The sequence below is a fragment of the Indicator indicator genome, chromosome 5 (genome assembly GCF_027791375.1).
Source record: "Indicator indicator isolate 239-I01 chromosome 5, UM_Iind_1.1, whole genome shotgun sequence".
Classification (NCBI taxonomy): domain Eukaryota; kingdom Metazoa; phylum Chordata; class Aves; order Piciformes; family Indicatoridae; genus Indicator; species Indicator indicator.
This window is the reverse complement of record NC_072014.1, coordinates 23644517-23769886: the sequence shown is the minus strand read 5'-3', so window position 1 is coordinate 23769886 and position 125370 is coordinate 23644517. Positions and strand designations below refer to the sequence as shown.

The 125370-nt window shown below is 37.3% G+C and overlaps 1 protein-coding gene across 1 annotated transcript; it reads right to left on the bottom strand.

The window, feature by feature from the left end:
• Nucleotides 1-4110: 4110 nt before the first annotated feature.
• FIGN (fidgetin, microtubule severing factor) lies at nucleotides 4111-98774 on the bottom strand. Its single transcript, XM_054381281.1, has 3 exons — nucleotides 98580-98774; nucleotides 43836-43890; nucleotides 4111-6353 (listed from the first exon to the last, which is right to left on the bottom strand). Exons 1-3 carry the CDS (start codon nucleotides 98772-98774, stop codon nucleotides 4111-4113), a joined length of 2493 nt encoding a protein of 830 aa, XP_054237256.1.
• Between the last annotated feature and the right edge of the window lie 26596 nt (nucleotides 98775-125370).

Sequence of the window (125370 nt, the reverse complement as noted above, 5' to 3'; positions counted from 1 at the left end):
AAAGACACCCAGATGGTGTTTGGCCTATGTATTCTAGTCAGATGGTTGAGTTTTCCCCTTGGTAGGTTTGTAGTGCTCAAGAAAACACTTTGCATTTGAGTAGAATGCAAACTGACTAATAGATAAATAATCCGTGTGAAAGTAAATAGCCTTAAAGTAAACTGCCTTCACATTCCATTGATCAGCTCAGTCAGCAAACTTTTCTATATTGCCACTAATGTTCTAAATATTTTTGAGAGAAACATGCCAGAAGTATAGAGTATTTCCATTTCTGTCTCACAGAAGGTCATTATAAACTCCTCCTTGAACTGATATTGATCCTTCAGCTTGCAGAAATATTTCTTCAAATTGTTTTACTTTTTTTTGCCACAGGAATTGTAACTGAAGGAACAAGGAAGAAAATGAGCTGATGTGGAACAGGATCCACATATTAAAATACGACATAAAGTATCTGCAGTGATAGGTTGACACAGCAAATGCTCTGTAACTATTTTGGGTTCCTTAAAATCCAGGGCTGTACAAACATCCAGGAGGCCCCAGAGAACCACTTGGGTATTTTTGTGGTGGAAGCCTCCAGCTTTGCCCAATTGTAAAAGACAGCAAACGGCTTTCTACCATGGAAATGTCAAAGACCAGCAAAGATTTCATCCTGAAGACACCACTAGAACGTATTTTGTCTCTCTTCTCAAAAGCAATCCTAACCTTTGGAATCTGCTCAAGTTCAGGATTGTGCTTCAGCCCTTCACTGACACTCCTTGAACAGAAGGTTGCGGAGAGGGGTGAAGGACTAGTAGCACACCAAAATCTGCTCACTAGGGAGAAAACAGGGGCTGAATATGGGAGGATGAAGGAAAGCAGTAAATGGGACAGGACACAGCATGGGGTTCAGCCCCACCAAGCTGGGAGAAAATCTGACAAAAGAGTGGCCAGAAACCACTTGGAGAAGGGCTGAGATGCCTCCTGTTTACCTACTCCAGCTCTCACCCTATTCAACAGGTACCCTTCTAGAGCAATGCCAAGAACAGGTGCCAGTAAAGAAAAATTTGGGTAACAATTAGCTGTGTTTTCCTCTCCTTCATGTTGCTGCAAGAAGGGTGAGGTTTTCTGCTTCTGCTGCCCCAAAGCTGAATTGAGCCCTGGAGAGAATGAGCCTGTGTGTGTGCATGCATGTGGAACCTGCATTTTCACACTATCTCAGTTTCTGCCTGTTTCTCACTTTGGTTAACATTTGAAAAATCAATTTCCCAGAGTGACTTTTTAAAGAGAATGATTTAAAGCTGGAAGCTGAAGGGACCAGCTACAATTTTGTTTGCTTTTGGCTTTGCTACTGGATAAAAAGAGGGAGAAAAAACACATTAGAGGGTAGATTTCATTTTACCATCAGCAAAAAAAAATCTGTTAGGAATATGGTTAGGAGAAACAGTTAACAAGAGTTGGTTTATCAAAACTTGTCTGAGTCTTTCAAATGAGCACAGCTCAATGGCAGATATGAAAGGCATGGTCTGCGACAGGAGTTGGGTCAGTGATCTGCAAAAGCATACTTGCCAGTGTGATCAGCGTGAACCTACCGCTAATGGGGACATCGGGATCTCCCATATATGAGGATGGTTGAATGACCAGTGTGAAGAAGCAGCCTTGGAGGTTTTGGAAAAGCAGAAAGACTGGGTCATAAAAAAAGACCATAGACTGTAATTGCTGTTGAAAAGAAAAAGAAACAAGAAAAAAACCAAACCAAACCAAACCAAACAAACCCAAAACCAAAACAACAAAAGCAGGTGATATACTTAAGTCTTACTTTCTATATCCTTAATGAAAGGCACTGTTTTTAAAATGTTATTTTTATGCTTGAAACATAAAGTTTTAGATAGACAAAATGTTTGCCAGGAACCCATCTTAAATTAGATTTTGGTTTACTTGCTCTGTTTTTAGCATGTTCTATCTACCTATTATATATATATCTTAAAAAAAAAAAAAGGGAAACTAATAAACAATAGTCATAAATTTCCAGCAATATCACAAAATCCCTCATTAGCTTTCTGAATGCTAAATGTCTCATTGATTTAACAAAATGGAAAAGGTCTGTACAATTTTTGAGAAGACAAACATTACCTAGTAACAGATTGGTATCTCTCTTCTTGGGGCTTTTCAGTGCATTTATTTAATGGTTTTGAATGTACATTACTTAACAGAAACATTAAATGCCAGTGCTTTGCAACAGTTTTGTTACTGTCTCTTTAAAGTAAACAAACAAAAAATACATTCAAAAAAGCAAGGCTCTTTTCTTCATCTGATGGCAGAAGCTTTGGGCAGCTGCAACATGCACTGCTCCTGCTCAGAGACATTACCCAACATCAGTCAGCTGTCACCAAGAGTTGCACGGAAAGCATTAAGGGATAAAAAAAAATTGGGGTGGGGGTGGGGAGTGGGGAGAACTGAGCAAAACGCCACACATGCCAGATAGTCTTTCCAGAAGGAACACACCAGAATATGTATATTTGGAGGAGAAAAAAAAAGGGGGGGGAGGAGGGGGGAGGTGGGGAGTGGGTAAAGAGCACTAACATCGGAAAAAAAATTGACTTCAGGGGAAAAATAGCAGCTCTCTGAAACTTGTTTAGCAGGTTTGCATTCCTAATGTAATCTGACTTTTCTGTTGGTGTTGGTTTTTGCCCTATTTCTTACTTTGCTTTCCAAGAGAAATGTAACAAAACTGAGGTAGAAATAATGGTGGGTACACTCCAGCCTGGAAGATTTCTAATGGATGCTAAATGAAGATTGCATTAAGTACAATGGAGCCGTACATACACTGTAAAAACTCATCTTGCAGTTTGGGAAAGGAAATAAATGTACTTTGAGGGTTCAGTTTTGCTTTGTTATTTTCACTGTTTGTTTGGTCACAGTCCACTGCGTTGCTATAAACAGCTCTGCAACCCATAGCTCTGCCAGTGACCTACACTGATCCCACTCTCTACAGTTACACCAAAATAACCTCAAAACTACGACTAGAGCTGTGCAACGAAGACCAGCAGTCACAGATTAAGGTAATTCGCCTCTTGGAGTCCTACCAAATCTTACGTCTGACTGTTTCAGATGCAAACACAAAGCGATTAAGTGGCTCTTTTTAGATCTATGCACCTTCTAAAAAACCGTATCACATAATTATCAAGGAGCAATATGCTGAAAACTCTTTACAGTTTACCAACAAGAAAAATTGTTCTGCTCTGGCTTGATCTGACAAATTGGCAAAAGAACTATTTCTGAACACTGGGAAATCCCTCTGTTTCTATTTTTAAAAAACTGTAAAGCTTCAGTCATATTACACTTTAGTTTTTTCCTGGATACATTCAAAGTAATTTTCCTTGCCATTTTCCAATTGTTGAGGTAAACATACATATTTAATATAAAGTAACATTGAAGCCTAGCCTATAACTCTCAGCAGTACATAGTGCTTTCAACACATTCCTTTGAGGTACTGTACAAATCACAATCACTTTCCTGAGTTTTTGCAGACAGAACATTAAAAGAAATGAACTGCAGAAATTAAGGTCCAGATTACCATTACCCTGTTTTACCTGTTCTTAGTTTAACACCACAGAACAGACAGGATTGAGGAATACTGTTGCTCTTAGAATAGCAAAAATCTGGTTCTCTGTCGCAACACAACCGTTCATCTCTTTAGTCCAATAATGTTTGAAGTTAAAGCTCTTTATATTAGCACATGCCACCAATGTAATTGTGAGGCAAACAAAAAATAAAGCACCACTTCAGGCACTTGACAGCAACTAAATCTCAAGAACAGCAGAATGGAATCAACACACAGGGTTCATGTCCTTCTGAAATCAACCCCCTTGCACCTTGCTCCTTGGTGAGTATTGTCTAGCTTGAACAGAACTGAGCATCAACATGCGCTTTCTGTCATGTGTGGCTTTTTCAGATCAGCAGCTCTTGTTTGATGCACTTTTCCTTCAAGTCTACCCTGGCTCTTTAGAGCCAAGGTAAATTGTAGTCTTCCCAGTACCCTTTGCAATTTTATCACTACTGAAAAGGGTTCTCTACCCTACGTAGCAGGTTCTGTGTGTGCCAACATTCATAACTTTTCTTTTTTAAGTAGTATCACTGACTGCAACCAAACATTTTGTTCCATTCAACATATGTATCAAGCTCTTTTTGAGATATGCTAGGCTGTATCTTGCAGAAAGCATTTTCAAAGTCTTGATATGTAACTGGCCTCAACTGGCTGGGCATAATGGCTGAAAGGTCTGTGGCTGGCATGGCGTGGAGTGGGCCTACCACGGCTTCCTGACACAAATGAGCCACATCTAGTCCAGAAAAGCCTTCTGTGCGCTGGACAAGCAGTGCAACCTCCTTGTCATTGAGACAGTAATTGTGCTGTGAGAGCAGTTGTACTATTATCTGGTGTCTCGCTGTGCTGTCAGGAAGTGGGATTAAAAGTCGTTTCATGAAGTACCTTCGAAGAGATTCATCAATTTCTTCCGGTTTACTTGTGGCGCAAATTACTACTATTTGGTCCTCAGCAGAAGTCAGTACAGTGTCTAGCTGCATAAGGAATTCGGTTCTCATCCGACTTACTGGACTGTGTTCTTCACTCACTTGAGAGGAAAGGAGCATATCAATGTCACTAACAAAAATCACCGAGGGCTGGCGACACCTTGCCACGAGGAAGGAGGCATGGACAATTTTTTCTCCTTCCCCTAACCACTTTGTGACAAGGCCAGAGCCAGTGATTTTGAAAAACGTGGCCCCCAGCTGACTAGCTATACATCTGCTCATTAATGTTTTGCCTGTTCCCCGAGGTCCAAATAAAAGGATGCTCCGAGGTAGAGCAGTCAGTCCATTGAATGCATCTGACCTCAATACTGGCCATAAAACCTCCTCCTTAATGACGGCCTTTACTAGATCTAGGCCAGCGATGTCGCTCCAGTCCACAGGAGGTCCTTGGTTGATAATCTCGTTGGTAACAAGGTCAATGAGGTGTGTGTCAGTATTCTTCAGTTGCTCGTCCACAGAGTGGTTGGATGAGGTAGCTGCACGAAGTCCCGGGCCTTGCATTGGGTGAGGGAGGAGCTGCCTGTGCTCATCACCGTGCTCACTCATTACTGGGGAGGTATACTTCCCAAACGAGTCACTTGATCTCGAACCCAGTGAGTTTTTAGCAGTACTGTAGGATGGGGGTGTTAGAGCCCTACTGGACTGGCTGCTGAATTTCCTTTGCTGTTCAGAGGACATTAGTTGCTTTGTTGGCTTAAATGCTAAGGATGATGTTTCAGCACTTCTGTCAAAACCATTCCCCCTGTTTGCATTTGAAATGCTGTTGTCGGGCATTCGATACATGGGACTCTGTGTAGATCTCTGTTGGCCATAGCTGTAATTTCCATAACTGGAGTCCATTTCTCCTTGCCCTGCCATGTAGAATGCTTTCCTTTTGAGAGAGCTGGTGGAACTGTTTGTCAGGGCAGATGGTGCAATGGGTGTCAGACCATGGCCCTGGTAGGAGTAACTGGGGACAGTGGTTGGGGGCAGAGGGGTTGGAGCAGGGATTCCTGAAGGCAGGTACGCAGAGGGTGGTGGGGCACCCCCAGGACTGTACCCAGGGCCAACAGCAGTTTGAGGAGGATAACTGGCAGAAGGGTAGCTATAACTGGAGAGGTTAGAGGTCCCGTTGTAGCCAGGGACGAGGGCTGGTGGCGGTGGCGGTGGTTGTAAAAGTCCCGAGCTATGCAGGGGGGATGGATGTGGGGATGGAAGTGCAGGTGCTGGCTGGCCACTGTAACTGGTATGCAAGTATGAGCCATTGTATCCTGTGGCATATTCCTGAGATGGGAGCCCTGAATGAAGACTGGGAACCGTGTGACTTCCGCAGGTGCTGCTGGAGTAACTGGGTTCAGCCAGGTTACTGGCCACCCCAGGAGAGCTCCCAATGCTGGCCGAGACATCTGCGGGAGGAAGGGCTGCACTTACCCCAGCTTTGCTGGCGGTGATAACGTCTGGGACACAGTTCATGGGATAGACGCTCTCCGAATTCAGCGATGGCTGCCAGGGCTCACTTTCATTCTTCCGACCATTCACCAGCCCTGAGGGAGCTTCAGAGTAATTGCTGAGGATGGGCCGCTCAGCTGGGCCTTCCAAAATACCAGAGTATTTTTCTGCATACTTTTTCAGAAGATTGGAGGCAGTCAGAGCCGAGATGTCATCGTTGGCCCAGGCATACTGGTAGGTGCGCTGCAGGTGCCCTCGGTAGGCTTCCACCTTGTGTGCAGGGGACCGGGTGGTTGAAGTGATATCAAAGTGCTGTTCTGGCCACTGGGCATGCTCTGGCGTCCACTGCATCTTCAAGCCTAGGGCAGCAGGAAAAAACAAAGTTAACATTGAGCTTGGCCTTTTTCATATGCTTTTAAATGAGTTCTCAAATGTACTGTCTGCAAACTTTTTCAGCTCCTCTGAAACACTGTACTTTACGCCACAAATCCTTACGGAAAGAAAATGCATTGCCCTTATGAAACAGTATAAGCTGCTTGGTTTATTGCAGGCACATACAAAAGAAGCCCCATTTTTTGCCAGTTCAGTAGGGAGTTATTTGCTAATTTGAGAAAATACAGGTAATGCCAGATTTCTCAAAGTAATTAAATAAGACTCAATACATTTTAAATACTCTGACAGTGGATTTACTGTTCACATATAAGGCATTCAACTGCTCTGTCCTCTCTCATCACTGTTTCAGTTTTATATTTTAACCAATATAAAAATATGAGACACAGCTGACAGATCACATCTAGGACACCTCTCTTATTTGGTACTGAACACCTAGTTAGCACAGTATAATGCACCCTGCGCAGAACAATATGACACAGACATAGCAGGTCATTCCATAATCCAACTCTCATCTAAAGTGGTCCACGACAGTTTCAAATCTGCTTCGTGGAGTGCAGCAAAGCAATCTCCCAGGCAGCGCTCCGTCGCTTTCATCACACAAAGCCTACAACTCGGTATGAATTACAACTGGCTCCTTTCTGCCTCTCAGTTCTGTTGTTGAGGCTCTGGAAAAAAAAACAAGCATGACTTGTCTGTCGGTCTCCTTGCTTGCTCTCTCTTCTCCCCCACCCCTGCCGCCTCACAGCCTCCAGGGTACAAAGAAAGAGGGCTGGGAAAAAAATAATAAAAACAACAACCAAAAAAAGAGGAGGGAATAAAAAAGAAAAGAAAAACACAGAAATGAAACCAAGTCCTTAAAAGTTCTGTGGCTTCCACAGCTATCAATTAAAAAAAAAAACACTCCAAAACCAAACAACCCCAAACAAAATGTAATTTTAAAGCAATTAATCTTGTAAATAATGTGATGTGCATTGTTCCCCCCTCCTTGTAATCCACCACGTGCGATTGCAAGAGCAATTTGCAAGCATGAAGATAACCCTCTCTACCTCGTACCTACACATGGTAGAGACACGGCTGATTTTTGCACAGCTGTATCAAATGGACCTCCTTAATCTCTCTCGCATTACCAAAAGTGATTTTTGCAAACAGTCTTGTGCCCTCTGGCACAGATTCTCTGATAAGGAGGAGGCCTAGTCGAAATGAAGCATCTGTGGCACTAGCTCCCCCCTGAATTACAGGCAGTCTATTTTGACAGCTTCTACCCCCTCCTGTTTTTCTCCCCAACCCCTTTAGCTCTTCATTGCCTGACTCTGGCATCTGACATGGCCAGCTTAGCCTCACTGAGCTAAACCTAACACAACACACAGTTTGGTAACAGAATGGCATGTTTATTCCCTTCTGACTCCCTCTTCCTTGTTTGCAAAACCACTGCACCAGACACTGGAAGTTAATTAGCAGGATGATGCTGTGCTAATTGTGTTAATTTACAAGGTTTTAGTCAAAGAGAATCATGCCAGGGCTGGCACTGCTGTCATGCTTCTGACTTAATGATTAAGAAATACTGAAAACAAGGTGGGAAGGATTGCAGTAATTACACAATAAATGAATAAAGCAACAGATTCATTTGCAATTATATTTTATTGCACTTGCACTCATTTGCATTTGGATTCTTAATTTTTATTTTTACATTCATGTATTTGCAAATCACCAAATAATTTAAATTTAGCCTGAAAACTGCAAAGTACCTCTAATGAGCCTTATATTGTTTTAGTACAAGTACTGCAGTTCTCAGCACATGTGACCATACCATTGAATATTGTATTTTTTTCTAAGCATTCTCTTTCTCTATAATTTTTCAAACGCTTTGACAACTTGCAAAAAATGTCTGTTAACAATTATACAATTATCCTATAAAAGTTAATTCAGAGAAGAGCTTTTGACAAACACAGCCTTGAGACTGAGTTTTCAGCAGATTTATTTCTTTCATTTAGCATTAATACAATCTTTTTTGCTAATTGTTTCCGATGTGGGGGGTAAATATATCATAAAATTGGGTGAAATTATAGAAATCATACTCATAGAAAAAAAAAAACAAACTGTAATTTTAATGATAATCTATCAGAAGCTTTTCAGAAATCATTAAATTCAGTCAGAAGTCCAAAGAGCAAATCAGCAAGAGCCAATTGCAAGTAATTGGTATCTAAAATTCTTCTAATGTCATGATATTTACTTCAAGTTTTATAAAAGGAAAGAATATGAATGTTCCTGTAATGTAGAGCTGCTTAACAGATAGACACACGAGTTCATTACTCTTGATTTAAAAAAAAAAAGGCCAAACAAAACAGACAAATGAACAAGCAAAACCTATCCATGTTCTGCAATACTAGGCTTACAGAGTTACCATAACACTGCAAGCTTCTATTAGAGAGATGCAAAAGTAGTTAAGAAATTGATGTTTCACTAGGTGCTGATGAATGAACGCCCTGCAAAAGACTCTTTGCAAAGAATGCACTAAAGCATCAGTGAAACTTTTGAAAATAAAGGTAAACCAGGCATGGATGTAGCAAAGACTCTGGCTGGACTGGTATTGTACTGTAGTTAATGAATATGCTTTTGGCACATTGTCTTCGATTGCTTGTAAGAAGAAGACTATTCAATTCAAAAAGATAAAATAATGTACCAGGTCAGAGCACAACAACATATATCATACACTACCCACTTAGCAGGCTTTTCAAAATATCTTTCACAGATACTTTAAAAATTATATCAGTTGGTCTTTTTTGCCTAAAATGCATCATGTGCTTTTAAAATAAAATAATTCTGTTTCTAGTCACAGTGGGGAGATACATCTAGATAGTGTAAAAATTCAATTCTTTGAATTTCATTTGTCTAGATTAATTTATTTTCCTTATTATAAGGCTGCAAAAGAATGTCAGAAAATCTGAATTATCCATTTTAAGAGGAGAGGGGAAATCACATCATCAGCATTCTTTATTTGGAGTAATTGCTAGATAGACCAGTAGTTTCACATTGTCATGCTATCTTTGGATATGCTCACTGCACAATAATTGAAAGTTTATTTATCGATGCATATTAAATACCAATGCATTTAACAAAGGCTGTAAAGGCAGGATTAGGCTTTGATTAGGTAAGCTTAAGAGAACAGGACTGCTCTCATCCCATGAAACATGAGCATTTATTCCAGCACACTGCAATCATTAGTGTTATTTGGAAGCATAGGTTAATAGTTAACCATAAGCATATTTTTTGCATTAGTAAGCAGTGAAGAAATCTGTATTTACATGGAGTCCACTGGAATGGTCTGGACTAGGGAGCACAAAGAGCCATTTCCTCAATTTTATAATAACTGAAAAAAGCAGAAAACTTTTCCTGGGTTGTCTCCATTCGTTAATAGTTTAATAATTGTTTGACAGAAATCAAATGTCTGATTTGGGAGGGGAAAAAAAAAAGAAAGAAGATACTGTAGTTTTGTTTTAATTATGCAAACACTTCCTGACGGGCCACCCTTCCCCCCCCTCCATTGCTTAATGTTTGCAGCTACTTCCTCTCCATATTTTAAATTGCTTTTTATTAGTTGCTTTTGGCTTAAGTTGATACACCTTCCTGCATTTCTTTTGTTAGGAACCCAAATGCTGATATAAACATCTAAACCCAGGTAAATACAGAAATATTTAGAGGTTGGATTTTTCATCTTTTTAGCATAATTTAAACTCGGACATAAATCACCATCCTGCCGATAGTGTATTTCCTTATAACTTTCTGAAAATCCAGCAGTAACACAAAGCTGAATGTATTTAAAAAAAAAAATCATTGCTAACTTAGGAATTCTCTGAGCTATCGACATTTTTGAACTGTGTAAACTGTGCTTCTATGGGCTATAAAAGGCAAAAGGAAAGCATTCTGCTCTTTAAGTACAGGTATGCACTTATCAGAGAATTGCTTTTAAGATAGATTTAATACATTTTATAGGAAAGGCAGTGTAGGCTTTTTTTAACAGAATCTATTTTCCCTTGTCCTGACAGCCCTGCTATACATCCCTACTCCATAATTCTTTCACTTGGATCTATATGAATTACATTTTAAGTAATTATATTAAACAATTTCATTATTCAATTACTTTGAACCAAGTGTTTGCCCATATTTTTCCTTTTCTAATTTGGCACACTTAGCTTGAAAATGCAAAATCGAATACATAATACTTCATCAGTTTCACATACAATAATTCCACATGGTAGAAATTCAGTTACGTATTCAGATTCATGAATTAAAATAAATAAAACGAAAAAAGGAAAGAATGCCAGAGTTAGGAAAAAAAATAACATTGCAATCTGGACGCAAAGAGAAACAAGCAATATTCTAAAGATCCTAGATGTCCAGTGGGGCCTGATCCTGCTTGGAGCTCAAATGAGTTTGTGCATACAAAGAACCCTCCTTTGCTGCCGCCCTTAGCGTCAGGTCAAGTTGCTCTGTCCCTGACAGGATTATAATCTGTTACAGAAGATAAAAATAAATAACTAGCCTTTCCTTCTAATTTAAATAAAAGGATTTCTGTTGAAAACAGACATGGAAAAATCCAGATTACTAGCTAGGCAAAAGCATAACAAAGGATTTACAGTGTTCTGCAGACAAGTCCAAATGATGACAATCACTTTCCAACTAACCAACTTGGTTAGCAACGATCTGCTTTAAGACAAAAGGTTCTGGGACTTCAGTAAGTGTCTCATCTATTCACATTTCTAATAAAATAATCAAGATAAAATAAAGTCATAGGCAGCTGAGGTTTTCTGAACATACTGGCAGAGGTTGCACTGCTCTTCTAGAGATGCAACAAAAGCTAAATGACACGAAGCTACTAGGACACAAGGAACAAGAAAGAGGGCAGCACATCAACTTTCCCAACCAGCTACCAATACTTCAGTTTCGATCAGGGCCCTCCAAAGGTTCCTTCAATGTACTTCAGGCAAAAGAAAACAATTCTATTGTGGTCTCTCTGTTCTGTTCATCCCTGCAGCGCCCTATCTCACACAGGTCTACATGTTCCTTTGTAAAAATCAGTAACTCAAGTAGGTTCTTTAGGCATGTGGTTAAATGTGATTTGATCAACTGCTTAATTCGCTGTTGAAAAGGGGTAGACTGTACCAGGGCCAAACAAGTAAATGAGATAGTTCTGATACCAGTCCAGAACAGACTTGTAGGAGCACATTGTTGCCTTGGAGGAAACAACTCCAAAACCACAGCTCTGAGTACCATGAATCCTCTTCCCTCTGGACTTCCAAGTGGATGTGAAATTCTTACCTTCAAATTGAATACATATTTAGTCAAAGACTCCAAAAGCTGTCGCTGCTCAGTGAACTGCTACTCCCAGCCCTGTCTCCAATTACTCAAGATAACTGAGTATTTACACAATGGATCATACTGATTTTAGCCAAGGGACTGCTCCTTGGGGACATGCAGAGATCAGTTCTGCCAAAACAGCTATCAACTTAAATAGACACTTCACAGGAAGCATGTCAGTATTCCACATACTTCAGTGAAAGCTATAGGTGTTAGCACCTTGAGGATCAGGCCCTACATCCACATTCTAAAATCTTTCTGAATCATGGGACAGATCTGAATATAAGACTCATGCCTTAACTGCTATTTGAGATGTAGGACACTCAACTCTTTGGATTTGTGCTAAATCTGATAATATTTTGTAAGACTGTATACGGTCATATGTCCCATAATAATAGAAATTAATTCAAGATAATACACTTCTTTAACACTCCGGTTTTTATTAATAAGCATAATTTCAGCTGTTTGAAGATAGTGCAACTGATCTCTCTTAATTGGAAACAGGAAGGATTTTGAAGAGTGAATTGAGCTAATTATGTTTTGCAGGGAAAAAGAAAAAAAAAAAAAAGGAAAGAAAATTATTTCCACATTTATTTTCTAATTACTCTGTGAAGACCTCTGCTCCAGTCCACGAGGAACTCCTTTGACGTCAAAGGACTTGGTGGGAGGATGAACCTCAAACTGAGCAGCCCAGTTGTATGGGCCAAGATTTGGAAGCTTTTTTCAGTAAGTGGCAGCCACAAACTCAAGAAAACAGACCTGGAAAGCGCTCTCAGCACTTTAGTGGTAGGGATCTGTTCTTCCTTTTATTATATATACCCTATGAATGTCATGTGCATTAATGGGAGCAAGCTATTGTCAGGCTATTTACCATATGATTCCCATCTATCAAGAAGAATGAAAACAATACAATCTTTAAAACAAAACACTTGAATTGCAAGTAATATTGAGAATCCTATATATGTCAACAGCACTTAAAGATAAAATCAGCAAGAAAAATTAAACATATTTTAGGAGAGCCTGGGACAGCTAAGAATGAAATTTCAGACATGGAACCTCAAACCAATACATCACAATTATCTAACTTAAATACTATCAAATAATGATTCCTTTTAAATAACACTTTCACACCTCACAATAGCAAATGGCAATATATTTACAGTAAATAAGTTCTCTCCTTCCGAGCCCCCCTCCCTCCCATTTACATAAAACAGTGCAGAAGCAGGTTGGATCTGTAGGCCAACCAAGCAGCAGCTGACAAACGAACTTACTTAGGCATTCCATGCATGGGACCTCCCAGGCTGCTGCTGCCTGCCTTGGAGATACTGGTTTCTCTGTGGCAGCAGTCCTTAAGCTAAAAAACATTCTCAGTTCACAGTTCCATCCTTGCAGCGTGATCACATTGATGCATGATCATTGCATACCACAAATAAAACCATTTATGCATGCATGTGCCAGAGCCCTTCTATATATAAACCTGGTCATATTTATGATTAATTGTAGTTTATCTTTAAGATATTTTACTACAGGGGTCTGCCCTCACTGTACTCAATTGCTTATAATACTTTTTTAAACCAGCTAGAAAAAATACCAATGAAGACAATAACTGCAATGAGTTCTCTTTTAACCTACTATGTTGCTTCCTTTCCGAAGGCTTTATGTTTTTAAGCTGTTTCTATAAAGGACCTAGCATATTTTGTCTATGCCAAACAAATAAGATCATGATAATTTCTTAGAGAATATTGAAAAGAAAAGCAACTGTAAACAAAAGTAAGCATAACTTATTAAAAAAAATTACTTTTTGTAGTGCACTGAACACATGATTCTAGCTACAAGGTCTTTTAAAAAGAATATACCAAATAACGTGCAATTTATGGCTATAAAAACATGAGAAACAATGTAACTACTGCAGAATAACGGTAGTGATTCTGAGAATTAAATTATTCACGTGGTAAAATATAATCATTAATTAACATGCAGTTTGGCCACTTGGAACAAGTGTTTACGCACATTGCAAATGCAAACCAGTTTAGACCTGAAACATGACCATGCTCCTATTGAAATGCTTACTTCAAGCCTACAATAAATCCCACCAAATCTTTTAGAAGTGCAGCAAAATGAATACTGTCTTTTTAAGCAACAAAATAGCAGAAGTAGGTTTTTCCTTGGTTCCTCTTCCAGAAGTGGAGTTTAAGACACATTTACCTTGGAAGAGCATAACACAAATCCTTAAAAGCAGAGGAAATAAAATACACTCAACTGCTTTATCATGTTCCTCATGAAATCAAGTGCAGCAGGTGAAACAGAGAACCCTGAACTTGTTTTTTGCTAAGTTAGAGGCAAAAGGAATGAATTTTCAGCACTAAGGAACCTTATACAGAACATTCAGATCCTAATCTAAGCTCTTCCAGAAAAAAAAAATCTGGAAATAATAATTTTCATACATTGGATTATATATTTTTTTCCAATTTCTGTTGCTAATCATGATTCATTACATAGTTTCCTTTTAGAGGAATTTTTTTAATTCAGACTTAGAATGACAGCTTTGGTTCCTCACTGCGAATAAAATATTGTAAAAACATTTATTTCGTATATCTTAAATCCATTAAGACAATTTCCTTCATAAGATTACTTCTTTTTGCTAAATGAAGATCATCAGAACATACCACATGTGTCCATAGGGATAGCAGAGCTAATGAATATGTATGTTTTATGTCACAACAGAGCACTCCCCTTGTTCTGCAGTATCGACCTTCTCTTATGTGAGTAAATAACAGGTGAGCACTTGTGCATGAGGATAAATGGGGTTAAAACTACCATAAAGGGACATATTTTATTTGAACAAAGTGGGTGCACAATGAATAGAGATTTAAGTGCATTAACTTTTTATATTTTCCAAAATGTTAGAAAGTACCCTTGCTCTAAAACTCAAGACCAAGTTACACAGCAAGTTACTGAAAATATATTTCCCTCCAATTAACAGCAGCAGCACTGTGTATAAATTCAACTCCATTCCACCTTTTATATATATTTTCAGTCATAATTCTTTTATATATATATAAAAGTATTTCATAGCTTTATGTGTAGCAAGAGAAGGTTAATTCCAGAGATTTATCTAACCAGCCCTATTTGCCTTACAAATATGAATGCAAAGATCAGTATCAGTAAGTTTCAAATAACTGTAGTCAGGTTTGACCCAGTACACTCAACTAACAAGTGTGAAAAAGCAAATTTATATGGTCCAATAACACAATGCTCCAGACTGTAACCAGGAGCACTGCTTTCTTTTTAAAGTGCTTATTCCAAAACCTACCAATACAGGAGAGGTGTGAACAGTTGCTTTACTGAGGTTAGAGTACTTCTGCTAATTAGCTAAATGAGAATAAATACTGATTAAATGTATATATAGAAGTAATCTGATACTCAATTAAAAAAAAAAGTCCTTCTTAAGATGACCCCACAGCATACAAAGCTTTTGCAGAATTTGTTTTTTATTTATGCATGTTGCTTTTTGGCAATCTGCACATTAATTTTTAATGAAATAGTAAAAGAGATGTTATGTCTCACAGTTCGATAAAAATTTTCTATAGCCAGGACTGGGTGGCAGAGTGCATTAATTCAGTGTCCTTCACTCCTGGGACCTGAGTATAATTTAGTCCAGCCTGAAGAAAATAACTTTGATCTGAAGGCTGTGGAAAAAGCTACATATGAAATGAGTTTTGGTGGGTTTAGTGTTGTTTCTTATATACAGGACGACATATGAAGATAAACTGCTTTAGAATGCTCCTGACGTGGCCCAGGATTAAGAACAGGGAGCTCTTAGCAGAGCTCATCCACTCTCCCCTGTTTTCCCCATGATATCAGACACACCCCACACACATTTTTCTCTGCTGTAAGCATCAGAGCTGCTCGTGCTGGCAGATGCTGTGTTTCCAAAGAGAATCTCCTGTGCAAAAGGACTGTATTATCAACTCATATACTTATTTATCCTTTCATTAAAAAAACAAACAAAACAAACAAACAAAAAAAAAAAAAAAACCCAAACCCAGCATCATCTATATTTCAACAGGAGAGATGACACTGAAAGAAGGGATTATGTTATTACAGGGAACCTGAGATTTCCCCCTCAAGGTAGGGAACACCTTAGCTAAGTCATCTGAACTCTACTAATCACACTTTTTGGGAAAATGGAGCTCCAGCACAGCTCCTTCCCAGGCTTGGCTATATGAGCAGCTGATCCTTCCTTTCCTTCCTGCTGCCCCCAAAGCAGAGAAACAAGATTAAAAGCAGAAGCATAACCAAAGAACTGACATCCTAGAAAAACTAAGCTCAGCTAAATCTTTTCCCCTACCTAAACCTTTCAATTATTGTATTCCACAAACTCCAGAGATTCTTTCTTGTTCATTCAATAAAATGTATCTGAATTAACTACTGACAAATAGAACATAGACATTTTTTTTGCATGGTCTTGGTTTGGGACTTACTGTATTGTTTCCTGAGCATTTGAAAGAAACTATATAGATCATTCATTTAGCTTGACAAACTAACTGGGGGACTAGGGAAGAAGGAAAAGGGAATTTTCTATAGACAAATATAGAAATATCTCTCTCTATATATATGCATATATATTTATATAGTTTACACACATAAAGGCAGCAGAGAAAGAATGTTTTAACTAAGAAATTTAACTCTGTATATGCTGAAATTTTTACCATATTCCTGGAGAGAGTAGGAAAGAAAAGAAACTAGCTTATCATTTTATATATTGGTTCTCCTGTCTGAAAAAGTGCAAAGTTCATCCTGCAACAGGAAAAGTTGAGCCATGTCGTGAAACACACAATATGTCATTGAGAAGGTTCAGAGACATTTCAAGGGGCAGAAGAGAATAGTGCGCTGCCTTTAAAAACAGAAAGAAATGATAGAACCCAGCTGATAAAATGTCACATTCCACTGCAGCTATCATGCAAGTTCAGCCTTTTCTGTAAACAACCTTCAAGAGACAACAACAATCTAAACCATGCAATGATCGTATCAATAACTAGCTGAACACTGTCAATAGCTTAAATACCAATAAACCGTGTTATTTTTGCTGTAATTTTGTCCATTGTGTTTTCACACAATTTTAAAATTTGCTTCAGGGTACGGAAGTCAAGCTCCACTGATTAGCATCTCAAAGTGCACTACAGGCACACCTTCGTATAGCTGAATAATAGCATTTGTAATTGTATGATGTTCTAAAAAACAAAAAATTTGCACTTGATGTTTGAAACTTGATGTTTGATGATGTACACTGATGAAAGCCCTTTCTCTTACAAAATGTACAATATATCACAACTAAGTAATGAAAAGATAAAGTAACATCACAAAAAGAGCCAAAAAAAGGTTTTTGGTGTCAATATGAGATGCCCAGACCCCACAGTTCATGAGCTTGATCCTCCTGTCACTTCTCTGGTTTGAAGTCACAAGAACCACTGAAGTTTACAATTTATGGTGAAGGAGATAAATGTTCCCCACCTTTTATTTTATTATTTTCTTTTAAAGCAACAATTATGCAGCAGTTAACTGTGCAAATGATATATTTTTTTCACCAGAATTTGGGGTTTGTGCCACATATTTAGTAAAAACTAACCACAGAAAATATTTCCTTAAAATCTAAACATAGCATTCCGATATTTGTTGCGCTAGCTGTTGATGATTTACTCCCTAGATCTAATAAGATGGCTTTCAAAATCTATTGCATGTGAACTTTCCTAAAATTTGCTGTAAACCGACTAGACAGAAGTCTGATTTCAGCCACTCTCTGAGACTCTAGTCCAACATACAGCAGCACAGCATCTTCCAAGTGTGACCCCCCTTTTGCTATTTCTCCAAGGTTTTAGTTACAGTCCATCCGATTTTGCATTAAATAATATGATAAAAATGCACCCACACAAATTTAGTATTAAAAAATGCTATACACTACCAAAAGGAATATTAGGATTATACTAAATATTCAGGAACTATCATCTTAAGTTCTTTTTCCATCAACACTTTTTATCCTGAATATGTAAGCAACATACAGGAATGACTTCAAAGAAAGCATAACATTGATAGAGTTAAACACTCTTAGCATCAAAAAATTCATAAACTAAAATATTCACATATTTTATACCAGTAGTGTAAAATTATAGAGTTTGGTTTAATTTTGATTTTTTTTTTTTTAATACAACCTTCTCCCCACCCAAGTTGAATTATGAGGTACGGCTGAAAGCTGTGAGAGCTTTGTGGTTTCAAGTAAAACCTGTAAGATATGTAAAAGATTTACAGATAACAATTGAAAGGTGCATTACACTAATCAGAGGAATGCATAACCTCTGCAAAGGAGGTAGAAGTGAATAATTTTAATTTTATCTTTTCTTATGGTTTTATATTCTCTTGCAAGGGAAGCAGAGGAAACCTAAATATGACCCTATTTAGGTATATTAACTGAAAAGCCTTTGTAGAATTTTTACGTAAACAGGATTGTGCTTCCAATGCTGCCCATCTAGTTTCTTAAATTGGTTGGCTACTTGGACAGCTCTCTATTCATTACTGAACTGTGGAAAGGAAACACAGAGGTGGCATTTTCCTTTTAAACCATCTAATGCCTTGTAGCCAGATTCCAAAGCATCAAGGAGAGATTTTTTTTTTCCTAGACAAGCTGTCGTAATTGAAATGAAGTCTAATCAGACTCATTACTGTTTTCAGCAATTTGCACCACCAAAGATGCTTATTAGGTAACAGTGTTTAATAAACCGCTCTTTAGAAAACTACCAGTAATGAGCTCTTAACAGCCAATCTTTAGCGTGAATGTAATGTGAAAAGTGTTCCTAGCGCTGAATAGATTTTCACATTTAGTAGTGTCATAATTAAGCTCAAGGAATTGGTAGCTATGATGATAGATTTACTGCAATATAGACTTTTTCCCCCCCTGAAATATATATTTGAAAATGCTTGGGATTAAATAATATTTCCAGAACAAATTTTAAAACTGCTTAAAAGACTGTGCTGGACTGGATTAGCTCTGTAAATGGTACGTAATCAGAGAGCATTTGAGGAATGCAGAGAGTACTGTAAGTCGAGTATTATCTACCAAGCATGCATAAAGTTAATTCCACCTAGCTTTGTTTGACTGCTCTTCCATTGCTTAACAATTTCCAGTCAGTAATATACAAATAATAAATGCTGTTGTCACCAGACGAATGATAATGAACAAAAATGGCCAATAAAACAAGATGCTTGAAGAAACACTTGTCAGGTCTCCTTGTACATAAACAACTGAAAATGCTTGAGGAATTATAGAGCGAATTAGTTGGTTTGAAAATAAGAGTATGGATGTATATGCACATATTTACACATACATATGTATACAACTAATGTTGTTTTCCCTACACATTTCACATATCATCAACTCCTAATACCTACTTAGCACCAAAAAATCCAAGTTCCTAGTGTAAAGAGTATCACAGCTCTGAAAAGGTACTGTTGGTGAAATATATTATCCACAAAACAAAGCCACCTGCAAGAGATAAGTTTTTGTCTATAGAAGGTTTGATTTAACTAGACATGGACCTCACTGCACTAGTCATATCAATACTACTACCTAACAAATGCTGAAAGAGGGGAAAAAAAAAATGCATGCATAAGCTCCACCTAATTAACTATCACAGAATCACAGATGTTAGGGGCTGGAAGAGACCTCAAGAGGTCATCTAGTCCAGAGCAGGAACACCTATTCCAGATCACACAGGAACTCATCCAGGTGGGTCTTTGAATATTTCCAGAGAGGGAGACTCCACAATCCCCCTGGGTGGCCTGTTCCAGCATCACCCTCACAGTGAAATAATTCTTCCTCCTGTATCCATGGAACTTCCTATGCCTCAATTTCCACCCATTGCCCCTTGTCCTGTCACTGGGCATCACCAAGAGCCTGGCTCTATCCTCTTATCACTCACCCTTTATGTATTTATGCATATATACATAATTTATGTATAAACACGTAAAGGATGAGTGCCAAGAAGATATAAATATCCAGAGTGAATCTTGAGGAATAGCCACCGTTCTCCCACCAGACTGATTTAGGCCTGAGATAATATTTGAAGTTATCAGTAAGAAATGACCAAGATTACTTTTCTTTGTCTCTCATTAGGATGTTGGGATGCAAATGTTGTTTTGCTTATTAGCAATATTATTCTACCAGAGGAAGTCTGTGTTGGAGGATAAGATTTTGGAAAAGAAGTACATAAGGATGAATAATCAATAATGAAACCACCAACAAAATGATGAAGACTGATTCTCTTGAACTCAGATTTTTATATCAGAATTCCATGTTAAGATATTAAGAAGCGTTCCTTTACCGAACAAGTGTTTTCATTACATTTTTGTGTACCCTAGCCCCAAAACTTCAGTAATCCTAAATGCCTAAATCTGAACCCTCCATATCTGTTTGCAGCATTCTGAATCAATAGAACTATGAGAACTGAGACTCCCAAATTAATGCCAGTTTCATTTGATTTTGTGGTATGCACTTCTTTGCACTACAAAGTGGAAAAAGGGAAAAAAACCCAACCAACGCCACACCCAGAACTCACTCCCACATGGGTTTTTGTAGCATTGACATCAAAATATCTTTCAATTTCTTAACTCTGAACTGGATTTGCACTTGGATGCAAAATTTTAGTGCTGCTGCAATTCTAAATGTTATACCTTTAAGTCACACATTTAGCTTCCGCCCTCTGTAAAATAACAAAACATAAAGCTCCATTAAATAAAAGAGGAGACTCTACAGCTGCTTTGGACTTCCTCCTCTTCTACTTCTGAATAACACATTAAACTTTGTATTATTTGCAAGTGACAACCCTGTGCTCTAACATATATAATATACATTTTGTACTGTTGAAAGGAGTCAAAGAAGCTCCCAGGTGAAGCTACAGGAGCAGATTAAAGTCAAGGCAGAATTTCATAGAATCACAGAATTGTTTCAGTTGGAAAAGACCTCTAAGATCATCCAACCTTCAACCTAAGACCACCTTGGCCATTAAACCATGTCCTTCAGTGCCATGTCCACACATTTTTGAATACTTCCAAAGATAGCAACTCCACTACCTTGTGGGGCAACTATTCCAACGTCTGGCCATTATTTCGGCAAAGAAATTTTTCCTAATATCCAATCTAAACCTCCCCTGACACAGTTTCAGGACATTTCCTTTTATCCTGTCACCTGATACTAGGAAGAAGAGGTTGGCCCTCAACTCCCTACAACCTCTTTTCAGGGAGTTGTAGAGAGGAATGAGGTCTCCCCTCGAGAGTCTCCTCTTTGCCAGAGTAAACAACACCAGTTGCCTCAGAAGCCCCTCATAAGACCCTTGACCAGCTTTGTTGATCTTCTCCGGACACACTCCAGCATCAAAATGTCTTTATCTGAGCGAGGGGCCCAAAACTGGAACCAGTATTTAAGGTGTGGCCTCACCAGTGCTGAGTACAGGGACACAATCCCTTCCCTACTCTTTCTGGTCACACTATTGCTGATACAGGCCAGGGTGCTGTTTGCCTTCTTGGCCACCTGAGCACAGAGCTGGCTCATGTTCAGATGGCTGTTAACCAACACCCCAGGTCCTTTTCTGCTAGGTAGTTTTCCAGTCACTCTTCCCCAAGCCTGTAGCACTGCGTGGCGTTGTTGTGACACAAAACACTGTGAACTGGTGAGAAGGAGCATTAGGATCCTAAAAAAACAGGATAGGAAGAAGAACCTTAGACCTATGTTGAAGTTAAGGTGCTGCCATTAGTAGCATTGGCAAAACCAAGCAGCAAAGAACAGTTTTAGGGGTAATGTTTGCTGTTATCAAAACCTAAAGCAAGCCCTGGAGCGGCTGGTCTCAGGTCATCTCCACCAAAAGACAAGATAAATAAAAGAAGCTGGAGTCCATGTGAAGTCTGTTGCACCTTCTAAGCAGCATAGACATTATTTTCTTCTCCATTAGTGACATTCCAATGTTCTGGCCTAACTTCACCCATTCAGGATCCAGCATCAGTCTCAGTTTGCCCTTCAGCCAGAGGTACCATGAACAATCTGTAGGGTGCCTTTGAGTACAGAACACCTCATATTTCTCTGTTCTCTTGTTTATAGCAGTCCTATTATTTATTTATTTTTATGGAGTACAGAGTGGCTTGATGAAAGACCACAAAAAATTGTTTCATTTGGCATTCTGCATTTGTTTTTTTTTTTTTTTATTAAAAAACCCAAAGCAACTACCAAAACCAACCGACCGACCAAAACAAACGAATAAAAACCACAAACCCACACAGAAATCAAAACACAAAATCCACAAACCCTCCAAAACAACAACAAACAAACAGGAGCACACAAACCACTTCTGCAGACTGCTGAGGTTACTGTGCTATTATGACACATTTACAAAAGCTACATAATAGATGGGTAGCTGCAGATGAGCACATTTGTCCAGCTAAACTGGAATCCCTTTTGTTATGGCAGACAATATTCTCTGCACTTCAGATTGGTTTAAACACACAGATTTCCCTATTAGATCTTCGAAGGTAGAACGGTCTAGTACACAACTTCTCTGACTGAAATTGCTTATGGAAATTTCTCCTTATAAAATGAGGGAGGCAAAAGGAACAACACAAGGTCCTATATAATACAGTTGTGAGTTTGTCTGGGGGAAGGAGGTTAATAAAGAAAATGCATGTATGAGTGAGGAAAACATCCACAGGCATAGGAAGGATTGGGGTGAGCACAGCAGAATCTAGCAGTCTGACTTTTACTTAATTTTTTCATAGAGTCTATTTTCTGTTTTTCCACTATAGAGCTTTCTATTTATTTTAGCATAACTCTGTATCTTTGTCATTAAACAATCAAGTTCTAATAAAAACCATAATGCAAACAGCCAGTTGTGTAATGAAAAACAACACAGGGTTGAAGGGGGGTTCCTGCCTGATCTCAGCAGCAGATTAGCTTATGCCCTCCAGCATGAGATGGGAAATATGTTCCTCACTATTACAGTTTTGATTCTGCATTTGTATTTTATATGGATTTTTAAAGAGACACAATACAAAACTTTGGTTCAGAGAATCTCTCTCTCTCTATGTATGTGTAACTGTACAAATACACTTATTTCCTCTCCCAGAGCAGTGATGATGTTTGTCTCTAGCGACGGTACACTGTCTAGTCTGGATTCTAGCAGAAAGAGAAAGCACACAACCAGAAAAAAAAGATGTTTGGGACTATCCCAATACAGACTATATCAAGTGCAATCCCAAACACATGTCCTTCCAAGAGATTCTAAGTGTTTTTTTCAGCAACCATCCCACTGCACTGCAGTGTACTGTAAGATTATTTATGCCTAACTGAAGTTTTATTCATAAAAACCTAACACCCATTCAGTTAATTGCCTTTTATAGTCAATAAATGTTAACAATTTATTCACTGCCAGCACGTCAGGAGATCTTCTCCAACAGACACAGATTTTTCAGACATATCTCTCGTCCTGTATCAACACAACATATATGATCTTCTCGCCTTCACCCAGTTCTTTACATGCATTTCTGCACTGTCTTCATCTCAAACTTTAAACTGCATAAAATCAAGAGCAGCAGTGCAAAACAGTGGTCAGAAAATAGGACAGCAGAAGTTTTTGAAGTTAACAAAGCAGCATTCTGTTCCTACCACCTATCAAGCATATTTCTGGATTCTTCTGGGTGATTGCCACTCATTTTAGGAATTTAACTCTGCAGATACAGCACAGTCCTTCAACATGCTTACCCTCAATGGCCTGTGAAATTCATGTGGAAAGATCCTGTCTCAGTCTTTGTCAACCCCCTTGCTGAGGGGCAGATGAATTTTTAACTCACTGCACCAATATATGGGATTAGCTGTCCTGCAGATATATCTAGTACTGAGAACAAAGAGTAGACAGTAGGAACAAGGAAATCACATTTATGATGACCTTAGAAACTTCAATCTACAAAATACAGGACAGTGAGGTAGAACTTTTACACTGAAGTACTCAGTAAAGTACAGTGAAGTACGTTCTAAAGTTAAGAAAAGCTTAAATTTGTCCATGGCCTTACTTACTAAGTTTTTTTAGCTGTTTGAATTTGTTATGTTTTTGGGGTTTTTGTTTTAGTTTTTTTTTTTTTGTGCACTTTCATGTTTTCATTAGACACAATTGTTTTGGCATGTTATGATACAAAAAATTTGTTCCACCTTTTCAAGAATACATCCAAAACATTTAAAATAAATATCCTATATTTGATTTAATGAAAAATACCTTAGGCTGTATCCTTGGCTTTTTCATTCTACGTATTAAACAGAAAGTCTGCCATGAATGAACTAAAAGGTACTTGATAACAAATGGTTAGAGGGCACAGACTGATATTTAAGAGGTAAGGTTGCACCAAGGTAGCTTTGATGGTCCATTTTGTATTGAGGATAACCAGAAATGACATTTCTTGAAAAGGTATGGATTGCTAAAGAGGGGAATGCCCTAAATGCATCAATGAAAACTGCTGCTGAGCATGACTGCTTTTTTTAATATTTTGACTGTTTTCGAAGGAAAGACAGTCATGCTACAAATGTTTTTTCAATAAATCACTGGTGAGTACTGGGCATTCCCAAGATCAGTTGCACAGCATACTCTTAAAATGATTAAACTGTCTCTCACAGCACTTTAAATGACAGACTGCTCAGAAAAAGCACTAGTGCTCCACAAATTAGGAGTTGTAGCAGTAGTTGATAAGCTAGATCAAGCTCTGGGCCATTTTAGGACAAAGCTCACCCTCATTACTTGGCTGCCCCTCTTGGAAAAATTTTTCCTCTTGTGCAAGGTCACACAACTAGATTTAAAATATCTCACTGTAATGTTACCTCTTTATAACACCTCACATACTTGGGTATAGAAGTACTGGTGATGGGATGAACAATGAGCTTACTTTTATATGCACTGCATAAAGATACCCCCTGTGTGATTTAGCTGAAAAAGAATATTTAATCGTTATTTCTAGGATAGCTCTGTTTAAAGCCACAAGTTGCTATGACAGGGAATTGAAATTGTTTGAATGGTTCCCTTGCTCCCTTAAGTTATTGTTAATGTATATAATTTAGGTCTCTGTGTTGTTTACACGCATGTGGATTCACATGAATAAAGCTGCATAATTGGAATAATTTGGAATAATTTGTAGCCTCCAACTCTTTCTCCCACTTCGCTTTCCTGATGCTCCTTGGAGAGACTGCGATTTATGTCAGTCTCAGATCGTGCCCACTGTTACTCACAAAAATACCCTTTGTGTAAGGTTTCTTTGAAATTAGTGACAACAATTAAACCTCCTAGCAGTCATCAAGGATAGGGATATACCGCACCGACCCCTCTGCCACTCACACATTTTTGGGAGTATTGCTGAGATGGAAATTTGGGCAAGTGACCAAATAGTTAACTATGCTTAGCCTTTCATCTACCCAACTGACAGAGACTTTTTTAAATTCTCAGAACTCCTTTTACAGAATCTCCATTTGACAGTTTCTAAACGTGCCCCAGTGCGTTCACCAAGTTCATTTCCATTAACAGGAAATGAAACTGAAATAAAGAGGCTCTCTTCGTGTTGACTGCAGGCACTTCAGATTTCATGGCAGCCTGTGTCTTCCCAGTGACTTTCAAGTGGAAGAGATAATGTGTGCGAATTAAAACAAAATTGTAGGTTTAGTAATGTCAAAATCTGATTTATGCCAAAATAGAGATGTCAACAATAGCAGAATAAGTGACAAGTGTTAAATTACCCAAAGAAGTAAATTCTGTAATTATTTACCTCTCTGGCACATGATCCTTAACAACCTCCAGACCTAATAGGAACAGCAGGAACCACAGACATTTTGAAATTCAGCATTTTTTCTTATTTTTTAGAAACAAATTTTGCCTCTTTTTTTTTTTTTCTAATATAAATAAGTGCCATCAACAGCATTTCAAATAAAACATTAGCAGCAAGCCCCATAGCTGATTATGCTGAGAGCTGAGTATACAGTCATCTGCAAATGGACAACTTTAATTCGATTCCTAGCATCACTGGCCACGCTGAGAATTCTTCTATCTCTTCACACCAGGGGTTTGCTCTTTTAAGCATTGCTCCCTGAAGGGAAGGAAAAACTAGAGAAAGAGGATTTCCAATGACCCTGCACAGATGAATGAATGTGTCAATGGTGAATATTGGTTCAGCTTTGAAATAGGGAATCCTGCAGTGGTTTCTCTGCTTCATCCGTACTAGTGAGTTCCACTGTGGACTTCAATGTGTAGGAGGCCTTTAGGGGATAGATAATAGATGAAACACACAAAAAAAAAAAGGAGGGGTTGGGGGGGGGGGGGGGGTGTGGGAGGAGAGACAAAAATCAATAACTTGGTTTAAGAATAATAGAAAGGCATTTCTCTAAATACAACCTTTAAATTATTTCTTAGATAATTTTTCTCTGAGATGTACATCACTTTGGCCTACCTGCTTACAGAAATTGGTTAAAAAACAGCTTAAATAAATAAGGGGTCCTTACCAGATAGCCAACATTAAAGACCACTATGCCTTTCCAGCTCATATTTAATTTTGATGTGTCTCCATTTGTTCACTTGTTTGTTTTTGGAGTAAAGATGATGTAAAACCCATTGTGAAATTGCTAAAGTGCTCTCAGTTTCAGTGCAAGCTTATTCTTTCATTTATGACTGATTTCATAGCAAAAATGGTGGCATACACAAACCAAACATGGAAAAGGAAGATGCTTCTTCTTGGCATCTCTAGGAGATGCCTAAATAACTCTCCTATAACTCAGGTAAACACACAAACATTTGTCTAAGCCTTTTGGTTAATTTTCATTCAACTATCAATCTGTCTCACCATGACACAATATAATTTCCTAATTAAACCAATATTAATTCTTTTATCACTTCCTACATCAAAAAAACCCATATATTTCAATAAGACAGAAGTCTAATTATTTAACATGATTTAGAACAACACTTCTTTAAGGCTATTTGTTTTATGAGTTTTAGTTCTTTAAAATTACCATGTAATTTAATCTCTATAGAAAAATTTATATAAAAGAATACCATACCCTTCCAGTAAAGAAAGCTGAACTGTGAAATTCCCAGTAAATACTGCTTTTTCCTCCCTTATGCCTACAACAGTTTTATTTGTTTCTAAGACCAAAACCAATATATTCAAAGTGAAACCATACTACTGCTCAACATGTTAAGAAACACTGAAGAGCATTTGTTTCTTGAACACAAAGGAAAACAGCAACCAAACCCCAAGCAACTCTGAGCAGGTTTCTATACCTTTGCAAATGAGGTTGTTAGTCAACTGCTTTCTGCAGCTGAATGCATGCTCTTTGAAGATTACACTTTTATGCATTATATAATTGTTAACAAAATATTTACATATACTCCATCTCTGATGTTGCTGAGAATTTAAAAAAAAATAATTAACTGATATCTAAAGGGACATATACTGGACAATTTCAGTTATTAATGTAATATGCAGATACTGAACATTTTTGGATACTTAGAGGTATTAGCTATACATTTCACAGATATCATCATATACGATCCCTTTACAGCTAAGAAAGAATTTGGGTAATCGGATTTATGTAGTCTATAGCATCTCCTAAGGACGCTGCCTGGGATTTGCCTCTTTTTAAACAGTCTTAAAAGAACATAAGATCTCAACTATTTTTCTTTTAAGACTATTTTTTAAATACTGAGTAACATCTTCATGAAGAGCTGCACTGATTTCCAATTATGTAAAAATTAATTTGTTTAATCAAGCTACAAGAAGGACAAGAAGTTGAACTGGAAAAATTCCATCACATTAAGTAAAGGATTATTATTCACAAGAAATATTTTCAATGTCAGACAGACTTGCAGCCAAAATCTAACTATACATCTTACAGAGAACTCTATGTGCCTGTCTCTCCTGCCTGACTAGTTTCTCAGAGTCCTCCAAAACACCACCAAAATGAACTCTAAATCTAGTGTAGACTTGCTTTTTAATTTCATTTGCTTTAATCACTACCAGAAAAATTTCCAGCAATAAAGCTTAAATAGCAATAGAGATACCTTCTATAAATGCATATTTTCTTTTACATTGTATGTGCACTGCAAAAGGAAAGGAAATTTCTGACAAGTTGCTCTGTCTCTGGTCTCAAGATTATCTAATAAGCATATTAATTCATCTGGCCCATTCTCAGCAATATGATAATATGTTTCCCTTTTAAAACAAAATTCCAAACTTGTAAAAATAAAAATAAATAATAAAAAAAGGCTTTTCTGTTGTCATAATGCATGACATTACTTCATTTTAGTATTCATGAACATGATCAAGTAAATTCTGTTGAAAACAAGGGAACAAAATTTGGCATAATTTTTGTATGATAGCAGTACAGATGAGAACTGCTCCCATAACCTCCTTCTGAATGGTGATGTATGCAAAATAATCCAAAAAGTGTTGCTTTCCAGTCCCTTTACATACTTCTTGACATCCACTGTTCAAGTGTTTCAAACCTTCAGTTGCTGACTGTAATAGTGCACAGATGGAACAATATTTATTCTGTCAGTGGAAACTAATTAGGATGACACTAACTCTGAACATTAAACCAGAAGGAAAAAAAAAAAAAACAACCAACCAAACAACAACCACACATTACACAGTGTGGCACACGATCTGTGAGTTTACAAATAAAAGCTATAAATTTTAATGTATTTCTGTTAGATGGGAGGTGTGACCATCTTTGCTGCTGCTGCCGCACACGGTAGCCAGAGATGGGCCTCAGAGCTGTATCTGGATCATCTCTACTGTTAATTCACTTCACGTCAGAAACTGAATCCCAACAACTTCCACTCTGCAAGGAGAGCAAGTCAGACTGGCAAATTATTTCACACTATTCTTCAGTCAGCTACACTGCCCCTGACACCCAGAGGTCACCCCCCTCAGCCTATAGTCCTTTGGATCCTAGCTGGGCAGAATCATACTCAAGTCAGGGAGGTGGTCAACTCCACTGCTCTGCTTCTCTCCCTTAACTTCAGCTGCAGACATTAGACTGCCCTTTGGAACAAAAGATCCCATTTGATAAATCATCAGATCTGATCTATATGTGCAACCTCCATCTACAGTCTGGCTCACAGCTGCTGAAGACTCACAACCAGACATGTGACTTCAACACACAAACTTGTGACCTTCAAAAAATTGCTAGGGATCTAAATCTGCATCTCTCGGTGCGTCAATATCTCTAAAAGTCTTGACTTCTGATGTTCATGAGCTTGAATAACCTATTTCACAAATGCATAATGCTTTGACGACCTATATGGTACAGCTCAAATTTACAAGAGTAGAAACAGTGTTGAGTATGGTCATTTGCTATTAAACTCAACTATTGGTCCCATTGTCTTTCAGCACTATTCCCTTTAAATGAACAGACAAGTCAGGAGAGAATTACATTTGATATGCATACATATTTATATAGATCCAACATTCAAACATCTTATTCTATAATATCCAAACTTTGTAGGAAAAAAAGAAAGAGGCATATGTTCTAAGCAATACTGACTTTTGTAACTTGGAATGGAAAATTAATTGAGACATGAAAAACAGAGGAAAAAAAAAATAACTGCCCACAGCCAAGCAAGAGTTAACAGTTTAGAAGTAATGCATCGAAAAAAAAGTCATGCCATTAATTTTTTTTCTACTAATGCAAGATAAACAGGGCAGAAACAGAACTACCTGAGAAGGGGAGATCTCAAAGGCTTCTTGTCTGTGCAGTGGTATGATCTCTTAGAGAAATTCAGAAAAATACATTTGGAAACTATACTGTTTGCATTGGGTGTTCTTCCCTTAGCATCTCTCATCAGCCAGGCACATGCTAGTGCAGAATTTAATTTTCACTTCATCCATATTACACAAAAAGGAATGAGTATTCTTTTCATAAACCAGATGGGATAGTTAAACAAGCACTGATTCAGCAGTTCCAGCTATAGCCACCAGTCTAACAAAAGATACTATCTACATCCCAAAAACTTACTTTTCTCAGATCAATGAGACTAATTCTGAAATTATTTTAATCTTAAAACATATTTTAAAGGACTTTCTAAACTGCAGTACTAAATGTGTTCCATAGGCTTTGTTTATTGGCATTAATGTCAAACTTCAAAGGCTACTAAATTGCAATCTTACATGTAAAAATATTTTTTGCAAACATAATTTAAACGCAGGGCACAGCATAATGAGTAAACCTGAAAAAAAAAATGAAGTGCATCTCACTTCTAACTGACAATAATATCTCCTGTGGATGCCAGATAGCATCTCTACTGAAACCATACCTTGGCTTGACAATAAAGCTGGAAGTTACTCAAGTGCATTGTAGCCAACTGTCAGATTTAAAAACAGTCACAACATACTATTAGTGGCATTCAGCCAATCTCCTAAGGAACACAATGACCCGAACTTTATTCTGAAAACTCAGTTTGAAAGCAAATCTATTCCCTAAAGTAATTTTCAGCACTGCTTAAAAAGCTTGGAAAAATCAGATTAGAGTAAACCAGGTTATGTAGATGTTATGAGAATGTAACTTCTAAAAATAACTTTATGGATCAATTCAAGTAAAATTCAAATACAGAGATCTCACCTTTCACAGATTCCTGCACTTCTATGTTCTATAATTCTGGTCCCAACCTATCAGATTGATACAGTCTCCACAGTTAGCATAGTTTAGAAAGTCTGAGATATAAAACAGCTTGTGTGCATTGAAGATTTATGCCTTGAGAGGTTTGTTGTGAATGCATTACATGCAGTATCAGATAGAACTGCTGCACTGCATGCTGTATTTGGAAATGACTATGGATGCCTAAGAAAATAGTTTATATTTTCTCAAATAAACTGGCACACATATGTATTACTATAATCTGTAACAGGGCATGGATTTCCTTCCATTTTTTAATGCAGTGTTCCCATCAGTGTGGGAAACTTTCGTGAGAAATAATCTTACAATGAAAATAAAAGAGGAGGTAATGATAAATAGAGCCAATGAATGAGGTGCAAACATTGAAAGCTTGACATAATCACAGAAAATACACTCAGGAAAACGCTTAATAGAAACTCCTATGAACTAACAGAAGTGACACATAATCAATGAAAGTCCTATTAAAGTGTTATTAAGATGTAACCGTGTTTATTCTAAGTAATATAAAATGTACCCACTCACACATAGAAGCCATCTATGCACTACTACTACTACTTACACATTATTAATGTATGACAGCATACATTGAATTTATGCTTTCCAAACAGCATTGAAAAAATGTCTCTATCCATGGGACAGCAGTTTACTACTTTGTGTATTCAAATGAAGTTACTACTTAAACTATGACAGGCGAGGAAAAAATTGGAATTAGTTTCAATATGTGGCTAAATAAGATAACTTTTTTCAAGATAGCAACTCTGCAGACTTATTTGTCTGCCAATTCATGACATCTAGCTTAAAATTAGTAGCCACACATACGGGAAAAGCACTATGCTTAATTTCACTTCACTAGTGAGGAAAACTACATCAGTTTATAGCACCTCTTCATTCACATCACAGTTGAGTCTTTGAAAGACTTTGAAAGGATTTTGCCAACACGGAAAATAAGGCTCAGATTTCCTTTCACTCTCACTAAGCAGCTCTACTGCCAGGAAAAAGAACAACACAGACACACTCTTGGTTTCAACAAAGTAAACTATTATTTAAATGAAACATATTTATCTATTCAATGTTTTTGGTGTCATCTCTAAGGTAAAAATTATGCCTAATGTTATCAAGTCTAAGTGTGACAATACAAATATTTCACAGCAAGTATTTTCCCAGGGCAAGTACAAATTAAGGAAATAATGAGCAACTGTAAATCCCATTTTGGTTAACAATTCTTCTCGAGACCATCACCGGTTTCCCATTGGAAAATATTGACTGTTATTCAGTTTGAAATCAGAAGAACTTTTCACTGTGAGCAAGGTCATTCTCATAGGTAGATTACAGCGAACAAAGGTAAGTTAACAGTTGTGACATTAACCATACATAATATAATTGAAAATAGTGAAAAAAAATTCTATTCTGTATCTGCAGTATTGCTAAGTCTATCAGAAGATGCAAACCTAGTAAATAATGCAGTAGAAATTTCCTAAGTATAAAACATCTCAAATACAGGAACTCAAAAGAAAAAGAAAGTTGTAACGGCATTGCACAGACTTATTTTAAAATTTTGCTTTCCATTTCTACAATTTTAAACGTTTTGACTTAGGCTATCTTCTCTTTGAAAAAGTTACTCCCAATGGAGTCAAAGAATTATTACTCCAGTTATTTGGTGCTTTTCTCCAATTTTCTTATTAAAAATATCTGTGTTAGCACTGTAAGCATCTGAACTTTATTTCCTAATTAGTCACATGGAAAAATGTTCTTAAAAAATATTCTCCACTGTATTTCTTTCTTCACCGGTTCTATGACATAATATAGTATTGTGGCATATAAAAATGAAGAAATTCCTTTTGTGACTAAAAATACACCTCCATTCTTCTTTTGTTAGCTCTCCTTTGCTTACTTCAACCTAAGCCACAAGAAATTTTGACTTAGAATTACAATTTTATTTTTACATGTTTGGTTTATGATATTTGTTTCTTAAATCAGACAGCTGAGATATATATCTATATCTATCTATCTATATATATATAAAAATGTCTGCTCAAAGTAACAGAACTGCAATCCAGTGGAATTAAATGCAATTGTGTTTTGATGCTAAAATAATCCTGTAAATAGTTTCACTGAATAATAGTGCTGAGAAAATCTCAGGAGGCTCAAGCAAAATCTGTTCTGTTCAAAGACGCATCCTAAAATTTTGATCATTTTCAATGGAAAAGTATTCCCTTTTCCCCCTCCCTCTCCAGGCAAAAGTTGTTCATTTAGAACAGTCTGGTTTTACACCTTAAGAGGGCAGAGAAGAAGGCATCATGAAGATGGAGAGAGGCTACAGCATTTTTTTCTCATAGTAAAGACTTCAATGTACAAAGAGGATGATTTTGGGATGAACCATTTGTAGAGAATAGTTGTAAGATTGTGGAAAGAAAACACACACACACATAGAAACCCAACCCAACCAAACAAACTAGGACAATGAATTTTAATCAGAGATGCAGATTCCTAGTTCTAAAGAATGCCAGTTCTCACACAGAGCTGGGACAGTGATTCACTTCAGAAAAAAAAGCAAAATATCTTCCTTTTCCCTAATACACAATGCAACTCAGAGCAACTGACTGCAAAGCAGGCTGAAGCCTGGAAAATTAAACAACTCAGGCATAGATCTCCTTTCCCAAGTTGTTCCTGCCTCCCATGATTACTATCAGTCATTCTTACTAATCAAGAAGAAAATAAACATTTCTCACTTCGTGCTGTGAGAAAAAAATACTTCCTGTGAAACATACAGAGGAGAACTTACTTGGTAAGAAATAATTCATTATACTAATAAATAAAGTGGGCCAGGTCCCAGTCTCCAGCCTTGTGTAACAAGTGGCACAGTATGGAGGCTAGTGGTCTTGGGGCCACACTTAAGCATATGTCCAGGCTCCATTTAAAGTATATAATAGACCCTGGGAGACTCCAGAGGAACAGCAAAACTTCGAAGACTCTCACTGACATTAGGTTACTTAGTAATGACAGTGAAATATCTATGCAAGCTTCCTATTGATTAGACATTTTTTCATGTGTAAGATACATTTTAGGTCAAGTTAGAACACAGTGAGATGTATTAAGAGTTTTCCAGAAGTGTTCACTGTGACTTTCTATAGTTTATGCCCAAAACAGAGAAAGAAAGATATATCAAATAACAGAGGTTGACCCCCTTTCACAAAGCAAAACTTTTTATTTTTGCTTTATAATTTGCATCTACTCACTATTACCCTAAACACCTACTGAGATCTCTCTTCCCTCATTAATGAATGCATGTCTATGGATATATTGGTTGGAAACTAAAAAAAAAAAAAAAAAAAAAAAAAAAAAAAAAAAAAAAAAAAAAAAAGAGACATATTTTGAACAACTGGATTTGATTCAAAGGCAGGAAGAAATCAAGAAAACAAAGACAATAACAGCTTAAAGAACAGAGGAGAAAATAAAATGGACATCTAGAAGAAAATACTAATTTTGATGGAAATAATCATCAGTCAGATGGCATGGTTCATGAATAGAATAATTAGGGAACTGGATCTAATCAGTAAGAAATAATTTTAAGGTTTGCTGCTCTGACTCCTGTGTTCTTATATAAAATGGAAAAGTTGGAAGTGCTGCAGGATGTATAATGAGCTATTGCAGGAAAGCAAAATACATTGCAACAGCAGTCAGAGCTCAAACACAGATACTGAAATGCATGTGTTCTTCAGGAAAAACAAAAAGAGATGGAAAAAGGTGTCTGATGATGCTATAGACTGCGAAGAGAAACAGATATGTTGGATAAAACACTGTTGCTGTGTCAAAATAATAGACATTGGGGGAGAAAAAAATTAAGTGTGCTGGATCAGTTCTAGAAATTTTTTATTAAAACTCTCAGTTTATATCTAGACTTGGAGGGAATTGGAGAGGAAGCACTGGTATTTCTGGAGACAGAAGAGGTGAATTGATTCAGACAGTATTTCCATTAGTTCAAGCTTTTATACATATGTATATCTATTGCAGAAAAATGGGATACGGTTCACAATAGTTTATCAAAGTTATTTAATGCCAAGCTAATTTTTTTGATAACATGGCTGATTTTAAGCAAAGGAAATGACTGAATGGTCTAACTGCATATCTGCATACATATTATTGGTTACCTTACGCATCAGCAGCTGGAAAGATGAGAATTAGTAAAAGGACTGTAAGTTAGTTAAGGAAATCCTAAAAAGAGGTATAATGACATACAGTATTGAAAGGACTCCCACTGAACTAGAGGAAGTTTGGTAAAGAAGTTCCTCAAAGATCAGTTTGCAAAACTCCCTTAAATCCATTACTGTATATGAATACAGTGTAAGAAGTAGAAATATACAGTGGAAATTTACAGACTACACAACCTATAGAAAGAAAAATCAAAATATCATATTGGTAAAATATCACGTTTCATGTAAACAGTGGTAATGAACAGAAAGTAGAAGCAGAACATGAGAGTTTATAGTAAAAAATCTTGCTGTAAGTTGAAACTTAATCACAAAAGAAAAGAGAAAGGACAAACCCTGACTGGAAGATGGACTTTCACCGACTAATCTGATGTAAAATAAAAGCCAGGCAAATTTCTATCCAGAAAGTCATTATGTCATTACACAGAACTGTACTTCTGATTTTCTTTGGGGAAGATTAATTTAAACAGGGAAGAAACGAGAAGGGCTATAGGGAAGACACTGACAATGAAGAGTGTACATTGACTGAGAATAAAAGACATTGGCTTGCTCTATCCTGCCAAGACTGAAAAGGAATATGATTCCCCTGTAAAAAATATAATCAGCAAAGCATATACACTGGAGATGAACTACTTAAGTCAAAAAGACAACACTGGTGCAAGAACAAGTAAGTATAAAACAGACATAAATAAATTTATGCTGCAAATTAGAAGATTTGTAACTCCCAGGGCAGTAACATTATTGAACAGCCAACCAGAGTCCTGAAGGACAAAAATAATTAGCTTATGTTAAGGCACAGCTTTATCATTTTATATTATAATATATAATGACAGTAGGGGACTGGACTTGAGATTCCCTAGGCCCTTTTGTATTTTATATTTCCATCTCAAAAGGGTTATAGAGCTCTTCTTAGCCTGTAAAAAAATGGTGGGACTAGGCCAGTGATGAGAACATTAAGTCAAAGACAGGAAATATTAGCTTGGCACAGAGCCACACTAAGGAATGAACTATTGCTTCCGAAGTGGGGCCAGCTCCTCTGTATGCATCCAAGTCCATTTCTGCTTGCCATGCATGCCTACAAGTGAGTATATTTCAAGATGATTTTGGGTAGGAAAAAGGAGTAAACAGAAATAATAAAACTTGTTTGCTCAGCTCTTCAGCGTAATTCACTTTGTTCCCATTTAACTAAACGTTAAGCTCAGAATAGCATTGCAGAGCCCAGTATTCCTTCCACCAGCATGGCAAAATCATTCTTTGGATAAACTCTGCCTGCTTTATTCCTATGTAAGTACTAATGCACTTTTAAGTTTTTTAATATTTGGGGGGTTTTATTTATTTTACCTAATAATATTTCACTTGTGTCCTCTGGTATTGGCACCAACACTGTTGAGTGACAATATTCTATTGAGCTACATGCAAAGCCCTCTAAAATACCCATTCTGACGTATATTTTAAATTTTCTTGCTCTTTTGGTTTGTTTGGGGGTTTATTTGTTTGTTTGTTTTATTATTATATTGTTTGTTGGTTGGGGTTTTTTTGTTTGTTTGTGGGACATTTTTGCTTTGTTTTGCATTTTTAAATAGATATCTTCAGACACTACTTAGAGACTGTGAAAAATGGTTTTCCCTTCATGAACTTTAAGCATGTGGCAGTGATCAAATGGATACAGCTGTCCTTTAAGGACATTGGCAATTATTGTCATCATACCTCCTGTTAGGCAGTTCAAATTGCTTAAAACTTTGATAATGATTACTTGACTGCATTTAAATGAAGGTCGTTTACCCTTCCATTCCCTACTTATATAGCATCTTTCATGCAACATGCCTCAAGGCCCTTTCCAAAGAACACTAATCAGTACACAAAATTATATTGAAGCAAATAACCTTGTCACAAATTCCATTACACAGTAAAAGCTAAATAAAAAATAATAGCTTTCCTGTCTATATTTAAAAATATATATCCACATATTGTCAAGCTTTTCAAGCAGAAGAGAATACCACAGAAGAGCATGTATTGTACTGCACAGCAAGGAAAGGAAAACTATTGCTACAACACTCTTAACCAGTGGTTGCCCTACCTTACCAATACAATGGGCAATTGCAAAAATCAGTATTTTTTAAATGCTGGTTCATGTTAAACTCAAAAATTTTCTATAAGAATTTCAAAGGAACAGCTGAAGCCAAGATAGTCAACCAGCCAGTGGAACAGAAATTGCCTTGTCTTGCAATAATAACTGTTTAAGGTTTGATTGAGGCAAGACTGACATCAATCTGACGTTTACTTAAAGGAGAATTGTAAGCATTTAACTCAACCTGATAGCTCAAAACACAAGAAGGTTTTCTTCCCATGAATAGAGGTAATTTCTTATCTGTGTACACATACAACCTCTGTACCAGCTCAGACAAATGAATTTACTTCTCTCACTGGCAAGTCCAGACAGGAGAAAAGATAACCAATAATGTCACTCCCATTCTGTAGTTGACTCGCTGGCTACTTACTGGTAAGCCAAACACTGCCTGTAAATATAGCAATCTCCACAAAATCCAGCAGGCTCTTTGAGTTGCTACAAGTTGATGTAAGTACAGACAGCAAGTGAAGACAGCCTTGAAGTTACCTTTCCTCCTGACCAAACAAGTGATTTGATCCACTTTAGTGGCAAACTTAGCCCTTCCCTTGTCACAAGTCTGGGACTGTAACAGAAACTGCAGAAAATCTGTGACAAAGTTCTTAGCTCATTGATAGATGTAGCATTGCTTTTATGGCATTATCTGTGCTACAGAATACCAAACCCACCACAAAAATCCAGTGATCTCTCTTGCAGGTATGTTATGTGGTAGTTTCTTATCTGAAATGAAACTATCTGCAACCCTTCTGAAGAGAGAAAACATCTTCAGAATCAGAGGACAAAAGCCACTCGGTGTCCCATACAATTTAACTCCTTTTTTTTTGCCTTTGCCAACAGAAATATAACAGGCAAGGGGAAGAGAAGAAAGATTAAATACAAGTGAGAGCAGTAAAGATGTCCAGAACAAAGACAGACCCACTCAAAACTCTTACCCAAGTATTTGCATTGTTGCTGATTTTAGCCTGTGAAAAATGAAGAAGCTGAGGAAATAAAATACAAACTAAAGAAGAGAAACAGAATTTTGGGAAACTAATTTGAAAATCAGAAAAAAACCCTGAAATACAAATAAAGAAAACTCTCACTGCACAGTAATCCACAAGATGTCTGTACTTAAAGCAATGTGACAGTCTTTGCTCAGAGAGTCCTGACTGCCAACAGCTTGGTGTATTATACAATGATCTTTTCACATACAAAAACAAACACAATTTTCTTTTGGAAGCTACAAATCTCTTTGCAATTCAACTGAAATTATTTATTGGCCAATTGACACTTCTTGAATTAATTCTTCTTCAAGTATAACCTAGGAAATTCCATCTCCTATCAGTTATGTCAAATTTGACAGCCTCAGGTGAAATTTCTCCTTTCTTAATTATTTTAATATCCCATTAATTCTCCCAATCCATTAGTTACATTCCCATGTCCCCCTTCTGAAGAATTTCTCCTCTTTCTTGATGTCTGTATCTTTCAAGAACCTCAAATAAACAATGTCCTCCCTTGGCATCTCTTCACTGTACTAATTATGTTTCACTACTGTCATTTCCTTTCATAAACTAAGTAGTGCTTATGCATATTTCTTTCTCCACCTTTACTTTTATGACAATTCCAGACGGAACAACCAAAATGATCCTCTCAGAGCTAGAGGTGTCTGATTTTCACTACCACGTGCTACGATAGTTATGTACACGTGCTGTCCCATCTGCTGCCAAAAAAAGTACTTTTGAAAATTGTATGTTGCAAACTACACCTTAGCTGTTGCCTACTAGTTTTCTATATGAAGTGACAGTAAAAGGTGAAATGCACCATGCTGCAAACTTAGCAATCAAAAAAACCAGTGTGTTTTGGTGGTCACACTGAAGGGAGGGGCATTATACAGATACCCTTCTTAAAACTGCTGATCCCTGGGACAGGCTGTCCAGGGAGGCCAGGAAATCTCCATTCCTGGAGACTGTCAAACCTCAATAGGGCAAGGCCCCAGCTGACCTGATATAATTTTGAATTAGTGCTACTCTGAGCAAAAGGTTGGTCTACATGACCTCCAGAGTTCCCTTCCAACTCAACTTGCTCTCTGTGAATCACTGAGAAATTTTGATCAGCTCTACCTAGATCCTGTGCCACGCTATTATTTCTCTTACAGCATGACACCAGATGCAAGAAGTACAAAGACTGGACCTCTTCTCCCAGCAGTATTGCCAGGATATTGAGGAGATTATTCAGCTTCTCTTGGACTTCAGCCGTTTTTACAATTTGTGAGAAGGTGGAGGGATCACACTGGAATGGGGAGTCAACCTAAAGGGAATATATGGGACAATCATCAGTACAGCAGCCATTTCACCTTCAATGGGGTGAAACGTTCACCTATATACTGTTTTAAATGGTTCTAGAAGGATAGTGGCCAGTAAAGCCAAGTGTAGTGTAACCACCCTTTCCAAATGATCCAAGCTCTTTCTAGAATACAGATTTCAGTTATTTTTGAGAAGGTATTAGGTACATATATGTCGCCTCCTCCCAAAGTTGAGGGCAAAAGTGGGGCCTGCCTTGTCTCAGACAGTCAATATAAAACCTAACAGTATTGCCATTAGTCTAGTGAAGATTAGAAGAGCCCAAATTTTCACTACTTAGTCTAAATTTTCTCAAGGATGACCTGAAATGGAGGATCACATACTTCATCTTCTTCAAGACCTTCCTGTCCTTTTGCTACTCAGCTATGGCAAATCAAACCACTACAGTGGTTTCCCTACCACAAGGATCAAGTCAGTTCTTTTGAGGACAGCCCCTGCTCACAGCAATATAGAGATTATTTTAGACAAAACTGGAAATGGCAACGTCCCTTTGGGGTTGCCTTTTGCTAGTATCTAATACTGAATAAATACACTGAGAGCTCCAAGTCAAATGCAGTATGTGCCAATAAAAAGGAAAAGAATGTGACATAAAACTATTAATGGCAACACAATAAAAAGAATAGTAAAAAAAAAAAAACAAGAGAAAAAACAACAAAAACTACCACTCAAAAAAAAAAGAGTAGCAAATCAATTAAACACAAAACCTGAGAGAACAAAGGTGCTCAAGGCTACCAAATGCCTAATTCTAGAGAGCTCATTCTTCAAGATATTGAGCATCACAGCACTGAATTGGCAAAGTAAGTATATAAATCACTGCAAAACCTTGTACTTTTTCCACTAGGAATGTGCCTACTCTGAAGTTAAATTGAATTTTTTTGAATTGGTGTTTAGCATGGCAGCAGCATGCAAAACTGGCTTTCTTAAAAACGGACTTCCTTACCGAAGACTGGCAATGTAAAATCTTCCACAATGACATTTCCTTTGGAACTAATTGAGGTATACCATTTTTTCATAATCATGTTTTAAAATCATGATTTTCAAACATTGTAGAGATACATTTTTTTTTAAACTTTAGGCTAGACTGTCAGAATAATATAACATTGAAAAGTACTTTAAATGCAAGTTGAAAATATACCACAAAGTGAGCACATAATGGGCTCTGACAAGGAGGCAAATATTTGGATTTTATTTCTACCACTGTTTAAAAATTTGGAATATGTCTAAACAAGAAATTCATTTTCAAACTCAACATTATTTAGAAGATTAACATTGTCATATGTCATTCAACTCTCAAATCTTATTCACTCAGGAAGAAAAAAAAGTTAATGTAAAGTTTTATGGTTGAGGATGCAGTGATTATTCTGATTATCTGACAACCACAGGTTTTGATTATTTGATAATCACAGAAGCAGGTAAGCTTATTTTTCACTTTGTCTCCAGTGTAGTAAGTATTATTACCTCTGCTACAAAAGCTCAGAGAGCCTGACAAGATAGCACATAATTCCCATAGTATTGTTTTCATTGTTGTATGTCAACCGTCATGCATCTCAGCTGCAATTGTATGATAGATATTCTGTCTTAAAGGCGGTCACCACAAGGCACCCAATTCTGGAGTAAAGTGACATGTGCTATTAACACATGGCAGATTATGATCCCTGTGCAGAAGAATGCTGTCTATCTGAACGTACTTTTGAAGAAATACAGGTGATCTTCAGTAAAAGAGAAGCATGGCATCTTCATGACAGAAAAAACCCCATGCAACTCAAACCCATAAATGCTTGGGACTGTACCTACTTAAGAACTCACTTATTAAAATGCTTGTATATCCAGTAGCAAGGTAACATTACTACACTATCTGGAGAACTGGCTTAAGATATCTCAGTGAGACTTAGCACATCCAGACATAAACTGGCTGAACTACTAACCTGAGAGAAACCATTCAGTATTGCCCTAGAATTAATTAGTTCCACTTTAACATGGAAAAGGGTTTCAGTGGGAAAAGTGCCAGTATGTGAGCCATCAAAACAGACCTTTGGTAATCACCAGAGAGCAGGAGTATTAATCTAACTGATTAATCTGTTGAGCTGTTATAGTTCCTCAAGGGCAGTGTGATGAGTTGGTAAGTGAACCTGGTGTCATTCTTCTGTCCCCTGCTCCAGAAGGATACAGGTCTGCACAAGAAAGCTTGCTGGCAACAAGAAAGCTTGCTGGCGGCAGTAGTGCTTCCTATTTGCCCTCATAGGACCTCATTGAAAGCAGCAGGATATTTCTCCAGACCCACTTTGCTGAAAATTTTGCAATGCTTTCACCAGAACAATAGCGCTTTTGGCAACATTAAGTAGGGGCTGAAGCACTGGAGAGGTATAGCTAGTGATAATACAATATTAGAGTTATCATGGAAGCTAATTCTGATGTAAGAACAAAATATATCCTGATAATAAACTCTGTATGAAAAAGCCTCCCTGCCAGGGAAGAAGCAGAGGTTTTTGACAACCAAAGGAGAAAAGCTGCAGAGTAAATATGGTCATAACTGACCCTGCAGATACTGCCAGCATTTTGCCACATTAAAGCAGATGTCCCACATTAGTACACCTTGAAATTTTTGGCTTCTGCTAAGCATATGAATGCTGGGAGCCACTATGTCTGGGGAGGGAATGAGATTTCACTATATTAGAGAAGATTCCCTGCCTCCCCTTTCAAAGAAGATAAACATCTTTTGGTCCCTCAGGAAAAAACTTCTTAAAGCTATCTAAAACTGAGGTGCTGGAGAAAGCAAGATGGCAGAGACAGCATTATTCGCTGTAAGTAAGGATTTTGGTGACTGAGAAAAATGTTTTTGGTGGCAGTAAATTCCTACAAGCATTTGAACTGACACCCACAGGCAAAAACTAAGACAAATGCCAGTTGTTGTCAAGGACAATCTGCAATTAAGAATTTCACAGACAAACTATTAGACAAAGGAAATGAACAGTAAATCATTATCAAACAAACTGAAATAGAGAAATGGGAACAAAAATTTAACATATCAAATTATTCCAGGAAAAGACAAAATCATCCCAGTGGCTTAGAGTTCAGAAAAGCTGCTGATATTGAATCATCAGCATAATTTCATCTGTCCTGATGTAGGAAATGCTCACACAATTTCTGCTACCTTTTAAAAAGACAGTGCTCCCTACTGAACTAAACAGAAATCTATCCTATCTTAATCAGTCCCCCCTTGCCAGCTCCGTATGTGTAGAATATTTCTAAATGGAACCAAGTCACCAAAGAAAGCATCTATTGAGAACCTTTTCTTTTGCTTACTGACCTCCTATTTTACCTCTGTGCACACTTTTCCCCTCCTCAGCTGGCCACCTCAGCCCTAGAATCATACCAGGAGGCAATAACTTTGCAGTCTTTACTGATCCAAACTATTGATTCAATGCTGTGAAAGATACTATTCATTTATAATTGGTAACTAAACCATAAAACTATATGATTACTTATGTTCATTCAATCACTTCAACAATATGACTAAATACTTTTAACTTCTTTTATCAACTCTACAGTAGACACCTCATGCCAGTAAGACAAAAAAGTAAAGAAAAAAAATTAAAGAGGCTCTTTGTGGCATGATCAGATCATGTTTTACAATGTGTTTCTCTCTGCAAAATAATAGCAGGCTGTCCTTTAATATCACTCCTTGAAAGGCAAATTTATTTTCTTTACGTATAATTTTCAAGCAGACACATGCCATTCTCTCTTTCTTAAGAGACTTTTTTCCTACTCTTTCTGGACTGACTCCCATGGGGGTCAATCTCTTCCCTCTACTATCAAGTGATAGGACAAGAGGAAATGGCCTGAAATTGTGCCAGGGGAAGTCTAGGTTGGATATTGGGAAAAATTTCATTCCTGCATTAGAACAGGCTGCCCAGAGAGCTGGTGGTGTCACTGTCCCTGGAGGTATTTAAGAAACATGTGGACATGGCACTTAGGGACGTGGTTTAATGGTGATATTGGTGTTAGGTTGATAGTTGGACCCAATGATCTTAGAGGTCATTTCCAAACTAAACAATTCTATGATTCTATGAAATGGGAAGAAGTAAAAACAGTAGAAAATATTTCCAACAAAGTATGTTGGTGCACCTAAAAGCTTTTCTTTTGCACAGCCTAGTAAAAGAATGCACTGCAAATTACTTTGTTTATACTATTCAATCATTGTGTTTGTATCTCTATGATGAAAGCATGTACCTGAGCGAATAACTCCCAAGTCCAAGAGTTTTTACTGGTCAGTTTGTAGACCTGAATTATGAATTACTTTACCAATGAACCAAGAAGTTACAAAGGAGTTACGTAGTTAACAGAAGTTCAGCACAAGACACTGAAAGGACCAGAAAGTACTGCTTCAAATGGTTATAATCCCAACTGCAAAGGATAATGAAAATAAAGCCTTCCTTTGGTATAAAGAGTAAAAATAATATTATGAAGATATGTCTTGAAATACAAGCTAGACATTTTACATGCAATAGTTCCCGATTATAGTTAATTTAGAGGTCTGGGATACCTTCTTCTTCCTCTCTCTTAAAATTCTATTAAGCACATCAAATTCAAATCAAGAGAATATCACATGTATTAGAATGGGAGCAGTAACTTCTCTGTTGAGAGAAATAACTCTGCAGGAGGTGAAAAACAAGTTCCCTTACCCCAAGATGAATCCTTTAGTCTCTCTTCCTCAATTCCATCCTTCTTAAGATGAAGCTTGGAAGAAGAATCCATAGTTAGATGGATAAAACATGTTACTCCTACCTACTAACGTGTATCTTTCAGTAAAAGAGAATTCAAGGGAAGAGTGCAAATGGTTTGAGGTTGAGCTGAAAGTTACTTTTACAGCATCTGGTCGAGAAGTCAGATCCAAACAACCTCTTCTATCTTGCTTTTATCAGGACATAATCTGAGAAATGTTATAGATCAGAGACTCAAACAAAGGAATTTTGAACCCTTGATATGTCTAAACAACTTACCTAACTGAGTAGCAGTGGAGTAAATCTTTTGCATCACCTCATACTCTTTGCTCAAGTGCTTGGAAAGTGGTCATATTCAAATACGGATAACCCATTTAAACAACAAATTCTGTGGGATCCTTAGGATAGGGTTAAAGTCTGGAATGACAGTACCTAGCTACTGTCTACAGAGAAATGGTGTTGAAGAGCTGTGGGGAGCTGAGGTTCACAGTAGGAAAGATTTGGTGCTTGGACACTGTATTATACCAAGTCCCACATGTGAGTCATTTTATTCTTTCCTCTGGACAACGGATTAATCCCATTCCACTATGGCAGCAGCAAGTTGTAAAATACTTAATAAATTGATGAATCTGTTCCCAGTGCTATTACAAGGTAAAGTAAGAATTTTCTTTGATGTGAAGAAAAGTTATATTCCTTCCTCTTTTATTTGCTAGCAGTGTTGAAAAACTACTTAGGTGAATGACTAGATATTACTAAAATCTTGTTACACGACATATCAGAAATCTCATTCAGATCAAACAATAGAGATATAGAAATTAGCAGGGGCACAAAACAAGGGAAAAGAAAAAAGGTGAGAAAAAATGAGAAAAATACATTAATAATGCACTTTCATGAACACTTTCTTGCTTGTCAGCAGAGTCTTAGACAGGCCCAGAGTATTTTAAGTGTTCTATCAGATAGAGATCAAAATTAGGAGAAAGGGTATATGAAGAAATACACACGAAAGATATTTTGTGTCCACTATTGGGAGGCTGGAAGTGTTGTGACACAGGCCCTGGGCAACTGACATCCACTCTGATGACAATAGATTGGCCTTTCAATAACCATTTCAATTTCTTTGTTACTGCCCAAAATGTTTTCCAACATAAGTCATGTTTTATAACAAATACATGAAATTTCATAGTGCTACAGGAAGTAGTACAGAAATGCAAACCATACTACCAGTTAGTGCAGTTTCTATAAGTAGCGGTCATAATAAATGATTGAAATAATATGTACTGCTGATTCACAATGAAGGGAAAAAGCACATGGCTGACAGAACTACAGATACTGCCAAAGACAGGAACATTACACTTTACTGTTGAGATGTACAGTGCCTTCAACTGAAGGCCAAATCCTAGCTGGCTAGAAAAGAATAGAATTACAGCTCAGTTGTGTCTGAGAATCAGTGATAATGTATTGTAATCCAACAAATAATATTTAAAAAAATGTTCAAAAACATTAGGTTCTCTGAAGATCCATAATATACCATGGTTTTGTCCTTCCCTATTTATGGGTTACAGGTATTGCAACAGCTTTTGTACTTCACAGTACACTGGAATCTCATGCTATAGATATTTTCCTCAAAGGTCACAATAGTGTCAATTGTAGCTCTTCCACAGCAGCCCCAAAAATTTACTGCTCATTTGCCAAGGCTTTGTTGACAATCCTCCACTCTAGGAATCCTTTCCAAAAGTTTTGTGCTTTCTGGACCACATTTGTTAATTATGGGAGAAAAAAGATATTTCATTTTACCTGCACTACTCTTGCAGAAACAGATCTCTTAGCCAGTTACCACACTGGACTTCCTGAAAACAGACCAAAAAAAATAATCAAGAGATACTATCGCTGCTCTGCGCAAGCATATACACAAAAATCCCTGTTCTGTTTGCAGTAAATAATTAAGAGGTGAATTATGTAGTTTTAATAGGCTATATTATAATAATAAAATTGGCAAAACAGTGGCAGTGGGTGAACCCACTCTCCAAGTTCGATGGGATAACAATCTTTCCCTTGGACCCTGAGTTTATCCCTTCATGTTACAAAACCAAAATCCTCAGAGAACTGGCAAACAAATTTATCACATTATTGTTGGCATCAAAACAGAGGAACTTTTAATCTATTTCAGCTGAAATCATATCATCCAGTAGCCTGGGGGAAGTAGCATTCAGAGCAAAGGGGAGAAGAGAGCAACTTTCCTCAGCCCAGAGCTAGGCAGCAGACCCTCTGTAGCTCTACTCCATCATCCACTGGAGTTCATGGGGCCAGCGGGGTGGGAAGCCCAGTGGCAGTAGGCTCACAGAGGTAGTGTTGGGCACCAGGGCTCAGTGGTTTCTGACTGCCCACCACAACTACAGCTATGGACTTACACCACAGCACTCCTGACACCAGCAGACCCCACTTTTGAACATAGCACATTTGAAGAGCTTTTAGGCTACTTCTGCAAAAGTCGACAGAGACAGCACTGAAAAAAAGTAAATTGGCTACGAGCAAGTCCCTGTCTCGCATTTAGTATTGGCAACACATTCCTTTAACGAGGGGTAGGACAGAAGGAACAAAACAAACCAACCAAGGAAGACGGAGAAATGGCTTTCATCAACAGAAATGCATACATCAGCCAACAAGCTGAATAATCACAAAACAGGAAAAAAACCCTGATGCAAGCATTAATAATTCAATTAGTATTCATTGAAATAACATTGATTTTAATTAATCTATTTCACATCACTGTTCATATCCTATGTGCTTCCTATTACAGATTAAAAATCATTAGTGTATGAGCCTGCTAAGTACTAATATCTTTAAAAATAACAAAAAGGAGACACAAAATTGCCAAATAAATATTTTAAAGCCTCAGTTAGTCAATAAACAAAAATTAAATGTAATTGCTTGTCACTGTGCATTACTAATATGGAATACACTAGTATGTTGCCAGCTGTATTATATACATTATTTCATTCATTGGAATTTCAGTGTATTAAGATACTGATAAAAGCTGCCTCAGCCACCAAAGTATATACTTAACAGCTTGGATTTGCACAATACAGTATCTAGCACTGTACAGTGACTGACTGAAGCAGAATATTTTTCATTTATTCTGTTGCTCTGCTCTGGGCTTGTCCAAAATACAGAGGAACAAAAAAAAATGCACACTTTGTCTGAAGTATGCCCAAGAGATCAATAGAGAATATCTATGTCCATCACAGAACTTTGCTGGAGATGATGTGGAACAAGGTACATTTCTAAAGGAAACTCCAAGAGCCACTGTAATTCCTAAAGTTCCATGCACCACAGCCAGCTAGAGCCAGCAGGCAAGAACTGCTCCTTTCTGCTTTAGGACATTGTTTCCCTCTTTCATGTTGGGTAATGTTGATACTCTGCCTATGCCCTTATCCACTGGTATGTTACCAGTGGATAAAAGATAAAGAAGAGAGATGCATAGGCAAATGCAATTTTATACAGAACAGCAAGGCCAGTCTGTATTGCCTGCTAGACTAAAATGGTTTTATAAGAGATAAAAATAAATATGTTCCTCTTAACTTTCTCCTGTCATTATCCTTTATGCCATAGTGATATAATGAATTCACTATTTTAGTTACTATCTATTTTATTTAGTTAGTTTTACAATATAATTGTAAATTGAGGTAATTTTTGACTTTGGATGCAGTCTGATGTCCTTCTAGCTGGCTGAGTACTTACAAATCAGAGATATGACAGTCCAAGAACTTGTTTTTTAAAAAAGTTATTTTGCTTCCTATAGGTCTCTAATTAAGCTCAGTCAATTTTTATTACTTTCCACAGGTTCAGATTTCATTGCAAGGCAATCAAAATACTTTAAATCTTTTCATTGTCAGTCATCTGTCTTTGCCCAAGAGAGCCTCTCACATCACAGCTTTTACCTTATTCTCCAGCAATGTTCATACTTGTTCTCTTAATTGATACTTGTTTACACTAACGATTTCTGCTATGTGTGAAATACCTTCATGTGTAAAATAAACTGTAAGTAGCATTTCTCCATCTCTAAACCCAAACTCATTATCTGAATGCTACAGGTTACCCCACGTTTTTATATACAAAAACCACAGCAGTGCTGATTTTCTTGTTTAGTAACAGTTGTAGTCACCTTAGTTGTGCTGGCAGTTCAACAAGAGCCACAGACTGCCACTGCACATTATTGCAGGATAATAGGACAGAAGAATTTACATTTTAGGTACCTTTCCAAAAAATATCGTAATTTGCTTATCAACAGTACTCAGCCAAATGTAATATAAAGCTCAGGCACAAGCTTATTTCATATATTCATACCTATCTAAAGATATACTTGTATAGATAGTATATATATATCTATATATATCTTTTTTTCCATGTCATGTGCAGTTTTGGAATATATTCTCTTTCCCAATGGCATTACACACCCTGCATTAGCTTGCAGTATGTAGATAAAAGCACTGTCCCTTAAACCACAGAAGTTTTTGCACATCCTGTCTGTAAACAACCTCAGTGCACTTCAGTTTCCACATAAGTACGTATTCGTTAAAGCTTTTTTTACCTTAGAAAAGAAAAACTCTAATAGCACCATGGGAGTTTCACGAAAGGCAGGCAAATTATGATCACATTTACCATCTAATTTGCTCTCTGAGACTTGTTCAAACAGTGCAAATATTGTGCTCCTCTTCTTCATTTGTTCTGACAAGCAGGATGACAACTAATCACCATCAAGAGCTTTCCCACTCTCCAGGCCCCTGTTTTCTGTTTATCCAATTTGATGCCTTTGAGTCAGGGAAACTGTTAGCCTTCCCTGCCACCCCAAATGAGAAGGCCAGCTCTCCAGTGCCAGATTTCAACTAAAATTCATGCAGGGTACGAATCCTCAGTGCTAAGTAGGAATAAAATGAGTCCTTTCTGCTGTGTGGTATGTGATAGCACCGGCAGCAGGTTCTGTATAGGGTGACAAAAACACCCAAAGGAGGCAAAGAAGGTTGAAAACTGACTAAGAGAAAGGAGCCCAAAGAAAGGACAGGCATCCTCTAGCCTCCTCCTTCATTTTCCCCAAAAGTTAAATCTCTGATCTAATAAAGTATTGCTATGCAAGTCCTAAAATGTGCAGAAAGAAGACCAAAACACCAAAAAAAAAAAAAAAAAAAAAGCTTGGAGAATAGTTATAAACCTAAAAGGCAAAATTATGTTGAAACGTTGATATTTAATAAAAAGTATGCATGCAAATAAGGACTCTCTACAATTCAACCTTACTGAACAGAGATCATATCAAAATTGGGAACTGTGTTAAGAAATATACATGGCATAAACAACCCGGCAAACTTTTCATTGCTTTAGCTGATCAATCTGGTATTACTTCTGAAAACATGAAGCAAATAATGTCAGCAGGCAGCTGGATAACTCTAAAGTCATCCATTTTAAGAGGACTTCATCTTTACACTCACCAAACCCATACCAAAGACTCCTTTTTCTTTATAAGCATTTGGAAAATGCATCAAGATTTAAATTGACAGAAGGTACAAATTCTTGTACCATTATTTCTGCCCATTTGCCTGCAGGCAGCAGCCCACAATCTCAGCCAATGTTACTAGTGTCACTAACCAGCACCACTGCATCAGATTTAGCCATATAAAATACTGGCATTAAGAAGCTACCTGGCTCAAACTTCATGCTACTTTTAGAGAGGTTGAAATATTTTCCTGCATCTTGCAATACTTCTGCTCACACAAAATTACACACATAACTAAGTAGTCAGCACTAGAACACATTTTGAGTCAGGTGATCATTCATGCAATACCTCTCAGAGAGAGTGCAGGTTGGGGATCGTGTTTGATTTTTTTTCTTGGGTTCCTCTCTCTCCTCCAAACAGTCTCCAACTGTTTTCTCAATCTTTCTAACATCAGGAAGGTTTTTTCCTAAAAGTTCACTCGTTTTTTAACACCTACTTAATGCCTACTAGGAAAAAGATGTAGAAATGAAGTATGACAAATGCAAATGTGTTTAGAGCCTCATGCTTGGCAAAAGGATAAAACAGGCCATGCATAACCTATGCCACTTCTTATGAAAGCACTATTGCAAGTCCTATGAAGAGAGACTGAGATCCCTGGGGCTATTTAGTCTGGAGAAGGGAAGACTGAGAGGGGCTCTGATGAATATCTATAAATATCTGAGAGGTGGGTGTCAAGTGGAGGGGGCCAGGCTCTTTTTGGTGACGCACAGTGATAAGACAAGGAACAATGGGTTCAAACTAGAACATGGAAGATTTCACCTCAACATGAGGAGAAACTTCTTTACAGTAAGGGTGACGGAGCACTGGAACAGGCTCCCCAGGGGGGTTGTGGAGTCTCCTTCTCTGGAGACTTTCAAAACCCACCTGGATGTGGACTACTCCAGGTGATCCTGCTCTGGCAGGGGGGTTGGACCTGATGATCTCTTGAGGTCTGATATACTGTGATACTGTGAAAGCAGAGGAATTCTGCAAACTAAAGACTGAAAAGTTTTCAGTAAAGTAAAGTATAATAAAATTCTTTGGAAAGAGATTGGTATATTCTTAGGAGGAACAAAGTGGGGAAAAACCCCATTCCCTTCATTTGTGCTGCTTCCAAAAGTACTTCTAATTTCTTTTTTCTTAAAAAGATGTAGGGGACAGGAACATCAAGGCTGTTGGCTCTGCTACGTTACATGAGGGCTCACAGTTGGTTCTCTATTACAATGATAAATATCCTTATAGCAGCGAGAGGTTTCCTTACATCACTCTGCCATCCATGTATCACAACAGCCTATGGAGCAAAGAGGTGGATTTTGCTGATATTTAATGACAGATCTGGAAGTCTAATGGACTTCAGATTAGCCCAGTCCACTCACCTGTCAGTATATAATCTTCGTAAGTGTCTGAGCCTGAAGATGTTCAATGGCAGAGCCGAACTATTTTCTCCAAATGCTTCAAGTTATTTCTATAGGCTACAATACTTAAATGGTCCATATAAAATTCATAGGTGTCTTTACCCATTACTGCCGTTTCCTAGTGGTTGGCTCATCCATGATTTTAATTTTTAAAGATTAGTTAAGATACCATCCCCCAAAAATCACAGGACTCTGTAGAGCTGGAAAATATGAGCTAATGGATTTTTTTCATCTTATCTACTTCACAGCATTAACTTGGAGGATCTTCAATTCTGAACTTTTAGATCCAGGATGGATGCTTGCAGAAAGAAGCCAAAGTCCAAAAGTAACTCTTCTTCTATAAATCAGCATCCTGTGCAACTTCAGTCAACAGAATCAAGGGGGAGGTAAATCTGTGTGTGGTTTTGGCAGCATTCCCTTTTCTGCCAATTAGAACGATTAGACTCTAAATTTCATATTGAGCTAAAAGAAATTAGCAGTATTATCTTGGTCAAATGTTAAAGCAAATAGCACTTGAAGCGTTAATCGTAATTGCAGTTTTCCAAGTTATTCATAGTGCTCATTGGCTCATTTTTCCTATGCTTACCTCAGTGAATGTATTTTGATGAGTGGTATTAATGAGTGGCTGCTTTGTCTGTGCCAAAGGAGAGAGCTGGGTCTCAGTGGCTAAAGCAGCAGGCTTCCAAAACAGCTGGACTCCCCAGAGAAGCCTTCTGCTGCCTTTGGGAGGCACTATGGTACAGAGGAGTGGAGCAGGCGGGAGGACATGATAGCAAGACAGAATCACAGAAACATTCAGGTTGGAAAAGACCCTTGGGCTCACCAAGTCCAACCAATAACCCTACTCCACAAGGTTCACCCCTAAACCATATCCCCAAGCACCACATCCAAACAACCCTTAAACACATCCAGGGTTGGTGACTTGACCACCGCCCTGGGCAGCCCATTCCAATGCCTGACCACTTTTTCCAAGAAAAAGTTTTTCCTAATGTCCAGTCTAAACCTACCCAGTTGCAGCTTGAGACCATTCCCTGTTTTTCTATCACTAACTACCTGTGAGAAGAGACCAGCACCAGCCTCTCTACAATGTCCTTTCAGGTAGTTGCAGACGGCAATGAGGTCTCCCCTCAGCCTTCTCTTTTTCAAACTAAACAGCTCAAGTTCCTTTGGTTGCTCTTCATAAGATTTATTCTCCAGGCCCTTCACCAGCTTTGTTGCTCTCCTATGCACTTGCTCAGACTCACTGCAGGTGTTTCCAGCAAATGCCCTCCTGTGCTGCATGGAATTTGCACTCATACTCCCTCATGAGAAAATGAAAGCCACTGCCACTGTGACACTAAATGGGAAAGGAAGCGCTACTGCTGCCACAGACCACAGAGAGCAGCTGCTTAGTAGAGTTAAACTCAAGAGTCCATCAAAGCCAATGGGAATTTTGTTACCAACGCTGACAGGGCTTGGATTTTCTATAAAATATTGTCAAATAAGCAAAACCAACTGACTTCAGAAAGTCTCATTGTTCAGATGCAATAATCCTAGATGGTGCTTCACATCATTGTAGATTACAATTTCAAGGAGAAATTTTTGCATCTTAGTGTTCCCTTTAAGGGCAGCTGCTTTTTTTATAAAGCCAGAGCAGTATTTTCTTGTATTTGAACTTTGCATGAAAATCCAGATTTTCAACACACCATAATAAGCTTTTATAGTTCTGTAAGTTACCAGGAATTAAACAGCTCACACCCTTGCAATGACTTACATACCATGACCAAGGAAATGTAAGAAAAGACTTAAGTAGGAAGGAGTCACATGGTAAGAAGGCTAGGAAATTAAAATATTTTATCTTGTCTTATATTATTATTATATGTATATATATATATGTTTTTTATATATATATATATATAATAATACTTTATCCTGTCTGTCACCAGGTAGTTTTCAGAGGAACCACCAGCTACACAAGTACAAAGTAAAGTACAAATACCAACCATTCTTATCTTTTGTCTGTACTCTATGTGCCTGAGTTAACTATTTAAACAAACATTAACAAGTGAGCTAAAGTAAAATGACATCTCATTTTTTGATCTTCCAAAATGGCACATGAGCACATCCCATACAGTGGTCCAGTCACAAGAAACCACATCAAATAAAATAAGAAGGATTTACTTCCTGTTCAGCTACTTGCACAGCCTGTCTCTAAAACAAAAATAACATCCCCAAGTTTTGTTGAAGAGAAAACTGTGGTTTTGTCTTCAAAACAAACACTATTATATGTCAGTGTGGCTGCCAAGCCACATGGTTTGCCAGTACAGCCAGTGCAATAACCACACATCAACCCAACGTACCCTGGATAGAGTCACCTGCTCATACGTACACTACTGAGTGCAAATGCTGGTCCAGGGTATTATGCAGCAGCCTGGCCAGCCCACTTACCACAGTATCATCATCCTTTTGAGTTAAAAAGCCAACTAAACCTATATTACAGAAAAGAATAAAAAAAAAAAAAAAAGGGAGGGGGGAGGAGGTGGGCAGGAAGCCCTCCATAGTAGATTTTTTCCAAGTTCAATAACAAAGGTATTGTATCAAGTGGCAGTATCTGTGCAGTCTTTATTGGGCTCATAAAAGATTATGATTTTGCCCTATTCTCTATATAAGTGAATTTCTTAAAATATCATTTTTAAAATGGCAATTCCTCTTCTTATGATAGTGTTTCTTTAATATATTAACTTTCCCACATCCCACACTTTGATAGTTCTGCAATTTTCCAGTTCATTTTAAATCAGTTTTTGACAAAACAATACCAAGAGTTCAGTAAGTGTCCCAGCTGAATTTTACAATTTACCTTTCTTTTTGAAATACCCTCTTACTGAACAGCTTTAGCAACTAATAAAATTCCTCATTTTTAAAGCCAAAAGAATCATATTAAGCACTAAATTCATAGGGAAGGGGGAAGACTAGTGATACTGAATGTTGATAGTCAATTTTGGTTTTAATACTAGAAGAGCTTTTTTTAACATCAGCAATACAATGTAATGCACGGGTTTAATGCATACCTTATTCTATGGATTTTTAATTATACTTTTGATGCTTTGACATACAAATGCACAGGAGTGTATACACACATCCATACATGTGCATATATGCACACATGTATGCAAATATGCATGCATGTACAGATACATATGTGCATGTAAACCATTGCTGTTAATTTTCTCTGCTCTAGATACACAATAATGAACAAAAAAGATAGTGGAAAGTCACCACTGAAAAAAAAATATTCTTACATGCTAGACAAGCTGCAACAACTAAGCTGAATAGAACCCTACTAAAGACATGTAAATGTTATTTACATATATTGTGTGCGCTAACAGCGAAGTGAATCACTAATAGCATAGCTCCCAATCTGTGATTTAGGATAAATTTGCATCAGTAGCACCATGATAACTAACTTCTATGAATTACTAACTCCTATTGCATTTGTACTTTGGGAAAAAATAAACAGCCTTACTAAGAGAATTCATTTAGCAGTAGTGAAGTGAGTAGAGCTGCAGACCCAACTGTTTCAAACATTTATCACATTCAGCTCCTAGCAGCTGCCCATCCACTGGAGACAACCTTTCCCATCTGAGACAGGAGCAATTTTGATCTGCTTCAATACAAAGCAAAACACCTCAGGTTAAAATTTCCTTTACATCAGCTGTAGTACTTTTCTTCAACTTCCAATTGAGAGAAATAACTAATGGTTGAGGGCAGGACCTTCCTAGATGGCACCAACTTGATCCACAAGAGGCAACTGGGCTTTTGCAAGGAAAAATAAAAAAAAAAACAAACAAAGAAACAGCAGTATTTTTAAGTCAAGCTCTGTAAGCCTTTCTTTAATTCTAGCATGGACAAAGAATATTTGAACTCTCTATAGCACTACCATTTAATATCAAATACATCTTCTCTACAGTCCATATGAGATTTTTTTTCTTTAAACATTGGCTAAGTAGTTTTTTTCTTAAATATTTGTATTAAAAAGTGAGGTCACCTCCAGAACTCCTAGAAAAGGGCATCACAAGATCACCTGAAAAATTACACCAAGAGAAGGGCATGTTAGATTTGAGATGGGAGGGCAGTTATGTTTAAGTTTGCCTTAGTCTCTTCCATTGATAGTGTTTTGGTTAATGGAAATAACAGCTACAGAGTTGTTATTTTACTACCGTTTATAAGATGTTCTGGTTGTATGAACTATGCAAATACATGAATATGTATTTTCATAAATTAAACATATTACAGAGGCTTAAGTGTAATTTATTTAATGAAATTGACTGCTTGGCCCTTTCCTGTGATCCCCATTGTCCCAAATTATATATAATTTTATTTTGGTAACTGTCCTGATATATATTCAATTATGATCTCTATTTCTTATAAAAAAAGAAGAATGCTGTGAGGAGTCTTAGTGGGGCTCATTTTAGAATGGGCTGCCTTATACAGGGATGTGTAAATGCTAATTATCAGATTTGTGTTATATTTTAGGGTTTCTTCTCTATTAACCTGATAAATAAAAGTGTTCTTCCTAAAAAAGTATTCAAAAATTCTAGAATATTTTAGGACTATACTAGAGAGCTGTCAAGTAAAATAGGTATTAGAAGAACTGTGATTAGGACAGAGGGACATTGATTAGAAGACAGAACTGTGATTAGGACATCTTTTGACAAAAACCTACTAAAACCATTTCTGAAGTAATTTGTATTAAATCTAACACTTCAGGATTTGTAACTGAAACAATTAAAAACATACATACAAGTATGATTCTCTACTATTGCAACCAATATTTTAATTCAGATCTGAAATTCTGCACATGATTTTTCCAAATCCCCAAAAAGGGATTTTGATTTACAAAGCATCAGTAACATACATTTGGTACTCAGGATCCACTTTCATGCTTTGTTTCCAGATAAGCTGCAGAATGATCTTGTACCTAGCCACACAAGCACTGGTGCAGGGACTGTGATAAGTAACAGCATGATTGTACAGAATAATACTCAGCGTGCTTGGGCGTAGACTCAGGCATCCTTCACAGCCACATTTTGCCAGATAATTCTGGCTTAAGGTCTAGAGAATCATGTAACTTTTGTGGCTGCTCTGGTGGTCTACTGGGGAAAGACAGAAACTAGTGGAAACTCTCCCTTGCATGCAAAGACAGCCAATGGACTAGTGAGACAACGATAACAGGCTTACAAGAGGTGATGAGACTACCGCCAGATGGGACTGAAATCTGAGCTGCACATCTTGTCATACAGGAGAGAGAGGAAGATAAGGGTAACATACACAGGCGAAAAAAAAAACCCAGAGCAAATATGGCGCTCACCCAACTTTACTTCCCAAAATAGTGAACAAGTGAGTGAAATTCTATATCTGCAGGACAAGGTGCCAGCAAAAGAGAAAGGTGGTCAGCTTTCAATAGTCAGCTGAAGGTGGCTATGAAGTTATTTCAGAATTTGAAGAATGCTGTTCTCCACAAGTGAGGTAACTGTTCAAACTGAAACCAGAGAGAAGTGGATTTAGAATTGATCTTGGACTGAAAGAAAAAAACATGCAGTTTAGTGGATGTTATTGAAGGCATGAATTGTCTGATAGAAAGGATGAATACTCAGAGAAGCTAGCAGCCTTTCAACATTAGAAAGAACTCAAAATATTACAAGAAATGTTTCAAGAAGCTCTGGCCAGAACAGGATACAGATTTCAAGCTGGAATTTAACATAAAAATATATTTTGGAGTTGTACCTGGTTTGAAAACTATCAGAGGGAAATACACAGATTAACATAAGGGGTGGGGGAAAGGCAACAATTGCATTATTTTGCAGACAATCAGCAAGAAGCCACAGAGTATGTATTGTAGGGACAAGGAAATGATGGTGGTGCCACTAGCAAAGAAGAATGATTCAAAAAAGCAGTGAACACCTTTAAAAAAAAATTGGCACTTTCTTCAATCAGGCAACTTCGATGACATAGAAAAGTACAAAGACATTTACTTGGATAACACCATTTTGAACTAGAGTGAGGTTAAAAGCAAGAGCACATGTCCAGAAAGCTCTGAACAAAGACCAGAATTTTCAAAAGCTAAATCTAAGCAAACTAGAAAGAAGCAACAAATCTAGGCAAGAAATTAAATGAAAACGCTGGTTTCATTGTGAGGCTATCATTGGCCAGCTCTATCAGACAAACAACAAGGTATAATGATGCTTTGGAATGAGGAACATATGTAAAGAACTTTACATCTAAACCAGTTGCTGATTCATGCCTGAGCAAAATGTTTCTACTGAAAACCATCAGTAAGTCAGTCAATGTTTCGCTGCTTTGTTAGGATTTGCACCAGAAACCCTTTATATTTTCGATAGGTGTGTGAGAATATTGCTGATGTTAAAAGTTATCATTCAAACAAATATCCTAAGCACTGATAAAACTAAAAAGTATCCATTAAATAAGTCTTTAAGATGCTTTGCTATTGAAAGGAACCCAGCACTGATTAAAATGGGTCTTAAGCTCTGTGCTTCGTTAAAAATGCTCAGCAAACTTCCTTTCCATCCCACGTAGATATAAGGTTTTGGACTTTTTTTCATTTTCAGCAATCAGTGGAAGATCTGCAAGCTGAGGTCAAAGCCTGAAAAGCTTCAGTAATTTGTAGACACTCTCTAGACCACCAGGAAAATATTGTTTCATTCTGGACAAAAGTTTTAGCAAACCTACTGGAGTAGGCACTCCTCATATTATTACCAAGGAGTGAATTTTCAATGCAGCGTTTGACTGTGTTTAAATATACAGGAATTTCTAAGTTATTTCAGAATGTATATTAAGTATATATTAAAATTATTCAGGATCTCAAAACATATCTAAGATAAGGGCCAGAAATACTCTGAATTGGCACAAAATAAAAGGCCATAAATGGAATGTTCGGGGTTGTCTCGTATGCCAAAAAACACAATGAATAAGTCAACGCAGGCCATACGAAATATTGACACCACAGTTCTAAGTAGGATAGATTTGTTTATGTTGCTTGGAAAAAAAAATACACTTCTTTTAGATTAATATTCTCATTCTGCTGAGACAGCAGCTCCTAACAAAATGACATCCAAGCTGGTGATGGTGTATATGCAGTAGTTGTACAAGTTACAGAACAGCTGACAGTAATATCTGATAAAGAACAACTTATTAAGCAAAAGTGTAAGTTGTTCTAAGGGAGTGATCTAATGTTTTATGTTCAAATCTAATGGATTTCATGGACAACAGTAACAGATACTGAAAATGTTGCCTAGCTAGATTCCAATACATGTTAAAACACAGCAGTATCATTACTTTTTTTTAATCAATGTAGGCAAGTGGTGGCAATTTTTAAAGTTCTACCAGAGAATATACATGGAAAGAAATTAATAGATAGTGCATATATGGTACTAATAACATTTGGAGTTCCTTCCCCTTGCCACTGCATACAGTGTTATCTGTGTGTTCACAGTGGAAAACATTAGTTGCAAATCTTAAAGGATGCAAATGATCATCCTGGAATTGCTGAGTATTATGACATTGGAGGAATAAGACACCCTATTTCAGTTTCAGAAAGGAAGAAAATATGAGGCATCAAATTTAGCTTTTTGACTAAAGGAACCTTGGGCAAGTAACAATAACACATTATTTAGACAACTGAATATTTAAACACAATCCAGTCAGAGAAAATAGGTTTTCTGGCTTTGATTAATACTGGATTGGACAACTTCAGTCAAAGTAACAGTGCAAAACATCTGAGAGTCTAACTGGATTAAGCAATAAATGCATGATTAGGCTGGTTGTGTATAATTTGAAGTTGCGTGGAATGCTAACTTATTTTTTTAGAAGTAATGTTACAGAACCTTGGAAAGAAATGGCCCTGTGGAATAAATGGGCAAGTTCCTAAATCCCATATGAAAGAACCAGACAGAGCACTATAAAGCTCTCCACTTCAAGAAGATATTATCAGATAAAAAATATTTTTCACAAGCATCCTAAGAAACTGAGTTCTCAGTGACAAACTAATTTCCCAGAGTGCTGTGCACTCTTCAGCCATGGTCAAGGATGTGGCACTGGACTGTCTTCTATCAGGGGAAGAACACTCCTAAAATCAGGTGTTACACTAATTCAGAAATTAAATGCAGGATTTATTACTCAAGAGCCTGGCAGCTGAACAGCAATATGTGAGATCTACCCTGTGAACAGTATGTACTGTAGGCAGAATTGTTAGAATGAAGACTAAAGATGAAGCCAAGACTCCTGGTGAGATCTATCAGATGCTTATTAGAGCAAGGCATTTCAAAAGCTACATAACAGAAGGGATAAAACAACAGAAAAAGCTCTCAGATAGTGTATAGTCAAGGAGGAGACAAAGAAATATCATGCTATGTGGGAATATAATCTAAACATTTGTAAATGCAGTTCTGTAGAACAACTGATGTAAAAAGAAGACAAAGTACTGACCTACTTCACAGCTCTTCATATTCTGACTACCCCATACAAGCTTTAAGGCTACAGGTCATCTTCATCCTCATTCATTCAAAATCATGATCCAACTTTCTACTGATGGCCTCCCTTTCTCTTCATCTGCCAAGAAACCTGCAAGGAGGTTATAAATGTAACGCAATGTGGAAAAGCAGTTGAATGAAACGGTGTCACAACACTCCAAGTATGGTGAAAACTTCTTCCAAGAATCTCTGTCAAGTCAGCTTTGATGTTTATACCAGGCTTGAAGCTTCATCTCCCCAACTAGCAAACTTCTGTGCATATTTATTGAAAAGGAAAGAAATAAAAGTGTCTTTGCCTCAAGATAAATGAAAAAGGACTTCAAATTTGTCTGCTCTTGACAATGCTTAGTACGAGAGGAACTTGCTGAAGACCAAGATCCTGGCAACATAAAAGGAGAGAGAGACCTTTGAGCATAACTATAATTTTCTTAGGATGTTAATTAAAATCCATATTGATCCAAGGAGGAAAGTATACAATAGAAAATGGGTATATACTATGTCTGGTGCTGGAAAGCTATTCCTAAGTTTACTCAGGCTCCACAGGAAACACAATGGTATCACTGACACAATAAAGGGTTCTAAAACTAAAGAAGGTATGTGGCCAACACAGTACTATGCTCACCTGAAAGACAAGATGGGGAACTATGATTGGCTGTATTCTAACTCAGTGGCATGGGGCAGAGAGTGGATAAAAAAATGGGACATGAACTACATGTTTATAAAGACTTTAAAGGAGAAATTAGTTAAACTAAATCCTTTATGAGAATATTTAAGAGAAGCAATATGTCATCAACTTTGTCTAAAACTTCCTGCACAGAACTGTCAGAATCAGACATATTTGCCCTTTGCTCTTTTAATTAATTTGGTTTATATGCTCTATCACTGTAAATATTGATATATTTCAATAATGCATTACAAATTATTTTAATCTCTGCTGGAGGTTATATGGTATGTAACTTTTAAAAAATAAAATAAAACAAAACACAACCTCTTCCAGTGTTTAAATGAGAAGATGTCAAATTTCTGTGTGGAACAGGGATACAGACTTTTGCATGACAATAAAAAAAGATTTACTGTCATGCAAAAGATTTATTAGTTATTCTTCAAATAACTACTAGTTAGCCCCACATATAATGCACAGGATTTGAATAATTTTCCTTTCTTTGAGTAGCTGAAAAGTACAGAAGGTTTTAGAGTGATTTTTTTTTTTTTAGAGGATGCTCTTAAATAACCATGACTATATACAGTAAAGAATCAAAATATATGGTAGAAACTGCAAGGTCCAAATTATTAATCTAACAAATGGAGGACCAGGAAATGCAGCATGTATTTACAGTGTTGATTAGGGTAAGAGAATTGAGAACATCCTAAAACACATGGAGCCCAACAATGCAATATACCCAACCAATATTTATTGCTGCCTCTGCAGAAGCAATTTCCATTTTGATGCGTTCTCTCAGACGTGATGTTCTGAAACAGTTAAGTAACAAGAAAAATACAAGTTCAGGATTATATCTGTCAGAGATGAAAATACAGCACTTATGCAGCATTACATAATAAAGCCACTGGTTTATGAACCCAAGGTCTTCTTGGGACTGCCACAAGTCTACATATTGTCATATGGTGATAGATTTTTCCATTTGCATATGTGAATTAAAAAGAACCCACAATAATAACCACAACAAACAAAATACAGTTACTGAGTCTAAAGGGCTGAGGAAATTTAACAGTGTCATTTGGTTGTGGCAAAGGTCATTAAATATGCCTGTAAAGTCACCTATCTTAGCCAACATTTTAGAAAGAAATCAAGGAGTCTGTTACAACCACCTAATTCCAGGGGAGAAGCCAACACTGAGGGCAGATCTGCATTTGTTCTCTACTTAAAAGACAGGAGAACAATTTCAATGAGAGTGCTAACAGTTCTTTGTATACTTGTTTTAGAAACTAGGAATGAATTAATTCTACCAAACTATTTATCTGTCCAGTATATATAGCATGTAATTTCAAAAATTCTACTCTGCTGATACAGGTGAATTTTTTAATATTGATTTTTGCCAAATAAGATATCAATTTTGTGGAGATAACCAATAATAAGCATGGAGCCCCATAAATTTATGGATCTCAATGATTTTAGGGAAGGCTTAATATGACAGGGTGTCTGCAATAACAGATGACTAGACTGATGATCTTGAAGGTCTATTCCACTCTTGTTTTCTGAAACTACTACATATAAATTAAATACCAGTTTTGGACATGAATATTCAGAGCTGAAACATGAATACATCCTCTTACTATATCATCCAGACCATTTCATTGTTATTTCAGCTCACAGATACATACTACACATTGCCACAGCCATCCTTCTCTTCTATGCTTTAATCTAATGGCACAATTAATCCAATGAATGATTAGACATGGAGATTTCTAATGTTCAGAAGTTTAACTAGAGTTCTCCTACCCTTAAGTATCAAAGAATGTCAAAACATCATCCTCACGTGTTTAAGCACTAAGCATTTTGTTTGTCCTACCATATATAAAAATTAGCATGCAGGGATATGGCTACAAAAAACTGTATCTAACCCAAGATTCTGATACTTCTACATAAATGTGTAGACTTAGAACATTAAAAAAATATAAATGTATGCATAGCTATTGAAATCTGTATATATTGCCACATGATTTTGTAACAGTACAATTGATAAATGTAGGATATAAAAAAAGTAGAGGAAAAGACCCCAAAATTTACTAATTGTAAGCACTTTCTTAGAACACTTTATAAGATCTTGACTTAACCTATTTGGCATCCCTATAGAGCTGTGAAAAGACAGAAAGTGAAGTAAAAAAAAAAATTACAAAGCAGCATAAAATCCAAGGTTCCCCAGTGTTTAATAGTGAACTCTAATCCACTGAAAAAGCTGCCAGCCTTATTTTGGGATATTACTATCTTCAGTTATTTTTAATGGAAATCTCTATATCACCCCACCCCAGGAAAAGAACAACATACTCAACCTGAGAAAGCTACCTGTGCTTTTAATAGCCTTGTCTGACAAAGAGTAGGTCATGTAATAGATAAGATACATAAATGGAAAACCATTCAACATTTGAGAAAGGTAACTAAATTCACTAGCCTACTATCAATTTCTAATTCCCAGGTTTTTGTGAGGTTTTTTTTGGTTTTGTTTTTTTTTTTAGGCCATTTGTGAAATACTAGAGATGCTCTCTTATATAAATGTTATGTCCTCTGACATCCACTCAGTGAAAGATAAAAAGACGGCATTAATTTTTAGCAGTAAATTGAAATATTGCATGGTGCAAGTTGACCTGGTCTCATTCAAGAAATTACCGAAATATAATCAAATAAAACCTATTTACCAAAATATAATCAAATTAGACCTATGATCTTTACACTGGCAAAAACAGTGCAGCAAGAAAAGGAACATAATTTTAAAAACTTTACAGACCAATTGAAATGAATCACATATATTTGTAACACGTAAGTGAGTCTTCTGCAGTTATTCAGTCCTCGTAAGACAGCAAATTTTAGTACAGGCAGGCTCAGCTTTCCCTACAGGTAAACCTGCCACTATATCTAACCTAAAATGTCCCAAACTCAACTAAGTTGTTTGATTACAATAAGAAGAGTCCTTAGTCTCAGTGTCTAGTGCCTAAGTCATAGTTTGAGGGAATGCATTGCCTAACTTCATTAATCCACAGCTAGAGGGCAAAAAAAAGGAAAGAAAACTCATACCAGTCTGATGTGTGTGCAATTCAATTATAACAAAATAAACTGCCTTGGATTAAGATTACCAGAGGAAAACTTTAGGAAACACATTTTTTTTAAAAAACAGATTTAGAGTTGGTATCATTCTCACTCAGCTTGTTTTTCATTGTTACTACAATTTTCATACACCTTTCTCTAATGTGTTTTCTGAGAGCTACTGACAATCTTGAGATATTTTCATGATAGATTTGGGCCGTGATCCACTATGGCAATTCCTCTGTTTCTAAACCCTGACATTTAGTCCTTCAAATCCATTCACTGAGAGCTACCTCACCTGCCACTCCGATTGCACTACCTCACAGACCTTCATCAGCTCACCTCATCTATCCACTGTCACACAAACTTGGGGCTGATTTGCTGAATGGAAGGAAACTTCTACTGGTGTTGGATGATGTAATTTGGGACTGAAACTAAGTGAAGCTTGCTGGTTTGGATAGAGCATCTGGTGAAGTTCTGTCAAACAAAACCTTAAAAGTAACCCCAAGCAAAACTATTAATTCATGCCTGTATTTTTGCGCAGAACAACTCCTTTCAATATAATTTTTAAGTGTTTTAAATTAATCAGAGGACATGGAAAAGTGCAAGCAAAAAAAGCCCACTTTTATAAAAAAATTTTCTATGTTTTAAAATGTCCTTAGGCAGTGAAGATAATGCAGTAGCTAAATGTTCCACAGAGTTACTCCCTTACTTGCATATCTTTGTTTACACACTGGTTTCCTAACAATGAGACTCTCATTTTACACATAGGTTTACTTTATTACCAAGACAGACATTGAATCAGGTCTCTTCTTCATTTCCGCTTGCAAAATGTACAAGACAAGAAGACAAAACCTATTTAAAGCAATCAGATTTAATCCAAAACAAAACAACAACTTTGTTTTGAAACAATTACAACTACCAAATAAATATAGCAAAATGTAACTAATGCTTGTTACTTTGTTATAAAATACCACTGTATTGATGCTTGCCCTTGCAGCTGCAACCCAATATTTAGATGTCATGAAATGATGGCAAAGTACAGAACACAAGTGTCACAGCAACACTGGGAAAGAAGTTCAGGGCTGTAGGATGTTTGCAGTATTGCTGTTTTAATCCTAGAATTTTAGTCAGTAGAAATTAAGGCAGTACAAAACTGAAAAATTTAGTTTGGCCCTTTATTTACCAACATATAAAAGCCAAACTACTTTTATTTCTACTACACAACATTATGTAGACAATACAGGGCAATGTACTTTGTGTAGACAATCTAGCACATGTGAATCATGGGCTGAGCCTGACCTGGGTACATCAGATGAGTCCTATAACCAAGCATTTCCTTCCAGTACCCCAAAAGGTGTCAGTTAGTAATGAACCTGCCTCACCCAACAGTTCATAGTCCTTACTTTAATGTACTAACTGGTAAAGTGCTGATAGCATTTAGATAGACATTCTTTATCTACTAGACATAAGTCACAGGGAAAGAAAGTTAGTGATGGGGGAGATGACAGCAGCTGCAGAGGTTAAAACACAAACATCCAAAACTTCAAATACGTATTATTAATATATTGAAAGATCTCATTGAATACTGTTTCTTACCCACTCTGCCCAGATTTGTGCCACTAAACACAAGGCTTAAGAGCCTGAGGGGAAAAAAAATAAAATCCAACCATGCAAAAGTGAAAAACCTCCCCCTGTATAATAAAACAGCAATAAAAATCCCTTAGTTTTTCTACTATCTTCCCAAAAGAGGAATGATGTCTCTTACACCCTAATTTTGTAATTTCCTTTGCCCCACATTCAAACACCAATGCAATTATCCTCTAAGAAGGTTGACTGTCCCTGTGAAAAATCTGCTCAGAGTGTTTATTTGGTTGGGGGTTTATTTATGGAATTTAGGCAAGAATATCTTTCCCTGTTTCTCAAAATAACAACTTAATATGCTTTAGGATTTTTGTAATTGTCAAAAACCCAGAATTTTTTAATAAAGAAAGTAATGTTAAATATTTTAATTACCAATTTGTAATAAGAGTTGAACGTGAAGATTGTGCAAAAGGGTTCCAAATTTTGATGTATTTGAAGCCAGTTCTCAGAATTAAATGATTGCAGTGTATGTGGAAATGTAAGGCACAGTTACATATTAGAGAATATTCTTTGACATTGCCATAATGCATTTACATGCTACTGAAAATGTTTTGCTTCTCATTTGTAGTTTTACATGTAACATTATTATTTTACATTCTGATTGCTTTCAAAGCACTAGACTTCACACGTGACACAAATACTTTCATTTTAAGAAGAGAGATTTCAGACAATGATGTATTTACCTATACAAAGGTTTGCAGTGCTAAAAAAAAAAAAATCTTCTTTGCTTTTTTGTAAGTACACGACCTTGTCTAATAAGTTAAAAAAAAAAATTGCTGGATTGTAACTAGTGGAGCATTTAAATTAAAAAAGTTAAAGCTTATTTATGTACTTAATTAAAAACATACTTAAATATGGTTTTCCTGAATGAGGCTTTTAGTGTATAAGCAACACAAAGATTGATACTGAAAAGCTATCCTGAAAATGATACAAAACCAACTTAATGGCATGCAAAAGCAACTAAAACTCATAGTAGTTTTCTCCAGTCACCCATTTTTTCCAACTCTCTCTCCTACTGCTATTAATTTAGCAGAGGTACATCTCATAATAAACCTGCATTTCCTGCTGCTCTACCTCCAGAAAGTGACCACCACCATGACCACCAGGAATAGAGAACTCTGATGACAGAGTAGGAATGATGCAGAGACGAACTTCCAGAAGATGCAAGCAACCACAGTGTCCCACAGCCACACTCCTGCAGCTCCAGAAATATAATCCCAGGATCCGGCTTCCTGTCAAATGCCCCATGAGCAGACCCACAGTGCAAAACCTTTGCCTGCATTCCTCAGCCCTTCTTAACTGTCATTAAATATTGCTAAGATAACAGAAACTTCCCTTCCACCACACCAATTTATACTTCGAGACCCTGAAAAAAAAAAAAATTCCCAGATAATAAAAGCCTACCATACCCTTATCTCTCTCTTAAATACCATATTTCTTGCTGGCACAACTTGTTTGGAGGTACCACAGCTAAGACTCTTACCACTGACCGAGTCCACAAAGATTGTGTCTTGGAAGGTTCTACTTTCATAATTTTTTCTTTTAGAAAACTTTCTAATTCAGTATTCACAGCAGCATACATATCCCTATGAGAAACTCTACTCAAATTTTCTAGAAATTACAATTTTAAAGCATGTGCAATCTATGAAATTTGACAGGGGAAAAAACATTACTTCTTCAGAAGTTGATAAAGTGATTAAAAAAACTACAGAAGGATTATCACTGCCTATTAAGTGCTGATAGTTTGAGCAATTTCTATGGAATCCTTTCTTATTTTATTCCTATTAGATTCATTACCATATTTCCAGCTAATAACTAACAATTGTCTGCTGTATTAAAAAAGGATCTCCCTAAATGTCTGCTTCAATGGCTAGACATGATGGCAATCAGTTAAAACTTTATTTCTCGTTCAGTAGCTTTGCACAGTGCAAAGACAGTCACATCCCTTTGGAAACTAAACACCCTGCTGAGCATTGCAGTCCAGTCCCGCAGTGCCTATGGCGCTGTGGGCGCACACTCCTTCTGCCGCAGTGCCTGCAACTCCTCTGTAGCTCTGCGCTTGTGAGCTCTCACGCTCTTCTTCACCATCCACTACTGATCTCTGCCAAGAGACAAATAGGCAGGTCTTCAATCTAAGTTTGCACATTCCTTGTTATGGTCACCATGCTTGCAAAAGTATTTTATATTATTTATTTATTCCTGCCTCACTTAGGTCCTCCAGATACCAGACTTCTCATCAGTGCACTCACTGCTTCAGTACCTGAAATGGTTGGCACACCTCAACTGCTCAATACTTTAGAGAACAGGCTACCAGGGATGGTTTCTGGCAGCTGCAATGCCATGCAAGAACTCAGAAAACTTATTTAGACACAGTTTTTCTTCCTCCAGGACTGCAAATGACCTTTATTCTGTTTATTTTCTAGTTTTTTTAATGGAAGACAATTTTTCCACATTAACAACTGGTTTGCAGCATTCTGTGGTCACTTCCTGGTTAGCAAACCATCACTTTAACATCCTCCATTTGTCATAAGATCATGCAAAGGCTTCAATGTTCTCTCCTACTGAAAAGGACACAGGCTTGGTTTAGTCGCATGCTCTTTTTCCTCTAATTTGAATTACTTTGGATACTTCCATAAGTTATTCTTAATGTTCTTCTAAGTGTTGTTAAATGCTACGCAAAGCCTGAAACACTTAATGCATCAGGTTTTCTACTTTAGTGGTTGTTCATCTGGTATAATTTCTTAATGGATTAAAAAAAAATAGATCGTAATCCCTTGTAGCCTGTGATTATGTACATGAAAAGGATTTGCTTGAACCTTTACCCTAGACACACACCAAGGTGAAAGAAAACATACAAGTTATGGCTTAATAGTTTTACTTAGATAAATGGTGACATTTCTTAATAGAATCAAACAGTTCTATGTTTTGTTCATCAAATTCTTTCTTCTTTTGAATTTTTGAGAAAAACAATTAGGTATCAGAATTTACATGTGCTCACTTCGCTCAATTAAAATATATCTACACTTACAGGTTTGTACACCAAAAATTTTGTCAGGCTGTATTTGTTAAAAAGTATTCAAATATTTGTATTCAAATATTTATTTAGATTCAGTATCAATCTTTATAATATTTTTTTCTCCAGTTACTAACCTTTGCCTGCTCAGAAAGACTAAAATGTCATGCATTAGTCTGTGCACAGGAGAGTTTTCCAGAACATAAAAAACCGAAACAAAACAAACCCCACCCTGTGTCTGTTTACTTAGTTCTGTTTGTATGGAGAGGAAGAGGTTTACAGAACATTTCCATGCTCCTCTTAAAAATGTTCTCTATGGGTTAGCGAGCAATTTTAGACTAGTGGCTAGTTTTTTTAACCTCTGAGAATAACGAACAAGCTTATTTAAAGACAGAGTACTTGAGCTCCAGTTTTTCAGTGATCTGTCATGTATTCATAGGAGGGCTGTTTTGGACTTGTCAAACTTTGTCTTGGAACAATAGAGTCAGAAAACAATGAGGTTTTTTGTCATCACACCAATTTTTGCAGCCCAGGTTTTTTAGCTGTGATGATCTGGAATCCTGTGGACAGATATCCAGAATTACCAGAGGATATGAAAATACTTCAGAAGCCTAGATCTAGTTTAAAAAAAAGGCGGCTGGTATTATTGTCATCAATTTGCTACTGACTGAACTGAAAACAATTTGAAATACACTAATCAATCCTTTTCTGGCTTCACCATCTTTTCAAAATTTAACCCTTTTACAAGGTCACCTTGGAGCTTCAGTAATCCCATCCAACTACCACAAGAATTATAGTTTACTATAGTGCTTCTCTAGCCGCTTTTTTCACCCTTTATTTTGCCACTTTTGGAAATGTGTTTATGAATGCCTAAATTTGAATGACTGCCATTTCAATATTGCCTTGTGTCTATCAGCTGAAAGAACACAGTTTTATAGCAAGTTTCAACTACAGCATAGGGTGAGGCATATTTCCTATAGTTTAATCAGTTAATCACTTACTGAGCATCATAAGAGTCTCTTTTCCTTGCTCAGTATGCTGAAATTGTTCATCTCTCCAGAATCATTCAGCTAAACTTATTTCATCATACTAGGAATATTTAAAAAATAGCTAGACTTGCTGTGTTTATTTATCACAACCTGAAATACTCTGACAATTGAAGTCTCAATTAATTGCTGTGCTGAACTTGTTTTAAGAGTAAAACTGAAAGGCATATGGCTGATAAAACAACCTGTTACTTCTTTGAACACTATCTCAGAGCCTGTGAACATACATCAGCACGTTCATTCCCATCCAGCAGGAGATATTCATGCTTAACAGAAGCAGATCATGAGAAAATGCCAAGAAAAAAAAAATGAAGTGGAAGTTGGATTTCCCATTTATTATTTAAAGTGTGCACTCTGTAACTGTCAAAGGAAAGCTTTACAAGCATCCGGATCAAAAGGAACACAAGCTCAGCGGCAACTGTGCTAGCCCCACACAGCACCAGTTGCAATATGGTTTTGTGCTACCCGTGCAACTTTCCATTTGTAAAGCTGGACACAAACCAACTCCTGCAGCTCAGACCAAAGAATAGGATAAAACAAATCCCAGTTTCCCCTAAAACCTTCATGCAGTCCCCAGAGCCAGCAGCCAGTGCCTAAGAGATTACTAGAGCAGGAGGCAGCAAGGGAGCCCAAGGGCTGCTGTGCCAAGGAATGCCCTCAAGGAAATTTTGGGTTGCCTGGAGGGGTGAGGGACTCATCTTTCCAGGCAGGCTGGAAGAAAAGCACATTGGCCCTTCCATAGCTAGGCAAGCTGTTGCAGTCATGGTTTTCAAATAAGGTTGTAACAAAAGTCAAGAGAACTGTTTCTCTTGACTTCATCTCTGTTGCCTGTAACCGCATCCTCTTCACAGGTGCTTTTACAGAGAAGTAGGTCACGCGGCATAGAGAGACCCAAATCTCACCTAAAAACCTTGTGTGCTCTAACTATACAGAGCATAGGTGAAAACAAAATTTGCGTTCAAAAACAATAACAAGAAAAAAGTAAAATACCTGATCCACATTGACATCAAAACTGAAGTGAATTCACAACATATAACTCATGAAACTGCCAGCAGTTGTCACTGGAAATATGAAAACTGTCACCCTATTATAGATTAAGTAATCATTGTAGTGAATAATAAAAAACAGTATTTGTAAGTTTATTTGAAGGTGGTGCTGTAGTATGGAGAACAAAGCCAGAATTGAGTATTCCAGACCCAAAACCTGGGAATCTTCTGCTCACTTAGAAAAATTGTTCAAAATGCATGTCCTTAACTTTGCTGGAAAAGGCTCTCCCACTCAAATACTTAAGTCTGCCTACATGTTTACAGCTAAGCACATGCACACTTATCAGTGGGATCGAGGCTTTAATCCTTCCTCTTGAGGCAGTAGTAATAAAGTGGGGATAACCACGCTTACCTACCTTGTAGGGTGTTGTCAAAATTAATGCTTATGGAGCTGTCAGTAGGTGAAAATCATTATAGCTCCCATCCTGCAATTGCTAATGCATGGGCTGCCTGCTGCACACACACTGAGCCCAGTGAAAGCTAATTGAGTCATCTGAAGGTGCCGCAGTTTGCCCAGGCCCTATCAATAAACTGTTAAGAGTTTAAAAAACAAAACAAAATCCTGCTATATTAAATGTGAACACAGCACAATTTTCAAATGATTCTACAGACCAGAGCCTCTGGGACTAAGCATGGTACAGGGAAAGTGTTGATAACAGAATACAATACATATATATATATGTGTGTGTGTATATATACATGCACACACATATATATACAGACATGTGGATATAAAACCATAGCTATTAAGCCAACTATTCAGTATAACTCTGTGTACACACACTCCCAAACACACAATCACAGGCACACACAAGCCTAAGTGCATACGGTAACCTGAGCTACAATACACTGATAACTGTATGTATGTAAACAGATGAAAATACGGGCGCACATTACATCTTCTGTCCTTCCTAAATTTAACTCTCATCTGGAAGAGAATGCTTAAAAAAAGTACTTTACACTTGATGGTCCACTTTGAAAAATGTAAATAAAATTAAGAAAAAAATCTGAGCCAAACTGGTTTGCTCACCAATATATCCCACAAAACCAATTTAACTGACGTCAAACTCGAATAATTTACCTGACGTCACGCTGGAGAAGCCAACCATGAACACCTCACAAATTATTATTTTGATCCAATTGTTAGAACAGAATTACAGCAAAACCTGCACTTTCCACAGCTATTAAAGCAGTGACCCTGGCAGAGCATGCTTTTGTGCTGAACTTTTTATATCACCAAGCCTATTAATCAGGTGGCAGTTCAAACTGATGCACTTTATACAGTTGACCCTGGCCAGTGCTTTAATTACTTGGTATTAAATGGTAATTAAGACTTTTCACATTCAAGTTTAATCCAAAAAAATTAAGTGTAAAATCCAGTAATTTAATAAAGAGTTGGTTTCTTTACTGTGCTTCAGCCTGGACACTGAGGATGCAGCAATTTACTATTGACAAGCACTAAAGGAGCAGGTCATTTCACAAGTATAGTGTGGACAAAGGTGAACCGGGCAACTGATGAAATCTGTGGCCAAGGCGAAATAGCAATCTCTGAGCCAAATGGTAATAAAGTTACTGAAATGAAGCAGTGTAGCTTCTGAAGGGAACTGTCATAAGGAGGATATAGGCTTCAGGATGGTTTGGCCAGAGTAATTAAAACATTATTCCCTGAGAGCCAATCAAGTCAGTCAAGCTCTACTCCTGATTTTGTATGCTACTCCTGAAAAGCAAAAATACATGTGCAAAACAGCAGTTGTAGCTAACATTCTATGAAATAGCGTCCACCTCTCAGAAACTATTTACTAAATTTGCAATAAGCAGCTCAAAATAAGGAGCATGCTTTAATGTTGTTTTCCCATATTATTAAATTATATTTCTATATTTTCTACGACATGCAAGAACCAAGTAGAAACACAGTCAAATGTCACTGTCCAAAATTCCCTGCTAAATCAAAGACAATTACTTCCCTCAATAGCTATTAAAGTCAGATAGTTTATTCATTGGGGAGGCAATCTAGTGTATAGGACACTGCAATAGGAGTCCGGAGATGTAGGCTTAACTCACGGCTCTGCTACTGACCTGCTATATGACATTGGGCAAGTCTCTTCACATTTCAGCACCTCTTTGAGTCCCTATTAACCTTTGTGCATCTCAGCTATTTAGAATGTAACCTCTGTGACGCAGAACAGTCTCTCACTACATGTTTTTACAATAGCAGCACAACAAGGTCACCATCTTGGTTGAGACCTCCAAGTGCTACAGTAATCCAAATAAATAAGAACAATGTATTCAATTATTCAGAATCTCACTTACATTTATTCAATTTTCCCATAACATCTGGATAGCTGAGACATCCCACAGATTAGAACATGTATCCTACATTCTTTTAATTTTAATGTCATACCTGCTGTTTATGTAATTGAAATTTGTATTGATTTTCATGAAGCAAAGAACATCTAAACCATCACCTAAAACACAATGGAAAGTGCCAATGGTGGCCAAGTTATCCAGAACACAATGAATAAATAAATCTTTGTCTGAAAGGAGGAACAAGAAGGACCATCCAGCACAATGTTCAACCCAGCAAAGCACTTAAGCATGTCCCTAAGTTTAAGCATGAGTAGTCCCACCAAAGCTCTTAAAATATGCTTAAATAAAGAACCGGAGCTTTTCAGAGTTGGGGAACACTGTGTAAAAAGATTTTAAAATTATAACACAAATGTAAGTGTGCATATTGAGAAATTATACAGTATGAACAGGTTCCCAAACATGGGATAGTACTTCCTGTAAACATATTTCTTGGTACTAACCATCCTCCCCAACAAGCACACACCACACCTATATATGCAGTTCAAAGGGTATTCCAACTACTTGCATTTTCCACTTGCACTTTGAAAGCATTTAGATGCAGGAAAAATTAACACACATCTCTGTGACATGTTTTCTTTGAAAATATTGTTCCATCAAGGTACAGTCTTCATAAATTCTGTCTGTATTTTCAAAAAAAAACCAGACTAAATAAGAAGCTAAATGAGGAACAAGTAAGAATGGCACACTAAGGTTTTTATCTAATTTATTCACCTAGAAGCCTGAATCCAACAAACATCAAAATATCATAAAGATTTGGTTACTTAAACAAGTTTGTACAACGGAATGCACATTGACAGGAATTATTCTTCTTTTCTTGATTCAGATATAGATATTGGAATATGCTCACCTTCAGCTCATTCTTTTTAATTCTGACTCTTTGGAAACAAAATATGAAATAAGAAAACATTAAACACTTCCAATTGGAAATTATTGCAAAAGCACCAGTAGCAGAAAAGAATTGGAATTAAAAATTTACTGACCCACAAAGGAAGCATTAAGCAGTTATTTCAGCAGTGTGACTTTTATAAATCAGCTAAAATCATGCCTGGAGAAAGGGCTTAAGCTTCTGTAGATACTGATATATCAATAACATGCCATGAACAACAGTGAACTAATAACCACCACTAAAAATTATTTTTTAAAAAGAGGAAAAAAAAAACCTCATATGTGGTTTCATAGTTATTCTTTGAAGAAAACTGAAAGCTCTAGGAAAAAAAAAGTAGTCTGTTGTCTTCCCTAGTCTCATAAATTTTTACTGCCCAAACTCAAGCTTGAGATACAACATAATTTTTATTTTGCACACAATAATTCTTGTAAATATGGCATGAAGGTAGGATGAGAAAATGGTAAAATTGTTGAGGTTGGAACATGCACAAATTACTACCACTGTAAAGGGATTATTATCTGAAAAAACGTTACATAAACTATTTGTGTTGAATACATAACATTGGCAGCAGTCATAAACACTAAATGAAAAACAAGAAAAAAAACCTGAGAACTCATGTAATAAAAGGAACGTCCTTAAAGATCTTTTCTTCTCCTGGGAATTTAAATGCAGTGAAAATTTGGAAGATTCAGATTCTTTACAAAGGAGCTCAGTTACCATAACTGATACACATTGCCAGCCTTAGAATTCCAATTGTGTTTAACACAGTTTCATGTTGCATCAAAGTACAAAATCAATACCGTTTGTCCAGCAAACAGGAAAAATGGAATCTATAAACTGCTCTTATTGAGTAATTAAACACCTATTATTGTCATGAGTGGTGAAACAATGAATTTGATAAGACAAATTTTTGCAAGAAAACACTGCAGTGATTAATACCTCCCCATGTATTAAATAAAAATGACTGCCTTTTGTGCGGTACTGCTGGCAGAAGAACAGGAATGAGAGAAGTAGTTGCCAGTGCCACAATAACAGGCTAACCTTGAACTGAACTCCTTTCCTCAAGAAATTAAATGCTGTAGCAGGACTTTAAATCCCTCCACTTAGAGCTCATTTGTGTTCCACATAACCTGCAGTTCCTGAAGAGAACTCATTATCTTCAAAAGGAGAATCCTTTTATAATTTCTTTACAAATGTGTATATTGTTTCTACAAAAAGTATTTCATATCAGACAAGGGATAAGAGTATTAACAGTGTAAGCAAGGCAAAAAGGCTCGTATCATTAAGACACCATTTCTGCTTCCTGGGAATTCAAATGCCAGCTACAGTGGTATGGAAAAATGCATGAGAATGAGGTTGAAGAAAATGTACCTTTACAGCAAAATTTTAATCTGTTAGATTGATGCTAAACTGCCTTGGTCTTTTCTGCTGCTATATGCTGTATTTCTATGTATAGCTCCCCTCCCCCAATGCCCCTTCTGTAGCTTTGGCTTCCTATTTTTCTTTTCACTTAGAATGATGCACTAGGAACAACTATAGAGTACAAAAGATGAATCTATGGATGTGACACTTGTAAAGGGTAACCCTATTTCACAAGTGAGATGGGACAAAAAAGAAAGAAAAAAGGCCACAGAAGCAATAACTGCTCACTGAATTACCATTAAATTGTAAGATTTACAATCCAATGTACAGTAAGTGCATATCTAATGGAGTTTGTCCTCTAAAAGAATATAAAGTAGATCTTTGCAGCATAAGATGTATGCAGGTTATTTTTATTAATTTTTTTGCCTTTTTTTTAATTGGGTACACAGAAAACAGATGTGCACATAGATTCCAGATTTTTTATATACATTAAAACTAAGCCAAAGCCAACATCAAAATACAAAAAATGTAGTATGATTAGTAGGATCTGGCTTTGTTTTTTCAAAACATGCTCACAGAGAGATAAAAGATGACTTTAGCACAGCCAGTCAATATTGCTTTCACAGATATCATTGGTAAAAGCAGATCACATATTATAAATTTACTGTATTGCTCTGATCTACTGGAATTCAATGAAATGACTGAAATGACTTTTTGTGGGTGGCGGTAAAGCAGCTGCTGACCATTTCCAACATCTTCTAAACAAAATATCTGGACAGGAATTTCAGATCACTTTGTTCATTACAGCCTTAAACAACCCACAATACTTACTTTGATATAATTAATGTGATAAGGCTCATGCACAGCATTATTATTTGTAAATATTTTCATCACTAATTTCACTGCACTTATTCACGTAACACTTGAGTGATTTAAGTTTAGAAATCAGCAAGGCATGCCAAACGATTATTTAAATAAAAGTAAATCTTTTTGTGAAATACCAGGCACGTTCCTATTACACTATATTCCCAGGGTATAAATAGTCACGTTTTATAGGAGGGCTTTTGATAAAACCCTAAACTATCAAACAGACAAAGGAACTTTGGGTGGGTAAGCTGTTCAAACAGCAACAAGGTAGATCACGTTCTGTACTCTTAATTTGAATTGTTTTATTTTCCCTAGGTAAACTTCAAGCTTCCACATTTCCACAAATGGCATTTAAAACTTTTACTCTCCTACCTAGAAGGAAGTTTGCCTGCCACACAAATTTTCCCGTTATCTGGCTTTTATTTCAGAGGATTAAAAAGCAATGCACAAGATCAGCAATGATAGCCTTGTTCTCTCCAACCTTAGTGAATCAAGTTCACTGGAGGTGAAGCAGTGGAATTATCAGTACAAGTGGCTGTGTCATCAAAGCTTTCTGAGAGGTAGTATATGGAAATGCCTAAACAAATAGAAGCGTAAAAGCTGTCTGTATAGGAAAGGGCCCTCCCAAGGCTTTCCATTAAAACATTTCCAATTGCAGCTTCATGATGCAGCATTATATTATGTGAAAAATACAAAATCTTGACATTTTTCTAAATGTGAATGGGTTAAAGAACCTCTCCACGCTACAGTGAGCCTGAGAATTTCCAGCAGCTGATGAAGACCAGTTGACCACCTGATACTTTTTCAGCAGAGTGATAAAATTAAAGGATTGCTTTGATTTGCTTGAAGGATTACTTTCTATAGTTAATTGTTTAAAGTGCACAGTCTTACAAAAGGGAAAAATATCAAGAAGGTTAATGTAGAGTGAGCTAATTGCAAGCTGATTACATTGTGCAAAGCAAGAGATATTACTTGTGTTACATACCATCACAAGGACTAGCCTATTCCACCCTGCTGCTGCAGCAAACAAGCTGATTTGCTAACGAAGTGGTCAGCTCGGGCACTTGCACAGCATCTCGGCAGGTCCACAGGCTACGGCTTCCCATGCAGAGAATCTCAAGCTCCATTTTCCAATCTGATTACACGGCTCCTTATTCCAGCAGCCTTAAACCTTCATGGCAGTTTACCAACATTTTCATCACTTTTTCTTTTACAAAGCAAAAGAACTGATAAGCTCTCAGGTACTCGGGATTTCATAGTCGATGGCTGGCAGGCAGCCAGCTTTCCTCACAGCACAACTGTTCGGTGCCACAATGCGAAACGCTCACTGAATTTAACAGATAGCACAAAACTATTAGAATTCTGCAGTATGTGCAAGCAAGCAGCACGTTTCTGCCTTTGCAGATGTAGACAGTTCTGTTTAGTTGCATTTATAACACACCTAAACCTGAAAAGACTGATTTAAATAAACAAATGAGGGGGGAAAAAAACCAAAATACAACAAAACATCAAACCACACAAACAAAAACCCCAACATCCAGAACAAATGAAGACAGAATACTGTCACTAAGTCAATCACACTACAAAGTGTGTACTCAAGTTACTTCATTGCAGTGCTACCAAATTACCAGGAATTAGAGACAATACTAATAACTTCCGATAAAAACTTAAATAAAGTGAAAAACAAATCTTCAGATTAAACAAAGGTCTTTCACATAAACTGAAACATTATTTTAACACTAAAACAAAGGCAAAATAGACACTATTGTCTATTTTTGACATGTAAAATACTTACATAAAGCATTAAAATAGCCACAAGATATACCCGAGTTTACTGATTCTCTGGCTCAGAAATGCCACTTGAATTATGAAAGAACCAAAACAGAGTTCATATTGGCAAATGTGAAAGACTTTTATAAAATAAGCACATAAAGTAACATATTCTAATGTATATCATGTACTGTCCAAAAATATGAGGTACACAGAAGAATTATATACATAAATTCATATATATATAAAAAGAACAGAATGCAGAATGAGAGTCCTGGAAAAAGATTATCCTACAAATCTTAAGGATTCCAGAAAAAAAAAGAAAACTAATAAAAAGCCAGGGAGAATGAAATGTCTTTATTTTTGGTTAAAGAAAAAGACATTAATATTAGACCAACAAGTTTTTATTTATTGATACCGAGGCTCATTATCCCATTCAAAGAATTTGGTTATCTGTGTATTATTTGCATAACATTCAAAACAGCCTATATGGAACTAGCATAACATGAAGCTAATAGTGTAGCAAACAATTCCCCCATGCCTCCCCCAAGGAAAAAAATATTTAAATTGACCAGATCAAACTGAAATTTGAAGGAATATGGCCCATAAAGTGTTCTTGGAAGAAGAAAAGCAATTTTGCATATCATAACTTTTATCATAAGAGAATGGAGGTGGAAATATGGAGGGTAAGACAGCGAGTTATGAAGGGAGGGGGGAAAAAAGTACAACTAAGCTGGTGCGATGGCTCAGTACTCCAGATCACCAGTGCATTGACCCTCTGTATCTCTGAGTCATTAGCTGGAATCCCAGCTCTGCCTTTAGGAGTAGGGATTTGAACTCACACACCGATGCGGTGCGACTCGGGATCTTGAGCATGCCAGACAGAGGGGTCATTCTCCTCGGTGCGGAGGAGGCCGAGGGCCCCCGAGGAGGGCAGGGCTGGATGAGTGGCTGTCGCCCGTGCAGGCACTGGACATGATGCTGACTCAGGCAGGGACACTGACAAGCACCGCTGCTTCTCCCCATCACTCCTGCACGGAGTGCTTTTAGGCCACTGGTGCTGACAGGTAAATGCAAAATTCAGGGGTAAATTATCAGTATATCCTTACTTGTCTCTATATGCACACATGTATGTATCTGTATGTATACATCTCTGTATGTAGCTATACATATGTCTACATGTATTTATGGAGACGTACTGAAAGAGGCTAAACTGGCTTCTCTGCAGCTGTATGTAGTGCTCAGCATGGCCAAAATATTCCTCCACCAATTATTCTTAATACAGCTACAATTTTCTATCTGTGTATACACAGAGGCTATGTATGTATATCCCATACACATTATTCACATACATGCAGCACTGCATGCACATACTTTTATCTTTAAAACCACGTTCAGTAATTTACATGGAAATGTTATCTCTGATGAAATAAAAAACACATTTTAAGCAGCTTCTAATACCAACACATTATTCCCATGAATGAATCCTAGTAAACTATTTATGACAACTGTAAGGTTTCAGAGTGTTTGTTGCTTGCAGATACAGGTTGTGAAGTTGCCTTTTTTTTTTATCTCCCCCTCTTTGCTCCCTTCCCCCCCTTCCATGATTTATTGAATGGTGAGCAAACCCACTTAAACTATAGTTGTCCATATGAATCACTAATTTTCATGTTTCTAATTAAAATGTAAACAGTGTAATGAAGACATCAAGTTTTTAGGCAAATGTCTCTTCCAGTGCCACTTGGGGTATGGTAATTACTGAAGCAGATCTATGGATGCTCCCGAATCCTCTACAAGTCCAGATTAAAAGCATTACTGCTAAACCTTGCTTTTTACACCAGGGAATTGTGTTCTCTAACCTACTCCCAGTTTGCTTACAGATGCATATCTGTACAAGCCTTTATAACTAGTCATTAAAAAAAAAAATCAAAATAGAAGTTTATTACATAAACAGAACAGTTTGTGGGGGAAAAATGTAAATTCATTTAAAATAAGATTTTATTTCACTTTTATGATTATACACAACTAGCATAGCAAAACCTGTGCTTAAAACTTATCATCTTAGTGCTTCCTCCAGAAAAATATAGATTAATCATTACTAAGAGAATTTTTAAGAAAGCATAAATATTTCAAGCCTGTATTAAAATTCCTATTATCCCAAAATGCTTGCTTTACAGTCAATTAATTAAAAATATATTATTCAGAAAATATTAAGGAAAAAAGAAATCTGTTCACTGTAAAAAAAAAAAAAAAGGGAAATGGTCATTGCAAATACAAAATGCTTGATGTGCACCTGAATATCTTTTATCATATTTATTCCAGCCTTTATGTCTGTATCTGAAATTTGTCAGATTGTATCCTAAAGCAAATGACCTCTCCTACATTTACCGAAGGAATACAAGTCCTTTCCTGCTTACAATCGTTAATTGAGCCTGTCTGCTACAGCATCTTTCCTCTCCAAATAAGCCAGGATACTTGTTTTACATATTTACTGCCAAGCACTTGAACAGTCCTCTATTTTATTACAATACTGGGGTTTTCCCCCACCTCCTTCCCCTTTCTGGGGGATTTTTTTTTTTTCTGTGTTGTGAGTAACTAAAGCTGCAATCCACAGTGATATAAAGCACCTAAAATGCCTAATATAAGAATAGGATTTCCTTCCTCCCTTCCTGGAGTCAAAGTCCATATTCTGACTGGTAGAGCAAATTTTCATATTATTTTTACATAAATGCTAGACAAGCATGTCTGCGTTACTAACCTGAATCACGAAGATGAGAGTGCACAGAATGTACGTGTGCATATGTGCATGTGCACGTGCATAAACATTTTGGTGGGTGGTCCACCATTTCAGTTCTATTTTACTAGTAAACTATTGTACACAAACACATGAATACCTCTCAGTAGAAAAACACATCTATTATATTTTGGATTGCATCAAATGATAAAGCATATTGTCTCTCAAATAAAAATGTGTTAGCAGAATAAACCAGAACAAAACACTATGTAGACATTTCCTTCAATGTATTGTTCCAGCAAAAGCAGATTTAATTAGACAAATAGCATTTTAAAGGCTACTGCTTTATAACATGGTACTCTAGAAAATGATAGGGGGTAGCAAGTGAAAACACCATTCTCATTTAGCTTTGTGGTAAAAAAAAATTAAAAAAATTACACACACTCACATATGCTAAACATTCTCCTTTTTTAATTTTTTTTTCTTATGGTTTGAGACAATAGGGAAATCTTATGTCTTCACAACAGTTTCAAGGCCACAGTAATCAAGTGTAATTTTTAATGAACACTGACTGTTTGGTGCTCATTCAAGGTATTTCATTAGGAGGTTATTCATTTAAAATAAATGTTTCAACCATATCAAGCTGTAACCTTTCTTGAAATGTAAATGAATGGTTTAAATGAGAAGATTAATAAAGAAGGGATGTTCCAATTCCAAGCATGGCACGCTATGTATTTTTAAATTTGTCTATGCCAGATGCTGTCAGTCAGAACAAAAAACTGTCCAAGCAGACAATCTGTGCGTCTGAATGTTGATCATGTTGGAAAGTAAAGGGGGAGGGGGGAGAGAGTGTGTCAAGGATTCATGGTCCTTCATCTTTGCAGTAGAGCAAACACGTCTCTCAGTATAACGACAGACAGCTGCTTCCACTTTCTAATGTGCCCTAACTTAGATCACTGAAAGAATTGTCAGCACTCAGAGAAACACACAAAGATAACACAGCCAGCTGCCATGAAGGGGGAAACAGCACAGCTCAGAAGAAATGGGATTTGTTCCATTTGCATGATGCTGGCTCCCTTGGGCCCCTTTCTTTCAAATCCAAAGCACAAAAGACAACACTTAACATATTTGCTTAAAGATGACAACCTCATGTTGATTTCATTTGGATGTAACAGTGTCAGGATTACAGATATAAGAATATATTATATCTGTAACAGAGACTGACAAATGTATCCATCAGTGAAACTGTCTGATTCATCTGCTTATATAGCCATTTTACCATCCCAAGGGTGCCATCTAAGTAGTAACTTTAGAAGACTGAAGGTCTAATTTTATTACACTACATTTCAACGTACTAAACAATATTATTTCTAAAATAGATCATTTTTATTGGAAGTCTCCCTGATGAAAAATCCAGTAGACATCGGAGAATTTATGAACTGTATGGGTCCTTTGAACTCAATATACTGGCCATTTTAAGCAACTTTCTTTATACACAATCAAAACCTAAGCTCAAATAATTGAAAGGGAGTTAAAAACATAGATGATAATGGTACCTATTTTAATATTACATTGTAGTCTGTTGCTACTTGAATATCTGCTGTTGCTATTTGAATATCTGCTGTTTGGCGGTCTATCACTATTTAAAACACTCTTGGCCGCAGTTCTGCATCAGTAAAGGAGTTTCTGCCGTAGAAACTCTGTGAAAAACGATTGTTCTTCAGTATATTTTGACCACCTATGTAATCTAATTTTCGGTTGAGGTTTTCACCGGGTACTCCAAGAGTCATGTGAAAGTGACTGAAAGCTGGACACAGTACACATTGCATTACATGGTAGCTGCAGAAACAGAAAACCAAACTAAAGGGCGTGGATTTGCAAGACCGCCCATCTGCACAGTTTTATGGACTGGCCCCTTTCTAAAGCGGATGAAACAATTGGGCTGTGGTTAGATTCTTGCTAGTTTCAAACACTTTACGCTGAACTGTTTGATGGTGAAATTGGCCCCTTTGCCACACCAACACCACTAAATGACTGTGCATAATGCTCCCTACATGAACTGCTTTGTCTAGAGGAACTTGAAACTGCTTGTTGCTATCTGCTGCCACCAAGAACTGCACTGTAATTCACTAGATTGAAGTTGTTTTGTATAATGGAGATAACTGCTGTACGTGGAATTTCAGCACAGCAGAGGGTTACCAATCATTATTTTCAATTTGTTTAGTTTCAAGCAATGGGGCTGGATGGGAGGAGCAATGAGCAGGACAGCAATGGGAAGAGCAAGATTAGACACGCTGGCTTGTAGTGCAAGTAGAGCTAGATGCCACAGCATTAAAAGGAGAAAAACTAAAATAAAATCTCTGATTTGAACTCCAGTAAAGCTAAGAGGAAAAAAAATATATATATCAGATTTTATACATGTTTATAGATTAAAAAAACAAACATTTAAAAGGGGGAACTTACTGATCAATCAGCCTCTATTCAAGAGTTACCTTATGTTTTAAATATTGAAAATGGACTTTAAAATTCCCAACAGTAAATTATCTCTATTCATATTTTGCCATCATTCAAGTTTAAATCACTCTCCACTATAAGTGGTTCAGTTGTTGAACTGGAAATGGAAAAGGAACCATTTATGGACAAGTGCACATGAACAAAAATTAAGCTGTAAATATCTGGGCTGAGCCATTACTGTAGTCCAGAAACATCTGGGGCTAAAGCCCTGGCAAGGCTCTACTCCTTCTGTGTTCAGATAATTGTTTAGATGATTTATAACTTATTGTTCCGATTAAAAATGGTCTAAAGCAAAATTCAGAGCCTGAATTCTAAAGTGAAGATGATTTTGCTCTTGCTTTCATTTGTTCAGAAGGAAATTAAAAAAATTTAAAATCCTGTTTTCCTTCCCTCTTCTGTATTTAAGAAAAAAAATGTTCCACAAGGACAAAATTCACATTTTTACAAATTCAACCCAAAGACACAATACATACCCTCCACCATCAAAAAATCAGAGAGCAACCCTTCAGCTTTGATTCAGTTTGCTCAGTGCTTCAATACTCCCCATCTAAACTGTTTTTAAAATTATTTTCCCCATATGTTTTTTTTTTTTTTAATCCTATAATTGTATCAATATTTTCACAACATATTCACTTGTCCCTGCTATTTTGGTCCATCCTAGTCAGTTAGCTCTGCCTGCACACAAGGCCATGGGTGATGTGGGTAGAGACTCTGCTGTAGGCACCCCACCAGCACCCAGGAGGGACCACAAGCACTGTGTCCCTCAGAGATCTTGCTGACTCTAGGACTTGCTTCTGCCCACTGACTTCAACATACCCCAATTCTTTTGGCATTAATTTCTGACTGTAAACAACTCTGTCATCAAAAAAACACGGTTATTTAAGACTGACCAGATACCTTAACTATATTTCCTACCATTTTCCACGGCAGCTAAAGCTTATTCTAAGAGTACTCCTAACCCTGCAGAGATTAGGTTTGTAAAGGGGTTAACCATGCAGCCATCCAGGTTTTTATTGAGGTTTCTGTATGTTAAGCTGTTTACTGTACAGTTCCAACACACAACACTGAACAAAGGAACAAGTGTGCAACCTCTTGTGTATGCCAAGACTGAAGAGACGTACTAGTGACTGTCTCAGTCTCTGAGAAAAAAGTTGACTATATGACTTGCAAAACAATTCCACCATTATTTCTCCAGTAAGTTAGCTAGCCATTGGCCACAGGTGATCAAGAAAAAGTATAATCTACCACTTTCACAGTTGTGCTCCGTCCTGGAATTTTTTCCCCTTGAATCTCCATGAACTGCAGTTATCTTTAGATCAACAAAAACTCTTTGACATTTTGAGGCAATGGAAAACTTTGCATATGGGGTTGCAGCAACCTAGGAACATAATAAATAAACTTTCCATAGGTTATTGTCAAATTCCCTCAACAAGATTTGGTCCAATATCACTTGTAAAGTAGCTACTATACACTTCACATGTCAATCAGGTTTTTAATTTTTGTTAATTACTTCTAAAGAAAAGATTGGAAAGCTAAATAGGAATTGAGCATAGATCTTCTTATAGGCCAGGGACCTACAAAGTAAACAAAACCAATCTCCTTAACTTTTACTGGATTCTTTCCCAGATTTTTCTTATGTTGTGCAGAATGTAGAAACTCAGCAATGTAGTTAAACTTCATGGCTCAACCATAACTGTGTATTTCCGCAATTAAAAAGTGAAGTTTACCCAGAGAATAGGCCTATTGGTTCAACTATACTAACAATTTAACAAAGTCATTGGCAAGAGATACTTTTCCTCCTTCTAAAGTCTAGATGTTCCAAATACATTTCAGTTCTCATTGGCAAAATTATATTTAAAAATGCTCAAGCAGAGAGTTTCCAATTTAAATCAGTACACTTTTGGAAAAAGTTGTATGCTTGGTTAATGACAATCCGAGTGACAAAAATATACTTAAATATATATTTCTCCATAAACATACTCAAATTCTTAGTCCAAAACTAAAATAGGGTTTAGGGTATGTCTTAATTTATCATATGAATCTAAGAATTCTTGCTCTTTTGTTCTACATCAGTAGATCAAAGGAAAATTTGAAGCAAGCTATCAGATTAATTTGAATTATTGGAAATCTGATTTCTACTGGTGATATGCTAGGTTAGAGAACCAGTCAAACATTTGAACTGAAGAACAAGAATGACTTCACATAAATACCAACTTTAGTAACAATAGTCCATAGGACACCAAAAATTAGTAATATGGCATTTCATGAGGGAAAAGGCTTGAGCAATTGAACCTAGGTGACTGGAGTGTAGTTAACTGGGTTTAATCCCACCTGAATTATTTATTATCTACATTTTAGTACATAATAAATTTTAGTACCTAATTTTACAAGTCTCAAATACTGTGTACTGGCTTTTGTAATCTTTACTGCAGTAAAGAGCAGTGTATACCTAGGGAAAAGAAAAGAAAAGAAAAAAGTAAACAGCATAACAAATACAAAAACTTTCCCTCAGATTAAACAAATAAATAAAAGTTTAAAAAAAAATAAAGCAAACCACTCAAAGTGGCAAAACTTCAGGAATAACAAGAAATACAAACAGATTTTATTTATGCCACATAAATGGGATTGTTGCTGTAAGTGTCAGCACTAAAACTTTCTATAGATGATTGTGAGGGTTTGGCAGAGGAGGCTATTGGCGTGCCCTCTAGAGGCTGGATGTCTGGCCAAGGAACTTTTCAGCAGCTACTAAAATATAGAGGAAGCTACCAGAATGGGGTCTGTAAACAATGCTTACTCTTCTTAATTTTTTAAGAATATTTTATATACTCCAAGACACTGCAAGTACTAACACAGCAAACCAAACCTCTAAAGGATTCCTGTCAAGTACAAATACATGCATAAATACAAGATATAATTGAAAAAGTCTTTGCTTAATGAGCTTATAGGTGCTTTGGCACAGTGCATAAAATGCAGATTTGAAATTTTAAGATGATGTATCAATTCCCACAGCTGGGCTTTGGAATCAAAATAGAAAAGAAAAAAAAAATCTATTCAGCATCAGTTAAAATTCAGGTTACCATAACATGGAACTACAACATACAAATAACAACAATAAATGTTCTTATCACCCAACCTGTGAACTCATAAAGTGCAGATCTTTTTAAAGGCAAAAACATCTCAGGGTAAAATTAGGGTCAAATTTTGCATTGGCAGTAGGTAAAAAGCTGTAATATACCTAGTTGGTCATACAATAGCTGAAATATAATCCTCAAAACACCTAATAGCTCAGCCCAACAAGCATCTCACCAAGTGGAATTTGGTGCATGAATGCTAATTAATAGATTTTTTTTTTCTTAAACCATACATGATTTTTATCCCTATTTATTTTACTACTGACAGCAAGACTTATTACAACTAAATAGAAAACAAACTTGCTTGCCTGAAATCCAGCATTGAATTACCCATGACGCTTCAGAAATCATACACCAGTAAACTATATTATGACACAAAAGAAATCCCTCCTGAAAGTATTTATCCTATAAGAAACATGGATATACAAGATTTCAGTTCTTTCAGGGCCTTTTTACCTTATAATGAACATATTAATAGCTATTCAGTCACAGTCTTTTGCTTAAAATACCTCTGTTTAATACTAGTTGGTATATACAGTAAAAGGAAACATCACAAGGAAAATAGTTATTTTCGCCTTGTAGAGGATAGTTAAATGATAAATTAACAACATTAATGAAAATCTCATTATTGTAACTACATAATACTATTGTGCCTATTCATACTTAATTTTCTTGTAGAAATTACATTATACAATACAGTATATAATCAGTTCTGATTGGTGGTAAGAGAGAACCAGTCGTTAACTATGGCTAAAATGATCAGTTTTCCAGTGCAGTTGTCTTCTAATTAAATCTAAGTGTGGAGAACAGTCATTGAGATATGCCATAATGATTTGCTTGGAAGTATTTTTTCATTTTGTTTTTTTCCCTGTGCTTACCAGACTACCTTATATTTTTCAAAACTAGAGCAGGAAAAAAAAAAAAAAAACACAACCACCAAACAACAACAACCACACACACACACACAAAAAGCCCCCACAAAATGCTTCTGGCAGATGCCATGCCAAGGCATGTATTACTCACCATCCTTCTGCCCACATTCAGGAATGCAGCTCATCTATTTCTTAGCTCTTCCTCACTAACAGGTACTAACTGAAAAGCTCAGATCTGCACCTTAGCTGCTACTTGAAAAAGACAAGCTTCTTAATGACAAAATAGACTGCCATTTTATTACCAGTAAAGTAAATACAGTTGTAGTACACAATGTTGCATCAAGCTACGGTGATTCCCATATTTACTGTTGGCTGTTAGGGATTACACTGAAGCTCAGTTCTGCTCCAGAACAGCTTCCAGATGAGCATCTGACAATGGCAGTACTGTGCCCCTGAGCAGATACCCAGAGAGCCTGGCACCCCAGAAGCATATTAAATGGCCATAAGTTTCTCCTTGGTTTATGGTAAGCATTTTCTATAAGATCAGACTTGTTATATCAGAGTCTCATCTTTACAACAAAAGACTTCAGGTCACCTGGTAGAGGACACAGCAGATATTAAAGTGATTACAGCCTGGATCTTAGTCCGAAGATAGAATTACATGTGCATTGGTAGAGATGTCAGTGAAACCATGCAGAATGACACTTTTCTGTGTTTTGGAAGCATAATATTTCTATGTTTTGTATATTTCAAATACAAAACTTCACTGTGGCAGGGTAAGCCTGAGAGGCTGGGAACAGGGCAGAGGGGCTATGGGATGTGGGTAGGCAAAAAGAAGGGAGCACAAAATGTCTTTGAAAAGCCAGGAAGGAGAGCTTCTATTTCTCTGCAATGGGTTTATATCAGCCAGGCTTAAATAATGGTATTGCAAATTGAGGCCCAGGGGAATTTGGAGAGTACAGGAAAGCTTTTGTTCGCCAAACCCCAAAAGATACGTGGGAGATTTGAGAGTTTGTTTCCATTTAAATGGCATATGTATTTCTAAACCATAAGTTAAACTATTTTGCTCTGTTTATTGTAAGGCCTTGACGATCCAGTACCTGTCAGGAAAAATATTTTTCCTAGCCAAGATAGTGACAACTCTTTAAAGTAACAATTATCTGTTACTGTACTTAGTGCTTTCATTTATTCCCCTTTAGAACTTTTGGGAAAAAAAAAAAAAAGAAAGCAACATTTCCAGTATAATAAACTTCATAAAGGAAAAAAAAAATACAGGGTGTAGTAGGAAGCAACAGAGAGAAAGACAAGCACAGCTAGAAGGAACACAAGCTTTCCAGTGTAAACAAGGAAGCTAATTAGTATGTTGTGATTTAAAAACATATTTTGTTATCAGAATGCAAAATAGAAATCTGTATTAAAAATTCCAACCTTCTTCTGAAATTTTTAAAGCATGTGGACAGAAATGTAAGCACATACAAACATATGCCTCTGCTCCTTGCTCCCCACACATATGCACAGATATAAAATTGGGTTACTCCTCTGTAAATAGCTTTAGCTCCCGTAAATATATCTCAGGATTTTAGGTGTACTTTTTCACACTGCAAGATTTCTATACAAAACCAGTTTAATCTAACTCCTTCTGATTATTATTAGAAACTCATTATGTGAGGACATCTATCTTTACAGTAACTACGCACCATTAAGGAGCACAATGCCCATAATTGTATAAAAAAGCTGGGGGGTGGGGGGGGGAAGAGGAGGAGGGAGAGGGGGAGGGAAGAAGAGGATCAGGAGGAGGGAGAAGGTAACTAAGGGAGATTTTGCAATTAGAACAGCATCATCTACTCTGTGTTTTGCTACCTGGAACATTTACGTAGTAACAAACGGAGTTTAAAGTTTCCTTCATCCAAAATCACAAATGAGTCATTTGTTATACCTTCATGTGACACACACACTTTTTGTCCTGATTGATTTAAAATGTGTTCTTACAACTGCCAAGAAAAATCAAACCCCCTATTTATTCTATCGTACAGAATTAATACCTCAAGAGGGAGATTGTAGCATTTAAGAAGTACAAATAAAGCTAATGCCTACTATTTTGCTGTGCAATCCCTCCTAACATCCGTCACCTGGCTTCTAAGATTTGTTACACACCTACATAACAAACAAATTGCAGGGACTCGGTGCCTCTGATAACTGAGCACCCAAAAGTGGAAACCTGAATTGCACTTGTTGTGATGCAATACTGCTCATGATGTTATCTCAGCCTGCAGCTGTTGTAGCAGCTCTGAAACAGAAGGGAAGAGTAACTTCAGCCAGAACCGACTTTTCTAACATGAATGAAAACAATGGCTGAGAGGTGGGAAGAAGGTGTTTGTAATTACTTCATAACAGAACACCTTTCCTTAATTAGTGGTAAAAACTATTACTCAAAATTAACATTACTGTCAGTCTGTCAGTTATTCTGTACCATATGGATAATCTGTGCACTCATGAAAAAAAGAAAAATCACATTACAACTCTTTGAACATTTCTAACCGGTGAAAAATAAGAAAGTCATTCCTTAAGGGGCTGGTTATTCACAGTCTCTGTAATCACAGAATGAGATATATTTTACCCACACCTAACTTTAAAATATTGAAAAAACAAAACAAAGCAAAACCCCACAAAAGGCTTCACAAAAACAAAGGCTTCACAAACTTACTTAAATACGTGTCTCAACAAAGATGTTCTCTGCATATTAAGGTGTGCCTTTGGTATGACTGTTACATTGACAAATGATAGGGGCCAAATAACAAGAAGTGCTTCATACCTCTTGTTACATTGGACTTACTGACTTTTAGCTTCATCCCTCTACCAACACGAACATGAATCTGAATAATCGATTCAATTCCTTGACAGGACTACCTTGGTATCAGCTGAATTAACATTACCACTCAAGTTTTTAAACTGAAAATCGAAAAACACACCAGTGTTGCAGCATGAAGAACACCTACACAGGACAAGAAATTATATGAATGAAAGTCAGAGAGCAAAATTAAAGTCAAGAATTAAAAAAAAGCTTGACTGTTGCATGAACTGTTTTCAAAATATATTTATTTCAGCTTTTATCCAAGTAAAGAGTAAGAAATAAAGAATTATTAGAAATTTGATAAAGACCTGAAAAATTACTATCTTTAAAATAGAATATCTGCTTATCCCTTGTATGTTCAAGACAGCACCAGCATAGATATACAATTAATATAAAGCTGCAGATCTAACACTAGTGAACACAAAGCCACTTAATTTTGTAAATTAAGTGTACATTCATCTGAAGAGTGAGCAAATTTAGTCTCCCTCCATAATAAAAACAACTGAATCTTGCTAGTTTAAACCCAGCAATTTCCTGACTGAATGGAGATAATCCACTACATGAATTATCATAGGTGATTTTAAGCCTATATTAATTTCATTTTAAAATATATATACTATTTTAATTTCTCTATTTTAATCACAGAGACAAACTATCAATTAAGTTTTTAAATCTTTAGCAAACTCCATATGTATTTTAAATAAAGCAATTTTATAGAGTGCAAGAAAGGATTAATTTTCTTCAAACTGAGTTTGCAAACAGCAACACTGCCCTATTCTTTCGCAGCTGTGAGAGGAAAAAGAATTGTATCCATATACTGAGAGTATATTTCTACAATACTGTATATAGTGATGTGGTCTACAAATGCCAACAACAAGGGACTCAAAATAGGATCAATTCTTTTCTTTCTCAGAAACAATCTTGTAAGCATCTGAGTTCCCAAAGACATAAAAGAATAGTTACTTTTCTGAGATCTTTTGATACTGCTCTTCATGGTGGAGCTATCTATGAGTGATGGGAAAGATCTCTTTTGAAAGTAAATGGTGCACCTTCAAGTGTGTTCAGATACATCTCTGCTGATCCTTTCTATGTTTCTCAAGTTTCACTTGAAAAGGATGCTTGATTTTTTAAAATTTGGCTTAGGTATCACAATGGGATACCTTATATCAGTCAGTGCTTGCAAACCTTATTCTTCCAGCATAGAATCTAGCTGTTTCTTTCTCTGTATCAACACAGGAGGCTGAAGTAATCAGATAGGTCTAAAGAAGACAAAGGACACTAGCATGCACTTTCTCAGAACCTGTGATAAGTAAGTTCATACTTTCAACATGACCATACTGAGCCATAAGGTATTACAAATAGCTACTTTTAATCTAAAAGCACAGCTATCACTGAAGCTTGTATAGCAGGTCTATCAGTTCATAAGATTTTAAATGTCAATATTGATACTATTGTCAGAAATTAATAATTTCTGCAAATAATTTTATCATACCCATCCACCCCCTGCTATCACGCAGTAGTACAAAGTAATTGTTGGCTCTTCCCCTCACTGTGTCTCCAGAAGAAATGTACACATGGTAGCATCTGTTGTACTGTCTAGGAATATCTTTGCAGCAGTACAGCTCTCATAGCTTTATTAAGTGATAATTCAAGCTCACTGTATAAATGTTTTTTTATTAATGACTTGCTTGTATGCTAGAATGGAAGGGACAGAATAGGAAAAACCTCTCAGAGGAAAATAGAGACGTTATTTCCAACATGTTAAAAAGCAAACAGAAGTTCCTCTAAATCAGATAAAAAGCAATGTCTTGAATGAGAGCATAAAGATACATTCCTGACACAAATACCCATAACCCACCAGGTACAGCCCCTTCTTCCATCTCCTCACAATATTAATTTTCAAATTCCATTCAGATTAGCAAGAGTCATGCAAACATGCATTAATGTGTCCCTTAAGTATTTTATCACACTGAAGATGAGAAACAAAAAGTTTAATTATGACCCATACTGGAGAATCATTCATTCAGACCCTGCCTAATTAGATGTGAGACAGCTACCTTAGATCATGAAGTTTGACCACAGTATGCTCTTACTGTTAGGGTATTAATGCAAATAAGATCCGGATTACTGAAACCAATTTATCATCACCAATCTATAACCAGTTTGACACATGCACACATTCAAAAATATCACACAATAAAAATTGTGGCATACATCTTCATGCATCGAGCAATTTGTATATAGAAAATGAACTACATGCTTTAACAAAGAGTACATGACACATTAAAAGTAAAAGATGAAAGGGTTAAAAACAGATAACAAAAAGTCCAAGCAATATGTGATTTCAAGGAACCCAAACCAAAAAAGGATCTATATCACCAAAATTTGCTATCACAAAGTAATCTCAGCATTTTTATCCACATAATTTTTGAGGATATTTGAAATTTAACTAACAACATACCAGCAGCAGCTGCACTGTACTTTAAAAGAACTGAGAAAATCTTTTCTTAGTAACAGTAAAATAACATGAGCAGTAATTGTTGTTTCAGTATTTCATAGAAAATCAAACTACATGCTTAATAGCCTATTATAAAAAAATAAGATCAGCCAGTGACATAGCAGTCATCTGTAGTTGCATTATTTTTAATTATAGCTGAGAGAGATGAAACTTCTCCATATGCAGAAAAACGGTTTAAAGAACAAAGTTTTATTCCATTGTTTAAATATAATAATGCATGCCTGTTCTTTCTATTGTATAAATACAATAGCCATTGTAGTAAGGAGTGTTGCTTATATGATTAAACAGATAGTTCAGTATTATGACATGTTTGACAGGTAGCGTTACTAGCACTATAGGAATAGACATACAATATTGTTATTATCATACTGTGTGCCGATGCCTCGTAGCAATGTAACTCAGCAAAGGGGAAGCACAGACTATGCGTTTTCACCACTGCAGACATCTCTGTAAACTCTTAATCAGTGGTGCTTTCTGCAGATTACACTTTCTAGTGTTCTTCGCATTCTCAAACTGACCTGTCAAAGCCTGATCTCCCTCCCAGTTTTTCAAGACTTTGGTAAGCAAGACAGACCAACTATTTCCCTCTCCATCTTACCCTTACTTGTCACACAGTGAGACCGACATCAACAGGTATTTAGAAGCAGCAGTAGTGAAGTCCACTTGTATTTAATAGGTTGCTGCAAATACAAAGTGTCTTCTAAGAAACATAATACATATACATACACTCTCTTTAACTCTGAAAGCCTTAGATTTCCTTTGACCTCCATTACAGTTTAGGACTCTCTGCTCCTTGAAGGATAAGGTTGTATTTGTCAAACCTATGGCAACATACTACAAGTGGATTTTCTCTGTTCTTCCATATTAGCTACCACCCTTTGAAGGAAAGCAGCTTCACTAAGGGAGATGTATATGTTGGTTCGAGAGTCCTAGATGTTTCCTTTTTTCCCCCCTCTCTCTCTTTTTTTTTTTTTTTAAGAGAAAAGAAAAAATTAATAATCTTTAGGAATTTTCTTTATGCTCACGTTTCTCACACAGTCTATAAAAATATCATTGACATAGGGTGAAAAGATCACATGCCTCACAGAAACAGAGCCAAGTACTCCAGTAAGGTTTTTCACCTGGAAAATATCCTTACAACTAATTGTATGTGTTGGAAATTTTTTATTACTATTTTAGCAACATAAAAACCTCCAGGCCTTTTCCTGTCTAGAGTTCCCTGAAGTGATCTTTCCCATAGGGAAGATAAGTTTTCACTTAGAGGATAGCATCTCTAACAGCAAGAGTTTAATACTCCACAACAATATCGGGGATATGCAACCCTGAATTTATAGCTCTTCAAATTACTTTTATAGCTATGCTGTTCATTTTGGATCAGATGCTTATCTAAAATTCCATATATTCTGGTATCCATACTATCTGATTTAAAACAGCTACCAATAAGCTAAAGAACAGTGCTAATAAAAAAAAAAAAAAAAAAAAAAAAGGAAAAGCCACAGTGTGCCAGATTCTGGGACCCTGCAGCTCTTTAAAGCTAAAATGTTTTATACCAGCTAAGGATTTGGCCCAATATGCACAATTCTATTTCAAAGTTGATTTTTTTTCCACCTGCAAAGTGCTTTGCTTCTCATCTGCTCTGTTAATACCACGTAATAATTTCTAATTAGTTAATCCCAAATTCTTTTTACAGTTATTTTCATGCCTTTTCCTATCAATGACACATGAGGAGAAAAAAAAGTGCTGACTGATCTATTAATCAAGCTTCATATAATATTCCTTAATACTTCAGAAATATCTGCAGAACAATTTCCACCAATCATAAGATCAATGAATCAATGTAAAACCTCAGTAATTAAATTTATCAACTCAGTATCAATACCTCTGGTACTTTATGAGAGTATTATGTGAAGTTCGTTCTCTTAAGGGATATATTGATTGAGGGCAAAGAGCCAAATATTTCTATATATCTGGGAAAGCTAGATCGAAACTCGGTTTGTTATAAACAACATACCAATGTTTTATATACACACATCTCATGCTGATTCTGTACCATTAAACCCACTCCTAACAAGCAGATAAGCCTATTAATTGATGATTAAGACTACAGGAAGATCAGTCATTATATTCAATGCTTCTTGTGTGCATTCACTGAATAAACACATTGGCAAGAACCCCACAGAATCATTTTCCTCTATTTTTTTTAAAAAGGAGGAGAGCATCTAAACAAAAGTAGATTTCAAAGCTTGTTCATGCAGCAGTTAATTTAAATTAATTGAATTTTGAAACCAAAGCTTTACAGTCTGAAAGAGATCATCCCACCTCTGTATCATATATAGTAATTATTAATTGAAAGGTGAACAATAAAGCCTAAAGATGACACATCTGATGAGAGATATATTAAAAACTAAAAGAAGGAAATAATTAAAAAAAAAAAGTGTTTTACAGTTTATTTTTTAAAGGGCTAGTATACAAACTATTCAGAAAATATTTTTAGTTGCTAGCTCTTACGACATAGGTGTAAGCAAGTAGGACACCAAAAGTTCATAAAGTGTCATTTTACCTATTATAAGAAAAATAATAGTAGGAGTTTTATATCAAGGAGAATTTTTGGCCCTGCTTCAACAAAAACGTCTTAAAGAACAGCTAATGGCATAATACTGTCATTTCCCCCATGAAACATATAATGAAGATATCAATAACAACACAATCTTCATATTTCTAAAATACTGCTGAATAAAAGAAGCAAATATCCCTCTGCTTTCATAGATACTGCAATAGATAAAAATTATTTGATTGAGTATTGATAGTATCTTATGAGGAAGGGGGGAAATAATGACAAAACCCCCAAACCCACCAGATTCATGTAGGAGTCACATCCTGTTACAAACAAACAACAATGAGCCTTTATTACCATGCTATGATTCCTTCATTTCAAACATGATTAATTAGCAAGTATAACACTCAACAAAACTCTCACCACGCTGCTGTTTGCTGCCTATTTACAAATGGGTCTCTATCAAGTATCCATAAGCAGTATTAGTCTCATATATGACACTGAAGAAGTCAAATCACCTTGCTTTAAGAAAACTTTTGCTCAAACAGTATCAAAAAAGAAAAGAAAAACCCAGCAACAAATACATAAACCCTCTTCTATCAAAGGGATTACTTAACAATCCAAACTTAAACTTCATGCAAAATGAAAAACTTTTCAAAAAGTTGTTAAACAATGCAAATGGTTGAAAATAAGTAGAGAGAAAAGAGCGGTTTAGACTTTATTTTGGCTGGGGGGAGTTGCTTGGGGTTTTTGGGGTTTGTTTTACTTGAAACCTGAAATTTATGTTCAATTTTAAATACTTCTGTTGAGAATGAAAGTGTGGTTCATAATTCAGAAATGGAAACAAAAAGCAGGAGAAGGGACTAAGGACGCGCTTAACAGGACTCTTAACATGCTTTAAGGTTGTGATCTTCGCGTGTACCTCACTTGTGAAAAACATTACTTTGGCAGTGAAAGAAACTTTGCTTCATGGGGAGGAGAGGTAGAAACTGAGCTTACAAATATAGAAACATGACTGAGATGAGAGCAAAAAAAAGCTGGTTGCCTTCTCAAGCTGAACTCTACAAATATCGACACAAAAAAAAACAACAGGAAAAGGTTCAATTTGGAAGCAACAGATGTATTCCTAAGCAAGAAAATATCCCCAATGAAATAATGCACAGGCATACAGAGACCATCTTTAAAATAGGAAAACAGATGCCTGTGTGGCAAATAAAAAGTAGGCAGAAGATCCAATACCTCCTTGGTTTACCAGGTTTGTATCAGAGATACTTGACGATTTTGTCACACTCAGAGTATTTTTAAGTGCAAATGGGTCCTACTCTCTCCAGCTTTTTCAATTTTATAAATTTAGGATCAAAAACATCAAAGCAGCTTCCACTTCGGACCTAACTTTTAGAGGATCAATGTGACAAGTCACTGCATGATAGATGTTTCTCTTGATAAACGACTTGTTCAAAAGAGACATTGTAGCTTTCATTTCCTGACCACAACACACTCTTAATTTGCAACAGCAGAGCTGCTCGAGTGTGACTAGTTCCCACTTTCCAGCCTTTCAGGATTGTGGCACTGTCAGGCCACATACATGAGCAAAACAAAAACTCAGAAAGAGGTACATCCGCAACAAGAATTGTAGTGAAACTTTTCATCAAACAGGAACCTGATTACATTTGATTCCTCCTAACAGTGGGCTTTTAAAGCCCCCTCTCAACCACCTTCAATCCCTAACGTTTTAGGGCATGGGGGAAAGATAGAAGAAATCATATTTGGAAATACATACTTAAGAACCATGGAATATACACAGCTGCCTAATAGTATCATGTTTATTATACATACATACATATATATATATATATATAAAAACCTGTCACTATAATTATTATTATTATCCAAACCATCCACACCATCCAATTTCAGCTCTCAGCATACTGTCCGATTCCAGATTTAAAATTTATAAATGTAATATCCTCCTCATCACAAGCAGCAGTCCAATCTGCTCTGAATATATATTACAGCTTTAACATCACAGAGGGAAATCTCCCATCTGGCAATCACATTCACTCCAACAGCTCTAGGAAAAAAAAAAAAAAAAAAAGAGAAAAAAGGAAAAAAAAAAAAAAAAAAGGTCCGCGCTCACTTGCTCACTCTCCTCCTTAAAACATTTCTCAGGGCAAATTACGTGAATCTAAAATAAACAGTCGCCTTATTGATCGCTTCAAAGTCAACAAGTTCTAAATGCAAAATGCAATCAGAGCATTCCTATCATATAGCACCCTGCATATATTTAGCAATATAGTCACCTACAGCACCAAAATAGGAGGGTGCATTGTGCAACTGCTCTCTCAATTTCTTTCTTGCATTCAGATATGTTATTATGAGAGATCATCAGCCACACATGCCAGACCTCCCCCTTATCCCAAACACACACACACAAACGTACACACACATACACAACACTCTCCTTCTCCTTGGTCTCTCTCCATCCTTGTTTGTTCCTCTCACATGCAATTAAAAGAGAACATACCCTCTTTTTGGTTGCACAAAACAGACTAATAGTCACTTCTGTTGTTAGTTCTTTAGCCTTAATTGCATACCTAGAGGTGAATCTACTGCACCACACAGAGATCTATCGAAATACCCCATGCTCCATTTTATCTGACTTTTTTGGAGGAGGGGGCAGCATGGGGGGCTAGAGAGTGACCGTTAAAATGAAGCCAGTTTCAGCACCTGATTATTTCATTCTGTTACACAGTGAGAACAGAGCAGTGGGAGCCAGACACTTGTAAACTGAGCATAAAATACCACTTATTAAACAGTATTAAACATTTGGCCACAACAGCAATTTTGTTTGTTTACATGCAAAACACTCCCCCTCTCCACATCAGTTAAAACCTCTAGCAGATGATTACGCTGAAAGTAAGAGAGGGGAAAGCCGCTGGAGTTTAAATAAATTATTGAAAATTAGTAGTTTTCAAAAGAAAAAGATGCATTTTAGTCATGTACGATTAAGATAGCAGACATATAGGTGTATATATTCCTTTCTACACATTTTACCCTTCTTCAGTCACCGAGTTTTACTAATTTACATACCATTGGAGTTCAGTGTTGTATATAGTGCACTGCTAGTAACATGCAACTTTAGGTTTTACAACCAAGATCAATACAATGGACAAAACTAATGCTATAATCAAAGCAGAAATAAACAAATTATAGCAAGAGAAAAAAATGTTTATATATACACACACACAAGTGAAAATATGCTACTAAACACTAGGTATTTATTATGAAATATTTGCATGCAGAGCCCTCGGTGCATTATCATGCTATTTAAATTTGTCTTTGCTATTTAGATGCAAAGGAAGTAGATCCCAAAACGGACATACCATAAACACTGGTGCTACTGATCATTTCTTGCTGGCAGCACAAAAAGCTGAATTGGATTTTTCACAAGCAGGAATTCCAAAGGTTGCTTTTCATTAAAGCCACTTTTCCTCTCAGCTATCAAATGTCACTGCCTTGAAACGTGGGCCCTTTCGTCAGGTATTCATTTAACCTACATGCATATAATTAAGTGGGAAAGCAACATCAACAAAAAGGGGATCTCAGATCACAAGAGAAGAAAGAAAGGGGGGGAAAAAAAGCACATGACCAGGAATGCAAGTCCATGTCAATTTCACTCACTCCCATTGAAACTAACAAGAGCTCCAGGGAGGATAGTAATAGGATCAGTGGATTGTATATACCATTAAATTATACATCTTTCTCTCCCTTCCGAGGCAACAATACGCCCACCACGCTGTACCCCCTCCAAGATGATGTGCTTACATTTTACTGCAACAGCTCCTCTGACATATTCGTGTCCCCCCTCCAGCTAAGACACAGCAATTTAAACCTAACTTTTGTTTTGCGATATTATTTGCGCTTATTTGCTCAGAAGTTAGTTGCCTCAAAGTCCAGCCCCGCGTTACCTGCAGTTTATTATTTACAATGCAACTTAAAAATAAATCCAATTAGGAGGAGGAGGAGGAGGTGAGGAAGGAGCTTGCAATCGCGAACTCTTAATCTGCCTACTATTGTTGGCAATGATCAAGGAGGACAAACCATGCACCGCGATTGTATATTTGTACTTTCCAGACTATGATTAGGAAAGCAGACCGGAGTGTTTAGTATCGGAAAACGACTACGAATTAGGCAAAATATTTAGGGAATGAGCAGGCGATTAAAAATACGCGTCTCTCTCGGAGAGCTTTAAGATTAAATAAAATTTAAAACGATGGTAGGAAGACTAGGGGGGAAAAAATCCTCTTACCTGGAGATTTGGTACAAGAACCCGATAGGTTAGAGTAGCATCGATCCGATGTGTTTGCTGATGAATGGGGACTCGGGTTAAGTGAAGGTGCCTATGATTTGAAATCATTCCAAGTTTTTGAAGGGAAGACTGACTGCAGCCTCTGCCATGTTGGAATTTCAAACCCAAAACAGCTGCTTTGCAAGGAGCCAGCATGCCAGCAGCTGGACGCCTGCGCAGAGCGCCGCCGAGCCAAATTCAAATCACTTTCACGCGAAGAGGCAAAGATCAGTTTTCAAAGGGGGAGCGGCTCGGGGGGCGGGGGCGCTCCGCGGCCCTGCGCGCCTGGGATGCCGCTTCCCGCGGGGGGCGGCGGGGCGCCCGCGTCGTAGCCCCGCTGTCGCTCTCCGGGGCGGCGGGACGCGGGCAGCAGGTTTCGTCCGCGGCGGTGGTGGCGGTGTTCCCCCCGAGCACAGGCGGCGCTCCGCGGCGCGGAGTGGCTGGGGGAGGGCCGGGGCCTAGCGGCGGTCCGTGCCCACGGGGCAGACGGTCGGGGACCCGGCGGCCAAGAATGCCGCAGCCGACCCTGGCGGCCGCTCCGCACCTGCCCGCCTGGGGCGGGGGGACGTCCCGGCTCGGCCAGCGGCGGCCTGCGCGGCTGCCCTCGCCTGCCGGCTTCTGCGCCGCTTCCGCGGGCGGCCGGTGCCGGGGCTTATTGGCTGCCACCGCCTCCCGCCTGAGGAAAATGGCCGGGGTGGAAGTGCCCCGCGCGCCGGCGGGATTGTCCCGGCCCGGGCGGCGGTCAGCACTGCGCTGACGTTCCCCTTCCCCACGCTGCTCCCAGGCAGTCTCCGCAGCTACCCGCCGATGCCCGGACGCTAGCAACCGCGGAGCGGCATTCCCGGTAGCCGGCAATGCTGAGGGGCCCCGGCAGCCACACCTCCCTCTGCCCGCACTTCCCCAGACCCGGCGCGGCGGGGGATGGCAGGGAGCCAGCTACCCCGGCCCACAGCTGCTGGGGACTCCCCTTGCATAAGAGGGATTCCCCGGGGGGCTGTTAGACGGGCTTTACAGCCTCTTTATGCTGGCACGGAAGACATAAAGTGGTCACACAGCACAAACTGGGCCCTCCCTCTAATATACTGGTTATGCTGTCTCTTGTAAACGGGGCTTTTTTCGTCTCTCTCCAGCGTGGCCAACCCGCCGTTCCGTAGGCTCACGGGCACCTTGCCTCCTCCCTGCCATCCCTGAGCATGTCAGTGTGCCTGTGCCTGTTACCGCAGCTGTGGGGAGTGACAGCTTCCCACGAGATTCTACACTCCTGATTTTACACTTGATGTGACTGTTCACGGTTTTACCCTCTCTTCTACTGGGGGAGAAGTTATGCTGTCTGGATGCTGCTCCTGGGCTCTGGCTTAGCAGCTTCACTTCTCTTCCTGGTCCTGCTGAGGAGTTAAGGATGGCTTGGGGGTGTTGTTTATCAGTCTTGGATGTGGAAGAGATGGATTAAATTTTCTTAGTGAAAAAGGAAGGTGCACTCTGGAGGAAGTAAAAGATACCAGTCCATGGGGAGGTAGCATCTAGAGGAGTGGGAAGAGGCTGTTCTCAGCAATATAGTAGGCCTAAATAGAACTAGCTGCTAACAGAAGCTGCTGTGGATTATCAGCCGGTTCCTATCCTACTGGATACTGGAAAGGGAAAGAGAAGATAGGAAGGCCTGCCTGACTGATGTGCATGAAACGATTCAGTCAACCCAAAATGATTTTCACTAGCTAAAGACTCTTTTGGGAGGCCTGAACCTTGTCCAGGTGACAAAGCTGTGCCTAGGTATTGGAAGTAAAAGAACAAAGCAAAATGGCTAGACAAACTTGCACTTACTGAGGATGCGAAAGGCGTTCCTAGCTCACTTGGACAGCCACGGATAATGCTAACACAGCTACACAAGGAGAGTGTTGCTGGTGGGGTAATGAGGTGTCCTGAAGCAAGCAGCTGGTTCTAGAGCAGATTCAGCTTGCGCTAGAAAACCTGCTTTTGCTTTCCATTATGTTCCCACTAAAACAAAACATACATGTGAAAACACACTTTAACTGAATGTTGAGATACAGATTTAGACTAGCAACATACCTATAGCAACAAAAGTCTGTAGAAATCACTCTTGGCTGCTCAGAACAGCAAGCTGATGAGAAACCCCACCATAACACCTGCTGTGGCTCAGTCTGCAGTGTGTGCTTCTGACACCATTTCCCTCCCCTCAGCATTGAGTTGCCACAAGAAATGGGCCTTCAGCGTGGATCAGCTCATTACCTGTGCAGATAGCCACCTATTGTTGCTTCTACAAGCAGTCACGGGTATTGAGTGGCAGCTTTGGCAATAATGCAAGCAGACAACTGTTCTAAATGCAGTAACATGTCGGTAGTCTCTGGTGTTCGCTAATTTGGTCAAACTATACATATTGTGCATAGTGGCCTCTGATGCTGAAATATGCAACACAGCATATTGCCTCTGCTAGTGTTGCCAGCACCAAGCACTGGAAATAAGAAGTCACGATCCTAAGCTTGGTTTAAAAATCATATCATTAAACAGAAATTATTATTTTTGTCTTTGCTATTTTACACATCTGAATTTCTTTCTTTTTTTTTTTTTTATAGAACTATTGTCCTATTTTCTATCTTTTTCTATCAATTGAAAGATGAGTTTCTTGCACAATGACAGAACTCCAGGACTCGTAGCTGAAGGAAAACAATGGCAGCTATCGTAAAGTATTATTAGATGAGCATCAGTGCTTTTGAAATTTCTGACCAGTGAAGAATATATTTGTCGATCTTAGTATTGCGTTAACCTCAGTGTTTTCATTTTATATACCTATATTTTTCTTCCGTTCAGGTTTCTCATGCCACATTAAAATAGCCTGAGTTGAAACAGTAGCCATGCAGTATATGTTTGTATGGGTCTGCATTCATCTATGTGCAGAAGGTCAGCATAAGGCTTACATACCGTAATAAGTCCTTATTTTGAGGTCTGAATTAGGCTGAAGTGAAGGCCTTGTTCAGCTCATCCATACAGGGATGAATTCCACTCTTTGTTAAAATATAACCAAACAGTCCTGATCCTTTTGAATGGGAAATTCTCACAGAATTTCAAACTAGGAATGTTACTTTGAGGCTATTTCAACATCTAGTTGAAATGTTCACAATGAAATTCAAAACCACATGAAACCACATGCCTAGTTTAATTTTTTGCTACAAGCTCCAAACTCAGACCAGGCTCCTTTAAGTTTCACAGACCTCTTCAGCAAATCTAGATTAGTAACTTTCAAATCATTGGAATTGTGGGGGAAAAAAACACAGAAGAAACAAAATTTTTAAAATGTGAAAAACAAGAACATCTAACTGTGCTACTGCATCAGTTCTCCCAGAGATCCTGATGTGGTGCATGGTAGTCACTACTTAGTATATCTAGTAAAGGTTTTTAAGAGCTATAATAAGAACAACAGTGTTCTGTGAAGTAGCCTTCAGTGCCTCTACGTTAATTACATGGATTTCATCTGTAAATGAGAGCAAGTTTTCAAAGTGGCAGACAATGCCAGAGTTCTTTTAATGCTGACAGTTTGGCAGCATCTGTGCTTCCCTTGTGTCCTGTCAGTACAGACCTCCAGGGCAGAGCCTCCTGTCTGCCTTCCTCCCTGTGTGCTGGAGAATCCCTTCAGTCTCCTGCTCTCAGACCTCACATGGGATAACAGCAGCTGTAATTGCCTACTAGGATGTGCTGCGATAAGTGGCCTGCAAGTGCTCTTTTTTGGAGTTGTGGTCATTGGTGAATATATGGACTGTTTTTTCCTTCGTTAGGAGCACAACCTGTTTAAGAGCTCTGGCAAACTGAAATTTATACCACCCACATGCCCACTGAGCAGCTGAGGTGGCTCCAGATCCCACATGCTGGGACATTTCTGGATACATGTGACAGGACAGACTTTGACAGGTCTCCCTTATCAGGTAGAAAATGCTTCATTTCTCTCTCTGACTAGAGTGGTCAGTCACAGAAACCTCAGTCTCTTTAGCTAAAGGTTCACTTGCTGCTTTTTAGAATCTCTTTTTTGTGTATCAGTGTGAGTGCAATGGCTGCCTCATCTTGTTGGAACCAAGACTCCAAGAGGCAATGACACCTGTATGGGCTTTAAAATATTAATAAATACAGATCAGAAGTAATTGTCTCTTTCTTGCATACAGGCAACTAACATTAGTTGAATTAATGCCTTGAACAAGCCCCACAGCAAAGAATGGGACAATGGTAAAACACGAGGGGGAATGCATTCCAAATATGAATGTTACGTGTTGCTTCCAAGTCATTCCAAATATGAATGTTACGTGTTGCTTCCAAGTTCTTCCCAGGAGATTGCAAGGTATGAAATTTTCCCTTCTAGCCATACTGCTGTTCTGCACAGTTTGACTGAACAAGCCTTAGGCCAGTGACTAAGCCATGAACACATAATGTCTTCCTTGACTCCTTTAGCATGCTGCATGCTGGCTTAGGCACCAGGCACTACCTAATATCACAAAACATCATTTGACCACAGGCCATATTTAATAAAATTCCTGGCTGTATCAGAAAGAAAAATTTTATACAGAGTCCATCTGTCCATAGAGGCACTTTTTGCATCTTTGCTGTGCTAGTGTAAAAACTGGTAACTTTTACAACTTGTAAGTGCTTAGGGCTAGATCCTGCAGTTTTGAAGAGATAATATTTCCGATATTTTTGTTCTGTTGGTCCCCCTTCTATGGAATGGGGACTGGGTCGCCTTCATATCAGTGAGACTTCTAGCCAAACCCTTTCTTGCTCGTTCTCTACAATCTTACTGAATATTTGATGCTTTTGTCATCATAAAACTATTGGTGGTCTCTGAAGTCACTTCCATTTTCCATTTTAGTCCTAGAGGAGAAATTCTCCACAATATCCAGCAAAAATATTCATTTAGCAAGTGCTCTGTATAACAGAACAATATATAGATGTTTGTCACATAAACATCTGACAAGACCTATGCCTTCTGACATTTCTTGAATTTTGAGTGCTTAGTATTTTTACTTTGGTAGCAAGTGCATTTTTAATATGATTTCTCCATTTTTTTAAAGCAAACTTTAATATAGAAAGTCCCTCCTGGGGAACTGTAGGAAGGAGTTGAATGTTTTTAGGGGTTTTATTCTCCTTCTGTTATTTTTCACCATGTTATTCCTTAACTCTGTAAGAACCACAGTAATCCCTGTTATTTGCCTTAACAACTACATTAATAACATGTTCTTCTCATTTAAAGTAGCCTCTCCTCATCTGAATTAGAGGATGATTAGGTGCCCACATGAGGCCAGTAGGATTCAGAGACATTTGACAGTGACAATAGAACACCAAGGTACAGGAATCACAACTACAAACCCATTATTTCTTTTTTTCTAACTCTTAACACCTTTTTACCCTTAGAAGTAGTATCTTTGCCTTGGTGCCAGCATCTTTCTCATTCCTTCTCTGATTCCATATCTCAGTTGAACTTTTTTCCATTTACCCTGCTCTCCTGTACCAGTCTCACTCATAAGTCCTTGTCCTAAACCACTGTCATGTTTTATGAACCAAAGGTCATGACTTGTGCCTTTTTCCTGTACTAAAACATATTTTCCATTTCCCTGCCCTCCCACCCACCTACTTAATGGTGTTTCTTTTCTGCATTCCAGTCTTATTCCATGTTGTCTGGTGACTTTCAAGAAGGCCTAGATCTCATAGACACCTTTATTCTTGTAGTTAGTACCACTGGCAAATGAAAAGAGAAATCTGAGAGCAGTCATGCTCAGATATACAAGTCCCAGGAAAGAATACATCCACTGCAGACAGAATCTTTGAAGAAGCTATTATGCAAACAATTTTACAGAGGTTCAGATTTCTCCAGACTGAGGAAGATCTTCATAGGTTGGTGAAAAAGGAATATCCTTTCTGAAGTTCTGAGTCCCACTATAAGCAAGTAGTCAACAAAATATTTTTAAAAATTCTTAACCTGAGCAAAACATATTTTCCCTCAGTGCGTTCTGAGAAACAGATGACCATATCTGCTGAAAGTTTTGAAAGAACAGCCCAAGGCAGATATTTGGCATGAAAATTGCTGCCCAGTGGTTTGACAAAGTAACAGGCAACAGGAAAAAGGTCTCACAATGAAACCTTGATTCTAAATATCCTGTGAAAGAGCCTACAATTAATGATTGCTAGTAACAAAAGTGGATTTTACATAATGCTTAATACTTAATGGCTTAATTCAGTCAGTTCCTAGAAAGAAAATACCACTTTATATTGGATGGGGAGTGAAATAGTGAAAATTAAACAATAGTATGCTTACAAAATTGCAGTTTATTCCCACATGCTTTTTCAAAGAACTTTATATGTTCTTCTCAGAAACATTTTGTATCTCATCTCCAAATGTACATGATAAAATCTCTAATATATCTTACGTTGAATAGAATGAGCTTTGGAGTCAAAGGAAAGAAAAACATTTAGCAGAACACTGGAATTGCCCAAAATTGCACATATGCACAGAGAGAAGTTTACCTAATAGACTGCATGATGTAGGATCTGCATGTCTGATAAAATATCCACAGGGCTTTATTGCTGTTGCTTTAGGAACAGACTTTTACCTGCTTTTTTCTCTTTTGATGAGTAAAAGTTCCTTTACTCTTAGACAAATACCTTGCTCCAAGTAACACTCCTAAACCATGTTATCGATCTTCACAGTGTTTGTGACTCTTATTGTTTTAAACATTGTCGTTAGTATTGATGCGTCGTGATGAAGTCATGAAACAACGTTATAGTATCTGTGCAATTATCTTTAAAGCTTTTCATGCTCTAAAGATTTTCAAACAAGGGAAACATTTTTAACTATTCTTGCTAGGAATTCCTCTTTAGGAGTGTCATGTTTATGAGCCTTAATCAAATGTCCAAAATAATATACCTTTCCAGCATGCAAAAAGCACCAACCTATCAGAGAGGTATGCCTTGCATTTTTTAAGGACAAAAAGAAAAAATTATTTAAACTTCAAACATCTGTATTCAGATAATCTGAGCAACACAGGTGTTCTACATATGACATGCTTCCATTGTATAAAATACAGTCTGACTTAGGTGACAAAATAAATTAATACATTTGGGTTTGGTGTTTTTTAATGAGGGCATCCTACCCCTTTGCCTGTAATGTAATAACTAAATCTTGCCAACTTGTACTTTCTTATAACTTCCTTAGAAAGCTCAAATTTGCTAAGTGCACAGCATTGGCTGTAATCAACAAGGCACTTAAGTGTGTGCTTAATATTGTGCACACAAGTAATCATGTTATAGTAAACGGAACTTGAATGCTCAAAGTTAAGCACACACTTAAGTGCCTTGCTGGATCAGGGCCAGAGCATGACAACTTGCAGGTCATCCTTGCTGAACAGTAGGATCACAAACCTTAAATACCATGTAGAAACCTTCTCTCCACTTCAATAGCACCAAAGGAAAGGACAAAAATACAGTAGCACATAGCTGCTGCATTCTTTTCTTCTGTGATAAGTCACTAAACTGGCAGCAGTACTTATGATATAGAAAATTACCAATACAATAAATTTGCTTAATAAGTAACCATAAAATTACAATTTATTTTAAAGATTATCGTTTGTAATTCTATTCTCATAAGACCATTAGACATATGGGCCTTTTTAATTTAAAAGACCTGCTAACAGTTCTCACAAAAGAATTTATCCAAGACCTTTACTTTTAATTGATATAATTGCACAACTTAATCAGAATTAAACATCAGTACCATACAATATTATCGTGGGGGTCAACATAGCCCTTCAGTAGCCACACAGTGGATGCCATTAATACCAAAGTGTGTCTATGATTCTGATTTTGGGAATCTAATACTCTTAATTGGAAGTTTTTATTACATACTTTCTGCCAGTTATTAGGCCAAAGAAATGAGGAGGGAGGTTGTAGATGACATTTCTTCTTTATATGCAACTGAAAGGACAGAAAATAGTCTTAAGAATATTTTAAATTCAGTTGCAGCTTTTCAATCTAAAATGAAACTTTATACCCACTGTGCTACACAGTGTGTTATTTATTTTTCAGCTCTTTTGCAGGACCTGTTTCTATCTTCAATAATATGAAATTAATATATTTTAAAATCAGAAGCTACATTTTAGGTTTAATTTGCCAGTACTTTGATATAAGGACCTTCTATGTTTTTCTAACAGCTGTTTCTTCACAAAAATTAGCAAGTTGAAACAGCAAGTAAGGTAGCATTGACAAGTCTGATTTTCTACCTATCCACAAAATAGTTTTCACACCTTCCATGACTGTGAATTTCTTTCTTTCTCTTTTTGTTATCTTCTTATTATTAAGAACTGAAAAAATCCTTTATACTGGGAGTGTTTTTACTGGGGGAAGAGGATATCAAAGAACCAAAAGGCCTTTCCAAGACAATTCTGATCTACAGGAATGGAAATCTTGTATTAAGCCACTGAGTTTAACAGACATGTTCTAGGCTTACATAGATGAGATCTTACATTTATAAGTGAAATTAAATCAGTGTTTTCCTCTCTGACATTTACATGGCTGAAACCAGAATCATTTGCTGAATTAAATAAAGGCTAAATCATCCTTGGGAAGATTGGTATAATTCTGTTGAAGGCAGTGGAGCTGTCATAATTTACATTAGCTGGTGATCCAGGCAAAAGTGTATAAAAGTTTTCAGAGCAGGCTTCTTTCATTTAAAACTGCATTATGTTAGGCACACTGTTGGTGCTCAGAATTAATGTGCAAGTTGTTAATCTCGCTAGACCTGGATTTAAAATTAGACAATGCAATAATTAGTTTGGCACTATCATTCTGCTACCTAGAGGGTAATAATGTAGGTCATAAAATACCAGTGATCAGCACAACTTTTCATACAAAACAAAGAATCTGTAATGGAAGGGAGGAGAAGAGGGAGGAGAGAAATTCAGAAATGCGTTATCAGAGACCAAAGTGGGCTGTGAGGTACTGTTCCACCTCACAAGAGGTTCTGTTGCATATAGCTACTTGCGTTTCTCAGCTCCCAAGTGTGCAGATAATTCTGCAGGGTATAGCTGACTAAAAAATATCTACAAACTCTCTTTCTGTACATGTTTTATATTGGATATTCATTATTCTTCATGTCTTTATTATTTAAAAAATTAGGAAAATTATTTATTTTATATTAGTCTCCTTTTGTCTTTTGCTTGAAATAGAAGCATTGTGGAGAGTAAACAGTTTACAAACATACAGAAGTGCAAGACTATAGTATATGTATCTTGATTTGTTTTCTTGACAAATGACTACTGGCAACATCAATAATTCAAAGGGAGAAACAATGAAAATATAAAGGAATTGCATTTATATACTTCTTTTTGTCCTGTCAATCATTCTTGCTAGGCTTTTATAAGAACATAAAGAAAATTAGGAAATCATCAAACCTGAAAGCTAGTCTTGAACACCTGCTTACCTTTCGTACTATTTAAATGGTCAGGATCCTTAAATATGCACATTTTGAGGGTATCTCATACATACATCTCTCTATTAAGTAAACAATATTGCATTAGCTTTTGTGCAGTCAGGCTTCGTCAGTGTAAGATACACAGCAGAGTTCAGCAAAGATGAGAACAGATATACAGGTGTATGCTTCTGAAGTATCTCTGTATTAGGAAGTGCGTGTTCGATGTTATAGATGCATATATTCATAAATCATTTAAAGTTGTGCTTTTCATGTGATGTGAGGCACAGATACAAACTTGCTAATGATAATTATAGAACTGATGCTGATTTAGTCATTTCAAGAAAGCCATGGAGGCATAATTAGTGTCTGAATGGCCTCAATATTGCATTATTAGGAGGCTAGGGTGAAACTTGAAATGAGAACATCAAGGCTGATAAAAGAAAAGAAAACATGAAATACATACATAATTCATTCTGAGATATTATAAAGGTTTATAACCAGAAACAATAATTTGCAGAAAGCATCGCATGTACTGGAGCCAACTGCAATAATTTGGTCAACCTGTTTAAGATCAAATAGTATTCTTAGCTATTCTCAGTGGTATCTTTCTAATAAACTAGCAGCAAATAGACACTGTTTGCTTCTGGTCACTTTTAAAGAATGTTCAGTTTATCAGTGGGGACTTTAATCTCAAGCTTCATAGGGTACAAAAAGAACATTGATCCTACTGTTTTGTCCTCTAGGCCACGAGGCATGCACATTTTTACATTCATTTGTCATAAAACAAAACAAAAAAACCACAACATTTTGCCCTTTGAAAATACCAAATGCCAGCTTTTAAACAAAATAATTTTCCATCACATTTTTCCTTTTCTTTTAACTGTTCCATTATTCCATACACACACACCCCTCCCTTCCTTTTACCCCAGACTAATTTCCTCTCTCTGTTAATGCCTTTCTTCTATTTTAAGTACTAGTAAGAATTTAATGAAATTCCTTGTCTTAAACCCTTGCCAAATTAGCCACTGTTTAATGATTTGACGTGGTAGTTTGAATTAAGCAGAATTCTTTGCCACCCTCTTTCTAATTTTCTTTCTAGATAGGCTACTGAGCATACAAATAATGCTTTTTTACCTAAGTTGGACAAGGAATGTGTAATATCATCTGGGTTAGGCCAATCTGCAGATCCAAGAAGCTGGGCAAAACCCATCCTTTGTGTATCACTTACTGTAAATTTATCTTTTCTCCCTCATTTAAATACATTTATTATGTAAGAGAATTTTCAAATGTCATTGTTTTTTATGTACAGAAACAAGTTCATTTGTTATTTTTCTGTACTTATTTGAAAAAAAAGGCACTTGTTTTGCATTATTCTGAAGTTGTCACTATCAGAAACGTGTACAACAGCCTCCTTTCATAATCACTGGACCCCATAATCAAGGATCTATATCCAGGTCCCCATGAAGAATACCAAGATCTTGTCTTCTGCAGCCCTGGAGAGCCAGTTATTGTATATGGTGAGTGGCTTCTGCTCCAAAGCCCTGCTCAGCCCTTAGTTTAGTCCAGTGTTTTTCTTTTCTCCTTAACAGATTTTTATTGCCTTAGAATATGTGGGGGTTTTCCCCAATTTTTGTGTGATGCAGCTATGAAAAATTTTTTTTTTCTTGACCAAAACTGTAGAAAAGTCTTGAATTCTGCTTTTGCTTGCCACAATCTGAAAGAACCCTGCTGGTTAAGAACCTCATTAAAGGTTATGCAAGGAAGAGATGCATATCCTGCTTCTTGTCTCAAAACATAAAATGTCTTCATGAAGAAAGAAGTCAAGGATTCAGTGTTACTAAATGGTCTGTGGTTTGAATTTTAATGAGGGAGACATACACAAGTACAAATTTGTATCACCCTTTCATGTTCCATGGCTAACAAGTTTTAAATAAAATTTTCACTTAATTTAAGTAACATATAAAATTAGAAGTCCCATATCATCTTGAAAAAACTAGCTTTGGAGAAGACTTTTTGACAAGATAATATTAACAAACTTGAGACTATTGGGGTAAATCCCAAATGAGTCGACAAGTATGTTCATTCTTTCAGCTCATCTTTTTATGAATAGCATAGCTCCTTTCATCACAGCCTCCTATGCCTCATTGAGTTTGTTTTGAAAGTCTGAAGTTTATACAGGATAAAAGAATTTTACAGTCATGAGTGATAAGGATGATTGAGAAAGATCAGATTGTGGCAGACAGGATTTGTTCCAGAAAAAAACAGAGCTCAATACTTGTCATTGTCTTTACACATTCAGCACTACAGACAATCCAGCTTCCCTTTCTCTTTTTTCCCCTAGTTATTACCAATAATCTTTAATTTTACAGGAGGCACAAATAGCCACAGAAGCAAACACAATGAATGGTTGGTTGACTATTTCTAAAAATCAGCCAGCTAAATAACTAGCTGGTTATCTAGTAGTTAAGGCACTCACTTTCATTTTCATAACTTCTGACATATTTATAATTATAATATTATAAATATTTGGTGCAATCTTAACAACATTTATAGTAATTTTTGCAATATAAATAGCAGATACTGCAATATAACATGCTTTAAAAGATACCTGCTGGATTGTATTTTAAAATAAATTGTGAGGAAAAAGCTAAGTTCTAAAACTGGAGGTGAGAGTGAGGTCCCTTTCATAATCTTGGTCTTGATAGTATTTATGAATTGTGAAGATATTTTACTCTTTCATCATCCATCATATTTCCAGTAAGTTGAACTACTCTCTGCAAGCTCCAACCCAGGAACGATGGTCTCTGATGCAAGCCAGCCAAGTGTGCTTCCCCCAGATAAAACTGAAACCCATGGAAACATCTGGACAAATGAAGACTCACCCTGTATAGCACAAGATCATGTTAGGAAACATTCAAATAAATTGGACATAAGTCCATAGGACCTGATGGAATTCCCCCATGATTTCTGAAGGAGCTGGCTGGTGTCATTGTGAGGCCATTCTCAATTATCTTAGAAAGGTAATACTGACCAAGTGAGGCTCCTGAGGATTAGAAGAAAGCAAATATAACATATATTCAAGGGGGATTTAGGGAGCTATGGGACCGTCAACCTCACCTTGGTCCTTGGGAAAATGATGGAGCAAATAATCCCAGAAACCATTTCCAGGCACATTAAGAACAAGGTGATTTAAACAGAGCGTATTTGCAAACAAGATGTCATGCCTGACAAACTTTGTAACATTCTATGATGAAATGACTAGCTCAGTGGATGATGAAAGGGTAATACGTACTGTTTATCATAGCTTTAGGGTGATGGAATAAAGTGTAACCGCAGCAAACCTGAAAAGGATAAAAAAACTGGGAGGATACTCCTGACACACCAAATGCTTGTGCTGTCATTCAGAGGGACCTCAACAGGCTGGGGAAATGGACCAATAGGAACCCCAAGAAGTTCAACAAAGGGAAATGCAAAGTCCTGCATCTGTGAAGGTATGATCACATGTAGCACTATGTTCTACAGGGGCCAACCAGCTGGAAAGCAGCTCTGCAGAAAAGGATTTGGGAGGTCCTGGTGGACAATAAGTCGAACGTGAGCCAGCAATATGCCATCATGGCAAAGAACACACACAGCATTCCAGGATGCATTAGGAAGAGTGTTGCCAGCATTCTAAGAGAGGTGATCCTTCACCTCTGCTCATCCTTGGTAAGAAACATTTGCAATGTTGGGTCAATGCCTGGCCTTTGTAGTACAAGAAAGATACAGACTTAATGAAGCTAGTCTAGGAAATGGCCAAGAAGGTGATTAAGGCAATGGTGCATATTTCATATGAGGAGAGGTTAAGAGATCTGGGAGTGTTCAGCCTGGAAAAAAGAATACTGGTGGGGGTTTTATCAGTCTGTATAAATACCTTTATACAGAGCAAAAACAATGGTATTTGGTGGAAGGACAAGAGGCAATGGGCACAAACACACACAGCACATTTCATTTAAACATAAACCCTCAGTTTTTTACTGTGAGGATATTTAAACACTGAAGCAGGTTGTACAGAGAGGCTGCAGAATCTTCATCCTTGGACACACTCAAAACCCAGCTTGATATGGTCCTTAGTAACCAGCTTTAGCTGACCACCCTTTGAACAAAGAGGTTGGACTAGATAATCTCCAGAGGTGTCTTCCAACCTCAATCAGTCTAAGTTTGGCCAGAAATTACCAAATTAGGGCCCAGATTGCTGTCCAGGTATGAATGTCTATACATGTGCATCCTGGTTTAAGGGAGCATGTAATCACAACTTCAGCTCAGTTTGGCACTACATTTGACATTCTCAAAATACATCTGATATTACTGAAGAACACAACTTTCTTTGTTTTCTTGGCAAGTAAGGCCTGTGATTAGCAAGGGTACATGGGTGAGGGAGAGTGTATTGCAGCCATCCACTTTCCCAGTATTCCCTTGAGGAAGCATATGGGGATGTACACAAGCACAACTGCAGCCAGGGTGAATTTTCTTATTTAATATAATAGCTCAACTGAGTGTGGAAGGCAGATTCATGACCTTTCATGCCACGGAAGTGTGCATATACTGCAATTTCTTCTGAATAAGATTGCTAATGTTTCAAAGTGCTATAAGGGTCTTTACTTCTCCCTTACAATTTTATTGACATTTTTCTCCTAGTTTTCATTTGTGCTATGGTATAAATTTTACACTAAATCATTTACGTTTGCTCTGGAGAGACTGCAATGCTGCTCCTAGGCACATTGCCATGATTGAATCCACAAGTGAGCACTTTGTATATTCTTAAAAACCTTATAACCTAGTACAGAACATGTAACAGAGCTCTTGGCCGGTGCACTGCTCTTAAACGCATTTGCCTAGGGGTATAAAATCAAAATAGTTATTTGTATTATGATGCAACTGTAGACAAAATCACATAATAGATACAACTTTTTGCTTTGAAGCCTATCATTTTTTTTCCCTAATAATTTCTGTGTGGACAGGGGGAGGGAATTTGTGCATGGAGAAAATTTAATGTTTGCTCAAATTATATGTTCAGATTTCAGGACCAAATAATCTGCTGTATCTTTACAAAACTTAAATGATACTACTTTGCATCACGTAAGTATCCACTTCTACAGACCTTCCAAAGACTTTTGACTTCTTAGTTTTTTGGAAAGGTTTGAAATAAATTCTTAATGTCGAATTCTGCTTGTGTCTAATTCCATGGAACAGGGACCTGAGTACATAACCTGTGCACAGCTTGCCAACATACCCGTAACTCTGGCATTGTTTTGATTCAAGAATGAAAAACTGCACAAAATTGCATGAATATTATAGCAGAAAAGTTGGTTTAAACGAGTTTGATATGGTAAATCAATTTACTGCCTAGTATGACATATTAGTTGTCTTTTTACCACTAAGTGTTCCCTCAGGAAATTGTAACAAGAGATGTAGAGGTGCCCAATACAGTTGCCTTTGAGTTTTATTGTATCAGATGTGTGCTTGTAAGAAATAACTAAGTTTTAGTGACTCACGAGTTGCTCGTTATGAGCAAGTAACTTGTTTCTGTGACACAGTAAACTGATGCTATCAAAACGTGTAAGATTAATTATGCCCTGCACATACTTGAAAATGCCATTCAGTGTACTGTCTTTCATATTTTCAGCCTAAGAACAATGCATACGATATTGATCAGAAAAAGCATCATTTCACTGTAATGTTACTGCTAATGAACCAGCACTCCAGAACAGATACGCAGGTTATGTGGCAAAGATCATAACCACCTAACATCAGGTACAAGGCCTTGTGGTCACAGATGTGAAGAACTCTGTGTAAGTTTTATGCCTATTAATCTGCAAGAAAGTGAAGGACTGTAATTCTATTGAGTGCAAGATGTCACTATAATAAACCACAGGCTATCCACAGAAACTAGAGCCAATAGTAACTACCCCTGTAGCTCAAATGAAGAAAATTCCTTGAGAAACCTACAGTGCAACTGCTGTGCTGACTGGGACAGCTGAAGCCTATGAGCCTTCTGATAATGACAGTACTGCAGTGCAGGATGAAACTGGCCACTTAGCTGAGACATCAGGTATAGAAGCAGATGAACTCCTAGGAAGAAGGGCATTTCTCTTCATTAAAATTTAAAATGGCTCCTCATTTGCTTTTGTACTTCTACAGAATGAAACTAAGACCTTGTTGGGAAAATCATGATTAGGAGAGAAAATTATTTTCTAACTCTAGGTAATTGTAGTGCTATAATAGCTCAATAAAAACGTAACTGAAAGTGACATACTTCCATATTTTGCTACAGAAAAGTTTTATCAAAAATTCCCAGTCAGCTCTGTGACTCATTAAGTTCTTATATTAATAATGAGAAATGGAACTACTCAGAAACCTGGTGACATGAGAGGGTTAGTTTTAAGAAAACACCCTTTAAAGCACCCCCACGAGCACTGTGGTAGCTCTTAGCAACCATAACAGCACAGGGCCAGCAAATCCATTCCAGGTATTACAGATATCTCCAACCATTCTTTCTCATCAACAAAGTCACAAAAGAAACATAGAAAATTCACACATGAAGGGACCTCTGGAGGTCTCTAGCTCAATCCCCTGCCCAAAGCAGGCTCAGCTATGAGGTCAGACCAGATTGCTCAGCATGTTTCTCAGTCTTGTCTTGAAATCCCCCGTTAGCAGAGACTGTAAAGCCTTTGTAGCAACCTGTTAGTGTCTGGCTGTGCTTATGGTGAACCTTTCTCCTCCTGTTCAGCTTAAAACTCTTGATTTTATTTATGGCTGTGAAAGACACCTACAACATAATAAATAAATAAACAATATTAAAAAAAACCAAAACCCAGACCAAAATACATTTTATTTGTTGACCTGACTTTCTATAAAGGACTTTTTGTTTAGGAGTTGATTTAAATATGTATGGTGGAACATGCTCATAAAAATACAAGCTAATCCATAATATGAGTGAATGTCTCAGTACGCAGCTATTTTTAATTAATCTCAAGAACTGCAGTTTTGATGGTTTCCACTTAGTCCCTATTTGTTCAAATCAGAAAACCATGGTTGACAGACTGTGCTCAAAAGATGCCCAAAACTGGAATAACGTGGAGTACTGAGATCAGGAGTGAGATTCATTGGCAAGGATGTGTGTGGGAAACTTGCACAGCATCTGCCTGCGTTATGCCTTTTTTTCAAGTCAATGCTATTCAGCTCTTGCTTTTTGAGCATCATATTTGCTCAGAAATAAGACTTCAAGAAACAGACACTTGTTAATTCATTGCTTGCCAGTCCTTGATAATTCCTGCTGGTAATTCATGAGGCCAGTTACTGGTTTATAAAAGTAAGATGGTCTTGGAGAAAGGCTAGGAATTAGACCAATTCATCATGTTGGGCTAAATCTGAAGATCTTTACTGAATTCTTAAGCAAACCACTTGCATAAAGGATTGAGAAGTTGTCAAATTTTTTATCTGCCATGTTACAGCAAATTCCTATTTTCATTTCTCTTTTGAATGTAACCCTCTGGTTATATTCAGTAGCTAATTTCTACACACAGACAGACAAAAAAAGCCCACCCCAAAACAAATTCACAAATAAATGTTGAAGCACCAAACAACAACTAAAAAACTGTGAGTGACTTTGTCCTGATATATACTCCATGGACAAACACAGATTCAATATCATCACTTCCCTGGAACAACTACCTCATCAAATCATAGTTTCATAATTTGAACTTGAAGTGACTTTATGAGAAGTACAAGCTCTGATGACCAATCAGACACAATACAGAGGCACAGAAAGACTAGAATATGTTAAGGGAATTCAGCCTTAATTTTTTACTAAGACAAGGAAAGGAGGAAGGCTTTGAAGAAATCTGGAAGCACTAGAAAGTATTCTCTTACTGGCTGGTGGAAAGAAGAAAGCAAAAGGGATGTTATTGTGGGTTTATATAAAGTGCATAGCCATAAAGGTAGCTAGGACAACAAATCACAAAGAAAGATGTTAGAGGGAAAGTCCAAGCGGAGAAAAGCAACGAAAGCGGGAAAGATAATAATGAGGAATTACTAAGCCATATCTGGAACTTGTTGGAACATTGACCAATGATGACTGTAGAGAAGGGATGGACCCATGGACCCTCTCACTGCAGGCGTCCAGGTGCCCTGTGCTGGAAGGCCATGTAGAGGGTTGGGGGGAACAAGCCATCAGGTGCTGGACAATGCCTAGAATCCATGCAATGACAAGTCGTCAAAGGTGTGTGTAAGAGGTAGACAACAGCTCCATGTTAACATGTTAAAAATCCTAACGACAGTACAGTTGGAGAAAATTGACAAATTCATGTATCCTATTTGCCTCCCCTTATTCAAAAGTTGAATTGGTTGGTGATTGCTGTAAGGAAGCTTCTAATCATATTTCTCTGTTGTCATCTCCAAGCTGTGCATTCTTATAGAATCAAATAGTATCTCATAGGGTGAATGCCTGAATTTCAGCTGGTCTGTCATGACAACCTTCTCCTGGATCAGTTTTTATTTTAAAATTGAAGCTGGCGATGTACATTACTGCTGATGTATAAATTTATGCATTGATTTCTTTGATTTCTCTGACCTAATATACCATATTTTTCCCCCAGCAAATTTACTAAAAACACTCCAATGACTTGTTAAGGCTTTATATTTATGTCAGCCTGACAAGTCACTTTGTAATCCATGTTATGCAGGAGCCCAGGCTATGGATCAAAAGGAAATTACAATGCAAATTATTTTTGGTTAACCACTACCCCTTGAGACATCTGATTCTGATATTTTGTTGAGAGATCTATAGTTACCAGGAACATAGAATACCTCTAGAGTTGTTCCATTCCTCCTCATCTGCAAAAGCTCAGAAGATAATGAGAAGTCATTGGTCCCTTATACAAAGATACCTCAGGGACTGATGCTACTCCTCTTGCTTAGTGTGTGAGAAAAAATCTAAAGGCTTAGAGAGGAGACATGTCTGCAACATATTCTCCTGAGAAATCACTTCTCTTCCTGTGTTAAACTGCCAGCTTTGGTTGAGGGGCTGTGCTTGAGCTCGTTGAGTATGACAGAATGGCTTAGCCAGCAGAGTTTTGTCTGTAAGAGGAATTTGGCTTGAAAATTCAGTCTGCCAGGTCCATCAAATCCCTATTGCCTTTGGGAATAGAACTATTCTCCAAAGAATTTTACATATATTTGGGGAAATTATGTCAGGGAACTGAGACCTTCATGAGGGCATAAACCTCTACCGTATGAATTTATTATGCAAACCCAAAAAAATGTACCCTTTTATTGCAAAAAAGTCAAAGGGCTCATTTTGGTATCAAATACATGATACTGGCCTATAGTTAAATGATGTGAATTGAGCATACGTTGACCAAGTAAAATGATAATAATTCAATTTGTTTTGGGGATCGTTGGCATACATAATAACTTGTCTCACTCATTGCCAATGGTATCTTTCAAAAGATACCTTGGGAGTCTTCAGACAAACAGAGAGAGGATATCTGTGAATGCTTTCAGACTTACAGCACCAAGAATAATAGCAAATTACTCACTGAATAGAGAGAAAAAAAAATTACCATTTCCTCCACAAGGAAGGAAAGTGGGAATATTTAGTATTTTTAGTGAGTTTTAGTGTTTTTCCCATTTTTGTAAGAAGAATATGTAGATTAAAGTGATGATGTTTCCTACTTTTTTTTCTATTTCAGAGGCCTTTCCAGAAAAGTGGTACTCTCTCTGTTCCCAGAGTAACACTAGAGTTCTTCACAAGTTGCAGTTGAAAAGGCATACCTCATGTCCAATCAAATCTGCATATTTAATTACTTGAAATCTTCCCAATCACTACCTGGAAAACAGCAGTTTGAGGAGACATTGCCCTTTTTTGCTCTAAGCTTGCAAGAGGAGTTTGGGAGATAGATGGTCATGTTTGGACACCAGGCTACAGTGATGCCCTTCTCTACTGCTCCCTGAAGTTTGCTTCAGTGGGAATTTTGCTTTTTTAATATCTAGGCCCTGAAACAGGCCCTAGTAAAGCAGGAGCTAGGGTTTGGTGGGTTTTCCCCCCATCCTCAGTTATTGCTTAATTTTCCTGTGTGCTAGCTAATTTTTAATAAGATTTTGCGAGAAGAGCAAGATTATTTGTTCCATGATGAAAATTAACTCCAAAATGCTCCATTCCCAGCATATTATTTCTTTGCTTGTGCTTGTTTTCATCTTCCAGTTTCCCTTTGCATTGCAGTTGAAGCAATGACGTTAAACTCTTACTCTCTGGAATTGTTCTTAAAATAGGTTTATCCTAAAATACAAAAGAAGTTTTTATTTCCCTTGAGTGAAAGCAGAGGAATGATGTTCTGGTGATACCCCTTTTCTATGCCGAACAGTAAACCTTTACATTTTATATAGAATCTAATGAGAAGTTCCACAACTTTCCTTAACCTTATTAGGAAAATCAATAATTATTTTTTAATGTAACCATTCTTCTGAAACAACATTCTTCTGCACAAGAAGATAACAGAACTCTATGGAATTACAATAGCAACACGGTAGAAGTGAAAAAATACTCCAGTGTTTAGTTTTTCTTGTGAAGGCTCTACTTCCTTAGAATGATGTGCAAAATGGCAACAAACAAACAAGCAAATAAACTCACCAGCAGTAACATCCTTTGAGTCACAGCCCAAACCAAAATCATGACCACTTTATACCATCAAAGAAAATTCCTCATCTATTACACTGAGTTGCTAGTATATAATACCAGATGGTTTTATTTCATTAAGCTCTAGATGGAGAAGAAACTCCTCTACTCTCCTGTTACAGCAGGAGAGTCTCTCTGTTGGGTCTGCAGCATTTGAGTTTTATTGTCAGATTTCCATTCATCGTCACCCCAAACTTGTGTAATAGAGGGATGATTTGACAGTATTTGGACTACTTTTTTCTTATCTTTGGTTGCATTAATTCACAGCTCCATGACTTACATTCTTTGTTTATTGTGTTTCAGTCTGCTACCTGTCTGAGAATAGCAGCTAGTAAAGCTTGACTGAAACATAAGTCTTTAGGGGCATCTATTTACTAAGAAGGTATAGGTTTTGTGGATATATCAAAGCAGGAGATGGCATAATTTCCTCTTTATTCCAGTATTCCTTCTTTCTTCAGAACAAGGTAATTTCTGCATCAGCTAGCAACAGTTGTCATAGGACTTAGTATCTTCTAAAATATATCATGCTAATTCCACTAATTTTACTAGCTACTAGTTAGCTAGCTAGACAAAAGGTCACGTAAGTTACTTCAATTAGGAGGAAAAACTGGTGAGGGGAGCACATATGTCTGATGTTAAGATCTTTGTATACAAGGAAGAAGAAAATCTTGCCCCTTGTTAGAAGTGAAGTACTACACAGAACAAAATGAGAGTACACAGACAGGCAACATTATGCAGACTAGGACAAAGTGAATATGCACCCTGATCTATCTTACAATAACTTTGCTCATATAGCTGTGTTCTCAGTAGCACCTTAAAACCAATTGTACCTTTCACAAGTTAGTCAGCTACTTGAATCACATGCTGTATTTATGAGATTAAAAAGCTCATTTAGAATTCAATGCCATGATTATGAGCGAAGGAAACAAAACCATTCCCATCCTTGCTATGTAACCACAGACTCACAGTTTGAAAATTAAAATTTGGTAGGTTTTCTTTCCTCCCTTAAAACCATTAAAAGGTAATGTCTTCATTAAAAGGTAAGGCTTCAGGCCTAGCTGCCACTGAGCCTCACACAGCCTGTCACACAACTGCCTCACCCCAGTAGGAAGGAAAAACTGGGAACAAAATGTAAAACCCCATGGGCTGAGATAAAGAGAGTTCACTATAACAATACAAAGAGTGAATGAACAAGTGAAATAGCAACAACAACAGCAAAAAAAGGTAATATCTAAACCAACTAATACAAAACATGACTCACTCACCCAATGCAGCCAATACTTTGCTGCCCACACCAAAGAACCACCACTGCTGCTGTGCATAGCCCCCTTTTATATAGTAGACATGATGCTTATGGTGGCAAATATCCCACTGGCTGGTTCAGTTGTCTGTCACAGGCATGGCACTTCCCAGCTTCTAGTGAACAGAATTAACCCTATCCTACCAAACCCAGGACAGGGAAAAAGAAAACTGAATTTTTGTTTTGAAGAGAGACTGAGATCCCTGGGGCTTTTTAGTCTTGAGAAGACTGAGAGGGGATCTCATCAGTGTGTATAAATATCTGAGCGGTGGGTGTCAAGTGAAGGGTGCCAGGCTCTTTTCAGTGGTGCACAGTGATAAGACAAGGAACAATGGGTTCAGACTAGAAGATTTCACCTCAACATGAGAAGAAACTTCTTTACAGTGAGGGTGACAGAGCACTGGAACAGGCTGCCCAGAGAAGTTGTGGAGTCTCCTTCTCTGGAGACTTTCAAAACCCACCTGGATGCATTCCTGTGCAGACGACCCTAAGTGATCTTGCTGTGGCAGGCAGGTTGGACCCGATGATCTCTTGAAGTCCCTTCCAATCTCTAATGTACTGTGATACTGTGATATTCTACTTTCTTGTCACACCTCAGGAGTTTTGTATTCCTTCCAAAAAAAGTGTCAAAGAAGTCAAGAAAAGCATTTTGCATGAGAAGCAGGCCTTCTCTGTCATGCATTGTGGTCCAGGCTGGAAGGGACCTTCAAAGGTTATCTAGTCTGACCTCCCTGCAATCAGCAGGGACATCCCCAACTAGACCAGGCTGCCCAGGGCCTTGCCAAGTCTTACCTTGAATATCTCCAGGGAAGGGGCCTCAACCACCTCCCTGGGCAACCTGTTCCAGTGTTCCACCATCCTCATAGTGAAGAACTTGTTCCTGGTATCCAATCTAAATCTGCCCTTCTCTATTTTGAAGCCATTGCCCTTCATCCTGTCACCTCAAGCCCTTGTAAACAGTCTCTCCCCATCCTTCCTGGAGGCCCCCTTCAGGTACTGGAAGGCTGCTATCAGGTCTCCCCAGAGCCTCCTCTTCTCCAGGCTGAGCACCCCCAGCTCCCTCAGCCTTTCTTCGTAGCAGATGTGCTCCAACCCCCTGATCATTTTTGTGGCCCTCCTCTGGACCCACTCCATCAGGTCCACGTCCTTCCTAAATTGAGGGCTCCAGACCTGTACACAGTATTCCTGGTGAGGTCTCACCAGAGCAAAGTGGCAGAATCACCTCTCTGGATCTGCTGGCAGTGCATCTTTTGATGCAGCCCAGGATGATGGAAACCTCAACAATTTATCAGCAGTATGGAATTTCTGGTGGTTTATTTAGTTTGACTGATTCCAGTACGTTGTTACTATGAATATAGTTGCTATGGAAGGAATGCTTTAGTGCTGTCTTATAAAGGGGTCATGATTTTGCAACATTTCAAATAACACTGATAGCTTAATGTCTGCAAACACTACAACATTTAACATTTGCTATGAACAGGGAGGATCATAATTTATCATTCAGAAATTACGTTAAAAATTATGATAAAATGTGAGCATATGCTTACATATTCATGAAAATAATATATAATAAAGTTATTTTTACAATGTCAATTGGTAATAAGAAGGTAATCAAAGGCACATTCAGAGCTTAAAAAAATTAAATGCTATTTCCGTACTTCAAAGTAAGATTTTGAAGTAGGCCAACTCTTCTTTTTCAAAGCAATGAAAATATTTTCAGTTACTATCCACCAGAACATCATTAAACCACACTGAATTGTTTTCCTCTCTCAAACTCAAAAAAAAAAAAAAAAAAAAAAGCCTCCAGAGCAGGAGCTTTCCATCTCATTTGTGATTGAGTTCCTTAATGCAGTATTTGGCTCTAACAAAGATCAAACATAAGCAATGGTTTAAAAACTAAGCAGGTCGTGGGCTAAAAGTTTATGAAAACATGATCCAGTAGAGACAACTGATGATAAGACTAAAAAGTATTATGTCCCCATTATGATGTTTTCTACAAACTATTTATATGCTTCAATCTCTTAATTAGCATTTTACTCATTCTCAAATTACAGCCACCAAGAGAAGACTTGTATGAGATGAATGTTCCCTAATGATTCAGGGATACTTTAATCCTGAGCAAAAATGTAGCATGACAGAGAAGCCAGAGGCAGTGCAAGACACCACTGGAAAGAGGATTGATGGCCACATTACGCTTCATTTATGCTGGGTGGACATAGCTGTTTAGAATACAGTCTCCAAGCCAATGTTAGGAGGTCAGTTTGCATCCTTGCAAACAGCATTTAAATTTGTTAAATCCTTTGCTATCTGAGTGCCAATCCCTAGTATTTTTAATGAAACGGCATAGCTCGTTCAGGAGCTGTTAATATCTCGCTGGCAAGAAGCAAAATTCAATGAAAGTGAATATTTTAGCATTTCCTTTGTGCTTTATACCAGTTAGTTCTCAAAATCATGAGTGTTATTTTTCCTTGCACCCTTCTGTTGACTACAAAAAGGGAGTTTCACTTCATGTAGGGATTTTTATTCCTCTTAAACAGTAAAGAAGAGCAGGTCTTTCAGAACTGTTAGGTTAATACCAAGAGAGACAAGGAATTAACTCTTTGCAACCAATAAGCTTGTAACTTTGCAATTAATATTTGAAAATGAGTTATAAAGGTCACATTCCTCCTGTAGTTATTTCTCAGGCTGGAATATAAAGCATCGTACACAAGCAATTTGATCAGCATAGCCCTGGCAAGTGTTCCTAGTTCTCTTAAAATTCATCCCTTTGTGTCTTAATCTGCAGCAAAAGGGCAGTCTGTCCTGGCAGCACACATGCATTCCACGATTTTTAAAAAGAACTTTTTCACAGCTGCCTTGACGTTTGCATTCCACATGCCAGCAATGTCTTCACTAAGTGTGTGAGTAGAGTAACAATACGTATACAATGCAGTATGTCACTTAGTAATGTATCATGGTGTAAAAGAAGATTAATGACATCATCCAGGTAAGGGACAGGATTTGCCTAATATGAGAAATGCAATCATTTAAAAACACAGAAAGAAGAAGAGTGATGATGAAATCTGAGCAGGAAGCATGTAAAGGACAAGAAGTCCATTACAGGTGTCCCTGTTTAGGAATGTCTGCCACTGATTTTGACTTCTAACTATAATGGAGAAAAACAGTAGCAGAAAACTGGTGACTTGGCAGACACATGCTGCAGACTACCACTGAGGTTTTTCTATTCTTCAGCAAACGAAATTCAAAACAGTTGTATTTTATTGATCACATTGTAAACAAATTAGAAGTAGTAATGCAATGACTGACAGTTTGCTCCACAGTAAGACTATGCTTACAATTATTAGTTTATCACCATATAACCTAGGAGTGTTAGTCACAGAGCAGGGGTTCATTGTGATAGGGGTTGCACAAACACAGAACAAAAAGGTGATCCCTGAATGAATGTCCTTTAATCTAAGGACTAAACAAAAGGCAATGGAAGGATACAAACTTAAGGAGAATTCTGACATTATACTGCCAAGCAGGTGAGTAGTTTAGATTAACAAAGGAACAAGAAAGGACCAAAGAATCATCTGGATACAATTGGGAGTGCAGGTTAGATCAGCACTGCCATTATTTCATTGTTATTTTCTATGATTATTATTAAAGAAACTTTCATGTTTCTCAACTACTATCAAACTACAGTAAAACACCTGTACTTAAATTCAAAATGTTTGCTGTATAGTGCCACTGGATCCATCAGCATAAATCTAAAAATTAACTATAGCTGGCAAAACAGAGCAGAGACAGCTTCCCAGAAACATAAGTTTAGCAAATGGAACATCATCACATCACCCAACCTTCCAAAACTGGCAAAAACTCAGTTCCAGTTAAAAACTGCTGGTATTGAAATATATTATTAAAAATGAGGTGCAGGGAGACAAAGCAAACCTAAAAAGAGATCCATCCTCTTCACTTTGCCATCACAACCTGCTTCAGGATGGACATTTGGTTATGGAATTCAGCTACCATTTATAACATAACACTAGTTGAAAAGTAAAATCATGGTCAAAGCTCAATCAAGCCCACTGAAATCATAGTTTGTATACAGTTATGCAACCTTCAGATGAAGAATTTTCCCTTTCTCTCTCTTTCATGCACATACATTTTGCTTTCAACAGTGTCTAAAGTACATTTTCCAGGGCTATTTGACTTACAACTTAGCCAGACTACACTGATAGCACTTATTTTCTTGGAAAGCGTGTTTTCTGGGCACTGAAGAGCACAGTTTTGCTGAGTGCAGGGCCCAGCACTGGGAGGTGCAGGGGGGGGGGGTGAGGGGGGGGTGGAAATCAAAATTTGCCACTTATTTAGCTAAATGTCCTTGATGCTTTGTGCAGACAAAAATACTCTCCCCTTGACCCTGCCAAGTCCATTAACTTTAGGAGAGCAGTTCTGCAGTTGCTGGTCTCCCATGGTGCCCTTTTCACAGCAACATGATAAGCTCTCAATATACAATGAGTTATTCTTTGTAGAATAATGTAGGATATATGGTAGCTTTTTACCTTCCTACCCCTCTGGGATTCCCAAGATTTGTATACTGTGTGTCTTCCTTATCTATTTTTCTAAGAGTTCCACCTAGAATTTAAGAATTTATGAATTCATTATCTTTCGCAGGCTCGTCAATAGATAAGAATTGCACTTTAACTTCCCTTCACAGTTTTTTTTATTGTCAAGACAGTTCAAGTTACTTGTTGCTCCAGGCTGTCTGTTAATTTGTTCATTCTTCCAGTGTTGGTATGCTTTACTTATCCATGGGCATAAAGCATACAGTGTTCCCGGTAACAGGAGGCTTTTTAATTTAATCTGTAGAGAGACTAAATGAAGGCAGACAACAGAGCCACGGCTTTACAGAAAACGTAGCCAAACTGCCTGCATGGCTTAACAACTTTAAAGAAGACTTTCAAATTCTTGTCCCAATCTGTTAGAATTAGAATATTAACACAAACACAGTATAATTTGGGGGAGATATTCTTTTCATGCTATCCTAATCTGGAACAAAAAGTGGATCATTTAAAATGCTTTATAAGGAGGTACTGCTATGGTTTTCACTAGCAGCAATCTAGAAATGGGAGGTTCAATACTGAGGTGAAGCAGTCTCTTCACATCATTTTTCCTGAATTATTCCTTTTCAGAGTTCGGAAGCTCTTTCAAAATCTCCCAGTTCCTTTATTTACATTCTCCTTTTCCCCTTTCTTCTGCTGAATATTTCTGTGAAATCTTGTCAGCTCTGTTGGGCCACATA

Coding starts and splice junctions, on each gene's coding strand:
- FIGN (XM_054381281.1), bottom strand. CDS start 98,774: ATGCTGGCTCCTTGCAAAGCAGCTGTTTTGGGTTTGAAATTCCAACAT. Junction 43,891..98,579: donor TTCTTGTACCAAATCTCCAG/GTAAGAGGATTT, acceptor TCTTCTTCCAAG/CTTCATCTTAAGAAGGATGG. Junction 6,354..43,835: donor ACTAAAGGATTCATCTTGGG/GTAAGGGAACTT, acceptor CTGCTGCCCTAG/GCTTGAAGATGCAGTGGACG.